At 38.0% G+C, this 144179-nt stretch overlaps 1 protein-coding gene across 4 annotated transcripts; it reads right to left on the bottom strand.

Annotated features, from left to right (window-relative positions):
• Window positions 1-45750: 45750 nt before the first annotated feature.
• Window positions 45751-123370, bottom strand: ets1 (v-ets avian erythroblastosis virus E26 oncogene homolog 1). Of its 4 annotated transcripts, none has more exons than XM_059330612.1 (10): window positions 123279-123370; window positions 121121-121287; window positions 109387-109534; window positions 68548-68667; window positions 66824-67024; window positions 65373-65450; window positions 63745-63990; window positions 59704-59964; window positions 50925-51043; window positions 45751-50038 (listed from the first exon to the last, which is right to left on the bottom strand). In XM_059330612.1, the coding sequence occupies exons 2-10, from the start codon at window positions 121187-121189 to the stop codon at window positions 49823-49825; spliced, it is 1458 nt and encodes a 485-aa protein (XP_059186595.1). In that variant the 5' UTR covers window positions 121190-121287; window positions 123279-123370; the 3' UTR covers window positions 45751-49822. The 4 variants fall into 4 exon arrangements, with proteins under 4 accessions (XP_059186595.1, XP_059186598.1, XP_059186597.1 ...); XM_059330615.1 differs by having other exon boundaries at window positions 63745-63942; XM_059330614.1 differs by lacking the exon at window positions 123279-123370 and having other exon boundaries at window positions 121121-121619.
• Between the last annotated feature and the right edge of the window lie 20809 nt (window positions 123371-144179).

Below are 144179 nucleotides of genomic sequence, written 5' to 3'. Positions count from 1 at the left end.
CAAAAAAGACACAAAAATGACAAAAAAACACACAAAATGACCAAAAAAACACACACAAAATGACAAAAAAACACACAAAATGACAATAAAAAAGACATTAAATGACCAAAAACACTAAAACACTAAAACACTTTAACACTTTAACACTAACAGTGTAGACAGAGCTGACTTCCGAAATGATTTGGCGACCCCCATAAATCATCTCACGACCCCAATTGGGGTCGGGACCCCGAGGTTGAGAATAGCTACACTGGAGTTTGTTTAACACACTTCTCCTTCAGCATGGCATAATAACTGAGAATATTATAGTTCTCTTTAATTTACTTTCTAAGCAAAAGAAGAAGTTCTCACCCAGTTACTGAGTTAATCATGATACAATATGTTTTATAATCACTATCAATGGTGAAGTAGAAGGCGATTGATGTTTCTCCAGTGATGCAACGTTGGCGGATGACAATCTTGGCATGTATGTGTTGCACTAAAATGTTCTAAACAGTGTTATAATCCAATGGGGTTTTACACTGTGATGTTGTATACGACATTGTGGTTTCTCACATTTGAGTCACTGTGAAGCTGCAGTTATCTCATCGCTCAGGCTTGTTCATTTGAAACCATTTCCAGAGAAAAGACACTTCAACAAAGAAGTTCCACCACCTGTAAATGCACTGACAACTGCAGCACATTTGACAAACAAGACGAAAATCTTGTACGTACACGAGCGTCAATGCGACCAAGATGTTAGATTCACTGTATGGATGTAGCAAAAGGAAATTGTAGCCTTTCTAAAGCCCTCTATGTAAATCTGTTCGCAATTTTGAGTTATTTCTGGTGAGCGTCTATTCCTGGTGAGTTACTGTACTCACACCACTGGCTTTCAGGCAATGGGATCTATTTAATATCCTCCTACGTTTCATTTGAATTATAAGGATCAGAGCATATTTATAGGATGTACTGCCAGAATGTGTGATTCTTTCCAGACCGTTTGGCACAAAGCTTTGCAGAGTGCCCTGCAGATGGTTCTTTTATTCACCTTATCTGCTCTTTTTTCTCTCGCTCTCTTTTCTCCCTCATTTTTCTTTCATAAAATGCTCCGGCTCGGTCTTTTTTCGGAGAAAGAAAGAGGAAATCCATCAGATCTGCAGTGGTGCACCGTACCTCTGGGCTCATAAATTGTACATGCCTCAAAGTAGCAGGAAGTGCAGGCCTAATAGGGTGTATCCTCCAGGTTTCCTGTTAGGTTAACCCATTGGGTCTGGGGTATTCTACCCCGCCATTGGATCATGAGACACGACCCCCTCTCGCCCTAACACTTAAAATGAATGGGCCCATAATGCAGTCAAGCTGCAAAATCACCACTGAGCATGTTTCGTACTGCATTGTAATGCTGCTTTTCAACCCCCAGGCTGTTTAACCCTCCAGGCACCTTAGGGACCAAACGTATGCTGATTTTATGTTTTTGATTCTTAATATCACAATGTACCAGCTGCCAATGCTGTTTTGCACAAGTTGAGTCAGATGCAATGCATGTTTTTTCTTCTTTTCTTTTTTTTTTAAATAAGGGAAAAAACGTGTTAGCAGTTGTGACGTAAATTATTCAACTGTGAGTATTAGATTAGTTTATTATGGGCAGCAAAACTCAACTCAACTCTTTGTTGACAAGCCAAGATAGTACCATTCTTATTTTCCTATTTCTGTTTGCATCAGAACCCATTTTGAAATATTTTGGTTTTTATAGCTGAACTCTGTATTAACCCTTGAGGCACCTTAGGGACCAAACGTCTGCAAATTTTATGTTTTTGATTCTTAATATCACAATGTACCAGCTGCCAATGCTGTTTTGCACAAGTTGAGTCAGATGCAATGCATGTTTTTTCTTCTTTTCTTTTTTTTTAATAAGAAGGAAAAAAAACGTGTTTGCAGTTGTGACATAAATGATTCAACTGTGAGTATTAGATTAGTTTATTATGGGCAGCAAAACTTGCTGTTGGCATTTTTTTTTATTTATTTAGCTAACTTCTTGGCTAAGTATTTAGCTAAGTAGCTTGCGAAGCTAACTACTTAGCTAACTTCTTGGCTAAGTATTTAGTTAAGTAGCTTGTTAAGCTAACTTCTTGGCTAAGTAGTTAGCTTAGCAAGCTACTTAGCCAATTAGTCAGCTATGTAATAATACAAAAACTTTTTTCTTCATAAAGTATGAGATGCAAAATGGAAATAATGATCTGTTGTTATCAAAAAACAGATATTTAAAGAATGCTTGGAATATTCAATCAAAGTAAGTTGATTTCGAAAGATAGAGCACAGAAACACACAGCAGCATTAAATAACATGGGAAATGCATGCCGGCCATTTTTGACCCATGTTGTGCATCAAAGGGTTAAGGCGTAAAGTGTAAGGTAATTTTAAAGAGGCCTCAAGGGTTAATGCAACAGTTATTATTGTTGCCAGTTACGGAGAGACGTTGATACGGAGAATCTTATTCCACGATGGCCAGGGTGGAGCAGATAATGTCCTGTTTGCATGAGAAAGGATGATCAAGAAGTCCCACTTGTCAAACAGTTATCAGATTTCCATACCATTATAAGGATCAGACTCCATGCACACATGCACACACTATTTCATCGCTTGATTCAATTCCCAGCTCTTCACTCGGTCTCTGGGGGATGGAGTGTGACTGGCATTGAAAGGGTTAGATCTGAGCAAAGGAAACTCCAGCCAAGAGCACAGAGAGATGGAGAGAGAGAGAGAGAGAGAGAGAGAGAGAGATGATCAGGTGCCCCATCTGGATCCAATCCCACCTGGGCCCTGATAAAAATAGAGTCTGGGTGATGGGCCATGGGCTCACCAGTCCTTCTTCTTCAAAGGTGTGAGGGGGAGAGGTGCAGCGTGGCTCCATGTGTGTCGGGGAGATTCTCCAACAATCTTGTATTCATTTTCAAATCTAGTATATAGCAAATGGCAGTACACAGAGAGAGCCACGGTATAAATATCTCCGGTTAATCTCAACTCCATCCATCATTTTGATGTTGACTATTTTCTTCTAAAGGCTGCAGTGGGCTCCGTTATAAAGCTAAATGTCTCCATTACAAGTTAGCCCCCAGAGGGATTTAGAGACTCTGGAGGTGACGTTTGGTTTTCGCCGTCGCTAACTGTGCACAACGTCAGCAGTTGATCATAAACAAAGCAGCATGGCTAATTATGCACAGAGTCTCCGCTGATCATAAACATAGTGATTAAGAATTAATTGGCATCGCTAACTGTGCACAGAGTGTCTGGTGCTTGTTGTAAACAAACAGAGATCGCTAAGTGAACACCTCCTGCAGCAGCAGCACATACACACTGTACTGCTACAGAGCTAACTGTTAGCCTGTTAGCACATACACACTGTACTGCTACAGAGCTAACTTTTAGCCTGTTAGCACATACACACTGTACTGCTGCAGAGCTAACTGTAGCTAACGGCCGCTAACAGAGTAAGAAGGAGTCGCTGGATTTGTCTCCAGTCGCTTTCTTGAAAAATAGTCGCTGAGGGCGTATGAAAAGTCGCTAAATTTAGCAACAAAGTCGCTAAGTTGGGAACACTGCTAACTTACAAATGGCGCGTGTTGTTGTGGCGTCGAGTACTACGTCACATCTCGCTTAGCGTTCTATCCAATCAGTAACCAGGCTGTTTTCAGGGGAGAAAAAAGACCCTGCTCTTCTACAGGGACGAAAAAAGTCCCAACAAAAGCCGGCTCTGGTTGGCTCATATTCAAATTAGGGGCGTTTCGGCCTCATTCCGGGTATTGCCCTGTAGTGGAAACAGCCCTAATATAGTATACTATGTACAGGCAGCGAAAAATGAGCAATATCGAACACTGAAATTCGCATGCCACCATCTTGCTGACTTAGTAGCAATTGACGGGAAAAATAATTTACCCTAATATCAGGCTGGTGGACAGGTTGAACAAGCGGCCTTTCACCCAGGAGGTTAACGTCCCGAGTGGAAACAAAAGTAAACCATTTTTAAGTTACGTGAATCACAGTTTTTTGCGTTAGTCCCGTGGCCCTTGTTACTACTTCAATTCCGGCATTTACGTACATTTATTTACTGTTTAAACTGTCTTTTATAACGCCTCACCAGAAGTTTTTTTGCCCTAAACCTAAGGTCAGTGGTTTTGTGACATAAATCCACAAAAACCTGCAGACTTTTTTACAATCACAAACCGTACATTTGTGCTATTTTTAGAATGTGCCGTTGTACCGCGACCTCCAACACGTACCTATACACCGACGATAATTTAATCTAGAAATAAGCATGTTAAGCATTCAACATGCTTATTTCTTGATGTAATCATCTTGATTTAACAAATCTTGTCAAGGTAAATTATCTGTCCATGCAGCAAGATCATTTCCCTCAGATTTACTGTTTTATCTGGTTTTTAGACACACCTTTTTTGCAGTACACGTCATTCTACATACATGTACAGTTTGCTGTTATAAAAAAAGTGAAGTGGTCGTAAAGAACGAGGGTAAAAAACAACCAATGAAGGAGTCCCTTGACCTTTGACCTTAATGGCAATGAAGGAAAATGTGTTATTTTCACCTATTGAATTGAAACAGGTTTCCCCACACTATGGGCTCCCTCATGTAATTATGGTTCTCACACACAGAGAAGGTTGTTGCTGCACATTTCATTAATCAGAGCTGACAGAGGAGAATGTCTACAATCTGCAGAAGGCCTTAAAAATGACTCTCTGCTGCCACTACAACTGTTCAAAGGCCTGCTTTCAGATCTTATTTTAAATATTATTTTAAACAGAAACAAAGAAAAACCAACATAAATGTGATCTTGTGATTGTGTGTGATCCTGTCATCAACTCTGGTTTTTATTCTAATGGCACTTGTGTGTTTAGTGTAACAATTTTGGTCATTTTGTGTATTTTTTTAGTCATTTTGTATCTTTGTAAGTAATGTTGTGTCTTTTTTTGTCTTTTTTTGTCATTTTGTGTCTTTTTTTTAATTTTGTGTCTTTTTTTGGCATTTTGTGTCTTTTTTTGGTCATTTTGTGTCTTTTTGGTCATTTTGTGTCTTTTTTGGGTCAATTTGTGTGTCTTTTTTTAGTCATTTTGTCTCTTTTTTTTTGTCATTTTGTGTCTAGCATGTTTATTATCCCATAATTTAATTTCTTAAATCTTCTTTTCCTGAGTCGTTTTGTTTTGCACCTTGACACCATTGAAATGAGGATATCTCCACAACAAAGGTAATATAAGAGAAACATCCTTTTATTTTACATGCTGCTCCAGTGAAAAACAAACTGTTTCAGTGCGGCTGTAGGAACTTTCTCCCCGTCTCCCTCTCGGCGTTCTCACACTTCATCTCCGTCCTGTCGATGGGTTGCAGGTGTTAGCAGCAGACGACACTCACAGTCGGTTCTGCTGGTGAGAAGTTGGCCACGGTTTCATCACTGAATTGAGTGAGGCCCTTGAACCGTGGGGGTCAGCCCCCTGGTGCCTCTTTTCACAGATAAAATGCTCAGATAGGACATGTTGAAAGGATATGTTTCCAATTTGGCTCGTGCCACCCTTATCCCCCTCTCAGCCTCCTCCCCACCCATCATCTTTCTTCCTATCTCCTCCTCTGTCTGCCTCCCTGTCTGCCTGCTGCATGTGTCAGACAGCTGATTAATTCCCCAGAGGATAAAGGGAGAGAGAGAGAGAGGGGAACACAAGAGGTGAATTGATAAATCATCTCTTTATTCATCCACAGGTAAATAAAAAAACATGTCCGTGCTCAGAAATACATAGATCTAGCCTCTGACATCCACAGATGCTCTGCATTAATGTCTTCCTGCATGGCCTCCATGTTGTAATTTATAAACTGTTCTCTATGCAGACCCCAGGGAGGACTCTTATCTCTGCACATGTGTCTGGTTGCTCCGAGAGGTACTGTGTGCTTTAGGAATATCATCTCATTTCATTGTAGTTCATATAAATAATTTGGTTCATGGCTGCAAGCTTATGGGAATAAAGACCTGCAGCCGGTTAAATAGTAGTGTAAAACAATCATAATGATAATAATAATGATAATAATAATAATAATAATAATAATAAACTTTATTTATCGAGCACTTTTCAAAACAAAACATTACAAAGTGCTGAACAGCAAGTAAAACAAGCATACAAGACAGAAACAAGCACACAAAAACAATAAAAATGTACAAGAAGAAGGCTAAAGAAGGCTAAAATAGGGCTAATATGTTCAGATCTCTTGGTGTTGGTTAAAAGTCCAGCAGCTGCATTCTGCACAAGCTGAAGACCAGATATGTTTTTTTAATTAGTCCAGAGTATAGAAAGAGTTGCAATAGTCAAGCCTTGATGAAATAAAAGCATGGATGGCCTTCAGGCCACAAAAGACATGACCTGATGTTAGAGATGCATTTTAAATGATAAAAACATGACTGAACAACAGTTGAAACTTGTTTCTTGAATGTGAGATCGCCGTCAAATGTAACAGCTAGGTTTCTGTCCGTGGGTTTGACAGTGTCAGACAGGGATTCAAGGTGGTTCTGTAAGGTAGGAATGGTTGTAGTGGGACCAAAAAGGGGTCATCCAGGATTTTATATCAGTTAAGCAGGATAAAAGTTTGTTAAAATTGCCCTTTTCACTGGTTTGTAGTGGAAGATAAATGTGTGTGTCGTCGGCATAACAGTGATATTGCACATTGTGTTTACTGATGATTTGGCCCAATGGAAGCATATAGACAGACAACAGCAACGGGCCAAGGATAGAGCCCTGGGGGACACCACATTCTAGGTTCTGTAAGGTAGGAATGGTTGGAGTGGGACCAAAAAGGATTATTTCAGATTTCTCTTCATTCAGCAGTAAGAGATTTTGTGTTATCCAGGATTTTATATCAGTTAAGCAGGATAAAAGATTGTTAAAACTGCCCTTTTCACTGGTTTGTAGTGGAAGATAAATGTGTGTGTCGTCGGCATATCAGTGATATTGCACATTGTGTTTACTGATGATTTGGCCCAATGGAAGCATTTAAACAGAGAACAGTAATGGGCCAACAATAGAGCCCTGGGGGACACCACATGTATGTTAAAGGGGCCACAGATGATTTCCATTTCCTAAGATAACTGAGAAGGTTCTGTTTGAGAGATAAGCCTTGAACCATCATAAGCATTTTCAACCCAGACATTTTTAAATCACATATTTGTCGTTCATTCAGATCCTCCCCGTGGAGCAAAAGTTGTGTTTTCATGGCCAAACAAATGACTATAACTGTCTGATGACATCTTATCATGATGAAAACAAACTGTTGGAAGTATTTACAATAGTTCTCACCCAGCTCTGCTCCCCACTCTCTCTCCAACACCCTGTTTTAATAACTGCTATCAACACAATCATTATAATTTATCACACTTTTGTAAACATTTACTCGTGGCTGTAATGAATGCAGTTCGTGCATATTTCATCCTGTTCTAATTAAATTTAACAAAGTATGAAATATGCAACAACGTGAGAACTGTGTTGTGACAGTTCATTGAGGAGAATTTAGACTCTGGAGCAACGATTTTATTCACAACACCTGCTCTCTCGCTCTCTCTCTCTCTCTCTCTCTCTCTCGCTCTCTTACTCCTTAGATTTTTTTTACTTCTCTCTCTCTATCGACTGGTCATTCTCACCTTGTGTTGTGCAGTTACAGTGCCTTGCAAAAGTATTCATACCCCTTGGAATTTTCCCCCTTTTGTTGCTTTTACACATGAAATCAAGGTCGATATAATTTGGCCTTTTTTAAAAAAGAATTTGCAAAAAAAAAACCCTCTTTAATATCAAAGTAAAAAAAATTTTTACAAAATAGTATAAATTAATTAAAAATCTATAAGGTAAAATAAATGATTGCATAAGTATTCATCCCCTTTAAAGTAACTTAACTAATTCAACAAGCCGTGGTGGAATCTAATTAAATACATTTACTCAACTGTACTTAAGTACAATTTTGAGGTACTTTAATTGAGTATTTCCACATATCGTCACCTTTTTTTTTGCCTAAATCATCATTTTATGTGGCCACCTCTGGTAAAATTGTAGCCTGGCTAACACCAGACTATATCACAAATGAGAAAAACGCTAATTTAAACATTTCAAGTGCAAAATACCTTAATCTGAAATGGCTTTGTACTTTACATATATATATATAAATATATATATATATATATATATATATATATATGATATCAATAGGACTAAGGATCATTGTGGAGTGCTGCGTGTCGTCACCAGGACATGTTTTGTTTGAGTAAATTAATTTGATGTTAGGTTTATAGGTTTTAATTACCATTAGGCCTCATGTCTGTACAGTACTCAGCACTAACAGGCCATCACACGTGATAAATGCCACGACACAGAGAGTCTCAGACCTTCAGACCTAAATCAGCTCCATTAACTCTCCGTCAGTGATCCACTCGGTGTGATCAGCTGACTGCAGACACTCGGCTCAGTCAGGTCTGTTCCGCTTGTCTGCTCGTGTCAACAGCCGAGCAGAGAGCAGCATCGGCTACAGTTAATTTAGCTTAAAGATGCTCTATGTGGCATTCAGTACATTAATATAGCAGCAAAGAAGATTTACTATGTAATGATATAGTGGAGAAATAGTGTCCTGACCAAGTCAAGTCAAGTCAAAGTTTATTCATAGAGCACATTTAAAAACAACCGTACATGTGTAGATGATGTGGTGAAGCATCACAGGCTCAAATTACTTTATATTCGGTTTTGTGTTTTAGTTTGTTAGAGCAGTTTTTATCATCAGATAAGTTCAATCAGAATTAGAAAAGTGATTTTCAGCAGGTGTTGAGATTCTCCTGCACACACATACTGTAACTCTAATCAATCTGGACTCAGAAAACTAACTTTATCACAGCGAACAGACCTAACAAAACATAAATTCAGACTTTTTACATCATCATGATGTAGCTGTGTTAAAATCCTTTAGATCTGTCTATTACAATTAAATCACAGCATAAATCAGATTATGTTGGATACTTACTGCTGTAAAAGTAGCAGAATAGTCCAGATCATCTAGAACTTCATACAGAAAACAAGCATTTAAAAGTTGTTTGCCTGTTCTCGCAGATAAACCCAACAAAGCATGAATTTAGCATGTTTACGCCTCTGCATCATATTGTAGTTATTTTGGCATGTTGATCCATTTATTGCAATTAAATCACTGCAGAATAAGTTAGTTTTAGGTTCATACAGATGCATGCCTGTTTTTACCACTGTTGCAGGAGTAAGACGAGGAAATTCAGCTCGCTGTTTGCACCTCAGGATTATATTACTGAACCAGACAGACAGTGTTCAGTCTTCTGACGTATCTGGGACTTTCACAACATGTACAAAGCAACAACAGTGATGATGAATCACTGCAGCCATGAGATCTCCTTCAGCATACAGTCATACAGTCATACATGTAAAACACATCTGAGGATGATTGGTCCAGTAGTGGGACAGATTTCTACAATCTACAATCTACAACGTCATTTATCAGACACTTTTATCCAAAGTGACGTACATCTGAGAGATCAGACAACACAAGCAAGGATGAGGTCAAAAAACAACACAAGAATAACCAAAAATAAGTGGCATGTATATTACGTTGAGTCCTGTTAGGACGTAAGTGTTCTTGCCAGTGAATACCTGTGGGGTGGACATGTTATAAGTTATAAGTATCTAGGTGTTTACCTGGATAATAAGTTGGACTGGTCCCTTTGATCATGTTGTGTCTTTTTTTGGTTATTTAGTGTGTTTTTTTGGTCATTTAGTGTGTTTTTTTTGGTCATTTAGTGTCATTTTTGATCATTTAGTGTCTTTTTTTGGTTATTTGGTGGGTTTTTTTTGGTTATTTAGTGTCTTTTTGGTCATTTAGTGTCTTTTTTTGGTTATTTGGTGTGTGTTTTTTTGATTATTTAGTGTCTTTTTGGTCATTTGGTGTCTTTTTTTTGGCCATTTAGTGTCTTTTTTTTGGTCATTTAGTGTCTTTTTTTGGTTATAACGAGTCTTTTTTTGGTCACTTAGTGTCTTTTTTGGTCATTTAGTGTCTTTTTTTGGCCATTTTGTGTCTTTTTTTTGTCATTTTGTGTCATTTATGGTCATTTAGTGTCTTTTTTTTGGTTATTTAGTGTCTTTTTTTGGTCATTTAGTGTCTTTTTTGGTCATTTAGTGTCTTTTTTGGGACGCAAGTGTAGGTTTTTTTGTTGGTTTTGGGTTTTTTTTGTGTGTGTGTTTGTGCTGTGTGTTAATTATGTGTGTAGGTGATCAGTAAAGAGCTGTGATTATCTGCAGACAGACAGACAGAGTCACACACACTCACACACACACACACACACACTCCCCCAGACGTATTATGCCTTGTGGAGACAACAATGCATGTCCTGGTTGTGTGTTATTATTGTTTTTCTGCAGAACGTTTGTTTACAGGAGGTTTGTGACGTCTGAAGCTGCTCGTACAGAAGTTCAGGCTGGTTGAAGCTTTCAGCTTTGCGGGTGCAGCAAAAAATTTCCCATGGGGTGGAGTTTCTGATAAAGGTGGTTTCCTGTATTTGCTTCTTTTAGCGAGAGGGAGCGCGTGTGTGTGTGTGTGTGCGTGTGTGTGTGTGTGTGTGTGTGTGTGTGTGTGTGTGTGTGTGTGTGTTAGAAAGAGAGAGAGTGAGAGATACTGGGGCGAGCAGTTCCAGCTAAACAGAAAGTAGCGAGGATTGTCAAATCAGCAATTGGTCATTCAGTGTGTGTGTGTGTGTGTGTGTGTGTGTGTGTGTGGAGGTACATGTGCGTGCTGATATGTGTGTGTGTGACCCCTCCACTTGTAATGCACTGTGTTTACAAGTGCAGAGCTAGTTGCTAATGGTTGCCTGGCCAATGACCCTCCCACACACACATACACACACACACACACACACACACCAGCAGGCCTTATCTCTGCCGCCCACCCATTCTCATGTGCTGACAGCGAGGGGAAACTGAAAGTGCTGTAGTTAGTAACTTTGCTGCCCGATGATGATTTCTACTTTAAGAATGTTCAGAGTGTATAAACGTCCCTGTGGAGTTTCACCACTATTTACTACGTTAACTTCAGTTCAATTCAACTTTATTTCACCATGTATACACATACTAGGAACTTGAATTGGTCTTCTCCATGCAGGCAACACACAGTAAAACAGAAAGACAAAAAAAACAAAGACAAAAGCACAATACAAGGACAAACAGTACCATTATGAGCAGTAATTAATAATTAGGATTGGAGATAGTGCAGTGTTACATAAAATTAAAGTGCAATGGAGTCCAAGTTTAAGAGTTACTTCGGAGGGATATTGCTTTGGGGGTTTTTTACAGTATTTACAGCATCAAGATTCACTTTAGACCATGGGTCTCAAACTCGTGGCCCGCGGGCCAATTGTGGCCTTTGTGACGATATTTTGTGGCCCCCACCTTGATATGAAAGTTTAATGTGAGTTTTATATGAATGGCACTTTATTGTTTGTGGAAGGTCCCTTTCATTACTTTTTTTGGTAATTTTGTGTCCTTTTTGAATAATTTTGTGTCTTTTTTGGTAATTTTGTGTCTTTTTTTAATAATTTTGTGTCTTTTTTGGTAATTCTGTATCTTTTTTTGGTTATTTTGTATCTTCTTTAAGTAATTTAGTTTTTTCTGTCATTTTGTCTTTTTTGGGTCATTTTGTGTCTTTTTTAAATAATTTTGTTTCTTTTTTGTAATTATTTATATTTTGTGGTAATTTTGTGTCTTTTTTTTAGTAATTTAGTTTTTTTTCTGTCATTTTGTGTCTTATTTTGTTCATTTTGATACCTCCTCTAGCGGCCCCCAGGTACTTTGAGTTTGAGACCGCTGCTTTAGACATCCATGACCTTTAAATGAGAACAGCAACAGTCTCTCTTGTAATCTGTTGTAATGTGCCAGTGTAATGCTGCTCTATTTGCACGCTAATTCAGCCGACCTTCCTCCACATCTAGGTAACGTTCTGCTGTCACACTGACTAACAGTCATAATGAGGCCAACTCACAAACATAAACGCCTTACACAACCCCAGCAGTTGCAATCGCGCCCACAATTTGGTTTTGTGATTGTAAACTGGTGAAAGATGGCTGATTTGTTTGAAAGGGAAAGCAAAGCGTACATAAAATTACAGGTTGTCAGACTGTGGTTGTGTTCAGCTGTTCTGTCTGTTTGTCTGTTAGTTTACATGTTAGTAGAGATCTGAGGCGACTAGAATACAGAGGAACACTAACACAAGACTTCAAATACAACTCTGAGTCCTGCCACATCCAGAAAGACTCGGAGGACGCTGTTGTTGTGGCGTTTATTAGGAATGGACAGGAATCTGAATATATCTATATCAGATAAAAGCCTTCAGAAGAACTATCTGCTACTGAACACATCAAAGACTAAATTATCATAGATTTCTACAGGTTTAAGCCCCCCTTCAGCCAGTGAATACCTGTGGGGTGGACATGGAGGTGGTGCCAAGTTATAAGTATCTAGGTGTATATCTGGATAATAAGTTGGACTGGTCCCTAAACACAGACGCTCTCTACAAGTGTCTTATTTTGGTCATTTAGTGTCTTTTTTGATCATTTTGTGTCTTTTTTGGTAATTTTGTGTCTTTTTTGCCCATTAAGTGTCTTTTTTTGGTTATTTTATTTTTATTTTTTGTTCATTTAGTGTCATTTTTTATCGTTTAGTGTCTTTTTTTTGGTAAATTAGTGTTTTTTTGGTAATTTTGTGTCTTTTTTTGTTATTTTGTGTCTTTTTTTGCTCATTTAGTGTCTTTTTTTGGTCACTTAGTGTCTTTTTTGTCATTTAGTGGTCATTTAGTGTCTTTTGTCATTTTGTGTCATTTTTGGTCCTTTAGTGTCTTTTTTTGGCTAATTAGTGACTTTTAAAAACTCATTAAAAAAGAACATTTAAATCTACATTAATGCAACAGAAGCTCAAATGTTCTAAATATTTCTTTAAAAAAATGAGAGTAAAAGTTACATTGCAGGGTTATATAGTTAAAAATGTAACATAAATATATTAAAATAATTTCCTAAAAGGCAGCTGTACCAGGTGAGTCTTCAACCTTGTTTTAAAATAACTCAGTTTCAGCAGAGTTTCAGCAGACGTGCAGTTTTCTGGGAGTTTGTTCCAGATAAAGACGGATGATAGAAACTAAACGTTTGGTTGTGACTCTGGGGACAGACAGCAGATCTGTCCCAGATGATCTCAACGTCAATAGTTAATCAGAAGATCATTATTGTATTTTGGCCCTGAAACATTTAGTGCTTTATTAACCAGCTGCAGCATTTTAGCATCTGTTCTCTGACAGACTGGAAGCCAGTAGAAAGACCTTTGAACTGGAGTGAAATGATTCACTTTTTTTGGTTGGAGTAGCAGCGTTTATGAATCAGCTGCACTCTTCTGACTGTTTTTCTCTTCAGGTATGACTACAAACAGTGAACAGGGATACTCTGAACCAGTAAAACAAAACACAGTTAAGAATCCAACTGCACTGTAAAAAAAAATGTTTTTACGGTAAAAAACCAGCAGCTGTTGTTGCCAGAACTTTACCGTAATAAATACGGTGCAACTTTTTGTAATATTACGGTAAAATGATATTAACACTGTTGAATTCACGTTTAAGATTGCCATTTTAGTCCATATTTAACCGTAAAAAACAAAACGTTTTTCCATTAAAAGAAACGCTGTTTTGCCATATAATTGACAAGAAAATACTTTGAATGCTGCATAAATTAAAGATTTTACCATTAAATATTGCAGTATATGTCTGTTAGAGATATGGTGTTTAGTCCATTTAACAAGGAGAAAAAGTATTTTTACAAAAAATAAATGCAAAAATGATGGCTTGTATATATATATTACAGTATATTGTCAGTGTATTTTACAGTGGAGTAATGTATTTTTTTTTAGAAATATGTAAAAAATACTGTTTTGGCTGATATATACATTTACGGTAGGGGTCTCAAACTAAAATTACCTGGGGGCCGCTGGAGGCAGTATCAAAATGACCAAAAAAAGACACAAAATGACCAAAAAAGACACAAAATGACTAAAAAAACTAAAATCGAAATGACCAAAAAAGACACAAAATGACTGAAAAAAGACTAAATTACTTAAAAAAGACACAAAATGACCAAAAAATACACATAATTACCAAAAAAATAACAAAAAAACCCAAAATTACTTGAAAAACAAACAAAATGACCCAAAAAAAGACTCAAAATTATTAAAAAAACACAAAATGATTTAAAAAAAAAGACACAAAATTACCAAAAAAAGACACAAAATTACCAAAAAAAAAGTAATTAAAGGGACCTTCCACACACAACACGGTAAAGTGCCATTCATATAAAACTCACATTAAACTTTCATATCAAGGTGGGGGCCACAAAATATCGTCACGGGGGCCAAAATTGGCCCGCGGGCCACAAGTTTGGGACACCTGATTTACGGTGTTTCATTGTTACTGAAACTGAATTAACCCATTTATTATTTTACGTCTTTTACTGTCATGGTTTAGCAGTTTTTCACCGTAAAATCTACAGACATTTTTTTATAGTGTGGATACAAATCCAGTATTGGTTCAGGCTCTAATATATAGTAAAATGAAAGTCCCATGTACAGGAGTCAGCTCTGTGATGTGTGTTTCAAAGAAAACATGTACAGTTGTACTGTTAGTTAAAAATAGAAAACAGGAAGTGCAATAGAGAAAGCAGTGAGCCCCAGTATCAGCAGCAGGAATCAGAGATGATACCATCCAGTCATGTTTATAGACAGATACTTTTATTTGATTGCAGTAACTGACATTTTCATCAAACAGATACATGTTTAAATATGGTGCAGTTAATATTGCCAGTTTATCTCAACCTCCTAGTGTCTCGCTATGACTTATTAAAATTAGTTTAGACTTCATAAAACATCCCCACACTGCAAAAAAGTTGTGTCTAAAAAACAGATAAAACAGTAAATCTGAGGGAAATGATCTTGCTGCATGGACAGATAATTTACCTTGACAAGATTTCTTAAATTAAGATTATTACATCTAGAAATAAGCATGTTGAATACTTAAAATAAGAAATTAACTCTTAAAACAAGATAAATTAAAGCTGCCAGCAGTGATGAACTGGCCCGAGCACAGTGACCTGATGATTATTTGTTTCTTACCAACATAAGAAAAACTTTTTGTGTCTTTTTTTGGTCTTTTTTTTTTTTTTTACTTTTTGTGTCTTTTTTGGTCTCTTTTGTGTCTTTTCTGTGTCTTTTCTGTCTTTTTTTGGTGTTTTTGTGTCTCTTTTTGGTCATTTTGTGTCTTTTTTTGGTCTTTTTGTGCCTTTTTACACATTCTTTTGGTCACAAAATGACCAAAAAAGACAAAAAAATATACAAAAGAGACAAAATTAAAGCTGCAAGCAGTGATGAACTGGCCCGAGCAGAGTGACCTGACAATTGTTTGTTTCTTACCAAGATAAAAAAAAAAATTTAGATTTAGAAGTGCTAGATCATTTATCTTGTTTTAAGAGTTAATTTCTTATTTTAAGTGTTCAACATGCTTTTTTCTAGATTTAATAATCTTAATTTAATAAATCTTGTCAAGGTAAATTATCTGTCCATGCAGCAAGATCATTTTCCTCAGATTTAGTGTTTTATCTGGTTTTTGAACACCTTCTTTACAGTGTACAAGCTTTGACAGCCAATAAGTCCAGATTAATAAGAGAAGCTGAATGAAGTGAATGTTTGTCTCCTGTATGTATAAAGCATGAGGTCCACATGTTGCGTAGGCACGCTGACTTGTTAATGTTCTGCAGTTGTCCGATGAGTCATGTGAAAAGGATGACTAGAGTTTAGCTTTGGATCTGGGAACAGACATAAACACGACGTCCACCACAGGAAAACATTGATGTTAATCTAATTTAGTTGCTATCGCTCCAACATCACAATAAACATTTTTTTTTTTTTAATTCCCACCCAAATCCAACAGCAGTGTCACTTCTTCATGTCACTCTGTTCTGCTTCCTTTCAGTTTTTTATCACCTGACAGCCAGTCGGCACACATCAGCTGTCTCTGACTCAGGCTCTGACCACAGATTCTCCCTGGGTATCTCTTCCTCTCTCTCTCTATAGTGACTACAGGGGGAGATGGTGAGAACAGCGGGCTGTAGCCTTTCCCAGCCACAGCCCAGAAGATTGCTGTGGAGCGAGAAGCCCACCTCTTGCCTCGGCCCCCGGCCCCCCCCCGGGCCCCCCCTAAGGCCCCCAGTGATGTGGGAAAAGCCTGGGAGGGTCCCACTGAGCGTGCTCAGGCACTCGTCCCAGGCTGCAGAGAAATCACTCCAAACTCTTCAGCACACTGCAAAAAAGGTGTTTAAAAAACAGATAAAACAGTAAATCTGAGGGAAATGATCTTGCTGCATGGACAGATAATTTACCTTGACAAGATTTCTTAAATTCAGATTATTAAATCTAGAAATAAACATGTTGAACGCTTAAAATTATAAATTAACTATTAAAACAAGATAACTTATGTAACACTTCTAAATCTAAAGTTTTTATTATCTTGATAAGAAACAAATAATCATCAGGTCACTCTGCTCGGGCCAGTTCATCACTGCTGGCAGCTTTAATTTTGATCTCTTTTGTAAATTTTTTGTCTTTTTTGGTCATTTTGTGACCAAAAGAAGACGTAAAAAGACACAAAATTACCAAAAAAAGACACAGAAAGGCCAAAAAAGACAAAGGGCAAAAAAAGACACACAAAAAAACACAAAAAAGACACAAAAAGCCCAAAAAAAGACACAAAAAGACACAAAAAAAACCTTAAAAAAGACACAAAAAAGAAACAAAAAAACCTTAAAAAAGACACAAAAAGGTGTAAAAGGACCAAAAAAGAAACAAAAGACGTAAAGTGACCAAAAAAGACAAAAACCCACACAAAAGAAAAGACACAAAAGACGTAAAATCACCAAAAAAAGACACAAAAAGTGTTTTTATCCTGGTAAGAAACAAATAATCGTCAGGTCACTCTGCTCGGGCAGACGGTCAGTTCATTGCTGCTGGCAACTTTAATTTATCTTGTTTTAAGAGTTAATTTCTTATTTTAAGTGTTCAACATGCTTATTTCTAGATTGAATAATCTTAATTTAAGAAATCTTGTCAAGGTACATTATCTGTCCATGCAGCAAGATCATTTCCCTCAGATTTACTGTTTTATCTGGTTTTTAAACACCTTTTTTTTTTGCAGCAGCAGCATTCAGGGCCCAGCTTGTTAAAGTTAAAGTCTTCACTCGGCTTCATGACTTGTTTTTCTTCTCCGTGTTGTTTCACCTTGCCTCAGCCCAAACAGAAAGTGCCACACAAGTTGCAGAGGGAGTGAGTGAGGGTGAAATGCGCCAGTGAGTCGTGACTTCTTGTTCCCACTTAAAGCTGCTCTGTGTAAACATCTGTTTGGCTGCCTGCAACAGTCACGAGAGAGAGAATGATTGACACAGCTTCCAATGTCTGCTTTCTGGTTTTCTTCCAAACTTGCCACTATTATTTCATTTTTTTATTACTTCTCTCGCAACAAGAAACTGTTAAAACAAACAACTCATATGACTAAAGCATGGAAACAAGCCAATACACCAAAATTAAGAGCATGGGTATTAACAGCAGAACAAAGTTTAGAGATGGAAAGACTAACTTTTAGAAATAGGGAACACATACATATTTGGAATAAGTTATACTGTAAAGAAAGGCTGATAAAAACAGTGGAAATATTTATACACACACACAGATTCATGAACACGCATACATGCACCACTCCTTATTTTCTCATTAGTTTATTTTAGTATATCTTAGTATTTTTTATTTTATTTATTCATTTATTTTTATTTATTTAATTTTTATTTAATTTTTTTAATTTTTTTAAAATTATTATTATTTCTTTCCTACATTTTTTTTTTTTTTTGTCGTTAGTTTGTTGTTTATTCCTTTTCTTGGAGTCCTTGTTTGGGAAATACCAGTTTGCCTTGTATATATGTTTGTCTGTTTACTCTATGTTTTGTTATTTACTTTGTGAATATATACCTTGGGGAAAAAAAAGGGGAAAAAAATGCAAGGTACAATATTGTAAAGAAAATGAAATGACTGATTAGTTTATTTTAGTATATCTTAGTATTTTTTTAATTAATTTATTTAATTTTCCTCTTTTTTTTTGTCGTAAAGAAAATGAAATGACTGATTATGTTTGTGAAAGTAAGAAAACTTGCAAAAAAGTATAAAAATAAAAATAGAAATTGTTAAAACCACTAAAACAATTGCATTAAGTGGCAAATCTACAAGAAAAAAAAGTTGCAGATTTAAGAGAAAAAAATGGGAAAAAAGCAACTTTTTTCTCGCAGATTCACCACTTTAAATCTCATAAATCTACAAATTTTTACTCGTAGATTTGCCACTTTAATCTCGTAAACTTTTTTCTCAAAATTATTTTCGTATGTTTTTTTACACATTCTGGCAGTATGTAATATCCTCCAATATTCTCTAGGGTTGAAATTGGGAACTTGCGTGAATTTCAATGAGTGCCCTATTAAGGGATAAATATAATCTTTATGTGTATGTAATTCTAAATCAAGAGAATTTTGAATTATCCAACACAATAGATTTAGTCTGTTTTTAATTGACAGGCATTAATTAGATTTAATTAATAATATTGCATGCAATCTGTTGCCTACATTTTATTGAGTAGCTATTGTTTATCTTTTTTTTACAGTGTATGTTTGTGAAAGTACGAAGCCTTGCAATAAAGTATAAAAAAAAAGAAGAAACTGTTAAAACCACTAAAACAAGTGCAGTAATGAGTGTCATCCAGCTGCACGGCGAGAATGTGAGAATTTCACAACGACGTCCATGTGGAGCTGAAGGGACTCGCTGAGTAATCTCTGGCTCGTCCCTGTGTGTTAAACTGATAGAGAGCAGGAGGATCTGCACAGTGTCAAAGCCTTTAACAAGCCAAACACACACACATGCACTGATAAAACAACTTCTGCACCAGTGCAGAGGATAAGAGTTGCCAAAACATGAGGAAAGAGAGAAATAAAGAGAGATGGTTGGCCTCCATCGAGGCTTAGAGAGCTTTATGCTTCTAAGATCCTTGCATGTCTGCAGCTCAACTTCTTGCCATGGGAATGTGTATTGTTCCACCTCCTCCGTCACAAAGCTTTCATGTGAGAATAAGAGCTCAAGCAAAGCAGAACAGCTCTACAATTCATGTTTTTTTTCTTGCAAAATACACAAAGAGCCATAAATCATGAATTCTGTACATTCACATGCTGAGAGTTTTAACCCATAAGAACCCAGACCCAGTTATCTTTAACCCTCTGGACTCCATCAATTTATTGAAAATACACGTATTATGTACAGTAATAACTTTATTTATATATGATATGTAGACAAGCTGAGAAAGACAGTTAAAGTTCAATCATAGGAGCTTTCACAGTGTGACATTAATGTTTCTAGACCATTTTTAAAATGTGAATTTTCTTTCCACAATGAAAACTATTACTGTTTTTAATTTATATGCAAATAGACTGTTTTGTAGTTTTATAATTTTTTTGTGCTTGCTTGCAAAAGCACACTAACTACTATTCACCGGGACTATTTTTATTCTTCCGTTTAATCTTCCGTTTCTTCCGTGTGTAGAGGCAGAGAAAGAATTGTCAAAAAATAAATTTGTAAACTGCGCTCCAGGCCGGAAATTTCACTCTACAGAAATAATTTATACATAGAAACGTAGGAAAATTTGTCCTCTCACTCACAATCCTCTGGTAAAGCTGTCAGAGTTATAGTTTGGGCATAAGATGCAGAGATGCGCGACCAACACGCACCAACAGCCTCATTGGCTCCCATATTAAAAACGCAGGATGATATCTGAAAAAAGGAGATGTAAGAGTTTTTTTAGATCGCTCTAACAAAGCTATTTTTTCATTTTTCTTGAAAAAAAAATATATGTAGACGTTGAGGAAGAACTCAGGACGCTCAAAGTGAAGTCGGATCAATGATAGGTATTATGGTTTTGCCAAAAATGCTTTCTGTTCGAGGCCAGAATTTTCAGTTTGTCGACCTCTGGCTGCTCAGTGTGGTGGAACTGTCAGTTAATTTCAGTTGATTGCTCTGCTCTGATTGGTCGACTCCACCTGGCCACCTGGTTGCTTAGCTACCAAAGCCCCCCCCCCTTCTCCAACACAGACATTTTAACTAAAAACAGTTAACTCTAACTCAACAGACATAGCATTTCTTCATTAAACATGAGACCTTATAACTTGACCATACATTGTCCAATCTGCCTCAAACTTGTCATGCATGATGATGGTTCATCATTTACCAGTTCTACATAACAATGTTTCATAAATTCCCGCCCTTTTTGATTAGCCACGCCCCCTTTCATAACTAATGAACCGTTTGTCCTCGAAACTTGTATAAGGTGTCAGATTACTTGGCGTATAGTCCCTGTTTAAATGGTGATTGATTACCCCGCCCCTTTATATTAGCCACGCCCCCTTTTACTAACTCATGAACCGCTTGTCCTAGAAACTTGTATAAGGTGTCAGATTACTCGGCATAGAGTCCCTGTTTAACTGGTGATTGATAACCCTGCCCCTTTGATTAGCCACGCCCCCTTTTACTAACTAGTGAACCGTTTGTCCTAGAGACTTGTATGAGGTGTCAGTGTACTCAGCAGAAAGTCCCTGTTTAAGTCCCTGTCTAGTTATTATTATTTCTGCTGTTTTTGTGTGTATAAATGGTAAAATAAAAAAAATAAAAAAGGTACATTTCCATAGCAACCTGTGTCTTTTGCTTGTATTTTCGGTTCCTGGCAACTTTATACTTGCCTTGAAATTTTGAGTTGACCAAAGTTTTCTTTTTTTGCAGGGTACTTGAGAAAACAGACATGGACATTACTAGAACATTTAAAATGTTTGTGACAACCGTGTCACCGTGCACTGTACAAACTACGATAAAATTTTGAGTTGGACAATTAAACTAAATATTTTAAGTTTTGTTTTTGAGTTTGCTCAACTCTGAATTCAGATTTTTGTCAACTCAACTGTAAGTTGTACTAACTTATAATTTTACATTAGAAGTTATAATAACTTTTAATCCTTACTTCTGCTAACTTCTGCAATGTGCTGAAATGGCACGATTGTAACGCTGCTATGAAATGTCAGCTAATTTTGCGACCACAATTTTGAGTTAGCATTGATACGCTAATGGCTACTCTTGTAGCTGTAACAAGCAGCGCCGCTAGCATCATTTAGCCACTAGCATCAGTTAGCCACTAGCATCAGTTAGCCGCTAGCATCAGTTAGCCGCTAGCTTTCGCTAATGACCGAATTTCACAACAAAGAAATAAGAGTTAGCAGAACTATTGTCCCTTGTTTTGAACCCCAACATAAAGATATAAGTAACAACAACTCACAAACTTGTTTTTGAGCAGACAACTGGCTTCCTTTGTTGTGCTAACTTACATTATTGCCCTAAATGTCAATAATTTATATTTCCAAGTTTTACCAACTTAAATCTCTGTTTTCGGCAAAAAATACAAGTTGGCTTTGTTTGCATTGTGGGTTCTTATGGGTTAAACTGTTCCAGTCCTGCCGCTGCACTGATTCAGCGTTCCTAAGCGAGGGAGCAGATCTTTCTATGGGAAACTCTGTGACCTGAGGAGTTTCGTCTCCTCGGCAGCGTGTGAACAGCCTCCCGTTCCCCACGCCCCCATCTCCCACCCGCCATGCTCTGAACATGGCCTCAGAGTTTTCTCTTGTCATCTGCAGGGTTCATTATGTCAGTGTAGTGGTAACCAGTTGGCATTAGACCAGTCTGTGTCTGCTTTACATTAGCTGAGTCACCAGGAGATTCCTCTTTCTGCTGCAGGAGACAAGAGAGAGAACATGTTCTCGTTTTATCTGGGAGATACATGACTGTCACAGGCTTGTGGTTATGTGAGAAAGAGCTTCTTGGCACACAATCACATGACTTTCTTCTGTTTTATTGTGGAAAAATATCACCGTTGCAGAGACATAGTAAACACATGATTTCATAGCAGCCACAGAGAGTTTTTAAGACAGATTATGTAAATATAGGGGGGACATGCTGTTGACTCTGTGGGTTTCCAGGATATTTCTTGTTCATTTAAAAATATAGTCATTATGTTGTCCTGTGGTTATGATTATGAGAGAAATAATCTGCTGATACGGATCACGGTACATCTGAAGAGCAAGCAAAGTCACTGTTATTTTTCTGAACTTTGAAAGTCTGAAGTGAAATTCAAAATTAAATGCAGTAGATAATCAGAATAAATAAGATAAACTGCAGACCTTGTAGCGTTAAATAATGTATGCTGGGAAAACTTTCCAAGTGCACCTGCTTGAAGGCAAACTCAGGCTCCTTTTCCATGCTGAGGGTCTGAACAGAAGACTAAAGTGGCATCTCGCCTTCACTTTTTATTCCGCGTTTAGACGAGTGTTTTCAGGAGGAAACCTGCTGCATACGGTGAGGCTAAAGTGTGTGAATGTGATTGGGTATCATGCCAGGCGGCATCACTTAAAGCCATAAGAGCATCTTTGGGCATGTGGAAGTTTTCATCAGCTACTCCTTCCACAAAGTTCTCCACCATCACTAGATCTCCCAGGTCTCCTCCAAAGCCGTCTGGCTCCTCCCACCAATCGGTGCATCCAAAATGTGATGGAGGTAATTCCAGATCCTTCTCTGTTCACTAATACTATCTGTACATATCCTGTACATTTGGTGGAAAGACTCCTGGAAGTTTATTAGAGCTGCCAGAGCAGCTTGAAGGTCCCACGCATGGAAATAATCCACATGTTTCTTTATTTCCCTCTACTGGAGCATGGATGTGACAAAAAAGACACAAAAAAGATGCAAATTACTAAAAAAAAGACACAAAATGACCAAAAAATACATAGAATTGCCAAAAAAGACACAAATTATGACAAAAAAGACACAATTATGACATAAAGACACAAATTATGACATAAAAGACAAATTATGACCAAAAAGACACAAATTATGACCAAAAAGACACAAATTATAACAAAAAGACACAAATTATGACAAAAAGGACACAAATTATGACCAAAAAAGTCACAAAATTATGACCAAAAGACACACATTTTGACATAAACCTGTAAGTGACGTGAGCAGATCAGATCAGAGTTTTGTGTCTTGTCAGTGTAGACGACACGCTACGGCGGAGCGGATTACAGTTTTACACTCACCGTCTCAACGAAAGGCACTTCACATTAAATATTTTGTCGTTTTTACCCACAAGCGTCCTCATGTAAACGGGGCCTCAGTCTGGAGGTTTACTATTGTTGAGACCTAAAAAGGAAAACCAAACACAAAATCACATCATTGTTTCTACTTTTTCCAAGAAAAGTTCAGCTTGAAATCAAGCAGAAGATCTTTGTTTTCTATAATATCACAGACTGGCTCCTTCCTTTAGTCTCCTTCACAAACACATTTTCTGGAGACAAAAAGCATTAGAACTGCAGACTCACATGATAGCACTGAACCGTGTCTGTCCACACTGATCCAGTCCAGACCAGAGACTGAAGTCAGGAGCTGGTGTTCAGAGTGTTGTAGAAGTGGACAACACTGAGCCAAAGATTCAGTCAAATTGTGAAATTAACTTTGAGTGAAAATGATTGAGGTTTTGTAATAGTCATCCACTGGAACATGGTCAGACCTTCTGCATAATACACATAATTAATCACAGATAATATCAGCTTGGGAAAGTTTCTTTTTACGGTTCAAAGATCCCAAATGATAAAGTTTCTCTTTCATGTAAAAATAACTCTACTGGTGTCCAAGAAAACGAGTAAACAGTCAGAAACACAACTGTGAGTCTATGCTAGCAGCTATCTGAGGCTGTTTGCCTGAGTGGAGCTACATGCTAATATCAGCATGCTAACATATCCACAGTGACAATGCTAGAGACAAACACATTTACATTTATTTATTGGTAACCTCGAGTAGTCTAGTAGTCTAGTAGTTGTCTAGTAGTCTAGTAGTGTAGTAGTAGTGTAGTAGTGGTCTAGTAGTAGTCTAGTAGTAGTTTAGTAGTGGTCTAGTAGTAGTCTAGTAGTATTCTAGTAGTGTAGTAGTAGTCTAGTAGTAGTCTAGTAGTCTAGTAGTAGTGTAGTAGTAGTGTAGTAGTAGTCTAGTAGTCTAGTATTGGTCTAGTAGTAGTCTAGTAGTTGTGTAGTAGTAGTCTAGTAGTAGTGTAGTAGTATAGTATAGTATAGTATAGTATAGTATAGTATAGTATAATCCAAAATACATATATTAAACTGATTGTTTTCAGTCACCGTTAATCTCCTGACTTGTCCAGATCTCTGGTGATTCTGCTGGTCTCAGAGGTCTTCTCCCTAAGTACCAGGGGAACTGGTCCTCTCCCTGAGTACCAGGGAAACTGGTCTTCTCCCTGAGTACCAGGGGAACTGGTCTTCTCCCTAAGGTACCAGGGGAGCTGGTCTTCTCCCTAAGGTACCAGGGGAGCTGGTCTTCTCCCTAATGTACCAGGGGAGCTGGTCTTCTAACTCCCCCTCCTCCTCCTCCTCCTCCTCCTCCTCCTCCTCCTCCTCCTCCTCCTCCTCTCTGCTGCTACAGCTCATAGCTGAAGTTCAAGCGAATGTACTTAGTGTGTTATTTTAACCAAAATAGTTCATTCATGTTGTATACATATGCCTTCACACAAACCCCGGGTGTTTCTGTCCTTTCCCACAAAACTCTAACCTCTGAAGTGCCAAAGGTTGAAACAGCTTCCACTCTCTGTGGTCTCTGCAGACGGGGCTCTGCTTAAATTCCTCCTGGGTATAAGATACTCAGTCCTTCTCTAGTCTTTATAATCGCTTAGAATCTGACCAAAGCACTCAGTGAACAATGCATGTTGATTATTACACTAATGACAGTAATTAAGCCCTTATTTCCAACCTTTCATTCTAACGTTTCTTGTAGAGATGCTGCTCTCAGCTCATCTGTGTGAGCCGAAGGTGAAGCCAAGACAGAGCATCAACATGTCATGAAGCACATCATCAGCCAGTTCTCATGACTCACTGAGAACAGGGAGAGCAGGTGCTGAGATTTTTTCACAGCCTCCTCCGTTTTTCATCAAACTGAGCCATATTCACACTGACCGTGTTTTATGTTTTCTGTGTTTGCTGTGTTGGGCCCAGTGAGCTGTTTCAGGAGAGGCAGTGAAACAGAGATTTAAGCCAGAAAAGTGGCAGTGAGCAGCACAAAGATAAAATCAACATTGTAAGAGTAAAGAGTGAGAAATTTAAACTGTAGAATAGAATAAATTACTAATAAATGAATACATGATATAAAGCTTTCCAGTTATTCTGCCCTACAAAGCCTAACTGCAGTAACTACATTTTTGTTCGAAATTGAGTTATAACTAAAAAAAATGAACTCCTTGTGTGATTTCTGTTTTATGTTGTGACAAAGTTTTAGATTTGAATTTTGCTTTATTTCAGAAAAATAATTATATAAAAATTGCAGTAACCACAAAATCCAGCTCCAAACCAAAGCATTAATTGCACATACCACGGTCTGCTTTGGATATATATACTAATTTAAACATAAAAATAATATAAATTATAAGTTTATTTGAAAGGGGAATTATTATCTAGATAGTGATCAAGTAGAAATTGTGAGATAAAATGATATTAGGATGAAAATATAAAATGTCTTTATAATATTAAGTCTAAAATAAAAATAAAAAATGCACGTCTTTGAATAGAATTGTTAAATACTTTTAAATACACTGATAACTAAATCAATTTGAAAATGTTTCTTCACTGAAAACAAAATCTAAAAGCTGAAAGAAGACAACAACATTGTTGTTACTCCACTCTGTTTGTGCATTAATATTAGAACCTTTTACAGTAAAATCAGAGTGCAATAACTACGTTTTTTTGGGTCAAAGGTCAAATAAATCGTCATGATTTTTTAGCATAAAAATGACATCATCAATACATGTAGAAATAAGTGTCATATCACTTATCTACCTATAACACATTTGGCTGGCCAGTTAAAACACGTTAAAAAACTTTAAAGCCGTTTTTCTCAGTTTTACCTTTTGCGTAGTTACTGCAGTTAGACTTTGTAGAGCAGAATATGTTTGATTTCTATGACTTGAACAACATGTTTTGTTTTTACAGATGCGTTTATGTGTGATGTCGTTCTCTGACTTTCATTAACAAACAGCATTCATCACTCATCATCTCACGCTTTCCCTCACCTTTTTATTCTTTTTCATCCATTCTTCCTCCATCATCAACCCCTTCAATCTCTCTGTATTCACTTACAAAACGCCGGCCATAAGGTAATTGCACGTAATTTTTTAAAATGTTTTTTAAACCGCAGGCTGCAGAGAGACTGACAGCAATATAAAGCCTATTGAATATGATGTGTAATTGGTGTGATTATATGCTATTCTATAGAGCAAGCAGTCAGCTGGGATATGAAATATTTCTTCCACAACTGTGTTATTAGCTTTGATTGGCATCTATTCTCTGTGAATGCATTGTTGATTTTCCACATAGTTTTATTGATTATAAAAACAGTGATCCCCAGTCTTCCCAAGAGGTTAAGTTTCATTTTAACACATCATATGAAGCATCATTAGCTTTAGTCTGAACATAAAATCTGTCACCATGCTTTAGGAGTTGGAGAAAATGTTGAATGTCATTTTTAAAGGGACAGTTTACCCCCAAAATAAAAAAATCATATAAATATATGTTTCCCTCTTAGCTGTAGCAATTATGACCCAGTAATAATGGACTTTGTTGTGAGCACTTTCATGTAGGAAATATTTTCTTTCTGACCAAAAAAAGACACAAAATTACAAAAAAAAAGACACATAATGACCTAAAAAGACGCAAAATTATTTTTTTAGAAAGACACAAAATTACCCAAAAAAGACACAAAATTACTAAAAAAAGACACAAAATGACCAAAAAAGACACAAAATTACTAAAAAAAAAAGACACAAAATGACCACAAAACACACAAAATTACTGAAAAAGACTCAAAATTACCAAAAAAAGACACAGAATGACCAAAAAAAGACAAAATTATTTTTAAAAAGACACAAAATTATTTTTTTTAAAAGACACAGAATTACCAAAAATTACAAAACATTATTAAAAAAAAAGACACAAAATTATTAAAAAAGACACAAAATTATTAAAAAAGACACAAAATTATTTTTAAAAAGTAATTAAAGGGACCTTCCACACACAACACGGTAAAGTGCCATTCATATAAAACTCACATTAAACTTTCATATCAAGGTGGGGGCCACAAAATATCATCAATTGGCTCACGGGCCGCAAGTTTGAGACCCCTGGTCTAGATTGCCAAATAGCACTCCATGTAAAAGGTAAAAATGTATTTTTTTCCTTAATCATCAGTAAGCATGTCATTGCTGATTGCACTTATAACTTTAAAAGCCAAACATTTTTAAGTAAAATCGGTTTTGGCAAAGTAAAAAAGAAAGAAAGAAAGAAAGAAACAAAGAAGACATTTTATGACTCCTAACTGCAACAAACTAACTTGGTCTAAGTCTCTCCTGAAGTGTCCCACTCCAGATTTATTATGTGGGTCTGACCCGGGATTACTCCTGAAAACCAGTCAGCACTACTGGGCTGTAAATCAGGCCGGGCCCAGCAGGAGCAGCACCGCAAAACCTCTGGTGTTATAGGTCAAAGGTCAATGGGGAGGAAGCTGAAAATGAGGAAGCCACTAGTAATATCTTTATCTCCTCTGGAGGCCACAGTTCTTTCATTAGCAACAGGTTTACTGCTGACACCACAGAGGAGGATTCAGGAGAAAGTGTAACAGCAGAGAAGCTCAGTGTTTAGTCACATTAGATATGACTGGACCAACAGAATTTTATTTAACAGAGTTGCATTTTTTTTTTTATATTCTTTTCATTGCCAAGTTCACATTGGATAGAATACATGTCTCTCACAAAGCAATCATAGTTTTATATGCTTTTTTGGTACACAAGAAAGAAAAGAATAAAAGTTAAAACAAAAACCAACAAAAACCAAAACAAACAACAACACGGCAGCATCTTTAAACATAAATAGATTGGATATGACAATATGGCGGATTACCACACAGCTTGGGTACAGTAACCGAGTTGCTTTTTGAATTTTTTTTATTATGACTCTTTACATGCATGATGTAAGCATGAGCTTTTAATAAACTTCTTCCACAAATTGAATCTAAAACTAAAATTTATAAAAGTTAAAATAAATAAAATTAAATATTTCTCTCTTTTTTTCAAGTGCAAACAACATAAACCGTGTTTCCTTTAGGGGGAAAAGTGTCCACCAGGAAAGTCTCAGACCACGCCCTCTCTAAAGTCTCAGGCCACACCCTCTCTAATGTCGCTCACTGTGCATGTCTCCATTACAAAAAGGGATTTAGAGACTCTGGAGGTGACGTTTGGTTTTCCATCGTTGCAACAGTTTCGATCGTCATCAAATAACTGACGGATTAAACACGGGAGAAGCAACTGTGGCCGCTGTTGCTAACTGTACACAACGTCAGCAGCTGATCATAAACAAACCAGCACGGCTAATTATGCACAGAGTCTCCGTTGATCATAAACATAGTAATTGTGAATTAACCGGCATCACTAACTGTGCACAGAGTGTCTGGTGCTTGTTGTAAACAAACAGAGATCGCTAAGTGAACACCTCCTGCAGCAGCAGCACATACACACTGTACTGCTACAGAGCTAACTGTTAGCCTGTTAGCACATACACACTGTACTGCTACAGAGCTAACTGTTACCCTTTTAGCACATACACACTGTACTGCTGCAGAGCAACTGTTAGCCTGTTAGCACATACACACTGTACTGCTACAGAGCTAACTGTTACCCTTTTAGCACATACACACTGTACTGCTGCAGAGCAACTGTTAGCCTGTTAGCAATTTGCAGACCGGACGCTAAGGGGTTAACATCCCCTCCGGCTCTGCAGCTGGGAGAGACTGCTGCAGGAGGACGTCATTCTGGCTGCTTGCTGCTTCTCCTCCTCTTCTTCATTTCCTTTTACTGCCCCCACAGGTCACAAATAGAAGTTTGGATAACTCACAAATCTCGTGAGACAGATTTTTAACACAACGAGAAATAATCTCGTCACACCCTGAGTAGGTAGCAATAATAATAATAATAATAATAATATAGCTCTTCCTTATTGCTCTGTGAGAGATGTTTGGATTTGCCTCGACAGAACTCTTAGTAATAACTTCCAAATTTGACTTGACCTGCCTCATAACCTCAGAGTTATTTCTCCCATGGTTGTTTAGCCATGAGGTCCAGAGCTCTGAAGCAGTTTACTGGCAGAAACAACACCGTCAGCCTTACTGATAATAGCAGCTATTGCTAAGAAGTGGAGGAGCTGCTGCTTACACAGAGTGTTTCTCTTTGGCTACAGTGAATCACCATGCTTATTTCTGAATATCTGTGGAAAGTACCTGCTATAATAAGCAGGGTTTTCTGCCGTTTGTTGACTTGTTGTAGTTGAGAGTCACGCTATAGCAGCAGCAGTAATGACCACACAGGAGGAGAGAGAGAGAGAGAGAGAGAGAGAGAGAGAGAGAGAGAGAGAGAGAGAGAGAGAGAGAGAGAGAGAGCTGTGAATGAAAGAAAAGAAACGACGTAATAGAGAAAGAAAGGAATAGCAGAAATGGACACTTGTGGTCAAGGACGTTGACACTCGCTATTTTCTCATGAACATGGTGGGATGAAGTGCTGCAGGCAGCAGTTACACTGGCTGTCTGAGTGTGTGTGTGTGTGTGTGTGCATGTGTGTGTGTGTGTGTGTGTGTGTGTGTGTGTGTGCCTGTGAAAATATTTTCTCTTACCTAGTTTTGCCCTTTTTGTTCCCATTTAGTTCAGTCAGCTCTGATTCATCGACCGATTCATGAATAATGATGTATCATTCTTTAACTGTGTGCATGTTAAATCTTTGATATGTAAATCTAGAATAAATGTAAACTATTTATAATAACAGTGTATTATAATATATATATGCTGCATGTTTAACTTGGCTTCAAGCGTAAAATTGTCTGACAAGAAAGCTGAAAAAAAAGAGTTGTTAGTGTAAGTATGTGGGTATGTATGTATATATGTATACGTGTGTTTGTGTGTGTGTGTGTTCTTGTACATCCTACATAGTGAGGACCAGAACACGTTTTTTTTACCAACAAAGTGAGGACATTTTTGCAAAGTGAGGACATTTCAGCGGGTTCTCACTTAACTGTGAACTTAACTTAACACTGAGAGTTCAGACATTGTTTTAGGGCAGGGGTCTCAAACTCAAATTACCTGGGGGCTGCTGGAGGCAGTATCAAAATGACCAAAAAACAACACAGAATGACCAAAAAAAGACATAAAATGACCAAAAAAGACACAAAATGCCAGAAAAAAACTAAATTACTTTAAGAAGAAACAAAATGACAAAAAAGACACAAAATTACCAAAAAAAGTAATTAAAGGGACCTTCCACACACAACACGGTAAAGTGCCATTCATATAAAACTCACGTTAAACTTTCATATCAAGATGGGGGCCACAAAATGTCGTCACGAGGGCCACACCAATCTTTTTTTACTTTCAAAACACTATCATGCTCAATAAAGAATTTTAAATGTTGCAAATGTGAACAAAGGTGTCAAATCTAACATATAAGAGGGTTCCATCCAGTTCTATCATTTGATACTAAATATATTTGAGCTTGTCTCCAGTTTTACTTGGTATATCATCACCAAACTGAAACTGGCCTCATGGAGTTTACAGCCAGAACTTTAGAGGTAAATTTACAGTAGGGCTCCACGCTGCTTTGTTTTCTAGTCTGGATGGAGTCAACAATTCTGGATTATTTGGAGCTTTTGGACACTCCACAGGGTTAAAACTAACTGGATTTGAAAACAAAAACTCACAACAAAACTAAAACTAAAACTAATGAAAAATCCAAAACTATTATAACCTTGCTAGGGAATTCTCTCTTCCAGTGAAGGCCCTCACAAAGATAGAAGTACGAGAATGTGTGTGTGTGTGTGTGTGTGTGTGTGTGTGTGTGTAACCCAGACAGCAGGGAGAAAGAGAAGCGGTCTTTTCACTAACGTTGATTGGAAGCAGATGTTGGCGAAAGCCAAGACGGAGGAGAAAATGTTTCGGAAAGTTCTCAGGGCTCGGCCTTCTCTTTCTGGGCCCTGGCCCCGGGAGCCAATCACAGCGCAGCACCCTCTCGTCTTAGGGCCGAGAGCTGCGACGCAATTGGACGGATATTGAAACGTGGGCGTTGGGGAGCAGATGTCCTGGGAAAGTTGCTGAATCCCAGTCGGCTCTCAGTAAAAGAAACAGCAAAAACATTTTCTTGTTCAACTGGACAGTGACCAAAACCTGTTTAAATCCAGCTGAACTCTCCCTCTCTTTCTCTCAGCCTGTACAAACACCAGGATGATGTCTCTGTGTGCCCCAGATATATCTGAATAGACATATTCTGCCCTACAAAGTCTAACTGCAGTAACCAGCTAAAGGTGAAACTGAGAAAAAAACTGCTTTAAAGTGTTTTAACTTGTTTTAACTGGCCAGACAAATGTGTTATAGGAAGATAAGTGATATGACACTTATTTCTACATGTATTGATGATGTCATTTTTATGCTCAAAAATCATGATGATTTATTTGAACTTCGACTCCTGTTTTACAGCAATGCAGTAACGTTTCAGTACGTTTTGGGGGTCAAACTCAAATTACCTGAGGGCCGCTGGAGGCAGTATCGAAATGACCAAAAAAAGACACAAAATTACAAAAAAAAAGACACAAAATGACAGAAAAAAAACTAAATTACTAAAAAAAGACACAAAATGACTAAAAAAAGACAAAATGACCAAAAAAAGACACAAAATGACAAAAAAAGACACAAAAGTACAAAAAAAGACATAAAATGACAAAAAAAAGACACAATTTAAAAAAAAAGACACAAAATGACCAAAAAATGACACAAAATTACTAAAAAAGACACAAAATTATTTAAAAAAGACACAAAATGACCAAAAAAGACACAAAATTATTAAAAAAAGACACAAAATGACCAAAAAACTACATCAAATTACTAAAAAAAGACACAAAAGTATTTAAAAAAGACACCTTGATATGAAAGTTTAATGTGAGTTTTATATGAATGGCACTTTACCGTGTTGTGTGTGGAAGGTGTCTTTGGTGTCTTTTTTTAATAATTGTGTCTTTTTTTAATAATTTTGTGTCTTTTTTTGGCAATTTTGCGTCTTTTTTTTGGTAATTTTGTGTCTTTTTTGGTAATTTTGTGTCTTTTTTAAAGTAATTTAGTGTTTTTTCAGTCATTTTGTGTCTCTTTTTGTAATTTTTTTGGTCATTTTGATACCCCTGATCCAGATAATAATTTCCCTTTCAAATAAACTTATAATTTATATTATTTTCATCTTTAAATTAGTATATAAATCCAAAGCAGACGGTGGTAAGTACAATTAGTGCTTGGTTTTAGAGTTGGATTTTGTGTTTTTTTATATATAGTTATTTCTCTGAAATGAAGCAAAATTGAAATCTAAAACTTTTTCACAAGATAAAACATACATCAAGGAGTTCAGTTTTAGTTATTAACTTATTAGTTATTAACTCAATTTTGACCAAAAATGTAGTTATGTAGGACAGAATACATTTCATGGTTATTCAATAGCCTCACAAAAGAATAATGTTTTGTGAGAAGAGAAAGCCGACTTAAAGACCTCTCTCTTTTCTTTCATCCAGTTTGGAGACGATGTTTGAGAGCTTCCACACTTTACTACCTCCCCCCGCTCCTCTAAACCCTCCACGCCTCCTCTTCACCTCCTCACCTTCACCTCCCTTCATTTCTCATCTCTCTCCATCCCCAAACCTCCGTCTCCTCCCATCTCACCTCCTGCTCTCCCCCTCCCCATCATCAGCACCCTGATTCAGTCACACTCTAGTTCACACGAGGCCTCACCTGCACACAAAGCCCCATCTCACTCTTTTATTGTGGCGGGGCCTATTGCCTATTCACAGCAACAGCACAGCACAAATCAATCATCTCTCCTAATGGAAAGTCCACATTAACATGAGAGGACACTCCATTTCCGTCCCAGAATGCCAGGTCGGCTGCTACCTGAGCTCAGCCCGGCGGCTCCGGGGCCAGCGGGCTCTCTCATTTCAGGTGGGATGGCGAGGTGATGGCGTCGGGGCCGGGGGTGGCTCCCCGAGTCAATGGTGTATTAACTGAGGATGCGACAACGGCAATAAAAATGCAAATTAGCAGCCAAAGCAGGGGATGGCCTGGATCTGCCCTTCATAAGCCTGATAATACAGTCAGCACAGCTGCCAAGACACCAGGTTCAACATCTAGACACAACAATACAAGCAATGAAAGAAGAGGAAGAGGATGGAAACACTAAGGAAGAGGACTTTTTATCTGTGACGGACATTATTGCTTTGTCAAATAACCTCCATGATGATAAAGAAAGTCGTACATACACTGTAAAAAATGTCTGTACACTGAAAAAATAGATTTTTTTTTGGCCCTATAAATTCTACAAAGAATTACAAATTCAGTGCTTTTATTTTGAAATCGCAGTTTTTCATGTGGTGTATTACTTAGTGATTGTTTGCTATTATTTGTCCTCAGTTTTGTCTGTAAATTGAATCATTCATTCCAAGTAATATGTAATAGCACAAGTGACCGACAAACACTGGAATTGCTGTTCACTTTAAATATTGGTAGAAAACATGAAGAAATGGCAAGTAATGTATACACTGTAAAAAAAAACAGCAGCTGTGGTTGCCAGAACTTTACCGTAATAAATACGGTGCAACTTTTTCTAATATTACGGTAAAATGATATTAGCACTGTTGATTTCACGTTTAAGATTGCCATTTTATTCCATTTTTTTTCATCAAAAGAAATGTTGTTTTGCTATATAATTGACCAGAAAATACTTTATAAATGCTGCATAAATTAAAGATTTTACCATTAAATATTACAGTATATTTCTGTTGGAGATATGGTGTTTAGTACATTTATCAGTTAGAAAAAAGTATTTTTTACAAAAAAAAATGCAAAAATAACAGTGATGGCTTGTATAGGCTATATATTACAGTGCCAGTGTATTTTACAGTGGAGTAATTATTTTTTTATTTTTTTTTAATGTAAAAATACAGTTTTGGCTGATATACATTTACAGTGTTTCATTGTTACTGAAACTGAATTAACCCATTTATCATTTTACGTCTTTTACTGTCATGGTTTAGCAGTTTTTCACCCTAAAATCTACACTGAAAAAAAAAATTGGAGTGACTTTTACTTAAAAAAAGCTCAGTAAGTTTTTCCACACTATCAACAATGCCATGAAGCGGCTCAAAGATCACAACAAAACAAGGGAGACCACACGTGTATTCAAGTTATAATGAAATAATATTTATTTGATTAATTGAAAACAACACAAATAAACTTAATTATGTGAGTCAGTATATCAGTGGTGGGGTTCAAACTAATCTCATTTGTGATTAGTCTGGTGTTAGCCAGGCTAGTTTTTTTCAGTCATTTTGTGGCTTTTTTGGTCATTTTGTGTCTTTTTTTGGTCATTTTGATACTGCCTCCAGCAGCCCCCAGGTAATTTGAGTTTAAGACCCCTGAACTGAACGAAACCAACTAAACTAGACCAATTAAAACAAGCCGTGGCTGTGGCTGTGGAGGAGAGAGAAGTGAGAAGTGAGGCCTCAGCTCCTCTATATAGCCTCAGTGATTGAGACTAGATTCAGGTGTGCTTCCACAGCCTCCTCCTTCTCTGCAGATTGGGGGCGTGGCCTGTCCTGTGGCTCCTCCCACACAGGAAGAGAGAAAGCATGCCACAACACACAGAGGGGGAGGGGATCATCACAATAACAACAATCTCCTCATGTTGCCAACAGATTCTTCAGTTATGTGTGTTAAATTTTTTTCTCTTCCACAAACGAGGCAACTCTTCCAGCAACTCTGTTACTGTCAGGTGCATCACTCAAAACGGTCCGTGTTGTAACATATTTTGGTTTATCAGCTCTGCTGCACCATAAACAATGGTTCTTAGGGAACATATGACTTAACAATAATTTATTTTGTTACAACATGCAGGTATATGTTGATAGATATTAGGGCTGGTTGATTTATCGATATAAAAGATATATCGATATATTTTTAAATGTGATTTGGAATTAGACCATATCAAGTTTGCACTGTGATCTGTGCTCCAGGCAAGTTGCAGCTTATTTTAGATATTTTTTATTTAAATGTGCACTTTACAGAGCTTTGATTTTTTTTTAAAAAGGTTCTCCTGTTGTCATATAGTATTTATATTCACTTAAATAAACGGTTTTAATAAAACTACTTGTGACATGTCAAGTGGCAAATCTGCACGAAAAAAGTCGCAGATTTAGGAGAAAAAAGTGGGAAAAAAGCAACTTTTTTTCTCGCAGTTTCACCACTTTAAATCTCCTAAATCTGCACATTTTTTTCTTGAAGATTTGCCGCTTTAATCTTATAAACTTTACGTGTCCGTATGGTTTTTTTTACACATTCTGGCTGTATGTAATATCCTCCAATCTTCTCTAGGGTTTGGAAATTTGGAATTTGCAAGTATTTCAATGAGTCTATTCATGGTCTTTCATGACATAAGATACCTGACCCAGGTATCCCAATGAATGTCATAAAGTATATTAGAAAGACAGTTATTAGCCAGACAGATAGACCAGTAAAAGATTCAAATCACATATTCAAAGCCTTCGTGTCTCCAGAGTTACAGCAGAAACCAAATCAGCAGAAGAAGATTCACCTCCATCATCTCTGTTTCTGTCTGCTCCTTAAATCCATGAGAAGGGTCATATTAGAGAGGACACGGTAGATCTAACTCTATTTCTGTTGGTCCCTGGACACCACTGGAGTCCATACTGGTCCCAGTCAGCCAACCATGAAGGACAATAGGACACCAGTATATCCCCAGGCTGCTGGTCTTAAGGGTCCTCGGGGACACTTTGGTCATATTTCACAACTTCTCTGCGTAATGGAACCAGTGAGTTGGTCTCTTGTGCGTCACAGGGATTCTCTCTCTGTGAAGAGGTCAGTGTCTTAGATAAAGTCCTGTCTCATCCTCATCAGAGAAGAAGTTCCACTAGATCTAAAGCAGGGGGCTCAAACTCAGATTACCAGGGGGCTGCTTGGGGCAGTATCAAAATGACCCAAAAAAGACATAAAATTACTAAAAAAAAAAGACACAAAATTATTTTAAAAAGACACAAAATGACCAAAAAAAGAAACAAAATTATTTTAAAAAAGACCCAAAATGACCAAAAAAGACCCAAAATGACCAAAAAAAGACCCAAAATGACCAAAAAAGACCCAAAATGATTAAAAAAAGACACAGAATGACCAAAGAAAGACATAAAATGACCAAAGAAAGAGACAAAATGACCAAAAAAGACACAAAATGGCCAAAAAAAGACACAAAATGATTTAAAAAAGACAAAATTACAAAAAAGACACAAAATGACCAAATAGACACAACATTATTAAAAAAGACACAAAATTATTTAAAAAGACACAAAATTACTAAAAAAAGACACAAAATTACCAAAAAAGACACAAAATTATTAAAAAAGACACAATTATTAAAAAAAGACACAAAATTATTTAAAGAAGACACAAAATTATATGAAAAAGACACAAAATTATTAGTAAAACTTAATTACCGTAAATCAAAGAATAGAACAAAAATTCTAAACTGTAGAAAACATTTTTTTCATGTAAAATTAAAGGGGAAATACCATAATGTCAAAAGGAAAAAAATACCCTAAAACTCAGTCTGAATTAAAGTTTTTGCTGATATTTACATTTAAATTTACAGTAGAAAACCCACTCACTGTAATTTTTACGATGGAATTCTGGCAACCACAGCTGCCGCTATTTTACCATAAATTAAATAGATTTTTCTTTTACAGTGTATGTTTCCTTTATTCATTTTTAAGGGGGTGAGAAAAACTAATCCCTTTACAAAAAACAAACAAAAAAATTACAAAAAATCCCACATAAAAACCACACAAATTCACAGAAAAAAACACACAGAAACATGCATAAAAAAACACAGAAAAACACATAAAAAACATTTAAAATATTGCATTAAAATGCTGAATGCACACTGCAAAATTTGAAAAACCTCTGCAAAAACTTTGCTAAAATCATGTTACATTTGGTCATGGTTGTTTTCACTTTGGCTGAAAAAGAGTTGATGCATTAAATTGGACATGGAAACTTTTAGAAAAGCCAAAACTTTAGAGTTCAGCTGCCAGCAGGGAAACATGCTGTTGAACGTTTTTACTTCGTGACGTCATGAAGAAGTCGTTCTCCGGAGCTTTGTGGACTCTAAGTTTAAAATGATTCCTTAGTTGCTGAAGTTTAAAGCTGACAGAGATTGTTTTTTACATCTAGTCTGCGTGATATTGTATCATAAATGTCCATACGATTAAAAATTCTCTATAACATTTAAGTTGGGAGCCAGATGGCGGTCAGGCTTTAATTCAGAGTCATTAAAATACCAATAAATACCAGTTCTGCTGCACTGATCTCTACAGTTCCTTGAGATGACACACACACATGTTCTGTTACATTCTCTGATTTTTGTTCCTTTCTGTGGAGATTTACTGTCCACATACACTGAAGTTTCACCACAAAAGCACTTTCCCTGATGAGTGAGACTGGTTTAGGACGGATTTACTAAATCTATTACAAATTACTGGACCACAAAACTTTGTGCTGCTCGCTGCCACATGTTTTCAATTTAGTATTTTCTAAGACTGATTCAGTAATTTGGCAGTCAGAGTTCTGTCTATTATTCTGTTTCAGTGTCATGCTGCTAATTAAGACTCGATCCGAAGAAAAGGACACGTTTCAAATGTCTTAATTACTTTTTTTTGGTAATTTTGTGTCTTTTTTAATCATTTTTTGTCCTTATGTTAGTAATTTTTTGGGGGGTAATTTTGCGTCTTTTTTAAATAATTTTGTCTTTTTTTAGTAATTTTGTGTCTTCTGTTAGTAATTTTTTGTCTTTTTTTTAGTAATTTTGTGTATTTTTTAATAATTTTGTGTCTTTTTTGGTAATTCAGTGTCTTTTTTGGTAAGTTTGTGTCTTTTTTTAGTAATTTTGTGTCTTTGTTAAAATAATTTTGTGTCTTTTTTGGCAATTCTGTGTATAATTCTGGCATTTTGTTTGTTTTTTGGGTCATTTTGTGTCTTTTTTCAAATAATTTTGTGTCTTTTTTGGTAATTCTGTGTAATTTTTTGGTCATGTTATGTCTTTTTGTGTCTTTTTAAAGTAATTTAGGGTTTTTTTAAGTCATTTTCTGTCTTTTTTGGTCATTTTCTGTCTTTTTAAAATAATTGTGGGTCTTTTTTTGGTAATTCTGTCTATTTTTTGGTGATTTTGTGTCTTTTTTTGGCAATTTTGTGTCTTCTTTTTGTAATTTTGTGTCTTTTTTTGTAATTTTGTATCTTTTTTTCATTTTCTGTCTTTTTTAAGTAATTTAATTTTTTTTCTGTCATTTTGTGTCTTTTTTTGGTCATTTTGATACTGCCTCCAGCGACCCCCAGGTAATTTGAGTTTGAGACCCCTGATTTAAATAGTGTTAGATAATGCTGCCGGCTCAATAAAAGGGTTATTCAATCAATAAAAAATATGTAATGACTTCTGTTTCTCCCAGACCTTCAATCACAGACGCAGTTTGTTCTGCTGCTGCAGTCAATCAGCGTTTATAGAGAACTTTCCATTCCCTTCTCTTTTATTTTGCACTCAGTTCTGTAAAATAATGATTCTGTTAACTCAAAACTCATTTTGCTCTGTCATTTCACCCTGTAAAACAAATACAGACCAGCACTGTAGGACCCATTAGCTTCTTAAAAGTGCTTACTGTAGCAACCTCATGATGTTTTTGGCTTCCTCTTAAAAAGTAGACACAATGTACTCTGACATGCAAACCATAATCCCTTCAATGAAACTGTAAACCATATAAAACTCGACAGCCTGTTCCACTCTGCACTGCTACCAAAGATTGCTGTTGTTTCTGATTATTCTGATTAAAATCGTAATTTAACTCTATGGAGTTTTCTGTGGCTATTTTATCCATTTTTGATTCCTTTTCATCCTGCCTGTATACACCTTTTTTTTTTTCAATACAACCTCACTTATATGACCTAATAATAATTTATTTTTTTATTCTGACTTACTGGATTAACATTTTGAACCAAAAAGAAACAAAGAAAAACCTTATCTGACTGTATTTTAATTGTGTCTTGTGTGTTTAGCGTAACGATTTTGGTCATTTTGTGTCTTTTTTTGTTCATTTTGTGTCTTTTTTTTTGTCATTTTGTGTCTTTTTTAGTCCTTTAGTCCAACATAAAATGTGATTTTTAATCTTTTTTTTTACTTTCAAAACACTATCATGCTCAATAAAGAATTTTAAAAAGAGACTCCAGAGGTCTTTAAGATAAAAAGACAATTCACAGCACAACACTGGCATCACACGGATATATTATAAAGCTTACACACTTGATTATTTATGTCCTTAATTACAAATAATACAAATAAAAAAGCCTAATGTCGTGGGTGGCTGATCCTAGCTGTCATTGGCTGAGAGGCGGGGTCCCTGGACACGTCTCCAGACTATCACTGGACACATAGAGACAGACAATCACGCTCTCATTCACTCCTACGGGCAATTCAGAGTCACCAATTAAACCTAAGTGCATGTTTTTAGATTGTGGGAGGAAGCCGGGGAAATCTACCGCGCCACACTCCAGTCCAGTAGGTGGCGGTAATCAGGGCCGGCTCTAGGTATAGGCGACATAAGCGGTCGCCTAGAGCGCCATCTGCTGGAGGGGCGCTGCCAGTCACCCTCGAGGGAGAAAAAAAAAAAACAATAATAATTTACGATGCCCATTGTCGCCCTCCCTTCGTGTTCTGTCTTGAAAATAATAAATATTAACAAAATAAAGAAACAGATAAACAATGACATTTTGTCATGTGACGTGTGGTCATTGCCTTGCCCCCCTTTAGACGGTCAGACCGCTGTCACAGAGGTCAGGTCCAGTGACAGACACGTTATGTTTTGATAAATCTCACAAGATGAAACAGCCGTCAAAGCTCTCCGGTGCGCAGTACGTTTTTTTTTTAATGCCGTTTTGTGTGAAGATGTTTCATTTGTGTTAGCTTGCTAGCTAGGTTGAAATAAAGCAACGCTAGCTTAACACAGTTAAGCACATTTTTTGCGCACGGTTTGCTCTTTCATTGTCTCTCGTGTTTCTAACTTTGTTAGCATCTCCAGCTGTGCTTCTTTGTGAATTGACTTGTAAGTTAATAATTCTATTGACAGACAGTTGTATTATATAGCCTGGTTGGCACCATGGGCAAACAAAAACAGGAGTTCCCCCCTCTGTGAAACAGCAAGCGGAGCTGTTCAAAACGGATGGATCTCGCCGAGGACACCACATGGGCTAGAGCCGGCCCTGGCGGTAATGCACCTATACGGTAAAAAGATTTTGTACAAACCATTATGGGTCGCGCTGAGGATACACACAAGCATCCTTGGTAACTCCCTGAAAAAAGGACGGTCTTTGGTAGAATTTTAAGGATCCTTGACATCAGAACATTCCTTTGGCGAACCTGGTCTCACAGGAATCCGTGAAATAGTCACGGATTTGCTTAACTCAAAATCCGTGGAATAGCCACGGAATCAATCAAATTTCCGTGAAACTGACACGGATTTCGCTACAATGCAAGTTAATGACAGTCATATCCCGTGGCTATTCCAACATACAAACTGATCATGTACATTCACTGAGTGAATATTTAGAAAATAAAACATATATTTCTCGCTAAAAATGTGATCAAAATCCATTTTTATGCAGAAACTAAGTCAAAATATTGTTTTTTTTTCACTAAAAATGAGAGAACTGTCCGCCATGTTTTTAGTTCTGACCGCCGTGACCTTGAAAATCACGTGACTTGGAGCAAACCAATAGGAAAAAATATCCATGGAATAGCCACGGGATATGACTGTCATTAACTTGCATTGTAGCTCAATCTGTGTCAGTTTCACGGGAATTTGAGTGATTCCGTGGCTATTCCATGGATTTTGAGTTAAGCAAATCCGTGGCTATTTCACGGATTCCTGTGAGACCAGATTGCCTTTGGTGCACGTCAATGACATAATATCCTTCAAATTCAGGAAGTTTCAATCAAAGGTAAGTAACTGAGTGGAGGGTGGGGTCTGAAATCATGAAACATGAAGGCATGACAACAAAAAACAAATGAAAACAAACTGAATTTGTGGGATTCATGACACACTATGCTGTGTGTTAGAAAAAGTCCTAGCAGTACTTAGCATTTATACTCATTTACACACCAAACGCTAACCAGTTTCATCTGAATGCACAAACTCCTGTTCAGAGAAACACACATCCTTCAACACAGCAGACTGATAAGTTGAATCCAGACAGCCGTTATGATGACTTATTGATTCCACCTAATAAATTCACTCCTGAGCTTCAGGTTTTTTATTGCAGTAAAGCGAGTATTTCCCAACTTCACGGCTGCAGCAGCACATCATTTAATCTGTCTCACTCGTGTTAAGACTACATGCAGGAGAAAGATGTAGCTCGGTAAGACGCTTTAGATAAATATTTGGGTTTGAAATGTGACAAACGGGCTGCATTCCTGTGTCAAGAGAGCTGTAAGCTGCTGACGACAGGAGGGGAGAGTTTTTGTCAGGAGAGGCAGAAATCATCCGACATCTTTCTTGCGACTGCCAGGTGTGACAGTTCTCGCTTTCTGCACAGACTTCCTCTTCTCTTTATGTCTCTCTCTGCTGTCTTTCACTTTTAAACACCTCTTTAAATCAGGGGAAGGGTTCTTTGAAGAAAGGGGGGTAAAGTGTGTGTGTGAGCCAGCTTTGTGTCTGGGTTTGGAGGGGAACATGCAGGTATGAGTGGTATCATAATGCACTGCAAAAAAAGAAAAGTTGGGTGAACTCAAAATTTTAAGGCAACAAACTTCGATAAAATTTTAAGTTGGACAATTAAACTAAATATTTTAAGTTTTGTTTTTGAGTTTGCTCAACTCTGAATTCAGATTTTTGAACTCATAGTTTTACATATAGTATTCATTTTTAATCCTTACTTCTGCAATGTGCTGAATTGGCACGATTGTAACGCCGCTATGAAATGTCAGCTAATGTTACGACCACAATTTTGAGTTAGCATTGATACGCTAATGGCTACTCTTGTTGCAGTAACAAGCAGAGCCGCTAGCATCAGTTAGCTGTAGCATCAGTTAGCCGCTAGCTTTCGCTAATGACCGAATTTCACCGCTTTCCCGCATTTCACAACAAAGAAATAAGAGTTAGCAGAACTATTGTCCCTTGTTGTGAACCCCAACTTAAAGATATAAGTAACAACAACTCACCAACTTGTTTTTGAGCAGACAACTGGCTTCCTTTGTTGTGCTAACTTACATTATTGCCCTAAATGGCAATAATTTATATTAAGTTTTACCAACTTAAATCACTGTTTTAGGCCAAAAAATACAAGTTGGCTTTTTTTGCAGTGCGCAGGTATGAGTGGTATCATAATGGTTGGGATTCTGCTTCCAGCTCTGTTGGAGCGTGCACCGACCGTCCTGGCGAGTATTTAAAAATCTGCCTGGCTCTGAGGTCTGGTGTGGATCATGAGGCGGTCAGAGCGAGGGAGGTGCAACAGGAGAAGAACCACCTGTGTAACCTCAGTCTGCCCTCTGCCAACAACACCACAGCAGTTCCAACAGCTCCATGTGCTGCTGGTTTAAATGGAGGATGAATCTTTATTCTGTTTGCTCTTTGAAATATGTCAAATCACTCATTAATGTGCAGTCAGTGTATTCTGTTTTATGTGATTTATGCAGCATGTGAGTCTTATTTAACCAGCACCTTTTCATTGTTGCAGTGCTTTGTGTAAAATATTATGTTTATGTAAATTAAATGCACATTTCTAAAATTGTGTCCATGTTTAAGATATTTTCATGCACACTGGGTTATACGAGTGTGTGTGTGTGTGTGTGTATATATACATGTTTACATATTATTTATTATGTTATGTATGTATACACACCCTGCACAGGCTAAATATATGACACATTGCTATGTTATTATTATTATTGTTATTATTATTACTTATATCTATCTATCTATCTATCTATCTATCTATCTATCTATCTATCTATCTATCTATCTATCTATCATCCATTTACCATCCATCCATCCATCCAATTTTTGGTCATTTTGTGTCTTTTTTTTTTGTCATTTTGTGTCCTTTTTTTGGTCATTTTTTGTCTATTTTTTGTCATTTTGTGTCTTTTGTTGTGTCTTCTTTAGTCATTTTGCGTCTTTTTTAGTCCTTTAGTCCAACATAAAATGTGATTTTGAATCTTTTTTTTTTTGCAAATGTGAACTTAGGTGTCTAATCTAACATATAAAAGGGTTACAACCAGTTCTATCATTTGATACTAAATATACTTGAGCTTGTCTCCAGTTTTACTTGGTATATCATCATCAAACTGAAACTGGCCTCATGGAGTTTACAGCCAGAACTTTAGAGGTAAATTTACAGTAGGGCTCCACGCTGCTTTGTTTTCTAGTCTGGATGGAGTCAACAAGTCTGGATTATTTGGAGCTTTTGGACACTCCACAGGGTTAAAACCTTTCGATCAATAAGTGTTTTCTAATGTTTTCTCCCAGTATAAAATGAGGAGAAACCTTTAGAGGGATCCAGGAGAACATTGCTGCATGAGGCCCTTTGTGTTTGGTTTCTCCATCAGGTTTAGTAAAGTAAAAACAGCCTAGTGGACCCGTCTGCTGGCCGCGGTGCTGCAGCGCTGCAGCGGGGCCAAACAGCTGTGGTGTTCGGGGCACGGGGCCACGGCCCCTGTATGTTTTCTATCTACAGTGGAATTTATATGAGCTCGGGGTTACAACACCATGAATGGGCCCCAGTGTGCTGGTTCTGTTCTGACGTCACCTCATCAGAGCGCTCGGGACACACTCGTTAAAACTGGGACTGCATGTATTTCAAAGAGCGGGGCCCCTTTGAAGGGCCACAGTGGTGACTGGAACAATAGACAGATCTGTTGGAGTCATTTGTTACACTTAGAGGAACATTGATCCATCCATCTGTCTATATTTAATTCAATATAATCCTTTATTTCATTTTTTACAATGTAATATTTATAATTTATTGACTGTAAAAAACCAGCAGCTGTGATTGCCAGAACTTTACCGTAATAAATATGGTGCAACTTTTTCTAATATTACGGTAAAATGATATTAGCACTGTTGATTTCCTGTTTAAAAGGCTTCTTTTTTTAAGATTATATTTTACTGTAAAAAATAAAAAGTTTTTCCATTGAAAGAAATGCAGTTCTGCCATATAATTGACAAGAAAATACTTTATAAATGCTGCATAAATTAAAGATTTTACTAAATTAAAGATTTTACCTTTAAATATTACAGTATATTTTTATTTTTGTTAGAAATATGATGTTTAGTACATTTAACAGTTAGAAAAAATATTTTTTACAAAAAATACATGCAAAAATTACATATTTCCCCTCAAAAAATGTAAAAAAATCCTGTTTTGGCTGATATTTACATTTACAGTGTGTCATTGTTACTGAAACTGAATTAACCCATTTATCATTTTACGTCTTTTACTGTCATGGTTTAGCAGTTTTTCACCCTAAAATCTACAGACATTTTTTACAGTGTAATATTTATCATTTATTGACTGATAGTGAACAAACAGCACTGATGTTTATTTATCTGTTTTTATTTTTTTATTTTCTCGGTGCACACTACTAGAAATGGTTGACAATGTATAATGCATTTTAATATAAAATAATGTTAAATATTCTGGTAACGCTTTACAATAACCATCATTTATAAATGGTAAACAGATTTAGAGTTTATTAATGTTTAATAATCATTTATAAACCGTATATAGGCCATTTAGAATGGTAAATACATAATGTTATTAATGTTTAACTAACTAAATCATTTATAAATGACAAATAGACGGTATATTAATGTAAGTTTATAGTTACTTTATCATTAACAAGCCAATAAATTATAATTAATTGTTTATTAATAGTTTTAGTTGCACTCATAACATTTTTAACACCATATTAAGTATTTTAATGATTTTGAAATTATTCATAAACCTTCAAGAAATTTGTTGAAAACATTTAAAGATTAAATATGTATAGCACTTTGTAAATTGTTAATAATTTGTCTATAAACTATCTATAAACATCACTTAGTTGGTTATTGTAAATTGTTACCAATATTCTTTATAGTTAGTTATTTGTTCAAGAAAGAAGCTTTCAAAATCAGGGAACAGCTACAAAGAAAAAGCCTATTTTCACTCTACATTTACATTATTAAATTAAAAATCTAATAATGTAATATAATAATAATAATTCAAAAGTCCTGAGTGAAACAGTAAGACTACACACAAGTAGAAATCTTTGTTCACATATATTTTATAACATTTTGAAGTACATTAAGTACATTTTAGAAATAGAAGCTACAGTTTATAAAACCTTTCCAGCAGAAATCATTGATGGGCCAGCATCAGCCTTTTTTCTCTAGCAGACAGGTCTATTTTCTATATATAAAAAAAGAATAAAAAAAAAACAAAAAACAAAAGAAATCGCTACATTATTTTGTCCTGCGCTACCTTTATATTCCCATAAAAGCACCAGCTGTCTGCGTCTCTTGTCTTTTATAAAATATAAATTATTGAAAAATATTCAAATGTTTGTGAACTAAATACAATAAAAAATGATCTCATAACAAAAATACAGAGACACTATAAAATATACAAAAAAAACAACATCCAAAACAAAAAACGGTTTTCCTTCTGAATCCATTCTGAGATATGAATATGCCACAAACTACTGGTGTGAATACACGTCGTTTCATTAATACATAAGACCTGCAGTAGATTGTAATCTGTGACATTTAACAACAGTATATGTTCCTGACAAAATAATCTTCAAAATACTAACATTTTAGGTAACAGAATGTTTTCTTTCATCACATTAATCTCATGAAGCTGACCATACGGATATTACACTGCAAAAAAGGTGATAACAACCAGATAAAAACAGTAAATCTGAGGGAAATTATCTTGCTGTGTTAGATCATTTATCTTGTTTTAAGAGTTAATTTCTTATTTTAAGTGTTCAACATGCTTATTTTTTAGATTTAACAATCTTAATTCAAGAAATCTTGTCAAGGTAAATTATCTGTCCATGCAGCAAGATCATTTCCCTCAGATTTACTGTTTTATCTGGTTTTTAAACACACCTTTTTTGCAGTGTTTGTGGGGGAACTGACGACCATTATAATCATGTTAAAATCTGTTAAAGCTCTCCAACATAAAACACTGACATCAGAAAGAGGAACCTGAACAAAAAAACAGTGTTTTGAAATCTTGACATCCACAAGCAGAGACGAATGAAAGTACAGTGCAGCTTTTTTTTTTTTACGAATGAATTTGTAGAATTCAGATGAGGAGCATGGAGAGAGTCAGTGCTTGGAGATGGTTCGGGTTTAGGGTTTAGGGTCTAGGGTTTAGGATAAGGGTTTAGGGTCAGGGTCTAGGGTTTAGGCATTAGGGTCTAGGGTTTAGGGACTAGGGTTAGGGTTTATGGTTTAGGGTCTAGGGATTGGGTTTAAGGTCAGGGTTTAGGGTCAGGGTTTAGGGTTAGGGGGTTAGGGTTCAGGATTTAGGGATAAGGGTCAGGGTTTAGGGTCAGGGTTTAGGGTCAGGGTTTAGGGTTAGACAAGCTCGTAACCAATTAGAAACTATCAACATATCCAGCATGTCTTTTTCTACACTCGCTGGGAAACCCAGATCAGTGAAAAGCATTTATTTCTCTTTGTCCTAAAGCTCGTGTGCTTTCCAACATATTAACAAAACCTCAAAGAAAAGTCAACAGTTTTTCCCAAAAAAAAAAAAAAAAAGAAAGAGTGAGAGAATTGTGGTCCCTGTCTTCCAACATTGTGGACCATACCCGAAGCAGCGTGGCTAAAGACCTCACATGGGTTTTGGTTATTATTCCTGCTTTGTCTCTTGCTTATTTGTGTAATCTGGGTCTCAATAAAGCATTATGAAATACAATCTGTACAAATAGACATCTCAAACGCTATTTTCATCCATATGGGTAACATTCAGCCACTGTAAACAATAACATTGTATTCTAATATGATATTCCACTTTGGCATTTCCCATAAGGCCAGTGTGCAGCCACTGTTCCCACTGGTGGGAGGAAACTGCTCCAATGAACCAGTGAATGAGTTCCTGACTATGAGCTGAAGATTATAGACCTCAAAACTACACGTCTGTCCTAAATGCCTCCATTTGCAATGAGGTTTCAGTTGCATTCATGCATCCAACCAACCAACCAACCAACCACACTGGCAGTTCACCACCCAGGCAATGCAAACCAGCAACCATGCAGCACCATCTTTATCAGACTATCAGTGATCAATACCTCTATCAGACTTCTCTATCTGTGATCAGTGATCATCATAATCCTCTCAGTCACCTTCATCTATCCAACACAACTTCACATTCTCTCTCATCAACATGTTTCTATTGCCTCTTTCTTCTGCACTGCATCTTCACACTTTACTGCACAGGGATGGGAATGGAGAACTGGTTCCAGTCTAGAACTGGTTCCAGTCAAGAACTGGTTCCAGTCAAGAGCTGGTTCCAGTTTAGAACTGGTTCCAGTCAAGAACTGGTTCCAGTCAAGAGCTGGTTCCAGTCTAGAAGTGGTCCCAGTCAAGAGCTGGTCCCAGTCGAGAACTGGTTCCAGTCAAGAGCTAGTTCCAGTCAAGAACTGGTTCCAGTCTAGAACTGGTTCCAGTCAAGAACTGGGTCCAGTCAAGAACCGGTTCCAGTCTAGAACTGGTTCCAGTCAAGAGCTGGTTCCAGTCAAGAAATGGGTCCAGTCAAGAACCGGTTCCAGTCTAGAACTGGTTCCAGTCAAGAACTGGTTCCAAACTGTCCGATCTATTGGAATCATATGCTTTTAAGTTTATCAAATACTTTTATCAGTGCCAGCATGTTTTTACTGACAAAACAATGACATAAAACTCTATTGTGTCATAAGAAGTCATAGCGGACTGGTTGAACTGGTCCCAACATGGACTGGTTGAACTGGTCCCAACATGGACTGGTTGAACTGGTCCCAACATGGACTGGTTGAACTGGTCCCAACATGGACTGAGGACACACAGACTAGAATAGATAACTGAATCCATTAATTTTGGCATTGGAATAAAAAAACAACGTATAAATTCCCATCCCTAATACTGCACCTTATGGCCAAAATATACTGCATTAAAAAAAGAATAGTGACATTCTTCGGTTTCTGTAAAATAACTAATCCTAATAATTGCTTGTGGTTGTTTTGTATAGACGGACAGAAGACTATCAAACACTTCTAAAGCAACACTAACGGACATGGACAGTGACCCGACATTATGCATCTAATCTGCACATTAAACATATTTTTTTTTCTTCTTTTTTTCTTTTTTAACCCAGAACTCCTGAATTCCCCTCACATAGATTGTCTACAGTTTGCTAATACTGGTGGTATATGCAAAAATGCATAAGTTTCAGTCACAATATGTGTCTCTAACAAGGTGGCAAAACATAAATGTAAAGGTGAAAGCGTCAGTTTCAAACAGCAAACGGCTACTTTCGGTGTCTGTCTATCACAAACGCCTGTTCTGAGTCATCTCGTCAGACGCTACACAGACTCTAGTGTTGTCTGATAACCAATCAGCACATTTGGAGAGAACAGAACAGGTCAAAACCTGGCGTCTAATGTTTGGTTTTCACTGTAATACCTTCATTGACAACTTAAGAAAAATACTCTTTCCAATAAATGCCTGCTACGTTTACATTGGCTGTTCTCAACATCGATAATATAATACTGGCTCCTCAACAACTAATGACTCTTTTTGGTCCAAGCTGAAAACTCTCTGCCAAAGAGAAACAGTGAGCATGTCTGTAAATATGTCATAAACCTTCCTTACTTTACATTTTGGCAACCCTTTTTTTTTTTTTAAATCTTAGCGGGAACCTTGAAGCTCCACCTCAATCAATGATTTGCTCTTTTTTATTTTTCTCTTTTGGTCTTCATGTCTCCTCACTGTGCTACTTCTACAGAAGGGAACCTGAACTCTTAGCGCTCCGTTTGCCTCGAGCTGCTAAATAATACCGAGATAATCACACAAACGCACACACGCTCACACAAACACATGCGCGCGCACACTTTCTCCAATGCAACAGGGTATGAATACAGGCTTTTGGCTTGTGCCTTCTTTTTAAAACATGGTTCTGAGAGACTAGGAGCTCGACTAAAAGACCACCAGTTAGTCATTAAAAACAGTTTGGTCCCCCAAAAAAACGGTTTAGCGACTCTATCAAAACAGTTATAAGACCACTTTATGAGCCACAGTCCAACGCGTCTCCTCAACTTTTTGTCTTCACTTTGTGTTTTTTCTTCTTGCCGTTCACTCGTCTGTATCGGGCTTTACGTCCAACATGGCGTGCAGCTCCTCGGGAGTGTAGCCCAGCAGGCTTTTTAAGTCACAGACAAAGCGGTAGACGTAACGTTTCCCCGACGTCTTGTGGATGATGTTCTTGTCGTAGTAGTAGCGGAGGCCGCGGCTCAGCTTCTCGTAGTTCATCTTGGGCTTGTTTTTCCTCTTGCCCCACCGCCGAGCAACCTGAAACACAGGAAATAAACCTGTCAACATGCGTCATAAACAATATATTCAATCTGGAAGAAATTACTTCAATTTAAAGCAACAGTTACTGTTTTTTTTTTTCTCTGATCATCTTTAAGCGCTAATATTTTGAATTTGCTTTTATTTTGAAATGAAACACTACACTGCAAAAAAGGAGTGTCTAAAAACCAGATAAAAACATCTTCTTTTGGTCACAAAATGACCAAAAAATGTACAAAAGAGATTAATTAAAGCTGCCAGCAGCGATGAACTGGCCCGAGCAGAGTGACCTGACAATTATTAGTTTCTTACCAAGATAAAAAAATAATTGTGTCTTTTTTTGCAGTTTTTTTTTTGTCTTTTATGTCCTTTTTGGTCATTTTACATCTTTTTGTGTCTTTTTTTGGTAATTTGGTGTCTTTTTTCATCTTCTTTTGGTCACAAATTGACCAAGAAAGACAAAAAATGTACAAAAGAGATAAAAATTAAACCAGCAAGCAGCGATGAACTGTTATTTGTTTCTCACCAAGATAAAAAAAAAAAAACTTTAGATTTAGAAGTGTTAGATAATTGATCTTGTTTTAAGAGTTAATTTCTTTTTTTAAGCGTTCAACATGCTTATTTCTAGATTTAACAATCTTAATTTATGAAATCTGTCCATGCAGCAAGATCATTTCCCTCATATTTAGTGTTTTATCTGGTTTTTAAACACCTTTTTTTTGCAGTGTAACTGAAGCGAAACCAGCAACACTTCCAAAGAGAAAAAAAAAGATTGATGGAGCCCAACAAGGCATGCTAAATGTTTTCACAAAAGGCAGAAGACATCTTGTTCATCTGGAGAAGTCCTCAGGACCTCCCAGAGACCAGCGGGGTCACGGCCTCTCACCTCGTCGGGGTCGGACAGCTTGAACTCCCAGCCGTCTCCTGTCCAGCTGATGAAGGACTGGCACGACTTGTCGGTCAGCAGCTCCAGGAGGAACTGCCACAGCTGGATGGGCCCGCTGCCTGAAAACAGACAGAGAGAAGGTTAGAATAAAGATGTTTACAGTCTCTGGGTGGTGGACGGGTTATTTAGTACAGGGGTGGTCAACCTGTGGCTCCAGAGCCTCATGTGGCTCTTTAGGCCGCCTGCAGGGGCAACCCATGGCTTAGACAAAAAAATTATATACATATTTGATCCCGATCAAACCGCACGTTTTGATATATAATTTGTCCTGCAACTCTTCAAGTTGTAGGACTAATAGCGGGATGAAATTGCGTCCGGAAGAGGAAGAAGAAAAAATCCACAGTATAACAGTAGTGCAGCACTGGTCCCTACAGCTATTGCTGTATGGGACCAGTGCTCGGTGCGATTGCCCCGAGGCCCTAACTAACAAGAATTCTTTGGAACTTTAACTGAACCTGAGGCTGTTTACACAGAGCAGAGAGGAGAGGACAGGAGAGGCTGTTTACACAGAGCAGAGAGGAGAGGACAGGAGAGGCTGTTTACACAGAGCAGAGAGGAGAGGACAGGAGAGGCTGTTTACACAGAGCAGAGAGGAGAGGACAGGAGAGACAGCAGACAGCTCATTTCCAACATAATGAGCTTTTACTACGAGCTTTACTTGTCTGCTGTGAGATGTCAGGAGACAACAAACACACATGACGATTAGATTGTTTCATTTCATTTCAAATAATAAAGTTGGTTTTCATGAGTGATTGTGTGCATGAAGCCTTTTTCAAGGAGTATATTCAAATCCAGAATATTCCTCACCATGAGACATAACGGCTAAAATTAAGCATTTTCCAAGTCCAATCCAGATCAAGAGGGGGAATATTAAAAGAGTGTGAAATATGCATGCCAATTATTCACTTGTGTCTAAAAAGGGACAAAGTAAACCTTCTAATGTGGGTCAGACCGAAACACAGCAGTGGAACCAAACGTCCTCCTAAATACAACAGTCCCATTCATCACTAGTCCCTTGTCTGCCAGTGTCCCTGTTCACTATGTGAATCTAGAGTCTGTCTGTAGGAGTTCCATACTGATGAAATCACTGTTTAAAATAAGAGGGGAGCCTTTCACAAACACATACGCAGACTGAGAGAGAGTGTGTGTGTGTGTGTGTGTGTGTGTGTGTGAGAGAGAGAGAGAGAGGCTGCTCAGTCATCTGTAATGCTATCTTCATGAATAAAAAGTAATATAATAAGCTGTTAACTCTATGGAGTCTTATAGGGCTATTTTGTCCATTTTTGAATCCTTTTCATGTCTTTTTGTGTCTTTTTTGGTAATTTGTGTCTTTTTGTGTCTTTTTTTGGTCATTTTGTGTCTTCTGTGGGGTTTTTTTTTTGGTTATTGTGCCTTCTCATTTTGTGTCTTTTTTTGGTCATTTTGTGTCTTTTTTGGTCATTTTTGTGTAATTTTTGGTCATTTTGTGTCTTTTATTGGTCATTTTGTGTCTTTTTTGGGCATTTGTGTCTTTTGTTTGTCTTTTTTGGTCATTTTGTGTCTGTTGTTGTGTCTCTTTTTAGTTATTTTGTGTCTTTTTTGTCATTTGGTCTCTTTTTTTGGTCATTTTGTGTCTTCTGTGGGGGTTTTTTTTGTTATTCTGTCTTCAAATTTTTTGTCTTTTTTGGATTTTTTTTGTCTTTTCTGGTCATTTTGTGTCTTTTTTTGGTCTGCTTTGTTTTTACGTCTGGATGCTTTGGGTGAGTTTGGAGACTCCAGAGTGTTAAAAGTGAACTTTGCTGCTATTACAGCAGCCTATTATTATATCTCGTGGAAAAAAAAGGAGGGAAAGCAGAACAAAGATTGAAAAAAAGGATGGCTCGTCTCTGAACTAGATTCACTGCACAACGCTTTGATCTTGTGGTTTTTCAGCACTAAACCACCCACTTTAGAGGCTCGCATGTTGAAATCACACCTGCCTGTATATCTGCAGCACACCGCCTCAGCAAAACTGAAGCCACGCACAAGTCACCTCTCTGTCTCTCTCTCTCTCTCTCTCTCTCGAGTGCCTCACAAAACCAAATGTACCTTTTATACAAGACAAACAAAAGCTTTCAGGGAAACAGACGTGTGGGTTGAACTCTTGAAATGCTGTGAGTGTGTGACTGTGTGTGTGTGTGTGTGAGTGCTCCTGCAAGGATGCAGAAGGTGCATGACAACAGCCACCAAGACTTTTGGAAAAAAAATCTGTGCAACACTGGAGCTCTTTCACACACAAACTTGGAATCACATTCCAAACGTCTGCTACGTCTGTCTTTTTTAGTTATTTTGTGTCTTTTTTTTGGTCATTTTGTGTCTTCTGTGGGTTTTTTTGGTTATTCTGTCTTCTCATTTTCTGTCTTTCTTTGTCATTTTGTGTCTTTTTTGGTCATTTTGTGTTTCATTTTTGGTCAGACATGTGGGTTGAACTCTTGAAACGCTGTGAGTGTGTGCGTGAGTGCTCCTGCAAGGATGCAGAAGGTGCATGACAACAGCCACCAAGACTTTTGGAAAAAGAAATCTGTGCAACACTGGAGCTCTTTCACACACAAACTGGGACTCACATTCCAAGCGTCTGCTACTGTAACAGCGAGCCCTCATAAGGGTGATGCAGCGCCCTGAATGGAGGCGACCCCTTTGACACAAAAAAAAAAAAAGTTTCCAAAAATATGTTACAAGTCTCCGTGCACAATGGGCCTCATTGAAAAAGCAATAGTGTGGCAAAGGGGTGGGTGGGTGGGGCGGGGGTCACAGTCACAGCAGAGTTAAGTATCGCAGCTAAATGAGTCTGCAGCTTTAACAGCAACAAACTGAAGCCAAAACCAAAGATTCATCTATGGACCTTAAAGATCTCCACATTTACATTTATAAAAACCAACAGGCCAATTTTATATGTTCTAACACAGTGAAATCTGCTGTTTTAACCCTCTGGAGTCCATCTATTTATTGAAAATACATGTTTTATATACAGTAATAACTTTATTTATATCTGATATGTAGACAAGCTGAGAAAGCAGTTAAAGTTCAATCATAGGAGCTTTCACAGTGTGACATTTATGTTTCTAGACCATTTTTAAATTTGTGAATTTCCTTTCCACAATGAAAACTATTACTATTTATAATTTACATGCAAATATATTGTTTTGTAGTTTTATTATTTATTATTTTTTCTGCTGTTTTTGTGTATAAATGGTTTTTAAAAAAGGTACATTTCCATAGAAACATGTGTCCTTTGTTTGTATTTTGGGTTCCTGGCAGCTTTATACTTTGTTAATTAAAATAAAATGTAAAATCTGACAGATAGCCAATTTTGTGTGGAGAAAAAGGAGCCATGCATGTGATGTAAGGACAGACTGGAAGATGCTGAACAGAGACAGAAATGAATGCAGAGGAAGTTGACACATTTAAACCAAAATCTCCTGGACTTCAGAGGTTTAATGCAGGACATGGTCCATGACATTTAGTTGCTGTTGCCTGTCAATGGTGCATGCATCAGAAGTCAGATATAGACTTTTAATATAGATTTTAAACTACATTTTTAAGATAACTCTTATATATCACTTTTTAGATCTTTAGATCATTTTTAACTCTAAACTTTAACAGGATGAAGGATTTTAGTCATCAGACATGTAGAATTTAAGTTAAAAGTCAAAAAGTTAAGTAAAAAAAAACAGCTCAGACTTAGTGTTCTCCTTTTTGCTTCATTTTTGGTCTCCACCACCTCCTGAGGTTAATATTCAGTTATATTTGCTAAATGTTCTGCTATGATCTGCAGCTAGTAGCTTACTTTGCCATCAGGTTCTGGGGAAATAAGTGAATAAGTAACATTTGGGTGCATTTACTGGTGAAAGTCCTCCAATTTAGTGTTTTTATCTTTTATAAATTGAGAAATAAGCATGTTGAACTCTTAAAATAAGAAATTAACTCTTAAAACAAGATGAATTAAAGCTGCAAGCAGCGAAGTGTTCAATATGCTTATTTCTAGATTTAATAATCTTTATTTAAGAAATATATTGGTTTTATTCTGGTTTTATGTGGTTTTATTCTGGTATTATCTTGTTTTATTCTGGTTTTATCTTGTTTTATTCTGGTTTTATGTGCAGCTAGTTGCTAACTTTGCCTGTCTGTCATCTGGTTCTGGAGAAATAAGTGTATAGTAACATTTGGCTGCATTTACTGGTGAAAGTCCTCCAATTTAGTGTTTTTATCTCATTTTTAGACGCCCTTTTTTTGCAGTGCATGATTTCAATGTGTGCATTTGTAGGTTAGAAGTTGCGTGAGTACCATGGTACAGATACAGAGGTACTGTAGAGAGAGAGAGAGGTGTAAATGGCAACTTGTCACAGGAAACCACTGAGATGACAACTAGAGCTTCACTTATCTCTCTGCAGCTTATCAGCCTGCTGTCAAGAGTCACCTGTCGACAGGAAACCAGCACAGCAAGCTGTCACAAACATCAATCTGGAGTTTTATTTATTTTATTTTTACTTTAGCTCTCTCTCTGTGAAAGACTTCTCTCTCCTAATAACAGCACAAACTGCCCCACATCTTCTCTTTCAGGGAAATTGGTGATTTTCTTCCCCTTCTTTATCTTTTCCCCTGGTGTAAAATAAAAACATTCTCCTCAGTGAGAGTTCATCACTTTGCATTAGGCTGAAACACTTTCACACATGGAGTCGTAACAGCTGATTCATGTCACATGTCAAGACTGAAACGGTAAATGGCTGATATTTGAAAAGCTTTTGAAAGAAGATATTTCCTTCATGATCGGGCTCCGATTTTAATACCATGCAGATTTTTCAAGTCAAAGCTCACTTCATTAAAAAGTCTGAAAGTGCACTGCAAAAAAGGTGTTTAAAAACCAGATAAAACAGTAAATCTGAGGGAAATGATCTTGCTGCATGGACAGATAATTTACCTTGACAAGATTTATTAAATTAATATTATTAAATCTAGAAATAAGCATGTTGAACACTTAAAATAAGAAATTAACTCTTAAAACAAGATGAATTAAAGCTGCAAGCAGCTAAGTGTTCAAGATGCTTATTTCTAGATTTTATAATCTTAATTTAAGAAATATCTTGGTTTTATTCTGGTTTTATGTGGTTTTATTCTGGTTGTATGTGGTTAATTCTAGTTTTAAGTGTTTTGAACTGGTTTTATTCTGGTTTTTACTGGTTTTATGTTGTTTTATTCTGGTTTTAACTGGTTTTATTCTTGTTTCATGAGTTAATTTCTTATTTTAAGCGTTCAACATGCTTATTTCTCGGTTTCTCTGGTTTTAAGACACACCTTTTCTTGCAGTGTGTGTCCAGAATGATGTTCTGGCTTCAGCTGATGTATCATGTTTATTTTCATCCAGTTATTTCTTTATTTTCTGTCCACTTTTGGACAAATAGGGTGCAGGGAGCAACACAGCCTCTAATGGTCACTGGAGGCTTTTAGACGGTCTTACTCTTCATTATTTGATTATATGTGCATTACAACATCTTTCCAATATCATTAGGAATGAATGACTCATTGTTCCATAAGCGGCTTTTGAACTAATAACCGTACAGATGACCGAATTAACTCGTGCATACCAACTTTAGGGACAGTCAGTGCAGATCTGATGTTTGCATTGTTAGTGACGTTGAGAAATTTGCTTGGATTTCCCCTTTTCCAACGCTGGCAAACTCGCTGCCTTGTGACTGTAATTTAAACATGGCTGAAAAAGTCCCAAACACTTTGCTGTTGAGATGCATTTCAACACTGAACAATCCAGTTTTTAAACTGCAAATCCTCATGACTGAAAAAGGCATTTTTAGGTCGACTCTAGATGTTTTTATTATTGTCTCTGCACCTTAATCTCTTATATATTTCTTAATAATCTACTTAACTACCTGTGTCTTTTTTTTTAATCTACTGCTGATTTTAATGTGTCTGAGTTTTCTCTTAGTCTTTTGTCTATTTTGTTTCTGGTTTCTGTAGAACTTTGAGATTTCGGTAACGCTTTATAATAAGGTCCTTAATAACCATTAATTAACAAGTAATAAGGCATTGTTCTCGCTTTAGATCCAGTAGTTGCAAAAAGCATAGTTAACTTATAGTTAACTTATAATAGATGAGCAATAAAGTATATTTTAATATCAATAAGCAAACAAAATAAGATTAATAAAGGCATGGCAAAGACATAATGGGTGGGTCATGGGTGTTTGTAGTGCCATTATTAACACTTATATAAGCTTATAAACACACAATAATGTTAATAAGCATCTTGTAAAGACTTACAAGGGCCTTATGAAAAGTGCTTTACAAATAAAATGTATTATTATTATTATTATTATTATGCAAAAGGTTTTTGTGTTTTTTTTCTTACGCAACACATGATTTGAAAGTTTTGTTTTCACGTGTTAACATGCACATCCTGCTAAACGGTTAAAAGTAGTAACAGTAGCTGTTTTTCATGCATCTTTTTTTACACTAAGATGCTAAAATAGTGCTTCATGTTCTTCAGAAGCAGATATATCTCCTCATCTCACTGAACCTGGAGAACATTCAGCTCTTTGAGCATGTTCGAGTGTGAAGATGCCTCGCGAGATGAAGAGATAATTCTCCTCTCTGCTGTTATGTGCAGGGCCAGGCGTCATTGCTATGTTTCGCCAGCGTTGCTAGGACGACCTGTAAAAAATAGGTTGAGATGCGGGCTGCAGATAACAAGGAGGTAGATGAGAAGTGAAGACGGAACAAAAGAGTGTGAGACGAAGAGAGACAGAGAGAGAGAGAGAGAGAGAGAGAGAAGCAGAAGGTTCGAGAGAAGTCTATTTTTCTTCCTGTAATGTGCATGACTCTGCTGCTGCCAGGCTAAAAGCTGTTTGTTTCTAAAAGCAGCAAACAGCATTACAGCAACACCACATCTGGGGCTTTCTGCACAGAGTCAACAAGTGCTTTACAGCTGCAATATCACATTTAAGATCCTAAAAAACCTGCTTACACGTTAAAAAAGCAAGTATGACAGTCAAAAGGACACACTGCAAATATATATACATATATATATATATATATATATATATTTATAATGCTCTACTTAATTTTTAATATTTATTTATTGTTTTATCTTTTTTATCTAGGTTTTTTTTAACATTTTATTGTTATTATTATTTACTTTCTTTTTTTTATTCATTTATTTATTTTATCTTACCTTACTTTATTTTTTATCTACTATATATATATATATATATATATATATATGTGTGTGTGTATATATATATATATATATATATTATCATGCTCTACTTCTTAATTATTTATTTATTGTTTTATCTTTTTATCTAGCTTTTTTTAAACATTTTATTATTATTATTTACTTTAATTTTTTTTATTCTTATTTTATTTTATCTTACCTTATCTTATCTTACTTGCTTTTGTAACCTATATATATACATATATATATATATATATATATATATATATATATATATATATATATATACACATATATTTATTATCATGCTCTACTTCTTATTTATTTATTGTTTTATATTTTTTTATCTGGCTTTTTCAAAAAAAACGTTTTATTGTTATTATTATTTACTTTCATTTTTTTTAATTTAATTTTGTTTTATTTTATTTTATTTTATCTTACCTTACTTTATTTTTTATCTAATTAATTTCTAAGCTGCCTCCAGTGTTCCCTCACTGCTCCATGTTGTTGTTGTTGTCCTTGTTGTTTGTTTTTAATAGGGTGGGTGGGATGGAGGGTTGGGGATGGGTGCCTCCACCCACCCCCAACCCAAGGGTTAGTGTTGCATCTCTCTTGTAAGAAAAGTGCTTCACAAATAAAGTCTGATTCATTATAAGTCTGATTCCTTATATGTAGCTAATAATATTAACACTATAATATATAAATAAATGACACATTTCTACTTTATTTTCTGTGTAACAGCTTTCCAGCAGAAAGGAGCAGAACTGAGATTAATGTTACTGGTTACCCGGAGCTTTCTCTGCTTTCTCTGACATTTGAAAAATGTCTGCAGTGAAAAAGGTCTATAAAAACAGGTGGAGGTGTAAAAGTGTAATGCACCGCAAGAAGAAAAGTTGGGTGAACTCAAAATTTCAAGGCAACAAACTTCGGTAAAATTTTAAGTTGGACAATTAAACTAAATATTTTAAGTTTTGTTTTTGAGTTTGCTCAACTCTGAATTCAGATTTTTGAACTTATAATTTTACATTGTAATAACTTTTAATCCTTACTTCTGCTAACTTTTGCAATGTGCTGAATTGGCACGATTGTAACGCCGCTATGAAATGTCAGCTAATGTTGCGACCACAATTTTGAGTTAGCATTGATACGCTAATGGCTACTCTTGTAGCTGTAACAAGCAGCACCGCTAGCATCAGTTAGCCGCTAGCATTAGTTAGCCGCTAACATCAGTTAGTTGCTAGCTTTCGCTAATGACCGAATTTCACAACAAAGAAATAAGAGTTAGCAGAACTATTGTCCCTTGTTTTGAACCCCAACTTAAAGATATAAGTAACAACAACTCACCAACTTGTTTTTGAGCAGACAACTGGCTTCCTTTGTTGTGCTAACTTACATTATTGCCCTAAATGTCAATCATTTATATTTCCAAGTTTTACCAACTTAAATCACTGTTTTAGGCAAAAAATACAAGTTGGATTTTTTGCAGTGTGTATGAGCGCTGAGCCTGAGACAGCGTACCTGTGTATCCTGCCAGAGCTGCTGCAGGGATGACGGGTTTGTCCTTGCTGAGGTCTGAGCGCTCCCTCACATAGTCTTTGAACGTTCCTTTGGGCTTGTGGCTGTGCAGCGCAGTGGGGTAGTCCTCGGAGTCGAAGCTGTCGTAGGAAGGAACTCGCTGCAGGCTGCTGAACGACGACTGGCTGCTCCACGACTGGGTCAGACGCTCGCAGCTGTCAAAGCTCTCGATGCTCTCGAAGGAGTCCTGGCCTCCGAGCTTCCCTGAGAGAAAAAGAGAGAGAGGAATAAAACTATAAACTACATAGAATATCACATTTAAGATCCTAAAAAAACCTGCTGACAGGTTTCAAAAGCATGTTTGAAAGTCAAAAGTACACACTGCAAAAAAAGGTGTGTCTGAAAACAAGATAAACACACTAAATTGAATCTAGAAATAAGCATGTTGAACGCTTAAAATAAGAAATTAACTCTTAAAACCAGATAAATTAAAGCTGCCAGCAGTGATGAACTGGCCCGAGCAGAGTGACCTGATGATTATTTGGTTCTTGCCAAGATAAAAAAAAAACTTTTTTTGTCTTTTTTGCTGATTTTTTGTGTCTTTTTTTTTGTCTTTTTGTGCCTTTTTTTTGTCTTTTTGTGTCTTTTTTGCTGATTTTTTGTGTCTTTTTTTTGCTGATTTTACGTATTTTGTTTCTTTTTGGGTCATTTTATGTCTTTTGTGTCTTTTTTGTGTCTTTTTACATCTTCTTTTAGTCACAAAATTACCAAAAAAGACAAAAAATGTAAAAAAGAGATAAATTAAAGCTGCCAGCAGCGATGAACTGGCCCGAGCAGAGTGACCTGACAATTATTTGTTTCTTACCAAGATAAAGTGTTAGATAATTTATCTTGTTTTAATAGTTAATTTCTTATTTTTAAGTGTTTTAAAAGCATGTTTGAAAGTCAAAAGTACACCATTTATAATAAACAGAAATTGTTAAATCAGGCATTAACATGAAAACTTTCTAATGAAATCAAAGGTTAAAATAGTGATATTTCATCATAATCTCATTTAAAATTTCACCACAAATAAACCACAGTCAACATTTGGAAGCCTTGAATGACTTTACTGCGAATAAAAGTCATGTGACAAAAATTATATGGAATTCCGACTTAACTGCGAGCTGTTTTACACAGACCAGTGAGGAGAGGACAAGACAGGTTTTAGGTAAATTAAGGGAAATTTAAATAGTTAAAAAATGTACAGCATGCAGAGCCACCATTGTTTTTTTTTCCAAGTATTGGTAACACTTGGAAAGTGTTCAGATAAATGCAGCTCTGTTTTGTCATTTTAATAATTTCTGGCATTATTATTGTGCACATTAGATGTGTTTAAGTTTCCTGGACTTGTCGCTTTGATTCTGCTTCTTTAAAGCTGAAGAACTTCAACATCATAGTGAAAAACAATGTGTAAAACTGCTTGGGGTTGAGAGGGTTAATGAAGCCCGAATATTTAATATGTATGACTTTCTCCCTCTGCTTTTCCTGTAAAAAAAATATAAAAATCTTTTGTTTTTCAATGCAATACTTGAGTGCAGACTTGTAATTGTTATTGGAAGTTTTGCATGTATGAAGTGACATAAACAAGGTGTTAGCAGTGAGGCGGGTTCCTTCTCACTGAGCTATATTGTTCCGTACGCTGCCACATCTCTCCATTTCACACCTCATTTCCCTTTTACAACCACCATTTGGATTTGATTTTAGAAGACAATCACACAAATTGCCTTGCTATTTTTGGCCTTGGGAAAGATAAGAGGAGCCTTTGAATGTTGAGCCATTATCAAATGACAGATAATGCAGCAGCCCAACGATTGATGCCCGATCTGAAACTGCTGAAATTGAAGCCACATGTTGTATCAGTGGAGCTACCAAATACTTTCCCACATTGGGAACGAACCACCAGCCCAGTGGAGGACTCAGACTGTTAGAAGGGCCGGAAAAATAAAAAGGGCCCATTCTGCACAACACGGGGCCACTACAGCAGCAAAAAGCTCTGATGCATCATATTTGAAGGAATAATCCTCATCCTTGATTAGGATTAGCATTATGTTAAAGGAGATCCAGATCAAAGTAGTTAATTAATGATATAGGGCTGAAAATGAATAAACCATTGAGATGAACCTTCTAGATCTTTTTCTTCACTGGGATTCTTTTTCTCGTTTTTTGGCCTCGCAAGGGCACTCTATCTTGTTTTTCTAACTTGGCATCTAATTGCACTTTTCTACGACGAGTACATGCATTTAACTATTAATTTGCTTTTTTGGGTACTAGAAGGGCAGAAGGGAACTAGAAGGGCACTAGATGAGCACTAGACGAGCACTAGAAGGGCAGAAAGGCACTAGAAGGGCACTAGAAGGGCACTAGAAGGGCAGAAGGGCACTAGAAGTGATCTAGAAAGGCAGAAGGGCACTAGATGGGAACTAGAAGGGGAGAAGGGCACTAGAAGGGAACTAGAAGGGCACTAGAATGGCAGAAGGGCACTAGAAGGGATCTAGAAAGGCAGAAGGGCACTAGAAGGGATCTAGAAGGGCAGAAGGGCACTAGAAGGGAACTAGAAGGGCACTAGAATGGCAGAAGGGCCTTAGAAGGGAACTAGAAGGGCACTAGAAGGGATCTAGAAGGGCAGAAGGGCACTAGAAGGGAACTAGAAGGGCAGAAGGCAAGAAGGGAACTAGAAGAGCACTAGAAGGGTAGAAGGGCACTAGAAGGGAACTAGAAGAGCACTAGAAGGTCACTAAAAGGGAACTAGAAGGGCACTAGAAGGGCACTAGAAGGGAACTAAACGAGCACTATAAGGGCATTTTAAGGCACATTGCCTATTTTTTTGCTCTAGAGGGTACATTATCATAATTTATTATTACTTCATATAATGAAGGGGAACCCTAGAGGGCCCCCAGTCATTTTTTGCATGTGTAAATAGCAGCCAATAAGGCACTTCCTCTGGTTTTCACCACTCTAGAGGCACTTTAGCACTTTTTCAACCATGCAGCGCTGCACAGCTCGGTGTGATGCAGGAGGATCTCAGGACCTCAGAGCTTGCAGCCGGTGGCAGGAGGCTCTCTACATGGACAACATGGCACATGCTCTTCATTTATACAGCTGGGGATTTGAGAGAAGAAAATCCGAGCTTTATGGCTATAAATGTAAACCATGCTGCTAATTCCTCTGTAAACTATCGCTGGGAGAGAAAGCAAACAGTTTCATGAGAACAGCCCACGCTCTCGCTGAGGATGACACCTATATCTCTTTACCCAGAAGTCGAGGAAAAGAGGCCAACAGAAACAAGAGAAAAAAAAAAAACTCTTGAAGGTTACACCACTTGAACTGTTTTACATAAAGGACGGGCGGCAAGAAGAGAAGACGTTGTGGCTTTTGGTTCGTGTATCGCACTGACAAAAACAATAGACTTTTCTTTTTTCCCCAACCAAGTCTTGAGTGTGTGAGGCGGGTTTGTTTGAACCACAAAGCTACCAGAGGGCCTGCTTTTCTTCTCTTCTAATACATGCACGCTGATGTGGCATGACAAGATTCTGGTTCCTCAGCACAATCACACGCAGCCTGACGCCCACACACACACACACACACATGCACTTCACACATGTAGCAACCCAAACAGAAATGCATCTAACTATTAATCCACTTTTTGCTTCGTTATCCATTGCAGATTTTAGTACGATTCGATGTAGCTGTTTGTCATAGTGATGCCACATGAAAACAACGCCTCTTTCACATTCACTGTTAGTAGGCTACCAAAGAGAGAAACCATGGCACTAGAAGGGCACTAGAAGGGAACTAAAAGGGCACTAAAAGGGAACTAGAAGGGCAGAAGGGAACTAGAAGGGAACTAGAAGGGCAGAAGGGCACTAGAAGGGAACCAGAAGGGCAGAAGGGTACTAGAAGGGCAGAAGGGCACTAGAAGGGAACTCGAAGGGAACTAGAAGGGCAGAAGGGCACTAGAAGGGAACTAGAAGGGAACCAGAAGGTAGGGACGCCACTGCTCACCTCTGCTGAGGCGTCCCACACACATGTTGTCGGGGGAGACGACCTCCTGCTTGACGGTGAAGTAGTCGCCCTGCAGCGGGTTGAGGGGCGTGTCCCGCAGGATGACAGCAGGGTATTCACTCTCGTACTTGAGCGTCAGCAGTTCCTCCGAGCTGATGGGATGGAGGGTCTGGTAGGACTCCGTGATGAAGCCGGGCTCTGAGTATTCAGAAGGAGGGACACATTGAGCATGCTCAACACCGTAGCCTGGAGACACAGAAGGGAAATGAGCGTGGATGGAAAGCAGAGAAGGGAAACAAGGAGCAAAGCAGCAGACGGAGATCAATCTCTGAGTCGTTATCTGCCCAGAGTGAGAACTAAACACAGCCCTCGCTGCTTACAGGGAGTTTTTTGTGCATTTGAGGCCAGATTATTGATCAGAAATGTAGCTAACTTTAGCTAAACTTGCACTGATGTCATATTGTTTAGCCCTGCAGCTAAACAGGCTTTTTACTGGGATCTATATTCACATGTTTGACAGGAAAAGATCCATTTTTTCTGACACTAATTCCCCCAAACTCTTTCATTCACAATGCTAAACCACTCCTGCACTGCAAAAACGGTGTGTCTAAAAACCAGATAAAACACTACAGTTTAGGGAAATGCATGCAAATTGCTGCATGGACAGATAGATTAATTTCTTAAATTAAGATTATTAAATCTAGAAATAAGCATGTAGAATGCTTAAAATAATAAATTAACTCTTAAAACAAGATAAATTAAAGCTGCCAGCAGCGATGAACTGTCCGAGCAGAGTGACCTGATGATTATTTGGTTCTAACCAAGATAAAAAAGTGTTAAGTGTTTCAAAAGCATGTTTTAAAGTCAAAAGTACACCATTTGTAATAAACAGAAATTGTTAAATCAGGCATCAACATGAAAACTTTCTAATGAAATCAAAGGTTAAAATGGTGATATTTCATCATAATCTCATTCAAATAAACCACTTGCATCTGTTTGATTCTGTAAAAAACAATAAATTCTGCACTCCTAGTCAACATTTGGAAACTTTTTATGTCGATTTTTTTGTCTTTTTTTGGTCTTTTTATGACTATTTTTGTGTCTTCATTTTAGTCATTTTGTGTCTTTTTTTGTGTCATTTTGTGTCTTTTTACATCTACTTTTGGTCACAGAATGACCAAAAAAGACAAAAAATTTACAAAAGAGATACAATTTAAGAAATCTTGTCAAGTGAAATTATCTGTCCATGCAGCAAGATCATTGTCTTTTTGTGTCTTTTTATGTCTTATTTTGGTCTTTTTTGTGTCTTATTTTGGTCAATTTGTGTCTTTTTTTGGTCATTTTGTGTCTTTTTACATCTTCTTTTGGTCGCAAAATGACCAAAAAAGACAAATAATTGTACAAAAGAGAAAAAAATTGAAGAAACCTTGTCAAGGTAAATTATCTGTCCATGCAGCAAGATCATTTCCCTCAGATTTACTGTTTTTATCTGGTTTTTAAACACCTTTTTTGCAGTGCAGACTCCTTCATTCACAACACTAAACCACTCCTGTTTTCCATTCATATTTCAGGCGTGCCTCATACGCTGTTTATCAGAGTGATTGATGATCAGAGTGATGAGTACTTACTGACAAAGTAGTCTGAGGTATAGCGGGATTCCTGGAAGTTGGAGGTCAGTCCATTGATGGGGTAATGCTTTGCATCCTCTTCATGAAAAATAGATGGAGAAGGAGCCGTCAGTGACCTCGCCATTGATTTCATGTATCGTGTAACTGCATCCAGCATTATCAAAAATTAATGACCTGAGCTAAATAGTGTCTTCCTGTTTGGCTCCTGTTACTACAGAGTGTCCTAAACGGGTGTGATAGTGACATCATCCTGTGTGTGAGAGAGTTATTCTCACATTCTGTGTGTGAGACGAAAAACTGAAGTTTAAACCGTCTAATGACAGAAACAAAGAGCCAAACACTGAAGCCCGAACTACTACACTGACTCATTTACATGTATAATATAGGGTGTGCAGCTCTTTGTTATTATCATTATTATTATTAGTATTATTACTATTATGTTGCACATACCTGTATTTATTTTATTCCATCTTATTTTCTTTTGAATCTTATTCTTAGTCTATCACTGTAGAAAGTATTTATCTGTCTGTCTGTCTGTCTGTCTGTCTGTCTGTCTGTCTGTCTGTCTATCTATCTATCTATCTATCTATCTATCAAATTTTTGGTCTTTTTGTGTCTTCTTTTAGTCATTTTGTGTCTTTTGTTGTGTCTTCTTTAGTCATTTTGTGTCTTTTCTAGTTATTTTGTGTCTTTTTTGTGTCGTTTTGTTTCTTTTTTTAGTCATTTTGTGTCTTTTTTAGTCATTTTGTGTCTTTTTTAGTCATTTTCTTTTGTGTTTTTTTGGTCATTTTGTCTTCTGTCTGCTTTGTGATCTATCTATCTATCTATCTATCTATCTATCTTTAATTACTCATTAACATTATTACTATTATTGTTATAAACATTCGTGTATTTATCTCTTCTCTTCCTCCTGTGTAGCAACCTGAAGCATTTTAATATTATTTATCATTTTATCATTTATCATTTATAAAGTGATTCTAGAAGTCTCCAATTGTTAAAATGAGTAGCATATACACGGAATAAATAAAAATAAAGATACATACATACATCTGACCATGTCTTTTCTTCTAAATTTAGCTAAACTTAAATAGTGCATTGATAGATTTCTTAAAAAAAAAAATGAATTATAGGTTTCTGACTATTGTCCGATATAAATATATACCACACAACACACCATCATACATGGAAACAAAGACTCACAGTACTCCCACTGACAACAACAACTAAACACCTGTATTATTTTTAACCATATGTTTAGTTAATGTCTGTATATTTTGTTACACCTTTGTCTAATTCAGGGACGGGCAACTTAAATGCTGCAGGGGGCCACAGTTTATCATGTTCACTACCACAGGGCCACATATAGGAGCGTGCACTTCACCAGATATGATGAAACTGCAATTTTAAATATGTTTACAGTGCAGTTACACTGAGAACCTATATGTCTTTACCTTTCTGAAGCATTTCTAAATGTTCCCAGAGAATGTCGCCCACAAAGTCCGGGGCCAGGTCCAGGAAGCGCTCCTTGCCCATGGCACACAGCGTGGCTCCGTTTATGCAGAACTTGTCAAAGTCGACATTCTTCAGACTGAACTCGTTCACCGTCCACGTCAGCCACTCGGCCACGTGGTTCTCTGTCCACTGCCGCGGATCTGAGCAGGATCACAATCACAATGTAGAGATATAAAGTTTAGTGCAGTTTGTTGGATCTCTCTGCTCCAGGGACATGCTGTGTGTGATGTGATGTGCAGCAGATTCATCATATACAACATAATGTGCAGCACATTCTCTATTCAGCCCCACTCAGATCTTTGGTTTGTGCTGGCAGCTTTCACACCCTCTCTGTGGTGAACATATCTCAAGTCAATCAGAAACAAACAGGCAGCAGCAGTGAGTGTAAACAGCCGTGGTAATGACAAGACAAACCAGAGTTTGCAGATATAGTAAGATTGCACAGACATACATAAATATATATATACAGAGATGTTGTTTCCAAACAGCATGGAGAGACTCTCTGTGGTCGGATAACTTATTATCTGACTGTCTCGGAGTCTGGATTCTCTGGATGCTGCAGCCAGACTGACATGTATGTAATGTAAAGCCACAGCTACAATAACTGGCTGTCTGCTTGTTTCTAAGAGAAGCCTTCACTGGAGAAGAAGCAGCCTAGAATGTGAGACGGTCTAATGCAGGGGTCGGCAAAAAATGACCCAAAAAAGACACAAAATTACTAAAAAAAGACACAAAATTACCCAAAAAGATACAAAATTACTAAAAAGGCACAAAATTATTAGAAAAAGACACAAAATTACCCCAAAAGATACAAAATTACTAAAAAGGCACAAAATTATTAGAAAAAGACACAACATTCCCAAAAAAGATACAAAATTACTAAAAAAAAGACACAAAATTCCCAAAAAAGACACTTTATTAGCATCTGTCTGTAAATGTATGTATGTAATGTAAAGCCACAGCTAGAATGACTGGCTGTCTCCTAGTTTCTAAGAGAAGCCTTCACTGGAGAAGAAGCAGCTTAAAATGTGAGACGGTCTAATACAGGGGTCGGCAACCTTTATGTGCAAAAGAGCCACTGTTGGCCAAAAAAAGGGAAAAATGTGGGAATGGAGCTGCAAACCTTATTTCAAACCTTTACAATGACGATAAAACAGCCGACTAAGTCTAAACCAGCCTACCAGCTTTACTAATAGGTCATAATTAGCATTTATCAACATGATTTTGTGATAAAGCAGTGAGAACCAAAGTGCAAATGAGAAGCTAGACACTTGACAAATATCTCAGGAGATTTGAAATCTAAAGCTAGTCTGACTAGGGAAACTTAAAACTAGACTTGAAGTTGGCAAAATTTAGAGGTTAGAGGCTATGTCGTAGACTTTTGTAAGTTCTGATGCACATTTAAGTTGACCAAAAAGTTTAAAAAAAAATGTTTTTATGCCGTATAAAAGCTGCACATTTTTATAATTGAAGAAAACAAGTTGCTGTGGGTCTACAACAATATTAAATAAAAAGTCAAACGTCAACAAATAACCCTTTTCTTTGGTATTGAAGAGCCTCATATCAGCTGGTTTTAAGGGCTCATGCTTTACTGATAACATTTCATTTCTCAACTAAAATCGTTAACAGGGCTAATAAGAAGCGGAGCAGCTGACGGTGTTACCTTTGGGGATGGCCAGCCGCTGCTGCTCCTTTGTGAAGCCGCTGAATGTTGCCTTCAGGGCCTGGGACATCATCTCTTTACTGCCTGGAGTTAGCAGGGGGACGTCTCCACACTCTGGATCTGACAATCACACAACAACATTCATTAGGATATGATATAGAGCAATATCAATACCAGTTTATTTAGCTATTGCTAATACTAATATGCTAATATTATCCACTGGTTTCATTTTTCCAGCTACAGCTTTAATGGAAAATGACATGGAGGCAGAGAAGAGAGACTCTCTCACACACACACACACACACACACACATAAACAAAATCAACACGTTGTATCTGAGCGTGATCAACAACATGGTGCAACAATTACATCCAGTCTAGACAGACACGTCTCTGCATCACATCCACTCAACTCAGTCAGGCTGCTGTCACTCTGACTGACTGTTTACAGACAGAGGCTGTGCATGTTGATCTGACTGTTCCAGTAGTTGTGCATGTTGATCTGACTGTTCCAGTAGTTGTGCATGTCGATCTGACTGTTTCAGTAGTTGTGCATGTTTATCTGACTGTTTCAGAGGTTGTGCATGTTGATCTGACTGTTTCAGTGGTTGTGCATGTTGATCTGACTGTTTCAGTGGTTGTGCATGTTGATCTGACTGTTTCAGTGGTTGTGCATGTTGATCTGACTGTTTCAGTAGTTGAAACACCTAGATGAAGACCTGATGACAGACAACAAACTGTAAATTAAACTTCGGGATGTTTTAGTGTTTTAGCAATTGAGTCTCTGATAATTTAAAGATTCCTAGTTTGATATTTCAGGTGAAAATCAGAATCAGATTGTGATTTTCAGCTCTCTGCTGCCCCTGATCCGGGTGATCCTGGTGGGAGAGCAGACCCTGGTCCACCAGTGACCCCTGACCCCTCCTAGCCCTCCTACCGTGCGGGCCCTCACACAGTGGCTCTACTGTCACCCACCCAGCACCGGGTCAAACATTCTCAAAGGTCAGGGGTCGAGAGCTGAGGTGATGATGTCACCGTGGCTACTGGCGGGTGGCGAGGAGGGGGGGGGCTGTCTCGAGGGTCTGGTCACACACTGGGCTTACTGTTCTCTGCTCACAGCCAGTGGGCTCCCAGTGTGACACAGAGCTCCTTTGATGCTTTAAACAGGAGCTGATGACTCGCACTCATTTAATTAGAGCGAGCAGGCTGCAGAAGTGTGGGCCGGGAGGGGGGGGTCCGAGGAGGGAAAGACCCCCGGGGCCACCAACACTAGAATAGACTGCTACAAACTAATGTGGCCAAGACTCAACAAATCACTTGTAAATAGACATAAAAAGGCCTTGTAGAGTTCCAATTAACTGACGTGTCTTTATCAGTCAATCTGCAGATGATACACTCATTTATAGACGCATGTCGTGATGTCTAGTCGGCTTTATCTCATCATCTCGGGGGTTAACGTGCTCGATGCCAACCTGCGACATCTTGGTGTTTCAGTGGCTGAGGTACATGATATCAAGGCTTCAATCTGGCCTTTGGGGTTTTTAGGAGGTTTTAGTTTATTCCTGTCGTAACTCTCCATTCCACGTCAATTAAAATTGTTAAAAACCAGAAAAACTGCAAAACAGGTGTTTAAAAACAAGTGAAACAGTAAATCTGAGGGAAATGATATTGCTGCATGGACAGATAGATTTCTTGAATTAAGATTGTTAAATCTAGAAATAAGCATGTTGAACACTTAAAATAAGAAAATAACTCTTGAAACAAGATAAATGATCGAACACTTCTAAATCTAAAGTTTTTTTTTTTTTATCTTGGTAAGAATCAAATAATCATCAGGTCACTCTGCTCGGGCCAGTTCATCACTGCTGGCAGCTTTAATTTATCTCTTTTGTACATTTTTTGTCTTTTTTGGTCATTTTGTGACCAAAACAAGATGTAAAAAGACACAAAAATGACCAAAAAAAGACACAAAGTGACCAAAAAAGGATGCAAAAAAAAGACACAAAGTGACCAAAAAAGGATGCAAAAAAAAGACACAAAGTGACCAAAAAAGGATGCAAAAAAAAGACAAAAAAGACCAAAAAAATACACAAAATGACCAAAAAGAAGACAGAAAAAGACAAAAAAATACAGAAAAAGACCAAAAAAAGACACAAAAAAGACAAAAATATACACAAAAAGACCAAAAAAAAAAGGACACAAAAAAGAACAAAAAAAGATGTAAAATGACCAAAAAAGACAGAAAAAGACAAAAAAAAACCACCAAAAAAAGACACAAAAAGTTTATTTTATCTTGGTAAGAACCAAATAATCATCAGGTCACTCTGCTCGGGCCAGTTCATCGCTGCTGGCAGCTTTAATTTATCTTGTTTTAAGAGTTAATTTCTTATTTTAAGTGTTCAACATGCTTATTTCTAGATTTAATAATCTTAATTTAATAAATCTTGTCAAGGTAAATTATCTGTCCATGCAGCAAGATCATTTCCCTCAGATTTACTGTTTTATCTGGTTTTTACACACCTTTTTTTTTTACAGTGTACTAAAGGTTTGGCTCTGATGAGGGAAGCTGTGTCACTGCTGTCACAGCTCCTCGTTGGTCCGACCCAGATGTTCCCAGATGTTCTGGCTTGTTGGCTGGCTGGCGGTTTGATGTGCCAGCAGAACTCTGGGCCAACATACAGTTCATGCTTGTTTTCACCACTCGCTGACGTCTCGACCTCATCTGGAATGCTCAGCAGCTGTCCCTGCTTCGCCAGGCAACCAAAGTCTGTCTGGCTGTTTGTAAAATTAGGTCTCCCAGTTTCTTTTTTCTGCTCTTTTTTTTCTCCCCCCGGTCTATTTTCTCTCTCTAAAGAAAGAATCGTCGCATCGGGCCAGAGACACAGACACAGACAGCACCAGGGCTCTCTGCTTCTTCTTCATGTGATTCAATTAGGCCTGTAATATATTGCTCTGTGTTACACTGGTGAACAAACACAAAGTCATTCATTCAAGTCAGAGGAGTAAAAGCAAGGTGAAAGAGTTGAGGATAAACACTGTTTTACAGCCTCACAGAAGAGCTCCGTTTAACTGTTGTCAGACACGGTTTGTGCATGAAAATAAACCAGTTTCACAATGAAAATAAGAGCTGAGAGAGCTGTCTGTACACTGTAAAAAAGGTGTTTAAAAAACAGATAAAACAGTAAATCTGAGGGAAATGATCTTGCTGCATGGACAGATAATTTACCTTGACAAGATTTCTTGAATTAAGATTATTAAATCAGGAAATAAGTATGTTGAACACTTAAAATAAGAAATTAACTCTTAAAACCAGATAAATTAAAGCTGCCAGCAGTGATGAACTGGCCCGAGCAGAGTGACCTGATGATTATTTGGTTCTTACCAAGATAAAGAAAAACCTTTTTGTCTTTTTTTGGTGGTTTTTTTGGTGTGTTTTTTTGTCTTTTTTGATCATTTAATGTCTTTTGTTTCTTTTTTGGTCATTTAACATCTTTTCATATCTTTTTTTGTGTCTTTTTTGTGTCTTTTTTTGGTCATTTTGTGTCTTTTTTGTGTTTTTTTGTCTTCTTTTGGTCATTTTACATCTTTTTGTGTATTTTTTGTGTCTTCTTTTGGTCTTTTTGTGTCTTTTTCTGGTGATTTTACGTCTTTTGTGTCTTTTTCTGGTGATTTTTTGGGTGTTTTTCTTTTATTTTTATGACTCTTTTGGTCATTTTACGTCTTTTGTTTCCTTTTTGGTCATTTTAAGTCTCTTTGTGTCTTTTTTGTGTCTTTAGATTTAGAAGTGTTAGATAATTTATCTTGTTTTAAGAGTTAATTTCTTATTTTAAGCGTTCAACATGCTTATTTCTAGATCTAATAATCTTAATTTAAGAAATCTTGTCAAGGTAAATTATCTGTCCATGCAGCAAGATCATTTCCCTCAGATTTACTGTTCTATCTGGGTTTTAAACACCTTTTTTTGCAGTGCAGACATGGTTTGCACATTAAAATAAACCAGTTTCACAATGAGAATAAGAGCTGAGAGAGCTGTCTGTAGTGCCCTAGTCACCCCTGACAGCAGGGCTGTCTCGAGGACTTCTGCAGAGCTCGTTTTCCTTTTAAGTCATGTTGCTGGTGCAACAACGTTCATGTTGCAAATGTCTGCAGACTGAGATGGGATGGGGCTCAGACAGGCGGCTTTGATGTGCAGGCAGGGGCCAAATGTGGCCGTTTATTTCAGCTGGATCGAGTGGAGTTTGTCTGCACTTTCGAACCGCTCACACCCCTCCACATCGCTTTTATCAAGCCGGGCCCACACAGACTAGAATCCACTTTAGCACTAAATCCTCCATCAAAGACACCCAACACCACGGTGCATGAGAAGCTCCATTAGGCCCTCTGAGAGAGAGAAACATGTGAACCATGATTATAGAGAAATTAAAATGTGGACTGTGCAATTTGTGCAGTTTCTTTTTTGTTTTATTCTGAATTACACATTTCTCCTGCTTCAAATTAGCTTGAAGTGGGATTTTTGTTTATGGTTTTGCAGCAATTGAAAGCAACAACAAATGTTTTCTAAATGGGATGACGGCGTTCTCAGCAGAACAATTTGCTTTCTTAATAACACGTTGCATGTGTGTGTGCAATGCTTTGTTGTGTTTTTGTGCGTTAGATGTCAAAAACATGAAACGGAGGACTAGGGTTCTTATTTCTAGATTTAATAATCTTAATTTTGTCTTTTTTGTGTGATTTTATGCCTTTGGTGTCTTTTTTTGTGTTTTTTTTGTCTTTTGTTTCTATTTTTGGTCATTTTACATCTTTTGTGTCTTTTTTGTGCCATTTTTGTGTCTTTTTTTGGTCATTTTGTGTCAACAAAAGAGCTAAAAGTGCGTCCTGGTAATTGCTGCATGGACAGATAATTTCACTTGACAAGATTTCTTAAATTAAGATTATTAAATCTAGAAAATAAGCATGTTGAAGCAGAGTGCACTGCAAATTATTTGGTTTTTACCAAGATAAAACAAAGTTTTTGTGTCTTTTTTTTGTGTTTTTTTGTCTTTTTTGGTCAATTTATGTCTTTTGTTTCTTTTTTTGGTCATTTTACAACTTTTTGCGTATTTTTTGTCTTTTTTTGGTCATTTTGTGCCAACAAAAGAGGTAAAAGTGCGTCCTGGTAATAGAGCCGCCTGCATGCTGAGGGATCCATATGAAAGTTATCTGTGGCAGAGCTAATGTACACTGTGCATCCATTAGTGAGAGAGGCAAGCTAAGATCTAGACAATCTCTAGTAAATGATGAAGTCCTGATAGGATTTCAATGCCTGTGAGTCCCATTAGATCCACAATGGTCAGTATGCACTGAGAGTTAGAGCATCCACAAGTCATCACTTTCCACATTAGACGCTGTGGGTCCGTCCACAAAATGAGTCCCATCCACTTAGCTCAGCCAGTGTGGGAGTGGGTGTAAATCACAGGCAGCTTTATGGCATTTCTCAAACAACTAACAAGGGTAAAGAGAGCGTCTGGAGTGAAAAGTACGAGATGAAACCAATTTCTCCTAATGATGGAGAATGAATAATAAGTCCATCTATTCTGAGAATGAAGTGAGACTGATGTTTTGTCTGGATGTACAGTAAAAGGTATTGATTAGCCACAATATGAGTAATGGACAAGCTGCTGAGTACCAGACATACCCCTTCATTACACTGCAAAAAAGGAGTGTCTAAAAACCAGATAAAACAGTAAATCTGAGGGAAATGATCTTGCTGCATGGACAGATAATTTACCTTGACAAGATTTATTAAATTAAGATTGTTAAATCTAGAAATAAGCATGTTGAACACTTAAAATAAGAAATTAACTCTTAAAACAAGATAAATTATCTAACACTTCAAAATCTAAAGTTGTTTTTAACTTGATAAGAACCAAATAATCATCAGGTCACTCTGCTCGGGCCAGTTCATCACTGCTGGCAGCTTTAATTTATCTCTTTTGTACATTTTTTGTCTTTTTGGGTCATTTTGTGACCAAAAGAAGATGTAAAAAGACACAAAATGACCAAAAAGAGACACAAAAGACAAAAAAGACACAAAAAGACCAAAGAAAGACACAAAAAAAGCAAAAAAAGACAACAAAAAAAGAACCAAAAATACCCAAAAAAGACACAAAAAAGACACAAAAAGACCAAAAAGATGTAAAATTACCAAAAAAAAGAAACAAAAGACGTAAAATGACACAAAAAGTTTTTCTTATCTTGGTAAGAAACAAATAATTGCCAGTTCATCACTGCTTGCAGCTTTAATTGATCTTGTTTTAAGAGTTAATTTCTTATTTTAAGTGTTCAACATGCTTATTTCTAGATTTAATAATCTTAATTTAAGAAATCTTGTCAAGGTAAATTATCTGTCCATGCAGCAAGATCATTTCCCTCAGATTTACTGTTTTATCTGGTTTTAGACTAAACACCTTTTTTTGCATCGGCCCTGCCCCAGGAGGTCCAAGCCCCTGACTCCAGCTTCAGGTTCTGTTTGGCACCTCAGACTGTTAAACTGAATCTGAACACACACACACACACACACACACACACACACACACACACACATGAACCAAATTAGCAGCCTGTGTGGCAGAGCGTGGGCGTGAAATTGGGATTTTTGCGAGCGGGGCCAAAGTCTGTGGAGCTGGAAGAGACAGGGCAGGGCAGGGCTGGAGATATCAGAGGAGCATCATGGTGGGTGAGGGGTGAATGAGTGAGTGGGGGGGGGGGGGGGGGGGGGGGGTGAGTCACCAGCATGTAATATGAGCCCATGACAGGCCGGGCCGGGAGAGGACCGGGGGAGGCCAGAGCACAGAGAGAGAGAGACAGATGAATGAATGGGAGGCTCATAATGCTGCCTCTCTTCTCTTGTCCCTTAGTGACATCACAGTGGGATCGGAGCCATCTCCAGCCTCTGGCAGAGACTCGCTTCATTCATAAAGCCTGGACCGCTCTGAATGATGCAACCATACCAGCGGAGAAGGCAACCAGACCCAACAAATAAGGGACAATATGCTTCCTATCATGTGATGGAGCTATAAATAGCCCTATAGAGTTCATCTGAAGAGTGGGTTGGTGTGTGTGTTGGTGTGAAGAAGAGACAGTTAGAAGACGTCTAACAGGCTATTCAGAGCTGGAACACATGAGGGTTAAACAGTGGAAACATGTCTGGAGATTTCAGGGTGAAAAACTGATAAAACATGATAGTAAAAGACGTAAAATGATAACAAAATTACCAAAAGAGGGTGTAAAATGAATAAAAAAAGACACAAAATTACCAAAAAAAGGATGTAAAATGAATAAAAAAAAGACACAAAATTACTGAAAAGGGTGTAAAATGAATAAAAAAGACACAAAATTGCCAAAAAAGGATGTAAAATGAATTAAAAAAAAGACACAAAATTACAAAAATTTTTCCTTTTAAAAAAAAAAATACATTACTCCACTGTAAAATACTCTGGCACCGTGTTTGTAACAAAAATATACTGTAATATAAACAAGCCATCACTGTAATTTTTGCATTTATTTTTTGTAAAAATACTTTCAATAATAATAATTTTCTCCCTGTTAAATGTACTAAACACCATATCTCAAACAGAAATATACTGCAATATTTAATGGTAAAATCTTTAATTTATGCAGCATTTATAAAGTATTTTCTGGTCAGTTATATATATATATATATATATATATATATATATATATATAGTTTGTGTCTATTTTAAATAATTTTGTGTCTTTTTAATAATTTTATGTCTTTTTTAATAACTTTGTGTCTTTTTTGGTAATTTTGTGTCTTTTTTAATAATTTTGTGTCTTTTTTAAAATAATTTTGTGTCTTTTTTTAATAACTTTGTGTCTTTTTAAATAATTTTGTCTCTATATGTTCCTCTGTAGCGTCTCAGTGTATGGGGGGCTTTATGTAAAGGGTCCATTTCCTTTGGCTAAGCTGCCACTTCCTGTGGGAAGTGAGGTGGGTTCAGGTGGGTTCAGGTGGGGGTCACATCCTCCGTGGTGCAGGTACGTGTCAGCAGGTCGGGACTCGGAGCAGGAGGAAGACTCGAGGACTTGGCTGCTGGCCAGCAGCTTATAATCAGCTCTTTTTAAAGGCAGACCAGTTTAACCAGGAGAGCAGAAGGGCCAGTGGTGTCTGAGGGAGCCTTTGATGGATCCTTATCGGGACCCCTGGTCTGGGGACGCGGGGTCATAAACCAGGACCATGAAGGGGCCCATTCAGGCCGCAGGGTGATAAAGTGTTGGCTGAGAGGAGGACGGGGAGCACTCTGGGTCTGAGAGGAACGCTTGTTCAGACAGACGCTATGATCCTTTACATTTACATTTCAATGCCAAAGACCAGGAGGAGATGTGGAGGAGGGCTGGGCGATATGGCCTCAAAGATTAGCACGATATTCTTGACGATATTACAAAATACTGAAAATGATATAGAAAAATAAGATTTTTTTTTTAGTCTGTATAAATAAATAAAACTAAAATCATACTCGTGACTCTTGAGTATTAGTAAAAGATTAAAAAAATAACCATCTAGGGCAGGGGTCTCAAACTCAAATTAACTTGAGGCAGTATCAAAATGACCAAAAAAAGACACAGAATTACCAAAAAAAAGAGTCTTTTTTTAAATAATTGTTTGTCTTTTTTAAAAAAATGTGTCCTTTTTCTTTGGTCATTTTGTTTCTTTTTTAAGTAATTTAGTGTCTTTTTTGGTCATTCTGTGTCTCTCATTTTGATACTGCCTCCAGCGCCCCCAGGTAATTTGAGTTTGAGACCCCTGATGTAAATATACTTTCAGTAGCTTGAAATGTGACGTTAGTGCAGCACTTGAAACAGCCACCACACGTCTAGGTATTAAATGGGAAATCTTACACACACTACCTCAAGAAGTAGAAATGTTGCCAATATCATGATATGCATTTTTTTACCCATAAAAAAAATATACCGGTATAATCCCAAGTTCCTCCCAGCACAGGACAGTTTAAACTAAAATAGACCAAACCAGGACATCTCTCCATCACAAACAACAGCCTGAAAACTCTGGTTGTATTCTCAGTCCCACCTCTGGATCCTGGCTGCCTCTGAACAACAGGCCTGAAACTAGACTGGTCCAGGACCATCAGCACCACCACAGACACACCGGCTACTGAAACTAGACTGGTCCAGGACCATCAGCACCACCACAGACACACCGGCTACTGAAACTAGACTGGTCCCAGGACCATCAGCACCCACAGACACACCGGCTAATGGAACTTAGACTGGTCCAGGACCATCAGCACCACCACAGACACACCGGCTACTGAAAACTAGACTGGTCAGGACCATCAGCACCACCACAGACACACCGGCTACTGAAACTAGACTGGTCCAGGACCATCAGCACACCACAGACATAGCGGGCTACTGCAGCAGACGATAAGTGAGAACTTGATCCCCTGAGCTGCTCTGCTGTCTGTCTTCCTTCCACTCCCTCCATCTCTTAAATCATATTAGCTTATGATGAGAAAGTGCATTAACGCCACAGTTTAGTCCAAAGTCTCAGCGCTGATACGACATTACCTCCAGGTTTGAAATGATACGCGCCATTGCAAACAGACGCTTAACATATTTAGGCCTAAAAACCTGGAAAAAATGCATTTTGTGTCTTTTTTGGTCATTTTGTATCTTTTCTTTTTGTCATTTTGTGTCTTTTTTGGTCATTTTGTGTCTTTTTTTAGTCATTTTGAGTCTTTTTTTAGTCATTTTGTGTCTTTTTTGGTCATTTTGTGTCTTTTTTAAGTCATTTTGTGTCTTTGTTTTGGTCTTTTTTTTGTAATTTTGTGTCTTTTTCTGGTCATTTTGTCTTTTTTTAGTCATTTTGTGTCTTTTTTTGGTCATTTTGTGTCTTTTTTTGGTCATTTTGTGTCTTTTTCTTTAGTCATTTTGTGTCTTTTTGTGTCTTTTTTTAGTCATTTTGTGTCTTTTTTTGGTGATGATTTCAATTCTGGAAAAGTCCCATGATGCATTGCAACACAACCACATGTATTCTAATGCATTTCATTGGCCAAGAGACTTGAGAGAAAAAAGAGAAAAAACTACAAATACTACAAAACGACGTATCCGCTTTCCAGGCTTTAATGGGTTAACATATTTTTGCTAAAAAAAATACGCTGGGAACACTTTCCTTTCCAGAAAAATGATGGAAACAGACGAGGCGACTTGGCTCCCATTGGTGCTTGTTTAACTGCCTTCAAGTTTTGTTGCTGTGTAATCTTTAACAGCCTGTTTTTTTTAAAAGGTATGCCTCAAGTATTAAAGGTTGAGCAACAGAAATGCACTTCTCACATCAGCTCATTGCACAACCTCCAAGTTCTCTTTTACTCTGAGAAAGCACACACATAATATTTGGGGGAAAAAAGCTAAAAAAAAAAAGAAGCTAAAAGCTAGCGTGCACTGGAGCTTGACAGATCTGACAAATCTCACACAACTTTTCCATGACCTCCATACATGTTAAATATTTATAATGAAAGCACTACCAAAAGGTTGTGAGTCTTGTTTTATCCATCAGTGTTGTGCAGGGTGATGAAAAAGGGGAAGTGTCAGGCTGGAGAGTGCAGGTGGTGCTATGCTAGCGCTCTCCATGCTAGCTGCCCCCCCCCCCCAGGCTCCGTCCTGCTGTAAACACTCAGGGGATGCTCTGGGGGAAATGTTTAGGCCTTAAACCAAACACACGACATATCTGACAAACAGTTTACGCTCTGGGTTGCATTTTTTCCACAACACATTGGTGCCTGCCACATTTTTAGTCCAAACTGATAAATTCCACAACCAGGTTTCCTGATTTAACCGTGAATGAATTATGTGGGACGGCGTGCAGCCGCACATTCACACGCACTGTGACGGGATTGGTCGCCAATCTGAGCACTGTTTAGTGCAACACATAGAGACAAATAGGGGTCTCAAACTCTAATTACCTGGGGGCTGCTGGAGGCAGTATCAAAATGACCAAAAAAAAGACACAAAATTACTAAAAAAAGACACGAAATTACCAAAATAGACACAAAATTACCAAAAAAGACACAAAATTACAAAAAAAGACACAAAATTACCAAAAAAGACACAGAACGGCAGAAAAAAAACTGAATTACTTAAAAAACTAACAAAATGACAAAAAAAATAGACACAAAATTACAAAAACGACAGAATTATAAAAAAAGACACAATATGACCAAAAAATACACAAAATTACAAAAAAAAATCACAAAATTATTCTAAAAAAGACACTAAATTACTAAAAAAAGACACTAAATTATTTTAAAAAGACACTAAATTATTTTTAAAAATATGCTAAATTATTTAAAAAAGACACAAAATTACCAAAGAAAGTAATTAAAGGGACCTTCCACACACAACACGGTAAAGTGGCATTCATATAAAACTCACATTAAACTTTCATATCAAGGTGGGGGCCACAAAATATCATCACAAGGGCCAGAATTGGCCCGAGATCCACAAGTTTGAGCCCCCTGCTGTAGTGGCTGGCTCTAATTATACATCACACATATATAAGAGCTTGTTGCTTGTTTGAAGGCGAGCTATGGGCGACAGATGGATACTTGATAAATAAATTCCCCCCTGACCGCAGTGTTTTCATGTTGCGTGCCTCACATTCCACCTCTGTTTTACAATCGCTAATGTGCTTCTCACAGCTTTCTTGTTTTCCTCTAATGCGACCAAAAATGACTTGTGGTCTAAGTGGCAAAATGGTTTCAGCTCAGGATGATGAATTACCCTTCTATTTAAAGCTCAATGGCTTATAGGAGCATAAAAACATCAAACATCTGGCTGCATCTCTTCTTCCTTTATCTTATTTAAGATACAGCGGTTATTTTATTTTCACCATGCTGTGAACACCTCAGCTTTGGCTGACTTGACTGCTTAAAAAGATGAAAAACCGCGATGTGATAACTGGAAAATTACAACTCGGTGTTTTGCAAGAAGAGATGGAAGTGATTTCATATCATTGCAGATGTGTAAACTCATGATTAGCTCGTCTTCTCTATCTGCCCCTAGCTTCTCTTTCTCTGTACAGCAGCACGCACTGACAGGCCGTGACTCATTCCTGCAAAGAATGACTGGACTTCAGGGGATGTCGTGCCGCTTCATTTAACAATGTGACTGGTCATGATGAAAGCAATGACCATATCTTGTAAAATTCCTCCTCAATGACTCAAAGTTTGTCACGGTTACCCTGTAACTACAGAACAAACACATGTTTTGGCCAACAAACACAGCGTCGCTAATGAGCATTTATGTGAAGCCAAAAGATCATTTTCCACCAAAACAATGGACGTTTCTGCAACCAAATGTTATCAAAGTCAAGTTCTCGTTCCGTCTGTTATATATATATATATCAGAAATTTTATTGAGTAGGATAAAAAAAACCCTTTGAGAGGAATTCATCTCGTTTTTGCGAGGGGGTCCTAAAGTACATTACAAAACAAAACACTCAACAATTTACAGACATACAACAACAAAGACAACAGGCATCAACACAAACATAGAAAAATGCCCTATAAGATCATCACGATATTTCAGGGCATTTTTTTAAGATAACGATATTCTTGACAATATAAAAAAATACTGAAAAATACAAAGAAAATATGTCTTAGTCTGTATGAATAAATAGAAAACGTAGAACAAAATAAAAATCAATCATAAATCTAAAATGTAGTGTAAAGTGCAAATATCAACAGTTGCCAAATACAAAAAAAATTACTCTTGTCTCTTGCGTATTAGCCAAAACTATAATTTAGACTGAATATTCCTGTTATTTTTAGGGTATTTGTGTCATTCATTCACACATCATGGTATTTCTCCATTAACTTCATATGAAAATGTTATATTTTTTACAGCAAAACTGTGTGTTTGCTACAGTTTATGACAGTAAAAGTTTTCTGCTATTCTTTGATTTACAGTAATTAAAAGTGTCTACTACGGTGATATACAATTTTTAATTTGTGATGTAAGGACAGACTGAAAGATGCTGAAGAGAGACAGAAATGAATGCATAGGAAGTTGACAAATTTGGACCAAAATCTCCTGGACTTTAGAGGTTTAACTCAAAATAAGAAGACAGGGCATATTTAAAACTATGAAAAGATGTCAATGATTGTAGATTATTCCAGTCTGATATATGTGGACCTACAGCAGACATCAGAAAACACAACTCATGTAAAACATGCAGATCCTGCATGGAAAGCTGGGCAGACAATGAGATCCAGCTGCTTTTACTCTCACAGCAAAAACTCCAGAGGCAGCCCAAAAACTTACACCAACTCCCATTCCTCGACCTCCTCCACGGCTGCCAGAACACATGTGCCTCCCATCTGACTGCGTCACCGAGGCCCAGCTCATCTACCTCCACAGCCGAGCCAGCCACCCACGCAAACACACCCGTCTTTATCTCCTCTTGCTTTGGCAGGCCGATCAATCAATACCGGTCTGATGCTGCGGCTCTGGAGCACATACGCTCTGTGGTCGGGCCCCGTTTGTTCACCTGATTACAAAAGCAGCACGCAATGCACGCTGACTCCAAAAACAGGTGGTGTGCAGCAAATGCAGACAAAACAGAAAACAAGGGAAGAAAATCTGGAACATGCACTGAACCAAATGAGTGACATGGCCTCGTTGAGGACAGCTGAACATCCGTAGTGAAACAAACAAACCGCTGTCTTTAACCCTTTGATGCTCAACATATTAACCCCCTTCTAATGCACAACATGGTCCAACAAAAATGACCCACATTCATTCCCCATGCTATTTAATAATTATATTATGTTATTTCATGCTGGCTGTGTGTTTCTGTGCTCTATCTTTTGATATCAACTTATTTTATGATTGAATATTACAAGTATTATCTAAATATTTTGTTTTTGATAACAACAGATCATTATTTCCTTTTGCCTCTCATACTTTATGAAGAAAAAAAGTTATGAAAAAAAATTATTATATAGCTAACTACTTGGCTAAGTAGCTTGCTAAGCTAACTACGCTAAGCTTTGAAAGCTACTTAGCTTAATACTAAGCCAAGTAGTTAGCAAAGTAGTTAGCTTAGCAAGCTACTTAGCTAAATACTTAGCCAAGAAGTTAGCTAAGTAGTAAGCATAGAAAGCTTTGTAGCTAAATACTTAGCCAATAAGTTAGCTAAGTAGTAAGCTTAGAAAGCTACTTAGCTAACTACTTAGCAAAGTAGTTAACTTAGCAAGCTACTTAGCTAAATACTTAGCCAAGAAGTTAGCTAAGTAGTTAATTTAGCAAGCTACTTATCTAAAAAAATGGATATGGGTAATTTTTGACCCATGTTGTGCATTAGAAGAGTAGTGACACAAAAAGGAAAGGAAAAATGAATAGGAAAACATAAAAATTAGGATGTATGATGATCAAAAACAAACTAATTGAGGAAAACCTGGAATACTGAATGATGAAAATAATTTATTGCAAAGATATAGAACATAAAAACTCTGTCGGGTCACTTTAGACCATGTTGTGCATCAAAGGGTTAAGGACTGATTCTCAAAGCAGACATGTGTCTAAACTAGCCCAGTTTCCATCCCATTATAGGAAATACAGCTCCTAAATGTGGAACCATAAAACAGAAACAGAGCATGAAGACAAGACAAAAAAAAAAGGCACTCAGGACGATGTTGAGATGCGTGGGAGGTTATGGAGCCATTTTGGGGGCAACGTCAGGCCAGTTAGGGTTCACAGGCAGACTGGTAATGTAGGAGGGGAGAGTCTGTGGTAGCAGAAACCAATAAGAAGCCAAGCAGACACACAGTCGGATAGCCAGTGGCGTGTGGTGCAGCAGGCGTCTAGTGCCATGACTCAGGGATTACAAGCAAGGAATGACTGGGGACGGGACAAAGTGCACTCACCAGGAACTCACTACGCACCACATCAAGGTGTCGTGAGAGAAACCCATGTGGCCGACAGAAAGACTTTGGAAACAGAGGAAGAAAGGGAAAGGAGGGGGAGGAACACTGGAGTTGGAATTGTGCGAGTGGGTGGGTGAACGATTGAAAAAGACTCGTCTTGTTACAAAAAAAGCTTGTTAATGCTTTATTTCCTCAGCCAAGGAACATATTTTCCTTTGTTTAGGTGGTTGGCTTTTTGGTGGAATGCGAGTAAAATAAGCTGTTGAAGAGAGTGCGAGGAAGGAGAAGCCCTCTAATCAACTGGATCTCTAATTATTTTTTGGCTTGACTGGGACTTTTTACACTATACCATCATATCAGCCACACCTTGGAAGGCCCTTTCTTTCTCCATCCCTGAAACACCCAACCCCCTCTCTCTGGTCCTGGAACACCATATGCTTACTATTTAGCAGACTGCTGTATCTGGTGCTAACACGCCTTGCTTTATGACTAATCTTTATAAGCAAAGATTAAGGCGTGGAGTCACCAGGGAAGCATCGAGATAGGACCCACGCAGTATAATGGTTTTATGTTTATATGGGCACTAACTGGCAGATGACGGGCCCAATGAATGAATGAAGCGGCGACTGAATGCACTGCAAAAAAAGCCAACTTGTATTTTTTGCCTAAAACAGTGATTTAAGTTGGTAAAACTTGGAAATACAAATTATTGACATTTGGGGCAATAATGTAAATAAGCACAACAAAGGAAGCCAGTTGTCTGCTTAAAAACAAGTTTGTGAGTTGTTGTTACTTACATCTTTAAGTTGGGGTTCACAACAAGGGACAATAGTTCTGCTAACTCTTATTTCTTTGTTGTGAAATGCGGGAAAGTGTTGAAATTCGGTCATTAGCGAAAGCTAGCGGCTAACTGATGCTAGCGGCTAACTGATGCTAGCAGTGCTGCTTGTTACAGCTACAAGAGTAGCCATTAGCGTATCAATGCTAACTCAAAATTGTGGTCGCAACACTAGCTGACATTTCATAGCGGCGTTACAATGGTGCCAATTCAGCACATTGCAGAAGTAAGGATTAAAAGTTATTACAATGTAAAGTTGAGCAAACTCAAAAACAAAACTTAAAATATTTAGTTGAATTGTCTAACTTAAAATTTTATCGAAGTTTGTTGCCTTCAAATTTTGAGTTCACCCAACTTTTCTTTTTTTACAGTGTGGGGGGATAATCCATCTGACGTAACAGGGTGGAATCAATGAGCGGGAAAGAAAGAAAGAAAGCCAAACTTAAATAGCTTCTTCCCTTGTATCGCCCACTGTTGACAAGTCCCACCAGCACAGGGCGTCCCATTGAGGAAGCTGGTATCAGAGGCCCTCTAGGCACAGACAGGGCCTGGTCAAACACCACCTAATGACATTTGAGTGATGCACTGGACACTGAGGGGAATGACTAATCAAGTTTTGACCCGGCAAACCATATCGTCCTCAGTTTGACTCACATCAGATGAAAAACGGTCAGGTTTTGCTCTGTTTGGCCCGATTCATTGACGGACCACATCAAGACAAGCCTGGATCACCCAAACAGTGTTTGCACAGCTGCCAGGCAGCCACGCACACTCAAACATTGGCATGTATTACACTCTGCTACTGAAGGAGTGCTGACACAAACACACCGAAGCAAAAAAAATAACAAAAAAAAACACGCCTGAAGCTTATGTAACAGCCTGTGTTCTGACTACGTCTCGACACCAACATGGGAGGCACCTTTGGGAAAAGAAAGAGTCACTGGTGTGGCATGGCCTGTATGTGCTTGTGTGCATGTGGCGGGCGTGGAATGAGGCGCCTTATAAGGGCTCTCAGAAGAAGCATCAGGCACGCCAGTTACAACAAACAGCAGCGGTTTGATCAGATAAAGAGTCAGCCTCCCACTCAATCTCCTTGTTGCCTCCATGCATGCCACCCACAGCAGGGCATGCTAAACATTCCTGTCAGCCACTGAACCCCGACCCTCCTGAGAAGGAAAGTCAAAGAGGGACGGACAACTCCTCGTCCTGTAAATGATTGACAACTCTCTTGACTAATAAATCTAGACTTCTATTAGCCTCAGAACAACGATGCCAACGTCTTCCCTGTTAACCCTCTGGAGACCATGTACTGCAAAAAAAGCCAAGTTGTATTTTTTGCCTAGAACAGTGATTTAAGTTGGTAAAACTTGGAAATATAAATTATTGACATTTAGGGCAATAATGTAAGTTAGCACAACAAAGGAAGCCAGTTGTCTGATCAAAAACAAGTTTGTGAGTTGTTGTTACTTATATCTTTAAGTTGGGGTTCATAACAAGGGACAATAGTTCTGCTAACTCTTATTTCTTTGTTGTGAAATGCGGGAAAGCGGTGAAATTCGGCCATTAGCAAAAGCTAGCGGCTAACTGATGCTAGCGGCTAACTGATGCTAGCGGCGCTTCTTCTTACAGCTTTTGTGGTTTTTTCAAAATTGTGCTTATTGTGTGTTTATTTGTGTTTTTGGTAATTTTGTGTGTTTATTTGTGTTTTTTGTAATTTTGTGTGTGTTTTCCTGTGTTTTTTTGTGTTTTTGTAATTTTGTGTGAGTTTCTGTTTTTTTTATGTGTGTTTTTGGTATTTTGTGTGTGTGTGTTTATGTGTTTATGTGTTTATGTGTTTTTTGTGTTTCAAAAATGTTGACCCAGTAAGTCAAAATGACAAAATCCTAATCAGGTGAAGTTGTGCTGAAAAAGATGATACCAGCATGGCGTAGTGATCATTATTTAAGTATACAGGCGCAATGAAAAAGAGTCAAAAACCAACAGATCAACAATAGCTACTCAATAAAATTGAGGCAACAGATTGCACGCAATATTATTAATTAAATCTAACTACGTTACAAGTTGAGTTAATAACAACTTAACAGGAAGTGTTAAGTGTCAATTAAAAACAGACTAATTCTAATGTGTTGGATTCATTCAAAATGATCTTGATTTAGAATTACATACACATAAAGGTTATATTTAATGTGATCAGAATAAGTAGATTCTATCTCAAACATTTGTATATTAAAGTTACTTAAACAACTGCCTCAAAATCAAGGACGCATTTATATTTAATACATTTTATCAAATATATGAAGTAAAAAGAAATGACTCCAGAATGCTCTCTCCTATCTTTTAAACGTGTCTCTGTAGAGCTGACAGCTTTGTTATGGCTACATGATGCTTTTAATAATAAGCTACCATGGCCTGGTTACACTGCAGTAAGTGTGCTGTGTCAGGAGTTGACTACTAAAACAGAACGGAGGAATAAAAGCTTTGTGGAACTTTAGATGCCTTGTTTGGGTGCACCTCTGACCCTGGCACAGTGTGAGCGCTTTAGAAGGAATTACCTCCGCCGGAGGAGAGAGACGAGGCCTTGAGTAAGCCGACACTTGCTGCAAAGGAAAACAAACACTATAGTAAGGTGGGTAGGAGCCACTGAGGCCTGTGAGTGGGCTAAGTATGTATGTATGTGCAGTATGTGGTCGCAGGTGTTTGGAGGAAGAAAAAAAAAGATGCTCACACAATGCCATCGCTCTCCCATGAGACAGCTGCTGCTTTTACTAATAACCAACCACCAAATGCATTGTGGCTTCTTTGTGTGGAGCACTTTTTAGCAAGTTTTCAGCCGTCCTTTACATCGCGATATGATTTCTGGGGGTCGCCAAATCATTTTGGGAGTCAGCTCTGTCTCCACTGTGTTAAAGTGTTAATGTGTTTTAGTCTTTTTGGTCGTTTTGTGTCTTTTTTGGTCATTTTGTCTCTTTTTTGGTAATTTTGTCTCTTTTGATAATTTTGGGGTCAATTTGTGTCTTTTTTGGTCATTTTATGTCTTTTTTAGTAATTTCATATCTTTTTTTGGTCATTTTGTGTCTTTTTTGGTCATTTTGTGTCTTTTTTTAGTCATTTTGTGTCTTTTTTGTCATTTTGTTTCCTTTTATGGCCATCTTGTGTCTTTTTTTGGTCAATTTGTGTCTTTTTGTGCTCATTTTTTGTCATTTTGTGGTCAATTTGAGTCCTTTTTTGCTTAATTTTATGTAATTTTTGGTCATTTTGGTCAAAGAGATGTTTTAGTTGTTGTCTGCTTCATTATTTGTCCAAAATTCGTCGTATCAACTGAGTTTGTCTGATCTGAACTGTGTGTGTGAGATTCTGTTCAGTGAGCGGGGGTCGCAGACAACATGCATGTTAAATTGGGGGTCAATCGCGACTCAAAAAGGTTGAGAACTACTGATCTACATGGCTGCAACACTGAACAGCACTGTTGTGTCTCAGCAGCAGCCTTGGACATGTGTAGTATCTTGTAAGCATGGTAATACCAAGAACAGTGTGTTTCTGTGTGTGTGAAAGAGAGAGAGAGGTGGAGGAAAATATGTGTTTGTGTGAAGTTGTGATCTGCTCCTTGGCAGCCTCGGTCTGACCCGGGTGCACCCAGCCAGCAGGAGCGAGCATTGCGAAACGGTTTTGTAAGATAGCGCTACGCTTTGGCAACTTAACTGCAGCTGTCAGCACTTTTAATGCAAGTTAGAGAGATGTTGTGTATGCACAGATCTACACTCTGCAGGTACTGACAGTGAGGTGAAGCTGGTTAATGTGGTGAGTCACAGCCGCCTTTAGTGGGTCAACACCAGCAATTAGTATCAAATTTCCGTGATGCATCAATGCTGCTGTAACACCTGAGCTGCAAAAAGCACAGGGGATTTGTTCATGTAAAAAGCTGCTAAATGCAAATCATCCAAACATGTGGAACATCACTCTGTGCACGAAAAACGAGAAGTGAAACCACACAAAAGGTTTAAATCCAGCTCAGAGTTGTGGGCTTCCCTCTAAGTGCCCTGGACTACCCCTGGAGCTAGCCAAGTCCTCCAGGCTGCAGGGTCACAGAGGCAGCAAGCCTCAGAGCTGCAGATTCATCACCTCAGCCTGCCTCTCCTTCCCTCTGGACAGTCAGGAGGAGGAGGAGGAGGAGAGGGAAGGCAGTGATTAGAGATAGGGCCTGACTCCCAGTGCCGGCTGGGCAGAATGCCCCGGCTCTCCCAGTATGCCACTGGGTCAGAGACGGGGTTTAGAGTGAGATGATGAGATGAAAGCAGGAAGAAACTAGCAGCATGAATCTGCTGTCAGTCTGAGACACACATGTCCTAAAAACTCACAGCAGACATGAAGAAGAAGAGATCAAACAGTAAAATGATTTGAAATGTGGTGGTCTGAAAATCAGCTACATTAAAAAGTGAAAAATCATATTTTTGCATGAAACCACTTTCTAACTTTGTATTTTGCCTATATGACATCAACTTTTGTGCCTCTAGAGATGTAAAAAACAAACAAAATAAAACAACTTTTCCATATTGGCGAAATTCCACAAATTCCACATACATAAAGCCAAATTCTCCAAAAGTCGACCTTTCTTTCCTGTTTTCTTCCCTGAAATATAAAATGAACAACTACCTTGAATGTATCAAAATAATTGATAATAAATGTACTATACATACTGTTCACACAATTATAACAAGAAATATTTGGAGGAAATATACTATGTCATGCCTTTTTCTTTTTCCTCCTTCCTTTTTAATTATTTTATGAACTTTTCCATATTGCCCCATGTTTCACACATCATCATTACGTTAATAGTAAAGACACACCGGTAAGAGTGTGATTCATCCAGTACACATAACAACACACACACCGCTCACACACACACACACACACACACACACACACACACACACTGTTCTATGGCTGTAACATGACTGGAGGCTCCGGCGTGATTGCATCGCTTTCAAGTGTTGCGTGTTGCCCAGTATTGAGCAACCAGCAACGTCTTGACAGTGAAAACGTTCCAGGACTACATGTCCCTCTGATCCATCTGATCATCAATAATGATCCCGTCAGAGTACAAACCGGCTCCGCTACCGGAAACATTCAGCGCTAATAATCTCACATTGTAGATATCATATAAAACAAGAGTTGTTATTACTCACCGTCCATTTTTTCAGCCTTTATGATTGTTAACGTCGGTTTCATATCGACAGCTGCCGTCATGACCATCAGAGCGCCGAGCCTCTTTATTCTAAGAGCTCCAAACACAGAATAAAGATCTTCTCTTCCTCTGGCGAGCCGCTCGGCTTCTACTGGACCCGGGTTTTATTTTATTCTCCCTCTAAGACTGAAAAAAGCGATTTCTTTTTACTCCTAACTTCTCTTTCCCTCTCTTCTCCCTCTCCGCTACATGTACACACACTCCCTCTTTTCCTCGTTCTTTCTCACTCACTCACACACACACTCACTTCTTCCTCTCTATCTGTGCTGATGGGCGTTACATTCAGAGCGACGACAGCTGAAGGGGGCGGTGTTAGGGGGCTGATTCACAATTCAATTACAATGCCTCTTACACTACGCACACACACACACACACACGCACACACACACACACGTACGCGCGCGCGCACACACGTGTGTCTGTGAGAACCCACTTGCCACCGAGACCCCTGAACGTCACCAGACACAGTTAGAGTCGACATGTTCCCGCAAATTACACCAGTTAACCAGGCTGAGAAACTCTGAGAAGCTCTGAGGAGCTGTGGGGAGGTGCTGAGGAGTTGAGGGGAGGTGCTGTGGAGCTGTGGGGAGCTGTGAGGAGCTGAGGGGAGCTGTGGGGAGGTGCTGAAGAGCTGTGGGGAGCTGTGAGGAGCTGAGGGGAGCTGTGGGGAGGTGCTGAAGAGTTGTGGGGAGCTGTGAGGAGGTGCTGAGGAGCTGTAAGGAGCTGGGGGAGCAGTGGGGAGGTGCTGAGGAGGTGCTGAGGAGCTGTGGGGAGCTGTGAGGAGGTGCTGAGGAGCTGTGAGAAGGTGCTGAAGAGTTGTGGGGAGGTGGGGGGAGCTGTGAGGAGGTGCTGAGGAGTTGTGGGGAGGTGCTAAGGAGTTGTGGGGAGTTGTAAGGAGCTGTGTGGAGGTTCTGAGGAGTTGTGGGGAGGTGCTGAAGAGTTGTGGGGAGCTGTGAGGAGGTGCTGAGGAGCTGTGAGGAGGTGCTGAAGAGTTGTGAGGAGCTGTGGGGAGCTGTAAATAGCTGGGGGGAGCTGTGAGGAGCTGTGAGAAGGTGCTGAGGAGTTGTGGGGAGGTGCTGAGGAGTTGTGAGGAGCTGTGGGGAGGTGGGGGGAGCTGTGAGGAGGTGCTGAGGAGTTGTGGGGAGGTGCTAAGGAGTTGTAAGAAGCTGTGGGGAGGTGCTGAGGAGCTGTGAGCCCTCTCTAAAGTCTCAGGCCACGCCCTCTCTAAAGTCTCAGGCCACGCCCTCTCTAAAGTCTCAGGCCACGCCCTCTCTAAAGTCCACTCACTCTGTGTGTCTCCACTACAAAAAAGGCTCCAGAGGGATTTAGAGACTCTGGAGGTGACGTTTCGTTTTAGATCGTCACATAATCGCTTAGCAATAGTTTCGACCGTCATCACATAATCAATGGATTAAACACCGGAGACGCAACTGTGGCTGCCGTCGCTAACTGTGCACAACGTCAGCAGCTGATCATAAACAAAGCAGCATGGCTAATTATGCACAGCGTCTCCACTGATCATAAAAATAGTGATTGTGAATTAACCAGCATCACTAACTGTGCACAGTGTCCGGTGCTTGTTGTAAACAAACAGAGATCACTAAGTGAACACCTCCTGCAGCAGCAGCACATACACACTGTACTGCTACAGAGCTAACTGTTAGCCTGTTAGCACATACACACTGTACTGCCACAGAGCTAACTGTTAGCCTGTTAGCACATACACACTGTACTGCTACAGAGCTAACTGTTAGCCTCGCGACGTCTCGTGGCACGAGATGTCGTCACACCCCTAAGTTCCATATATATATATATATATATATATATATATATATATCTGAGAGAAGGCAGATATCTCCCAACCAGTTTATCTGTAGTTTCTGTGTGAAGAAGTGCTGACTAAAAGGAGGAGGGTCCGGTCTGTCTGTGTCCTACATTCTGCAGGTTTCAGGCTTCCTCATAACTTGTAACTCACCCTCATAAACACCTCAGAGTATTTCCTGTTCACCTTGTACTGATCTATAAAAAAAAACATGTCTTTTTTTCTTTACACAGCTGCTCCAGGCTCAAGTACCAAAGTACATCTTTGCAAATATGTAATATTATGTTTACAAGTATTCCTCAAGGCATATACAGTGCATGGTTTAAAAATAGGTCAGAGATATTAGAATCAATCAAACTGGTCTCCTGTCACCAAGATCATCAATGGAAATGAAAAAGACACAAAAAGACGTAAAATGACCAAAAAAGAAACAAAAAACGTAAAATCACAAAAAAGACATAAAAAGACAAAAAAACAACAAAAAAACCCCACCAAAAAAGACACAAAACACGTAAAATCACCCAAAAAAAGACAAAATTAAGATTGTTAAATCTAGATAAATATGTTGAACGCTTAAAATAAGAAATTAACTCTTAAAACAAGATAAATGATCTAACACTTCTAAATCCAAATTTTTTTTTTACTTTGGTAAGAAACTAATAATTGTCAGGTCACTCTGCTCGGGCCAGTTCATCACTGCTGGCAGCTTTAATTTATCTCTTTTGTACATTTTTTGTCTTTTTTGGTCATTTTGTGACCAAAAGAAGATGTAAAAAGACACAAAATGACACAAAAAAGACACAAAAAGACAAAAAAAAGACACAAAAAAGACACAAAAAGATGTAAAATGACCAAAAAAGACACAAAAGACGTAAAATCACAAAAAAATACACAAAAGATGTAAAATCACCAAAAGAAAAGACACAAAAGATGTAAAATCACCAAAAGAAAGACAAAATTAAGATTATTAAATCTAGAAATAAGCATGTTGAATGCTTAAAATATGAAATTAACTCTTAAAACAAGATCAATTTCTAACACTTTTTTAAAATGTTGGCTGCTTGCAGCTTTAATTTATCTGGTTTTAAGAGTTAAGTTCTTATTTTAAGCGTTCAACATGCTAATTTCTAGATTTAATAATCTGAATTTAAAAAAAATATCTTGTCATCTATAAAAAAACATGTCTTTTTTTCTTTACACAGCTGTTCCAGCCTCAAGTACCAAAGTACATCTTTGCAAATATGTAATATTATGTTTACAAGTATTCCTCAAGGCAAACAGGGTATACATGGTTTAAAAATAGGTCAGAGATATTAGCATCAATCAAACCGCTCTCCTGTCACCAAGACCATCAATGGAAATCCAGTTTGAGAAGGGTAAACTGTCTGTTCTCGTTTTCAGTTTGTATGTTTTTTTCTTAACTTCTGTGCTTTCTTATCAACAATAATCTGGGACGATGGCCATGCCTTACTGGAAATTGAATCAGGAATTTGTTCTGCCACTGGAAAAGAACAAAGAAAAAGAGAAAAGATTGGGCGTTTTAGCCACAGTAAGGCTCCACTTTGAGCAAACCACCGCCATTAGGGGAGACTTCCCATGGCAACAGAAACAGTAACAGCAGATTATAAAAGTAATTCTCACACACGTTCCTCTGGAACCTGCTGCTTTTAAACAAATGCAAGAAAATTGAGCCCCAGTGAGAAAAGCTGAAGGAAAAGTACTTTCTTCATCAATTAAATGACGTAAATGGTTTTCTATATGCCATTAGCCCTCTTTCCCTTTATATTCAACCACGTCACAAGCAATCACTTTAAATTGAGTCAATGCTGCAGCAATAAGGTACTTGAGAATGTACTGTAAGCATGTATGTACACTGCAAAAAAGGTGTCTAAAAACCAGATAAAACAGTAAATCTGAGGGAAATGATCTTGCTGCATGGACAGATAATTTACCTTGACAAGATTTCTTAAATTAAGATTATTAAATCTAGAAATAAGCATGTTGAACACGTAAAATAAGAAATTAACTCTTAAAACAAGATAAATGATCTAACACTTCTAAATCTAAAGGTTTTTTTATCTTGGTAAGAACCAAATAATCATCAGGTCACTCTGCTCGGGCCAGTTCATCACTGCTGGCAGCTTTAATTTATCTCTTTTGTACATTTTTGTACATGTCTTTTTTGGTCATTTTGTGACCAAAAGAAGATGTAAAAAGACACAAAATGACACAAAAAGACAAAAATAGACCAAAAAAAGACACAAAAAACTAAAAAGATGTACAATGACCAAAAAAGAAACAAAAGACGTAAAACCACCAAAAAAAGACACAAAAACAGATTTAGAAGTGTTAGATGAATTATCTTGTTTTAAGAGTTAAAGTTTTTTTTATCTTGTTAAGAAACAAATAATCATCAGGTCACTCTGCTCGGGCCAGTTCATCACTGCTGGCAGCTTTAATTTATCTTGTTTTAAGAGTTAATTTCTTATTTTAAGTGTTCAACATGCTTATTTCTAGATTTAACAATCTTAATTTAAGAAATCTTGTCAAGGTAAATTATCTGTCCATGCAACAAGATCATTTCCCTCAGATTTACTGTTTTATCTGGTTTTAGACACACCTTTTTTTTGCAATGCAGCACTATGGGACTTGAATGAATATACTGTATGCATGTATGTAGGGATGGAGGCAGACCAGCCAGGGATATTGATCACAAATTGATTTTTCAACTGGTGGTACTTGGCCGGCTCCATTAGCAGCCTGGATCAGGTTTCACTGGGCTGGTAGGAGCCTGGTGGGGAGAGTGGTGGTGGGCTGTGTGGTGAGAGGAGCAGCAGAGTGAAGGAGTGATGGAGGAGGAGAATGAAACAGTGGTTCTCACTTCATCTCTCTCTGTGACTGGACCTCTTTGTTTCCTCTTAATGAACTCCCTGGTATCTGTTCTTAAAAGGACAGCCGGGGTCCTTCTGGGCCTCGGGGCAGCTATTAGGCCTTTAATGGTGTTGCTGACTAATATCTGGACTGGCGTCACTGGAGCCTATTTCAATTTTAGGGTTTTCTTCTGCCAGGCTTTATTTCTAAATCAGAATTCCTCCAAAAAAAGAAGAAGCATTTAACACTTTAACTGCCTGCATAATGATATGGTAGAGCACATTTTGAGTAATTATATCTCAATGAAAGGATTCTTTAACTGAAATCCACCTGATTGAGATTCTCGACCACTTGGCTGAGGAATGTTTTTCTAAAATAATAAATAAATAAAATGTCACTGTGTCTTTAAATCAGGGGTCTCAAACTCAAATGACCTGGGGGCCGCTGGAGGCAGTATCAAAATGATGTCTTTTTTTGGTCATTTTGTTTCTTTTTTTGGTCATTTTGTGTCTTTTTTTTTTGTCATTTCGTGTCTTTTTTTGATCATTTCGTGTCTTTTTTTGGTCATTTCGTGTCTTTTTTTTATAATTTTGTGTCTTTTTTGGTAATTTTGTATCTTTTTTTGGTCATTTTGTGTCTTTTTTGGTCATTTTGTGTCTCTTTTTAGTAATTTTGTGTCTTTTTTTGGTCATTTTGATACTGCCTCCAGCGGCCCCCAGGCCATTTGAGTTTGAGACCCCTGGGTTAAAGGGTTAAATTGTATTTTAAATGATATAATTGATGAAAACTGCTCTATTAAAGTGACCAATGCAACTGTAAACAGGCAGGTTGGTTGCTGACAAAGATTTGCTGCTTTAAATTCCTGTTGCCAGGAAACATCTGAATATATTTATGCTCTTTTTGTCAGAACAGTGTGTTCTTGGTCCGTCTCACAGAGCAATGACCATTTCTACTGCCCTTATACAGCCTGCTGTACAATGACCTAGAAGACAAAAATTTCCATGAGCAGGACACTGACATGAGGAGAATTATTTTCATATTTTTTTTAAAAAACGGAATGCTTATATACCAAAACATTCATTTTATCCACATAGGAATCTCAATAAACTGCTTGTGTCATAGTTTTGCACAATGCAAACTCCAAAAACAACTATTGTTGCAACAGACTGAGTCATTTCCTATTTAGACAAAGGGATTGTTAATTGTTTTACACTCCTCAAACAAGCAGTCAGTGACAAATGCTGCTATACTCATATTTTTACCATTGTAAGAGAATGTGGTTTGTAATTTAAAAAAAATGTTTTACAATTACTAGATGGATACGATGGATATGGTGTGTTTCTTTTTGTAATTTTATGTCTTTTTTTTGTAATTTTGTGTCTTTTTTTGTAATTTTGTGTCTTTTTTTGTAAATTTATGTCTTTTTTGGTCATTTTGTGTCTTTTTTGGTCATTTTGTGTCTTTTTTGGTTATTTTGTGTATTTCTTTGGTCATTTTGTGTCTTTTTTTGTAATTTTGTGTCTTTTTTGTAATTTTGTGTCTTTTTTGGTCATTTTTTGTCTCTTACAAAACAAGCAGTCAGTGAATGCACCAGCACACATGTCCCAGATCAGACAAGTTTTGGTTTCAGCGTCTCTTCTTCACCTGGTAAATGCTGTTGCCATGGTTCTGACAGTTATCTGCCTTCACTCATTTCACGTTGCAGCACAGCAGCTCTTAGCTAAAGCAGCTTTCTGTCTCTGCTGCTGGCTGTCTGTGTCTCGCTGCCACATCTGTGTGTCTGCCTGTCTGTAATCCCTCCATGTAACCGTTGCACCTGCTACTTTTCACACAGTTAACTGAAAGGTTATTCGATTTAGAGCAATCCATACAGCTGTCAAGTGACATTTGTCTTTGATGTCGGAGCCCTCGCTGCAAGTCACAAGAATATTTAGATTTCAAGGCTAGACTTTCTCTCACATTTACAGACATAGATTCTGAGTGTGGAGCAGTCGTGGACTCTGTTTTTTTTTTTTTATGCCTCCATGGTTGAAAAAGTGCTTAAGTTCCCTCTAGAGTGGTGAAAACGAGAGGAAGTGCCTTATTGACTGCTATTTACACATGCAAAAATTGAATCTGTGCCCTCTAGGGTTCCCAATCATACAATAAATTATGATGATGTGCAAAAAAATTTGATAACGTGCCATAATGAGTGTCCTTCTAGTGTCCTTCTAGTGCCCTTCTATTGCCCTTCTGCCCTTCCAGTTCCCTTCTAGTGCCATACTGCCCTTCTAGTGCCCTTCTAGTGCCATACTGCCCTTCTAGTGCCCTTCTGCCCTTCCAGTTCCCTTCTAGTGCCCTTCTAGTGCCCTTCTGTCCTTCCAGTTCCCTTCTAGTGTCCTTCTAGTGTCCTTCTGCCCTTCTAGTGCCCTTCTGCCTTTCCAGTTCCCTTCTAGTGCCCTTCTGCCCTTCTAGTGCCCTTCTGTCCTTCCAGTTCCCTTCCAGTTCCCTTCTAGTTCCCTTCTCCCCTTCCAGTTCCCTTCTAGTGCCCTTCTGCCCTTCCAGTTCCCTTCTAGTGCCCTTCTAGTGCCCTTCTGTTCTTCCAGTTCCCTTCCAGTTCCCTTCTGCCCTTCCAGTTCCCTTCTAGTGATCTTCTGCCCTCCTAGTTCCCTTCTAGTTCCCTTCTGCCCTTCTAGTTCCATTCTAGTGCCCTTCTGCCCTTCTAGTTCCCTTGTAGTTCCCTTCTAGTGTCCTTCGAGTTCCCTTCTAGTGCCCTTCTGACCTTCTAGTTCCCTTCTAGTTTCCTTCTAGTGTCCTTCTAGTTCCCTTCTAGTGCCCTTCTGCCCTTCTTGTTTCCTTTTAGTGTCCTTCTAGTTCCCTTCTAGTGCCCTTCTGCCCTTCTTGTTTCCTTCTAGTGTCCTTCTAGTGCCATGGTTCCTCTCTTTGGTAGCCGACAAACGGTGAATGTGAAAGAGGCGTTGCTTTCATGTGCCGTCGCTATGACGAACAGCTACATTGAGTGGTAACGAAGCAAAAAGCGGACTTATAGTCTATCTGTACCCGTAGTGGAAAAGCACAATTAGATGCCAATTTAGAAAACAGGATAAAGTGCCCTCGCAATAGAGAGATAAAGAGTTGGAGTGAAGAAAATTATCTACAGTCATTACTAAAATGTCACAGTAGGATATCAATAAAGCTCATTTAGCTCTCAAAGTGCACAAGATTGATACATTTTACTTAAAAATGTACACATTTTATCCTGCACTGGTGGGGCCTTATGTTGTACAGAATGTGCCCTTTTTATTTTTTCCGCCACTGAGGTGGAGTGTGTTTGAGACAATGGATATGGCCTGACAGGTTTGGTATGTTGTGTGAATAAACAGCAGCTTTTAGCATGTAATCAATCAGTCACTCATTTACAGACACTTAAGCACACAGTCAGCTGGGTGATGGACACGCTCAGAGAGAGAGAGAGAGAGAGAGAGAGAGAGAGGGAGAGAGAGAGAGGGAGGGAGCAGACAGTAAAGCAGTAAAACAGTGGGGTCCTTGTGTCCTCTGTCTAGTCTCAGCTCTATCTGTGGTAGATGCTGTCTGAAGGTGCCACAGGCGGGTTTCACTCCTGCTGAGATCAGAGAGTCAGTGAGGACAGCAGTGGTGTGTCCCTGTGTGAGTGGTGTGTGTGTGTGTGTGTGTGTGTGTGTTTGTGTGTGTGTGTGTGTGTGTGTGTGTGTGTGTGTTATTGTGCTCACAACCCATCCCCAGATTAAAATGTTTTTAGTTTTACATTTCTGCAAACCACAGAAATATTGAATCTCAACCTTTGTGAATTCAAACGCAAATTACTTTGGTTGAGGTGGTTTAGGTTTAATGGGGTGCACTTATCTAGCGCTCTTCATCCAAAACGCTTTACACTACACACTACGCTCATTCACCCATTCACACACTGGTGCCATTTGCCACCACTGGGAATTCATGCATTCATTCATGAACGCAGCAACGGGCAATTTGGGGTTCAGTATCTTGCTCAAGTACTGGCTCAATGACATGTAGCTGCCATGGTCGGGGATCGAACCACCAACCTTCCGGTTACTGAACGAATACTCTGCCAACTGAGCTGCAGCTGCCCCAAAAAAAAGTTATTAGTTATTTTTCTGCAACAAAACTCCTTGGTAAGGTTTAGACAACAAAAAACAACTTAGTTAGGTATCAACAACAAAACTACATGGATGGATACATGAATAGCAACAAAAATTAGCCTATTTGGTTGGGTTTAGGCAGCAAATCTCCTTGGTTAGGTTGAGGAAAAATGTAATTTGGGTTAAAATAAGTACATTTTTCAGACTTTCTGGAAGGGGGTCCACTCTGTAATCCAGGGGGTCACTGGTAAACAGGTTTTGTTGACTCCTTCTTTCTATCTACTTAATCATGCTTCAGACAATCTCTTGGGCACGGACACCAAATCGTTTGTTTTTGGCTACATGCCTGCTGGCCATGCTGAGAGTCTACCATAAAGATTGATAGATTTCAGGTAACATAGGACCCTTTTCCAGAAAAAGGGTCCTATGTTCCCCGGTATGTATTGCTACAGGGGAACATAGGACCCTTTTTGGGAAAAACGGGGAACATAGGACCTTTTTTCTAAAAAAAAAAGGTTCCTATGTTTCCCTTAGCGGGGAACATAGGGAGGACCCCGGAGAACGCGGTTCCTGTCCTGTGTGAAAACAACTTTTTACATAACTTACATTTTTTACGTAACTTCCGCGGCTCTCTGTTTTTGAATTACGCTTTTTTATGTAACTTAAATTCTTCACATAACTTCTACTTCTTCTACTACTGGCGTTTATGTACATTTATTTACTGTTTAAACGGTCATTTATAACGCCTTACCAGGACGTTTTTCCTCTAAACCTAGTGGTTTGCAAAATAGGACCAGTTTTTTTTTTTTTTAAAGTCCTATGTTCCCTGTTTTTTCCAAAAAGGGTCCTATGTTCCCCGGTATGTATTGCTACAGGGGAACATAGGACCCCATAGGCATGACCCCGTCCTGAGTGCTTGCTCTGAGCGTGAAGTATTAGCCAGGATGGTTGAACATTGTTTAAATCGTTCATATCAACGTGTATGTGGAAGAAAAATACAATAGCAACATTTTTTTGGCGGGACTGGGCTGCTGCTGGTGCCTGTGCACTCCACTTATGTACATCTTTCTCTTGAGCCTCCGATTCCAAAGTCTCTACTGAGAACATGTTGTGTGTGTGTGTGTGTATGTGTGTGTGTGTGCATCAGTGAGTGCATGTGTATGTGTGTGTGTGTGTGTGTGTATGTGTGTGCTCCTGCTAAATTGTGTGCATGTAAGTGCACTGGGAAAGTAGCAGGGCCTCCCTGAACAAAGGCTCAGCTCTTTTCTGAACAATTAGCTTCGCTAAAAAGGACATCTCTTCCTCCATTAGCGGCACCACGTGCCCCCCATCACTCCATTGTGCAGATAATTCAATTATCCCCACCCCCCTCCGAGTCTCTCTGCCTCCCAGACCTCCCTCTTCTCGTCTTGCCCTCCCTCCTCTGTTACCACCGCGCTCTCACATAAAGCTCCACTAGTCCCCGAAGCTGAGGGCAAAATACATCAGTCTGCGGTTTTAATTCATTTCTCATTGAATAAATGAAAGCTGTACATTATAATAAGTAGCAACACTCAGAGGGAACGGAAGCCTGTGAAAAGATAATGGTCCGGCTGTGATTATACAGCTGCTTCTTGTTGTATTGTGATGATTGTTGAATAAATGCTCTCCATATAAAGTGATTATAGGGAAGAATTGACCTGAAACGACTATAGGATGGACTCTAGTCAACTATGAACACAAAATTACCAGACACAGTCAGAGGTATTCACTCTTACCATTACCGGGACACTCATTGTAGTTAACAGTGTGTGAATATTACTGAGCTCATGATATAAACATTAAAACAATGGGAGGTCTCTCTTAGGATTCATTAAAGCGCCACCTTTCCTGATGAGCTGGCATCTGTTGCATCATCACCCGTCAGTGATTGCATGTGTTTCAGAACTGCATGTTCTCCCACTGAAGTGGTTTGTAATTAGTCACCGCGCTATCAAGAGGAACTTACCACACTAACACTTCCTAGAAATAAAACTCGTAGAACTGTGGGACAGGGAAGTTTAACAGCCGGCCATTCGGCTGATGCTTTGAGTTAGAACATCGCTTAAAATGTTCTCAGGAAAGAAAGGGTTGTCTCTTCAAGCCTGTAGCTTTTAGTGAGGGGAAATACCCAGCAATGTATTAAAAGGCACAGTAAGGAGAATCTCTTAACACAAGATTCAAAGCTGGTTCCTCTTCCCTGGCTGCTCCTGGCCTACTTAACAAACCTAAACCTGACCCTATCTAAGTTCACCAAAAGCACATACCTGTCTTAATTAAAGCAGGTTCACCTCTTCCAATCCAATCAACTTTATTTATATAGCACAATTTTAGCAAACACAAGGTTAAAAGGAAACAGTTAAAAATATTTATTTCATGGTAATACAACACTCCATTGGAAATTATCTTTTAATTAAAATAGACAAAGAGGGATTCATTTACATGATTGTTTATGTGATAAAAGCAGTTAAAATATTTAATTTAAGTAAAAGGAAAGATAACTGTATAAATAAAACCATGTAATAAAACCATGTGAACCAATAGTTTGAGAGTTCGACCATCATTTACAGGGCATTCAAGTAAGCTGAGGCAGGCTGAATGCAGGCTAGCTTCCTCTGATTTAGGCCTTAATATCATTTAAACTGGTTACCAATACATATTTTTAACACAAGGGTCAATGAGAAGAGCCAGCCCCAATTGGCCGTCAGAGGAACTGCTGGTTTTGGCTTCATTCTGCAGCAGCAGAAATTGCAGCTTGGTTTTTCTATTCTGGTTCTCACGGCCAGCGTTGAAAGGGTTACACCCAGAAATATTCATAATACAGCAAAAGTTCAAGAAAAGAGGAAATACAGGCAGAAGGCAGAGTGTCCACATACACGGCAAAAATGATGACTTTCTCATGATTATTTCCTAGAAAAGAAAGTACTCAATGTGCCAGGTCATGTATTTCTTTAAAAAAAATATAAAAGAAATGGTTTATCACAATTAAAAGTATATGTAAGATAAGATGTAAAATGACCAAAAAAGACATAAAAAGAAGAAGAAAAAAAACACCAAAAAAAGACACAAAAGACGTAAAATAACCAAAAGAAGACCAAAAGAAGACCTAAAAGTTTTTATTTTATCTTGATAAGAAACAGATAATTGTCAGTGCACCCTGCTCGGGCCAGTTCATCGCTACTTGCAGCTTTTATTTATGTCTTTTGTACATTTTTTAAGTTTTTGGGTTTTTTTTTTTGGTATTTTGTGACCAAAAGAAGATGTGAAAAGACACAAAATGTCCAAAAAAATACACAAAATGACCAAAAAAAGACAAAAAGACAAAAAAAAACACAAAAAAAGACATAAAATCACCACACACAAAAAAGACAAAAAGTACATAAAATCACCAAAAAAAGGACAAAAATAGCACCAAAACAAAACACAGTTTTTTTTATCTTGATAAGAAACAAATAATTGTCAGGTCACTCTGCTCGGGCCAGTTCATCACTGCTAGCAGCTTTAATTTATCTTGTTTTAAGAGTTAATAGATAGATAGATAGATAGATAGATAGATAGATAGATAGATAGATAGATAGATAGATAGATAGATAGATAGATAGATAGATAGATAGATAGATAGATAGATAGATAGATAGATAGATAGATAGATAGATAGATAGATAGATAGATTAAGGAGTAGAATTCCTGTGCAGAATAAATATGAATATGCAGTATAAAAATGTTGGTGCCGCTTTGACTTGTGTGGAAGAAATTCCAGAGTGAAGACTGTAAAAGATTTCAGTGCACAATGCAACCACTTCTCAGAAATCTGATGTGGAAACAACCGCAGGTCTGATTTCTAAAAATACCTCAACGTCTACAAACGCGGTGTGGTAGCAATGGATTACTTATTTCCTCTATTTATTGACCAACACCTCAGAAGTTTCATCACACTAAGCAGTTCAGATGTGCACTGCAAAAAAGCCAACTTATATTTTTTGCCTAAAACAGTGATTTAAGTTGGTAAAACTTGGAAATATAAATTATTGACATTTAGGGCAATAATGTAAGTTAGCACAACAAAGGAAGCCAGTTGTCTGCTCAAAAACAAGTTGGTGAGTTGTTGTTACTTATATCTTTAAGTTGGGGTTCACAACAAGGGACAATAGTTCTGCTAACTCTTATTTCTTTGTTGTGAAATGCGGGAAATCGGTGAAATTGGGTCATTAGCAAGAGCTAGCGGCTAACTGATGCTAGCGGCTAAGTGATGCTAACAGCTAACTGATGCTAGCGGCGCTGCTTGTTACAGCTACAAGAGTAGCCATTAGCGTATCAATGCTAACTCAAAATTGTGGACGCAACGTTAGCTGACATTTCATAGTGCCGTTACAATCGTGCCAATTCAGCACATTGCAGAAGTAAGGATTAAAAGTTATCACAATGTAAAATTATAAGTTCAAAAACCTGAATTCAGAGTTGAGCAAACTCAAAAACAAAACTTAAAATATTTAGTTCAATTGTCCAACTTAAAATTTTATCAAAGTTTGTTGCCTTGAAAATTTTGAGTTCACCCAACTTTTCTTTTTTTTTGCAGTGTGGGACGGTGGAGCGGCGGCGGCCCACTCCTCCTCAGTCGTCTGCCGCTTTTCCGTGTTTCCACTCTTGTTTTGTTTTATTGTTGGAGGGGGAAGTGTGCGCCGGCCTGATTAGCATCACTGTTTCCTCCTTTCCCATAACCCCCCAGACCCCCGCAGGCTGCCTGTTTACTTTTTGGAATAAAAAATGGGCCTGCGCCCGTGAGGACGTGCCCCTCATCAGAGGCGAAGCCCCCCGTCCTCCTCCTCCCCTCCAGGCTCCAGATCCTCCTCCAGTCCCAGTCCTGTGACTTATCCCTCTCTTCTTTATCCGTCCTCTTCTTCTCTTCTCAAACTGTATTCCGCCCACTCTCCGTTCCCCTCCTCTTCCAACCGTCCAGCTGTCAAATCACATCAAATAAAACACAGGCCAATGGTCCCTGAGTGCCAGATCACAGCTGTGTCTGCGTGGACTAAATGGGAGGGCATGTTTAAATGTACAGTGAACTCATGAGTGCCTGGGAGTGGATGTGTGTGTGTGTGTGTGTGTGTGTGTGTGTGTGTTTGCCTGCTTTACTGAATGGGAGGATGCTGTAATACAATACACACCAGTGTGCAGGGTGTGAATTTAATGAATGAATATGTGGAGTGTGCATCACTGCAGGATGTTGGTGGAGTGTGTGTGTGTGTGTGTGTGTGTGTGCATGTGTGGGATATCTGCACTGCAAAAAAGGTGTGTCTAAAAACCAGATAACAAGATAAAAACACTAAATCTGAGGGAAATGATCTTGCTGCATGGCGGGTTAATTTCACTTGACAAGATTTCTTAAATTAAGATTGTTGAATCTAGAAATAAGCATGTTGAACGCTTAAAATAAGGAATTAACTCTTAAAACAAGATTAATTATCTAACACTTCTAAATCTAAATTTTTTTAGAAAAAGACGTAAAATGACCAAAAAAGACATAAAAAGAAGAAAAAAACACCCCAAAAAACACCAAAAAAGACACAAGACGTAAAATCACCCAAAAAAGACACAAAAAGACAAAAAAAAACACCAAAAAAGACACAAAAGTTTTTTTTGTCTTGATAAGAAACAAATAATTGTCAGTGCACTCTGCTTGCTTTAATTTATCTTGTTTTAAGAGTTTATTTCTTATTTTAAGTGTTCAACATGCTTATTTTTAGATTCAACAATCTTGTCAAGGTAAATTATCTGTCCATGCAGCAAGATCATTTCCCTCAGATTTACTGTTTTTTGACACACCTTTTTTTGCAGTGTGCCTGGTTTTCAACGAGATTACACACAAATACACACTCACTCCATTTTTCCCACACACCCACACACACATAGTGAGTTCCCACAATGGGAGTGTAGAGCAGCAGGGCCCTGTGGTGAGTGTTGGACAGTGGAGAGTGGAGGGTTAGTGTAAACAGCATCGTGGCATGGCTGTCGTCAGGAAGCAGTGTGTGTGACATTGGGCTCCGAGCCAAACATGCGATGGTCCTTTAACATCCAACGTCCCGCCTCACATCTGCTCTCTACCTCCTCCTTTCTCACAGCAGCACATTTCATTTTAACAACACCCAATACTTTCTCCAGCCCTGTGTAGCTTAGCCACTTTAAAAGTTAAATAAAATACATCAACCCATACGCCGACGACAGCGGCTTAAGTTTGTGAGAAAGTTAGGAATGTTGTCAACTTCAGAGTAACTGCTTTATATATATTCATCTTCTTTTAATCACCTTGGAACTGTTCAAATATTATGAAATGGCTGATTTATCTTCTAAGAGTTTAAATTTGTCCAGAGGTTGGCAACTTTTTCCATGAAAAGAGACATTTTCTGGCCAAAAAACAGAAAGAAAAATCCATCTGGAGCCGCATTTTTGAGCCTTGTAACGAAAATAATTTGCCAATTTCTCGCTGCAAATCAAGCAAATCACTCATCGTGAAGCACTGGCAGTTAATGTAAATGAATCTGTCTTTTCTGTTGTAGCTAGTTTTGGCAAAAATTTAGACGAAAGGGCAAACAGCAAAATGGTCGTAGATAGGCTATGATGCACATTTAAGTCGACTAAAATATATTTATTATATTTTACACAAAAATGACCAAAAAAGACACAAAAAATACCAAAATAAGACACTAAAAACACACAAAAAAAGACAAAAAAAAGACAAAAAAGACACACAAAATGACCAAAAAAAGACACTAAAAGACCAAAAAGGACACAATAAAACACACAAAAGACGTACAATGCCCAAAAAAGACATAAAAGACAAAAAAAACACACAAAAAAAAGACACAAAAGATGAAAAATCACCAAAAAAAGACACAAAAAGTTTTTTCTAGGCCTAAATCTAGAAATAAGCATGTTGAACACTTAAAATAAGAAATAAACTCCTAAACACTTCTGAATCTAAAGGTTTTTTTTATCTTGATAAAAAAGAAGAATTAATGTAATACACATGAGACTTAGAATATTATATCAAGGTGCCAAATCACTGATGCAGCAGGACGAAGCTGAAATAGTTGCTGCCTCCATTTCTAATTATACACAGATTGAATGAGTGTTCCGAAATTGCAAGTGCACGATATTTGAGGGGAAGCTGTGTTTTCAGTTGGACAGAAATGAGTCAAAGCAACGGCTGCAGCAGGGTGTGGAGACGGTGTCAGAGGTGATCTAGCTGCTTTTAAGGTTAGCTCAGACTCATAATGCATCTGGTAGCACAGAAACCTCAGCAGCTCTCCATGACAGCAGCAGCAAGAGCTAAATGACTCTAACAACATCTGCACACTGCAAAAAAAGGTGTTTAAAAACCAGATAAAAACAGTAAATCTGAGGGAAATGATCTTGCTGCATGGACAGATAATATACCTTGACAAGATTTCTTAAATTAAGATTATTAAATCTAGAAATAAGCATGTTGAACACTTAAAATAAGAAATTAACTCTTAAAACAAGATAAATTATCTAACACTTCTAAATCTTAAGTTTTTTTTATCTTGGTAAGAAACAAATAATCATCAGGTCACTCTGCTCGGGCCAGTTCATCACTGCTGGCAGCTTTAATTTTATCTCTATATTTTTTGTCTTTTTTGGTCATTTTGTGACCAAAAGAAGATGTAAAAAGACACAAAATGACCAAAAAAAGACACAAAAAGACCAAAAAAAGACACAAAAAAGACAAAAAAAAGACAAAAAAGACGTAAAATGACCAAAAAAGAAACAAAAGACATAAAAAGACACAAAATCCCCCCAAAAAGATACAAAAAGTTTTTTTTTATCTTGGTAAGAACCAAATAATCATCAGGTCACTCTGCTCTGGCCAGTTTTTGTCTTTTTTGGTCATTTTGTGACCAAAAGAAGATGTATAAAGACACAAAAATGACCCAAAAAAGACACAAAAAGACCAAAAAAAGACGTAAAATACGGTCATTTTGTGACCAAAAGAAGATGTATAAAGACACAAAAATGACCAACAAAGAAACAAAAGACATAAAAAGACATAAACTCCCCCCAAAAAGACACAAGTCACTCTTAAAACAAGATAAATTAAAGCTGCCAGCAGCGATGAACTGGCCCGAGCAGAGTGACCTGATGATTATTTGTTTCTTACCAAGATGAAAAAAAACTTTTAGATTAAGAAGTGTTAGATAATTTATCTTGTTTTAAGAGTTAATTTCTTATTTTAAGTGTTCAACATGCTTATTTCTAGATTTAATAATCTTAATTCAAGAAATCTTGTCAAGGTAAATTATCTGTCCATGCAGCAAGATCATTTCCCTCAGATTTACTGTTTTATCTGGTATTTAGGCTAAACACCTTTTTTTCAATGCAGGTGTCTAGAAGGCTCCTAGACCTTAGACCTGGTCTGCATCGTGGAGAATTTAGGAGCACAATGAAGGAAAAAAAAAAAGGTCAACGCTCGGTCATTTCTTTCCACTCAGCAATGTTTATGTCAACGGTTTAGCGCTGGGAGCAATGAAGTGAAGGCTCCAAAGGAGTGTGTCTCTGGCAACAAACATCAGCAAATCCCATCAAATCCTGACTCCCTCACACACACACACACACACTCAGGCCCCCTCCACCTCTCCAGAGACCAAACCAGAGGCTTGGGAAAAAGATGGCCGCCCTTTGGCCCCCTGTCTCACCCCCTGCATCCAGCTCAGGGAGGTGACGGAAGAAAGCCTGTACCCCCCCCAGCACCCCTACCCTCCTCCCGTGGCGTGCGTCCCAGACCGCCAGCATCAATCACTTTAGAGGACGAGAAGAGGCCGGAGTCAAACACAGGCAATGCACTGGAAGGAATGTTCCAGTTTAAAATAAAACTGGAGAAAAAAAATGGAAGAAGAAAGAATACAAAGAGAGGATTGGAGGAGGAAACATGCAGGACACTTGGTTGTCGTCAGAAGAGAAGAAGGAGAGAATTAAAGAGAGAGAGGGAGAGAGAGAGATAGTCAGGTCACTCTGCTCGGCCAGTTTATCGCTGCTGGCAGCTTTAATTTATCTCTTTTGTAAATTTTTTTGTCTTTTTTGGTCATTTTGTGACCAAAAGAAGATGTAAAAAGAAACAAAAATTACCAAAGAAAAAGACACAAAAAAGACACAAAAAGGCCAAAAAAAAGACACAAAAAAGACACAAAAAAGACACAAAAAGACGTAAAATCACCAAAAAAGAAACAAAAGACGTATAGTGACCAAAAAAGACCAAAGAAAAAGACCAAGAAAAGACACAAAAAGTTATTTTTTTATCTTGGTAAGAACCAAATAATCATCAGGTCACTCTGCTCGGGCCAGTTCATCACTGCTGGCAGCTTTAATTTATCTGGTTTTAAGAGTTAATTTCTTATTTTAAGCCTTTTTTCTTTTTATGTATTTTTTGGTCATTTTACATCTTTTTGTGTCTTTTTTTGGTCTTTTTGATTCTTTTTTCTGTCTTTTTTTCGTCACTTTGTGTCTTTTTACATCTTCTTTTGGCCACAAAATGACCAAAAAAGACATAAAAAATGTACAAAAAAGATAAATTAAAGCAGCCAGCAGTGATGAACTGGCCCGAGCAGAGTGACCTGATGATTATTTGTTTCCTACAAAGATTAAAAAAACTTTAGATTTAGAAGTGTTACATAATTTACCTTGTTTTAAGAGTTAATTTGTTATTTTAAGCGTTCAACATGCTCATGCTCTCTATGCATGAGAGAGAGAGGAGGGTGTCTGGTAAAGGCATTGCCCTCAGGGTCAGCATCGCCAACATCCAACACGAGTTAGTCTGTTCTAAGAAAACTACACCAGCGAGTATAAATGTGTGTGTCAGCTCTGCAGACAGGAATGCAAGAATACAGTGTGAAGACTTTTCTTTGCACTAAGTTGTTTATTTGGAATGAACTACTGACTATATTTTGACCATTATGTATCAAAGCATGTGCAGTATGAGTGAAAAAAGAAGATTTACAAACAACTGACACCATAAATGAAATAATTGGGGTATTTTTTCGGAAAGCTTATGAGGGAAAGAAATTTAGAGTAACTTCAGCTCTGTATAAAGGAGAAATAGTTCCTCTCTTTATATCAAGGAGAAATGGGAAAAGGAGCTCGGGGAACAAATATCTGAAGAAGAATTGGTTGTCATGTGTGAAACACAGTGCATGTCCACTAGCTGCAGGACCTGGAGAGAGTTGAACTGGAAATATTTGATCCGGTATTTTATTACTCCTAAAATCAGGAGGGGAGTTGTATCAATCCAGCAACCATGTCACATATATTTTGTGTCTTCCGAAAGGATAAAAAGATATTGGGATGAAATAAGGCAGACCTTAAAAAAAATTACAGGATACGAGATACCCAAATCTTGTAAGGTATCTTGTACTTGGGACATTTGACAGGTGATGTTGTACAAAAAGAGGATCAGTGTCTAATTAAAATATTGTTATCAGCAAGTAAAAAGTCAATCACAAGACTATGGTAAAGGCCAACACCTCCCACTGAGTCCGACAGTCATCCAATCACTGTTCAGCAGCACAACAACTGCCGTCGCTAACTGTGCACAGCATCCGCCGCCGATCGTAAACAAACCTGCATCTCTAACTGTGCACACGGTGCTTGTTGTAAATGCTAGGTCGCTAAGTGAACACATGTTGCTGCAGCACATACACACTGTACTGCTACAGAGCTAACAGTTAGCCTGTTAGCACATACACACTGTACTGCTACAGAGCTAACTGTTAGCCTGTTAGCACATACGCACTGTACTGCTACAGAGCTAACTGTTAGCCTGTTAGCACTGTGTAACTGTGAAGCACTGCTGCTGCTCTGTCGCACGTCACTATCCTCTATCCTCTCATCCCCCCACTATGAAAGGGGCTAATGATAAAAAAGTGCATTCTATCTCTTCTTCTACTGTATTTCAGATTCCTGTCTGTGTCCGTTTCCTACCTGTGGGGCACATGTCGTGTCCGTTGGGCACCTCCTGCAGCGGGATGTCCTGGATGTAGAGGGGCTGTGATGGGTAGTACTGCTGCTGGGGGTGGACCACCCCTGGGAGCCCGGTCTGAGGGCCCACTGCCACGCCTCCACTGTGCCTCTGGACACAAACACACGGTACGGTAAGTATAGATGCATATGGTAAGTTATTACACAGGTCATTTACTGTTGAATGCTTGATTTTATCTGCTTCAACGTGCTGTTGAAGAGCAGTTTTCCACACCTCCTAGATGTGAAAGTACAAGAAGTCTGAGTGGTTGACCCAACTGGATTCAAACAAGACAAATAAAGCATGACATGTTATTTTATAAACATTATATAAATCATTGAGCTCTATAAAAGCTATTATAGTGTTTATCAACAGGGTGTGTAAGGGGTGTAGTTAGTGCTGACAATAACTCAAGTGATCTAGGTAACTGTAAACAGCTTTTCATTTGCATATATTGAAAATTTCAACCGCATTCATCCATCCACTAGCTTTACGCTATTATTAGGTTTCTCGAGATGAGCAATAGGTGGCGCCAATTCTCCAGTCAGCAAACCATTAAATAAAAAAATTAAAAATGACAAAGTGACAAGATTTAACCCAAAAGTCAACATTATAATTTGTAGTTGTGTAATTTAACTTATATATATATATAACGTAATGGACTACTCCATTCCATTGCACTGAGTCTAATTTTTTTTATGAATATACCAAATTTTCCACCTCAGCAAAGCTTAAAACATTTTGCAATACTTGGAGATTTTTTCCTTCCTTTGTTGTTAAGCACAAATACAAAAAATGCCTGTAATGCTTTTGTTTCAGATGAGGAATTAGCAACTAGAAACATTTTCAAGTTTCGGATGGAATTCAAACCGAAAAAAAGCTGGAAAAACAGCTCGAACAAAGTTGAATAAAGTTAAATTCCAACCACATCCATCACACTTGAAGTGAACTCACCAGTGTTTTACTGCTCTGAAAACACTCCACTGTGTGTTTTTTAATGTAACAATAAGTTTAGCCAGAGTTTTATCTGTTGAAAAACGTTTATTTATGTGCTCAGGGATGTAATGAAAGATTGAGCTGAAAACAACTAATCAAACTATCCAGTGGCTTTGGCCGGCAGGGCAACCTTGGATTCTGAAAACAGTTTTTTTCCATTGTTTTCCCGCACAGATAACCCTCGCGGCTAAATTCGACTCATTCAGTTTATCTAGTGCCGTGTTGATTTATCCCGCTTATCACAGAAACGTTCACGTAAGAGGTCGCAGCAGAAGGGAAGTTTAGAGTCAGCACTCGACAGAGGAGCCGGGAGAGATATGAAGTTCTGGTGCATACAGAAGATAGTAGAGAGGGAGATAGCCACGGGGCCATTTTTAGCATATCAAGCCTTCTTTTGACAACAAACACACAAAAAAAACTCCATAGATATTGTTTCAGTTTGGAAGTGATGTGAACAGGGGATTGACATTTTTCTCAGCTAGAATAAAATGTGCTCTTTTTAACTTACCGTATTAAATAAGGGTTGAAAAAGTATTTTTATAATAAAATGTTGGTAAAGTCCTTGTAATATAGTCTCCACACTGCAAAAAAGAGTGTCTTAGACTTAGTGTTTCCTTCTTTCCTTAATGTATAAATCTGAACTCTTGTTTCTTTACTCAGCTGCTTCAGTTTGATTCATTTCTGTGGTAGTTTTTCAGAGATATGAACACAGTTGCGATTTATTGGGATTTTTGTATCTAAACTCTCAAAAGACAAAGAGAAAAAGGGAATAATGTTCCTCTCCTGTCTCCTTGTCTCCTCTCCTGTCTCCTCCACTGTCTCCTTGTTTCTTCTACTGTCTCCTTGTCTACTCTCTCATCTCCTTTTCCTGTCTCCTCCACTGTCTCCCCGTCTCCTCTCCTGTCTCCTCTCCTCTTTGTCTCCTCTCCTGTCTCCTCTTTCATCTCCTCTCCTCGTCTCCTCCACTGTCTCCTTGTTTCCTTTCTTGTTTCCTCTCTCATCTCCTCTGCTGTCTCCTCCACTGTCTCCTCTCTTGTCTCCTCTCCTGTCTCCTCCACTGCCTCCTTGTCTCCTCTCCTGTCTCCTTGTCTCCTCCCCTGTCTCCTCTCCTGTCTCTTTGTCTCCTCTCCTGTCTCCTTGTCTCCTCTCTCATCTCCTTGTTTCCTCTCTTGTCTCCATTCCTGTGTCCTCCACTGTCTCCTTGTCTCCTCTCTTGTCTCCTCTCCTGTCTCCTTGTCTCCTCTCCTTACTTTTTCACTGAAGTTGTGACTCTTCCAAATCTCCTCCACCATAAAACTAAGCCCTTCTTTTCTTTTGGTAACATTTATTCACCAATGGTCTGATAACATCAATGTTTACCTAAAGGTCAATGGAGGAAAATGGTTCAATTCAATAAAGGTAAAGTCTGATCATGCAGTAAACACATCCAGAGATACAGAGAATACACACTGGTTTTTGACAAAGACATTGTGAACAGAACATTTAAGTTGCTTGTAAACTTTTGCCCTGTAGTATACCTACGCATATTATATACTATGTACATAGGCTACACATCATATGTGAAACTGACTGACTGGCCGTCTGATAAGCAGCCCTGCAGTATTTATCAGGAGCCGGCCAGCTTTATGGATGGCAAACAGGACCAGAGGATCAGGGAGGCCAGTTTACGAGGGTCTTTAGAGGTTTGCGTGGGACGCTGCCTCCTCCTATCAGCCCAGTCAACAGGGGGGGGGGGGGCATGGATGATTTATGGATTAGACAGAGAGACTGACAGAGATAACAATGGAGATAACATCGACACCGTTCAAGTGTGGAGTAACTTTCCATTCAGAGGCCACAAATCACCTGGAGTCAATTTAGAGAACGGACAGAGACGTTAATTATGTTGTTGATGGAGTCTTGTATGCCTTCAGTTTGGATTATCTAAATCAGGGGTCTCAAACTCAAATTACCTGGGGGCTGCTGGAGGCAGTATCAAAATGACCAAAAAAAGACACAAAATGACTAAAAAAAGACACAAAATGACCAAAAATACACATAATTACCAAAAGAGACACAAACTGACCAAAAAAACCCCACAAAATTATTAAAAAAGACACAAAATTATTTAAAAAAGACAGTTATTAAAAAAAGACAAAGTTATTAAAAAAGACACAAAATTATTTTAAAAAGATACAAATTTATCAAAAAAAGACACAAAATTACCAAAAAAAGTCATTAAAGGGACCTTCCACACACAACACGGTAAAGTGCCATTCATATAAAACTCACATTAAACTTTCATATCAAGGTGAGGGCCACAAAATATCGTCACAAGGGCCGCAATTGACTAACCCTAACCCAGATAAGTGTCTGCTCTGGATAAAGTGATGCGGTAGACCACAACATCAACTAAACATGGATAAAATGAACAAGGATGTCTTCATTTGTTCTAAGGGAAGTCAACAACATATTTGAGGCAACATATTGTCACTCTGCTAGAGATGTTTACATGTTAGAGATGTTAAAGTTATCTTTAACATCTCTAACGTTAGCCTAACCCTTTCTAACGTTAGGCTAAAGTTAGCTAATGTTAACCTAACCCTTTCTAATGTTAGGCTAAATTTAGCTAACGTTAGCCTAACCCTTTCTAATGTTAGGCTAAAGTTAGCTGACATTAGCCTAACCCGTTCTAATGTTAGGCTAAAGTTAGCTAACGTTAGCCTAACCCTTTCTAATGTTAGGCTAAAGTTAGCTGACATTAGCCTAACCCGTTCTAATGTTAGGCTAAAGTTAGCTAACGTTAGCCTAACCCTTTCTAACGTTAGGCTAAAGTTAGCCTAACCCTTTCTAATGTTAGGCTAAAGTTAGCTAACATTAGCCTAACCCTTTATAATGTTAGGCTAAAGTTAGCTAACGTTAGCCTAACCCTTTCTAATGTTAGCCTACCGTTAGCTTCTAGCTGCGTTGGACATCATGTCACTTTGTTTGCTGGGAGTTCATTGGCCTGTTTTGTGCTAGTTTTTGTACTTTGGCAATCGTACGATTGTTAGCTGTTGTCCAAAGGGCTCTAGATATACTAACGTTAACTTTTGGAGCTTAGCTTCATTAAATTATCTGTAAATAACCAAATGTTAGCAATGTTGTGCTGAATTATTAATGTAAATACTGTAGCTCCAAACTAACAGAGGAAGTCTTGGTAAAGATGGTAGAAAGGCTTGTTGTCCTTGAAACGTATGCAACTTAAACCTGAACATATTTAATTTTACCATGAACCATTAATTGCATATTGAAGCGCAACATTTTAGACAACTTTCTCAACAATAAAATTATTAATATAACCATCCAATGCATAGTTAAGGCCCTTTTGGTGACTTTGAGATGATATATAATCTTCCCGTCTCCAAAAATTATCAATTGGCTCCTGTGAAATATCTCCTACTGTGATGGTTGCCATAGCGCCTGTCACTCAATGTTGTCCGAGTGAGTGGAGGGGGCGGGGCTTAGCCATAAGTTAATTGTCATGTGTTCAGCTTATCTGAACTGCAGTGTCTGCACTTACCTGACGTGTAATTAAATGCACCTGTGTGTTGAAAAGTAAAGCCCAGGTGTAATTAATTACTATAACGGGCTGCTGTTCCAGGCTGTGATCTTTATGGATCTGAGCTGTCGTTAATGTTATTACTGACACCTGCCATATCTGCCATAAAGAACACCAGAGGCTGCGTCTGGAAACACGTCATATAGTTTCACCATATTTACCCTCTGACAGTTTATTGGTGCATATTGCATAAAAAGTGTGAAAAATACTTAATACAGTAAGTGTGGCCTCACAATACAATATTATGACAATACTAAAGTGATGATACAATATTATTACTAACATTTATCGTTATGTATTACTATATTTAGTAGAAAGTCTCCAAAGGAAAATATAATTATTTTCTGTCTGTTCATTTAACTTTAATATTTATACCCAAAAATCTATGAAACATGGGCCCCTCTATTATCTTATTTTGAGAAATGTACAGCCCTCCCACAAGATTAATAATTAAAAGAAGGCAAATAGCCTATTTGTACTGTCCACTTTTTCTCTTTTGTTATTTTTTATTTGCTTTTTATTTTTATTTCATTTATTTTAGTTTATCTTTATTCAATTTATATTACAGTATTATTTTAACCTTGTATATATTTTCATGCCTGTAACTTTTTTTCAACATTTGAGGTGTGCTTCTCGCTCGCCAGTTTATTTTCATTATTTATTTATTTATTTTATTTTATTTTATTTTTTCGTATTGAAAGCATGATGGGGATGGGTGGTTGGGAGAAAATAAGAAAAATGATGTATGTTTAATATCTGTGATGAATGTTCATTTCTTCAAATAAAAACATGTTAAAAAAAGAAATAAAATACATACAAAAAAACCTTTAATATTTATTATTGGAGAAAAATGGGATTGTTCAGATAGCAGGCTGACCAACAGTCATAAAAAATGATCATAAGTGTAACATGCAACTGCAAACTGAACTGTTGGTATCACAGTCTACATATAATAATATTAATTTAATAATAATAACAACAACAACAGACGTTTACTGTAGCATTACAGCTATTTTGCAGCCTTTTCACCAACTCATCAGCTGGGGTATATGAATGTAAATATGTGTAAAAAAAATTGCTCAGCACCCTCTGGTGGACTGAGGAAAGGTTCTTCTATATTTTCCATATTGATAATATATATATAATAAATTATTGGTACTTTACGCCCATGTATCAATATATGTTATATATATATATTTACTATGCTGTAATGATTTTTTCCTCCACAGTGAACATTTTATAGATGCGACGTGAAACTCTACAGCAGTCGGAGGAGGCAGAAAATCATCCAAAAATGTTTGAAACCTCAATTTACTTCACACTAAAGTTCCTGTTATATATATAAATATATATATTAGTGGTGGATCCATAAGGAGGTACTGATTCTTGACGCTGCCTGCTGCTTCAGAGCTGTTTAACGTATAATGTGGCACGCTGCGATGTCTCTATTTAATATGACAAAAATATTTTGTGAAGGAAACTGAATCAGAAAGTGAGCTGCATGTCAATCCAAACTAAAGCTGTGTTACATGTTCTACAGTAGGAAGTCTCATTGTGTCCTCTGTTGTGTTTTCAGTGTTAATAATTTTGAGTTGAGAGTTGATTTTGGAGTTGTTTTAACACTTGTAGTGATAAAAAAAAGCTTCTGCCAGCGTTGTTACATGTTAACACCTGAGTTAGATTCACTTCAGCTGGAGTTGATTTTCAGATTTTGTGACTTGTATGTTCGGTTAAAGACAGAATGCACTTTTAGTGTATCGTAAAACAAAACAATGAGTGTTAATTATCACATTAGTGAAAGGAAATAACATGATTTTAGGGTTGAAAATACACTTATGTGGTGTCATAAAACAACAGCAAGGGTGTCAAAGATTCAACACGATTAAAGAGTTAAAATATTAACTAGGGCCGGGACTCAATGCGCCCTTTTTCTTTTTACGTGTTAATTTTTGTGTAATTAATTAATCTTAATCAACCATTAAAGTCCCGGCCCTAATATTAACACTTTTCAAAGTGTAATTTTAACTCAGAATCCGTGAGAACTATATAAACTCAGAAAAAGTGTTAAATTTAACTCTGTGAGTTGAATTAACACTCCAGATTATAGGACGTCTCACTGTGTCTTATGTTACATGTCCTACAGACTCACTGTGTCCTGTAGTTTATCATAAATAACTTTATGTTACATGATCTACTAAGGTGAAGCCTCACTGTGTCTTCTACACAGCAAAATCGGGAGTGTTAATTCAACTCAGAGAGTTAAATTTAACACTTTTTTGAGTTTATATAGTTCTCACGGATTCTGAGTTAAAATTACACTTTGAAAAGTGTTAATATTTTAACTCTTTAACAGTGTTAAATATTTGACACCCTTGGTGTTGTTTTATGACACCACATAAGTGCACTTTTAACTCGAAATTGTGTTTTTCCTTTTCACTTTGAGTGTTAATTTGTATCATACATCTTGTTATTTTGACACAAAGTGTAATTTCAACACTAAAATCGTGTTATTCCCTTTCACTGTGAGTGTTCATTTTTAACATACATTGGGTTACTTTGACACACAAAGTTTTTTTTAACCCTAAAATCATGTTATTTCCTTTCACTAATGTGATAATTAACATTCATTGTTTTGTTTTACGACACATTAATAGTGCATTCTGTCTTTAGCCAAACATACAAGTCACAAAATCTGAAAATAAACTCCAACTGAAGTGAAAAAAGACACAAAAATGACCAAAAAAGACAGAAAAATGACACAAAATGACTAGAAAAAGAGACAAAATGACAAAAAAGAGACAAAATGACAAAAAAGAGACACAACAGACACAAAATGACCAAAAAAGACACAACAGACAAAAATGACCAAATAAGACACAAGAAAAGACACAAACTGACTAGAAGAAAGACACAAAATGACTAGAAAAAAAGACACAAAATGACAAAAAAAGACACAAAATGACAAAAAAGACACAAAATAACTAAAAAAGACACAACAACAGACAGAAAATGACCAAAAAAGACACAAAATAACTAAAAAGAGACACGACAACAGACAGAAAATGACCAAAAAAGACACAAAAAAGACATGAAAGGGATTCAGAAATGAACAAAATAGTCCAAGACATAGAGTTAACATGTAACTCGCTTGATTGACAACGCTGGCAGAGTTTTTTTTTATCACTACAATGTTAAAACAACTCCAAAATCAACACTCAACTCAAAATTATTAATACTGAAAAAACAACACTACAGATTTTGCTGTGTAGTTTCTCATAAATCACCTTTGCAGTGAAGTGGCTGCTGGCATTTTCCTTTTAATTGCTGCAGGCTTCTTAGAATCCTTGATTTCTTCGCCTCCCCCCTTTTGTTCTCTGCAGCAGAAGTCCGTCACTAAACATCTAAACTAAAACACACCGGTTCCTGCTGCTGTTTGCTGATAATTCATGTAAATTCAGGAGAATAGAGCGAGTGAGGTGATCCAGGCTCACCTTTTGACCACGTCTGCCCTGCTATACAGTAGTCTCAATTTCAAAGGCAAGCCCCGCCACCTGAGCCAATTAGGAGGCGGGGAGCTGTATCCTTCAGTGTTTTCTACCAGGCCAGGGTGGGGTTGACATTTGCATATAACCTCAGTCTCTTATCCTAATGTGCCGGCGCTCTGCATACAAATGGAGGCATTTATTTTGCCGCTCCTTGGCCTTCACCCTTCAAATGCTCATCTGACAGGAATCCCAATGTTCCCCGCTACCTCCGTCTCTGACTCTGTATTCAGCTCTCTCATTTGGAAACCGTTAAGAGCCTTGGTGTTCCTGCAAACAGACCGCCGCGGAGCGCCGAGCGGGAGGCTTAGCCCAGGAAAGTGTTATTCAGCGGGGATGGTCTGACTCCAATTTGATTGGTTAGTGGCAAGGTTGGAGGCCTTCAGGTCTCAATATTTACAATATTACTGGCTAAAGAGAAGTGCATCTTGCAGCCAGGTGGTTGTGCAACACAGAGGCTGAGGGTGATTGTGTGTGTGTGTGTGTGTGTTTTAGAATCTTTATGTACAGTACACCAGAGGCTGCGTCATATAGTTTCACCATATTTACTCTCTGACAGTTTATTGTTGCATATTGGTCAATATTGATCATACAAAGTGTGAAAAATACATAGTTTACAGCAGCTATTCTCAACCTGGGGGTCCCGATCCCGATTGGGGCCGCAAGATGATTTCTGGCGGTTGCCAAATCATTTTGCAAGTCAGCTCTGTCTCCACTGTGTTAAAGTGTTCATGTGTTAATGTGTTTTAGTCTTTTTGGTCATTTAATGACTTTTTTCTTCGGTCATTTTGTGTCTTTTTTTTGTCATTTTGTGTCTTTTTTTGTCATTTTGTGTCTTTTCTGGTCATTTGGTGTCTTATTTTGGTCATTTTGTGTCTTTTCTGGTCATTTTGTGTCTTTTTTGTCTTTTTGTCATTTTGTGTCTTTTTCTGGTCATTTTGTGTCTTTTTTTGGTCATTTTGTGTTTTTTCTGTTCATTTTGTGTCTTTTTTGTCATTTTGTGTCTTTTTTGGTCATTTTGTGTCTTTTTCTGGTCATTTTGTGTCTTTTTTTGGTCATTTTGTTTCCTTTTTTGTCATTTTTTGTCATTTTGTGGTCAATTTGAGTCCTTTTTTGCTTACTTTTATGTACTTTTTTGGTCATTTTGTGGTCAATTTGAGTCCTTTTTTGCTTACTTTTATGTACTTTTTTGGTCATTTTGTGTCTCTTTTTGATCATTTTGTGTCATTTTGTGGTCAATTTGATTATTTTTGGGGTAATTTTGTGTCTTTTCTGACAAATCCGAAAGTATCAAGTTATTACTTTCCAAGGAGTCTCTGGCTTGAAGGTGACTGTTACACACTCAGGAGGTCAGAATGGACCTTAAAACTTATAGCAAAGGACTTAGATTAAAAGTAACAATAAAATATAAAAAATATATATAACAACATGCATGTTAAATTGGGGGTTGCCACTCAAAAAGGTTGAGAATAGCTGGTTTACAGTAACGGTGGCATCACAATACAATATTATCACAATACTAAAGGGATGATACAATATTATTACGAACATTTATAATTATTTATTACTATATTTACTGAATAGAAAGTCTCCAAATGAAAATATAATTATTTTCTGTCTGTTCATTTAACTTTGACCAAGTCTGCCCTGGTATACAGTAGTCTTAATTTCAAAAGCAAGCTCAATATTTACTATATTACTGGCTAAAGAGAAGTGCATGTTGCAGCCAGGTGGTTGTGCAACACAGAGGCTGAGGGAGATTTCACAGCCTTGGAGAAAATTTGTTCAACACCTCTGTTTCGTTAACGTTTGACGAAATCACAAAGAACAGCATGTACAGATACGCTACTATTAGTGCAACTCTGGTGGACTCCACTGCAAGGTTATAATAGTTTTAGTTTTAATTTCGTTGTCAATTTTTGTTTTCAAATTCAGTTCGTTTTAATTAGTTTTTAGAGTGAGTTTGCTAGTTTTAATACGTTTTTATTTTTTGGAAAATTCTTAGGTTTAGTTTTTATGAGTTGTAGTTTTTTTGTAATGAGGTATTTGTTGGGTGCCAGATTCAAGAAAGTCACAATAAATGTTGCCTGTCATTTTTGTAAATTTGTCTATTTTTCCCGTAAATTCCTCACTTTTTTCTTGTTAATTTGTCATTTTTTTCTTGTAAATTTGACAATTTTTTCCCGTAAATTCCTCACTTTTTTCTTGTTAATTTATCACTTTTTTCTTGTTAATTTGTAATTTTTTTCTCGTAAATTTGTTACTTTTTTCTCATAAATTTGACAATTTTTTCCCGTAAATTCCTCACTTTTTTCTTGTTAATTTATCACTTTTTTCTTGTTAATTTGTAATTTTTTTCTCGTAAATTTGTTACTTTTTTCTCATAAATTTGTCACTTTTTTCTCGTAAATTCCTCACTTTTTTCTTGTTAATTTGTCACTTATTTCTCGTAAATTTGAGAATTTTTTTAAATTAGTTTTAGTGTTAGTTTTTTTGTAATGGGGTATTTGTTGGGTGCCAGATTCAATAAGGTCACAATAAATGTTTCCTTTATTTCCTTTGTCTGATCCATCTCAGCCCCAATAAGTTTATTAAGTCATAAAACCAGATAGATGAAATAGATTTCATATCAACCAAAAAGGTTTACGGATGAAAAAAGTTGACAAAGATGAAAACGAAGGACATTTTCACTATAATATTAGTTAGTTTTAGGTAGTTTTGGAACCACAAAATACAGTTTCAGTCAGTTATGTTTTTTTAAAAACTCTCGTTTTTATTTTTATTTCAGGTAACGAAAATGTTTTTTCAATTCTAGTTTTTGTTGTTTATAATAACTTTGCTCCACTGGAGATAGAGAGTGTTACTGCCAGCTGATGGAAACCAGAGTTGTAGCCAGGGGTATGCCATATCGTATCATTCACGATAATATTGGTATATATTTTTTTATGGTTAAAAAAAATGCATATCATGATATTGGCAACATTCCTACTTCTTGATGTAGTGGTTAAAGTTGTTTTCATCACAAAAAGCTACTTACTCTCTGTTGCTAAACACATGCAGCTTTCAAAATAAGAGCACGCTGTGTTAACAGAATCCACCACAGAACTTACAAGAAGACTGTCAAAATAAGATGCCTTAAATAAAATATACAAGAACCTTTATTCTCCTTTACAAAATGTCATTAAAATATGCCCCCCGGAACCCCTAAATGGTTATCTTTTTATTATTTGCTCATACTCAAGAGTAAGGAGTCAAGAGTAAACGTTTTTGTATTTGGCAACTGTTGAGATTTGCACTTAACAATACATTTTAGATATTTATTTATTCATACAGACTAAAAAAACATATTTTCTACATCTTTTTAAGTATTTCGTAATATCGTGAAGAATAATCCTTATCGCAAAAATAGCCTGAAATATCGTGATATTCTTTTAGGGCCATATTGCCCAGCCCTAGTTGTAACACATATTTGCTCCCTGCATGCACACATTCCTGCACACTCATTCCTGCCTGCTGGCTGTGTGGCAGGTAGCTGAGGCAGCTCTAACAACGGAGGTAATTTACGAGGGGAGGTCTTACCATCGCGCCCAGACGGTCACAGGGGTGAAGGGCCGGGTAGGAAGAAACTGGATCCATGTAGTAACTCATGACGGACGCTGTGGCCTGCTGAAGGGATCAACACAGTAACGGACGGGGCAGGGCGGAGCCTCGATCTATCACAGGCTGTTTACACTGGCTGGTATATACTGAGAGAGAGAGAAGGGAAGGGGTCAGAAAGAGAAAGGGGGACAGTGAGCACTGCAAAAAAGTGTGTAAACAAGTGCCCACAAATGGAGAAAACATAACAAAATGTCCTTCAAGATGGCCTTCCAGTGGAGAAAATGTTATAAAGTCTCCTCTACACTGCAGAAAAGGTGTTTAAAAAACAGATAAAACAGTAAATCTGAGGGAAATGATCTTGCTGCATGGACAGATAATTTACCATGACAAGATTTCTTAAATTAAGATTAGTAAATCTAGAAATAAGCATATTGAACACTTAAAATAAGAAATTAACTCTTAAAACAAGATAAATTAAAGCTGCAAGCAGCGATGAACTGGCCCGAGCAGAGTGACCTGATGATTATTTGTTTCTTATCAAGATAAAAAGAAAGGTTTTGTGTCTTTTTTTGGTGTTTTTTTGTCTTTTTGTGTCTTTTTTTGTAATTTTACATCTTCTGTGTCTTTTTTTGGTAATTTAATGTCTTTTTTTGTCTTTTTCTTTGTCATTTTTTGGTCATTTAGTGTCTTTTAACATCTTCTTTTGGTCACAAAATGACCAAAAAAAGAAAAAAAATGTACAAAAGAGATAAATTAAAGCTGCCAGCAGTGATGAACTGAACCCGAGCAGAGTGACCTGATGATTATTTGTTTCTTACCAAAATAAAAAAAAACTTTAGATTTAGAAGTGTTAGATAATTTACCTTTTGTTAAGAGTTAATTTCTTATTTTAAGCGTTCAACATGCTTATTTCTAGATTTAATAATCTTAATTTAAGAAATCTTGTCAAGGTAAATTATCTGTCCATGCAGCAAGATCATTTCCCTCAGATTTACTGTTTTTATCTGTTTTTTAAACACCTTTTTTGCAGTGTAGCTGGGTTCCAATAACATCTATCATCAGCTTTTAAAAAACACATCATCCCATATAATCTTTGTCTGATTTATGGTTTACAGGATGTCTTTTAAATCAAACTGCTGATTTTTATGTGGAAAAAAAGAAGATTTTAGCTGAAGAAAACCAATCCATGCAGAATCTTGTCAACCTAACATTTCCATCTCTTCCCTCTCCTCTCTTCGCTCTCTCCTTATAAAAAAAAACTGCCTCCTCCTCTCATCTGCCTCTCCTCCTCTTTCTCCTCCTCTTTCTCCTTCCTCTCCACCTCCTACACACTTTGCTTATCACTTAACATTGTTTACTTGAAGCAGCGTCAACAAAAGAGACTGGAAACGGAGCTGCAGGATCACATTAGAGGAGGGATGGTGTATATGGGCAGTGGCAGGTCCCATCCTCCTCACATTCATATGTTAAGCAATTTGGCATATCTAGTTTGTGGCAGCTGCTGACAGACTGAGGGGGAAAGATGTGCCACTGCTCAATGCTTGCAGATGTTCAGCAGCTCAAAAAGACTCAGATGCGCTTGTTTCAGAGAGAGAAAAAAGTACTCAAAGTGAATAATGTGCAAATTAGTTGTCATTCAAATGCATGCACTACCTTTAGGCTTAATGTAACTCATATGGAGAGGAAATAAGAAGAAATTAATGCTAAATAAAAGCAAAGCATATAACCCTAATAATGCATTTTAACATATAAATAGATTATTATTGTGCAGGATCTATTTGAAGTCGCACAAAGTGAAAGGAATTAAAAATATTGGGGTAAAGTTCATTTTTTAACGAGATCAAAAAAAACGTGCATGCAACTTTAATTTGCGTTTTTTCTGAGATTATTTCTCAGCAAGGTCGCAACAATAAGCAGAGATGAAACAGCGCATTTTAATTATAAATGATATAAATAAATAAATAAAAATAAGCGCGCTGGCTGCACGCTTTATGAGAATTCCTGACGGGAGAAAGAGAAAGTTTAAAGGCAACACTTTCACCCTGCTGCTGCATCAAAGCAGCGATCATATCACACAGATTCTCCTCCCAGCTGTGGATTTACAGATGATTTCAGAAGAATAAAACTTTGCACTTACCGACTGCGGTGTGAGAAGTTTCCTGTAAACTGGATCTCCGGGCAGCTGAGTGTGACAGCTGAGCGCTGGACTGCAGAGATGCTGTACCTGCTGCAGCGATCCCACAGAGGGAAGAATATTATGCACACTGCTAGTCCCTCCCTCAATCACACGGTGATCCTCTCCAAATTCTGTGTGTGTCTCCCTGTGTGTGTGTGTGTGTGTGTGTGTGTAGTCTTTAGACTTACACATGCAGCCACAGTACAGGTGTAAACTGGTAGAGAGCCTGTGGTGGGCTTTACTGGGTTTAGTGTGACTAAACTTTTCCAGTCTAACATCCCTTTACTGTAATATTCCCTGTTATAACCCTGTGGGTGAAGGCTTCAATAGAATCAGGAGGAAGTTGTGTTTTGCAGGGAAATTAAACAATAAAGTCAACAAGACTAATAGACCACAATAATGACAGTGGTGGACTCTGTGGTGGGGACCAGCATGTACACCAGTGACCTCAAACTCAAATTACCTGGGGGCCGCTGGAGGCAGTATGAAAATGACCCAAAAAAGACACAAAAATCCTAAAAAAAGACACAAAATTACCCAAAAAGTAATATTCATATCAAGGTGGGGGCCACAAAATATCGTCACGAGGGCCACAATTGGCCCGCGGGCCCCATTGTCTGTTGCTTCTATGAAGCCGAACTCAATGTAACTTTCATGGTACCCTCTCTCTCTCTTTTTGAGATATTTTGCATTTTCGTCTCCCTGACGCGTCGCCATTTTTCCATTAGCTCTGTGTTTCTGTTGTTAGGTGAGGTTACCACTAGGGGAGGTTACCGCTAGTTGAGGTTACCCCTAGGTGAGATTACCGCTAGGTGAGGTTACCGCAAGGTGAGGTTACCCCTAGGTGAGGTTACCGCTAGGTGAGGTTACCGCTAGGTGAGGTTACCGCAAGGGGGCACCCTTTTTTAACATTCTCTCCACTAGAAGGGCACCCTAACGGGCACCTTTCTTTACTTTCTCTCTACTAGAAAGGCACCCTTTTTTTTTACATTCTCTCTACTAGAAGGGCACCTTTTTTTTACATTCGCTTTATGATAAGGGTACCCTAAAGGGCACCTTTCTTTACATTCTCTCCACTAGAAGGGCACCCTAGATGACTCTTCATCATGTTTTCTCCATTTAAAGGCATCCTGAGGAGGATTTTATCACATTTTATCCACTGGAAGGGCACCCTGTGGACAATTTATCATGTTTTCTTTCTTTGCAGGCATCCTAGAGGGCACTTATTAAAATGTTTTCTCTGCTCAGAAGGACACCCGAGATGACACATCATCATGTTTTCTCCCTTTCCAAGACTCTCTGGTTGCCACTTCAGCACATTTTCTCCCTTTAAGGGCACACTGTGGACAATTTATCATGTTTTCTCCTAGAGTAAAAACCTTTTTATGTTTTTGTCTGCCAGAAGGACAACCAAGATGACACATTTTGCAGCATTTTTTTAATATTAGGGGCACCAAGGTGGTAACCCAGATCTATGTTCTCTCACTGTTTTGGTTGATATTTCAATAAAACATTACCAGTTTTAATTCAAGCTAAATTTGAATTATGTTTTTGTTTGTTTTCCTCCAAGCCAAAAGTCTTACTGGGAAAAATAGCAGGAAAGAGGCAGGAAAAGATCAGACAGGGAGGGGGAGGGAGGGGGGGTGATAATAACGACAATGGCTGATCTTCCTGTGATGTTGTCATCTGGAAAAAACAACAACATCTGCTCCTGTATGTGTGTCACACTACAAACAAGACATACAGTACGTGTCAATCAATTTTTTTAATCAAACCCTCTTATTTTAAAATGATCTGGTAAACATCTCCCGACAGATTGTCCCTGCACGGAGAGCCTCTAAAACCTGGCACCGAACGAGACTCAAACGAACCATTAGAATAACCGTCGCCGTCAAATCAATTTGTTTCAGGTCCTGCCAGAATGCACCTGCGAAGCATCTGCTTGTTGAATATTTATTTAGTGTACATCACTGACCATCATATCATCCTCCACCTCGTTCCTCCTAACAGCATGTGGGACACTGATTAAAGCGTTGACACAAACGTTGAGCACTCTTCTGCGAAATGAGAAGTTCCTCCCTCGTACAAGGCCAGATCTACATCCACCTGCTCTGATAGAGGATGGAGATAACCAGGTGAGAGTGGAAGCTTTATCTATTTGCCTATTTATCGCTTTATTTGTTTATTTATTTCCACGCCGTGAGGTTGCAAGCTTTCCGTTGCATTGCTACCTCACCGCACAGTGCAGTCTCTCTCTCTCTCTTCTTCTCTCTCTCTCTATCAGCCTAACACTCAACACTTGCGAGTCATCTGAAACACCTTGTGGCTCCATGATAATTCCGTGACCCCAGCGCAGCATTTGTTTGAATTAGAAAGTGCACGGTTCAATCCTCCTGACAGCCACTGCTCTTAACAGTAAATCTTAAAAGTCTTGGGGTAAGGAGGTGTGTGTGTGTGTGTGTGTGTGTGTGTTCTTGTACTTCCTACATAGTGAGGACCGGAACATGTTTTTAACCAACAGAGTGAGGACATTTTTGCAAAGTGAGGACATTTCAGCCGGTCCTCACTTGTTTGAGAGTTCAGATTGTGTTTTAGGGTTCAGGTAAATATTAGGTTTATGTAAAGGTAACCATGTATTAAGGTTAGGGTTGGATATTTAGTTGTGACGGTGACGGTTAGGGTTAGGGAACAAGGTTATTATGAAAATAAAACGAAAATAACGAAAACTGGAATTGAAGAAACATTTGCGTTAACTGAAATAAAAAAAAGAGTTAAAAAAAAAGATAATTACCTGAAACTGTATTGTGAGGTTACAAAACTAATGTCTTTCATTTTCGTCTTTGCCTTAATCCATCTTCATTATGTATGAAAAAAGTTGACAAAGGAAAGTGTGTGTGTGTGTGTGTGTGTGTGTGTGTGTTCTTGTACTTCCTACATAGTGAGGACCGGAACACTTTTTTAACCAACAGAGTGAGGACATTTTTGCAAAGTGAGGACATTTCGGCCGGTCCTCACTTCTTTAAAGGCTTTTTTGAGATTTCACAGTTTGTTTTAAGGGGTTAAAGGTTACAGTTCATGTGTAAAAAAAGATTATTAATTAACTAACTGAAACCGTATTGTGTGGTTACAAAACTAACTAAAATTATAGTGAAAATGTCCTTTGTTTTCGTCTTTGTTAACTTTTTTTAAACATAATGAAGATGGATCAGACAAAGGAAATAAAGGCAAAATTTACTGTGACCTCTTTTAATCTCCCACCAAACACATACCCCATTAAAAAAAACTAATAAAAACTAAACTAAAACTAGGAAACTCACTCTAAGAAGTCATTAAAACTAATGGAATTTGAAAACAAAAATTCCCAACCCAATTAAAACTAAAACTAATGAAAAATTCAAAACTATTATAACTTTGCTAGGGAATTCACTGTTACAATGAGGGCCCTCACAAAGATAGAAGTACAAGAATGTGTGTGTGTGTGTGTGTGTGTGTGTGTGTGTGTGTGAGTGGGGGGGGGTCAAGTCCGAGGTGAGAGGCGTGAAGAAGTACCATCAGGGGCTCCGTGGCAGGCTGCCTGCATTTTCTCAAGACCTGGTCTGAATCCGCCTGCGTAACGTGGGCCTCGGCGCCCCCGGGCCCCCGGGGGACACAGATGGGCAACACGTCGAGGGCAAAAGGCGAGGCTATGACTTATAGCCATGTGGAGAGAAAAGCTCGGGACGCGCCCCTGTGATGGGACCAAATTGAATAAGAGCAGAGAGGATGAATGCGATCCAGATCTGCAGCCGATGCCCTGCCAATGCTGTTTCAATTAGCTGGCTCACCAGTTCAAAGGCGAGGCCCTCGATACACTTCTGCTCCGCATGAAGCCACTATCATCACGTTGCCCCCTTGCCTTTCACCTCCCCGCCATGGTACCAGCTTTTTCCGATCAGAGCCTCCATCTCTGCACTGGCTTGTGCTCATGTTTTGCATTAAACAGATAGTGAACGCCTCGCCATCAGCGCCAGTAAGAAGCCATAACTCAAAAGACCTGCAGGGCTTTATGGCCCTCACCATGACTCGCTCAGTAAAGTCTCAGTGTTCTCGTATCTACAGCAGCTCTGTATTAAACTCATGTAGGTTCTTTTCTACCTGAATATGTGAGATCTACACCGCAAAAAAAAGGTGTCTAAAAAACAGATAAAACAGTAAATCTGAGGGAAATGATCTTGCTGCATGGACAGATAATTTACCTTGACAAGATTTCTTAAATTAAGATTATTAAATCTAGAAATAAGCATGTTGAACACTTAAAATAAGAAATTAACTCTTAAATCAAGATAAATTATCTAACACTTCTAAATGTAAAGTTTTTTTTTATCTTGGTAAGAAACAAATAATTGTCAGGTCACTCTGCTCGGGCCAGTTCATCACTGCTGGCAGCTTTAATTTGATCTTTTTTGTACAAGCACACAAAATGACCAAAAAAAGACACTTAAAACAAACAAAGAAAGACCAAAAAAATACAAAAAAAGACACTTAAAACAAACAAACAAAGACCAAAAAAAGACACAAAATAACAAAAAAAGACACCAAAACACCAAAAAGGACATAATAAAAGACACAAAAGATGTACAATGACCAAAAAAAGACATAAAAGACATATAAAGACAAAAAACACCAAAAAAAAAACACCCCAAAAAGGTTCATCACTTCTGGCAGCTTTAATTTATCTGGTTTTAAGAGTTAATTTCTTATTTTAAGTGTTCAACATGCTTATTTCTAGATTTAATAATCTTAATTTAAGAAATCTTGTCAACGTTAATTATCTGTCTATGCAGCAAGATCATTTCCCTCAGATTTACTGTTTTATCTGGTTTTTAAACACCTTTTTACAGTGTATAAAACAATGCTTGAATATTCTCAATCTTTGTCAGAGTTCAATGCAACATTCCTCACCTAAAACCCCAGGAGTTTAAAAACTGGACCATAAATGTTTGACTCTGAAAGGTGACAGAAAGTTCCCGTGACAGGTTCATTCTCTGTCTTGAAAGATACAGTGGAGTTATGTAGGGGTCACATTACTTATCCTTACCATCTGTTCACTGGTGACAGTGCTGAATTCTAACAGGAACATCTGTAAAAAACAACAAATCCTCATCAACTGGTTGGTGTGATATCTTATGAAATATGACCGCTCTGTTTAACTTTGTGTAGCAGTTGCAGGTTTTAAACACGTGGTTAACATTATGAAAGAGAACTACATGAACTGCACCAAAACTATTTGGTTAAATTTAGGAAAAAGGGGTCCTATGTTCCCCGTTCTGCTACTTTTTCCACCATAACTGCCAAATTCCATGGCAAATAGGCCTATGTAGGCCTACGGGCTGTTTGACTCACATATGCAAATAACCTAACCCTAACACTTTTTCTTAATAATTTTGTGTCTTTTTTAGAATATGTTTTGTCTTTTTTGGTAATTTTGTGTCTTTTTTAAATAATTTTGTGTATTTTTGGGGTCATTTTGAGTCTTCTTTAATAATTTTGTGTCTTTTCTGGTAATTCTGTCTTTTTTTGGTCATTTTGTTTCCTTTTTAAGTAATTTAGTTATTTTTCTGTCATTTTGTGTCTTTTTTTAAACAATTTTGTGTCTTTTTTGGTAATTTTATGTCTTTTTTAGTAATTTTGTGTCTTTTTTTGTCATTTTGTGTCTTTTTTAAATAATTTAGTTTTTTTCTGTCATTTTGTGTCTTTTTTGATCATTTTGTGTCTATTTTTGAAACAATTTTGTGTCTTTTTTGTTAATTTTTTTGTCTTTTTTTGTAATTTTGTGTCTTTTTTGGTCATTTTGTGTCTCTTTTTGGTCATTTTGTGTCTTTTTAAAGTAGTTTTAGTTATTGGAATTGGTTTGCCCCTATCTCCTCCATCTGGTTACCTGGCCATGATGGCCTTCACTCCTCCAATACACCTATTTATTGGGTTTAAATGTCCTTCTCCTCACTGGATCCATCTTCTCCTTATTACTCTAAATATGCCCTCAGGATTTACATCCTGCTACTCCTTTGACCATTTTAACCTCCTCCTGGGGATCCCCCTTCTGTTATATTTTGTTCTTTAAGTTTTCTTATTTGGGATCAAGTTTCATCCTTGTTTATTGTATTTATCATTACTACTTTAGTTCAGCAACATACGGCCCCCGATTACCTGACACAAGACTTACCCTGTGCCTAGTAGCCTTCTCCCCATGGGGTTAGTTTACTTTTGTCCCCTAACCTAACCTAACCTAAACCTACTCTACCCTAGCCCTAAAAGGAAAAAGCTAAGCCTCGATGCAAGACAATATCATTAGGTTGTGGGAATATACAAACCTGAGTAATCCTAGATTTAAAAAGCCAAAAAAAAGAAAGTGTAGCTGCTGTGATAATCTAGCTTTTGTGCTGCTTGAGCTAAGGTGGGCCATGAGACGGTAGACCTGCTGGCCATGCTGAGAGTCTACCGGAAAGATTGATAGATTGTGGGGAACATAGGTCCCTTTTTCAGAAAAACGGTGAACAGAGGACCCGGGGAACATACACTCTAAAAAATAATTCAAAGGACCTTTAGTCATTACTTAAATATATATATTGTTGTGAAATAAAAAAATCAAGTTCTGAGATACTGTTAGACTTTTTACTGGTAATTGTTATTTTATTGAGTTTGGATGACATACAAATTATGCCTATTGATTCAATATACTATAATGACTTGTGCCAGTTTACATTTTTTAGTTAATCAAATAGTTTAATTTTAAGTTCTGATAATGTAAAATACAATTTGATGACGTGTAAACGGCCCAGTTTCCGTCTCCTGCATGCAAGAGCTTCTTCACCTTACTTAAAACATGATGTTGGATCAACTTAAATACTTGCATTCATGCAATTATTAATTTCATGTTACTGAGAAAAGGTAATTTACCAGACTCAAAACATTGCTTTGAATTAACTCTATATAGTCTTATAGGGCTATTTTGTTCATTTTTGAATCCTTTTCATGTCTTTTCGTGTCTTTGTAAGTCATTTTGTGGCTTTTCTGTGTCTTTTTTGGTAATTTTGTGTCTTCTGTTGGTTTTTTTTGGTTATTCTGTCTTATCATTTTGTTTTTCTTTTTTGGTCATTTTGTGTCTGTTGTGTCTTTTTTGTCATTTTGTGTCTTTTTTTGGTCATTTGTGTCTTTTTTGGTCATTTTGTGTCTGTTGTTGTGTCTTTTTAAGTTATTTTGTGTCTGTTGTTGTGTCTTTTTTAGTTATTTTGTGTCTTTTTTTGGTCATTTTGTGTCTTTTTTTGTCATTTTGTGTCTTATGTTGGGTTTTTTTGGTTATTCTGTCTCATCATTTTGTGTCTTTTTTGGTTATTTTGTGTCTTTTTTTGGTCTGCTTTGTTTTTACGTCTGGATGTGATGAAGAAGCCATGCATTGCTGCTTTTGGAGACTCCAGAGGGTTAATGTAATAGCAGTTGGCTTAATTTAAAAATTCTAGTGGAAAAGGTTAACATACTTTTTTTTGTTGACCCAATGTTTTATTTATTAGAGTGCAGGCATCACTCCAAAATGGAACGTCAATATGAGCTGTAGAGTAATAAGTGGAACCTCGTTGGTCATAACTACATGTCTTATCGGCAAACTACAGTACATGACTGTTAGTAGGTAAAACTATGGACAGTGAATGATACCAGCCTGGAAAAAACACCAAAAAAAACGAAATTATTAGTTTGAAATTGATTCAATTGAAAATGAACCAAGACACAAAGTTTAATCGAAGAAAACCACAATTTTGTAGATGATAGAAGACAATAAATGGGACCGTCCTGATGCCTTTGTGTTGTCTTTATGTTGGGACGTTGATGGATCCCTGTCATCCCGGTGCTTTATTTAAATCAGGACTCTGAACCTCTCCGCTGGTTTCCTGTGTCTTGGTGAACAGCTCCAGACTGTGAATCCTTTTGTCTCATTTTCTCATTTTGGATCTTCCAAAGATAGCGCTGACAGGTGATATTAATGGTCTTTTATTAGCATCGTCCTGATTGCTACAGATTTTTTGGAAGTAAGAGATAGAGGGAAAGAACAAGAGAGGAAAAAAAAGAAAAAGAAAGAGAGAGAGAGAATATGGAAGTCCTCCGCCCACCGCTTCTCACAGGAGATCGCCTCTCTCTTTGATAGCCTGCCCGACTCTGTTCCCCCCATAGAAACTGCCCTGCAGATGTTGTTGCTGTACGCCGACTACAAAGAAGGAGCCCTTTATGAGAAGAACATCTATTTCTGGCCTCAGTGTTTCCGAGCTGAGAGAAGCACAGGCCTAATCTATGTGCCGCTGAAAACTCTGTTTTATTCCCTGCCCGTGATATTTTTAGATTAAAGCCCAGTTCTAATGAATAAAGTGAGGATGTAATATTTTATGACAGTATCAATATGCCATCACCGCGGTGGGCTTGGGCCTGAAAAAGCCTACGTTGCTATTGGCATCAGCAGAGAGAAATTGGGGGAAAAACGGGGTTGTAACCTGAATGAAATAAAGAACATGGAGAGGCCTTTGTGTCAAGCCTGACTAGATTCATTTAGACGTGGTTTAGGCTCTCACCCACAGAACCCTGCAACTCTGTTGCTCTGTTGACTGTGAGGCAAAGGTCTTGGGGGCAATATTAGCTTTTGATATTATCTTTAATTAAAGCACCAATCCCTCAGCCAAGTTGTCCAAACAGTCCTAAATAGGCCCTGTAAATCAGACAAACATCCTCAATATTTGATGGGTCGAGAGTGTGCACTATAGCCTCCAGATGGTTTGTGTTTCTCAGCCCTTTCACCAGGGATGGTACGGGACAGCGATCTTCTGTTCCGAGTGTGCCTCTTGACAGAGCGAGTTCCTCTGAACCACATGCTGAGTCTTTGGATTGGTGCCTAGGTTGCTCTCTCTCTCGCTCTCTCTCCTTTTCTTTCTCTTCTGTCTCCTGTGTGTGTGGGTTTATCTGTAGGCTATGTGTGTGTGTGCATACACTGTGGCTTTGTCACTGGCTGTTGTGTTTAATTAATGGCATGCCCACAACCAACTGATTCTAGCTATTGAAACTAACGCTGCACATTTAGCATTTCATGCAAACAGCCAGCACAGCACACAAGACAGTGAGCAGTTACAGGACATGGATCTGCTTCATGTTTTTTCTTCAATGCTGCAAGAAGAGTCTTTTTTGTGGGGAACATAGAAGATATATAGAACACAGGAAAATCAGCATACCCAAATTAACACTGTAAGAGTAAATCTTAACACCTCAGAGTGTTAATTTAACACTTTTTCGAGTGTTGGTACCTTTACACTTAATGTAAATTTGACTCTTTTTGGTGTGAAATTTTAAATCCAAAAGGAGTTTTTACACTTGGTTTTGACAACAACTATTTATCGACTGAGAGTTAATTATAATGGATTAACTCTATCCAGAGTATAATTAACTCTATGAGTGTATGTCTAGTTTAACACCAAGAATTCAACTCTTCTCAATTTGCTTTGTATGTAATCAACTGATTCTGCTACTGAAACTAATGCTGCACATTTAGCATTTCATGCAAACAGCCAGCACAGCACACAAGATAGTGAGCAGTTACAGGACATGGATCTGCTTCATGTTTCTTCTTCAATGCTGCGAGAAGAGTCTTTTTAAAGCCTCATACCATCTTTAACCCTCTGGGGTCTGGGCATATTTGCCCCTTAATATACCACATAATATTTACTACACTCATGTTTGGTATTTGGTATTTTCTCAGCACAACTTCAACATGATCTGACAATTTTTTTTCACTTTAACCAACTTTATTAACACATTGAGCCCAAAAATACACAAAAATCATGAAATAAAATTTTACTATTTATGACAAATATGCTACAAAAAAAATAAAGAACATTTATACATGCTTTAATGTTCTTTAATGTTTAATTTTCTCTCATTCTGTCTGTATGAATAAATCTGTATTCACCCTCTGTCTCTCTAAGCCCCTCCTCCTGAACAAGCCCAGCCTGCTCTGATTGGTCGGTGTTTTCTGGTCATCAGCGCTCTGCACCATCATTGCAGCCAGGGAATGAGTGTTCGTTAGTTGTTCTATCTATCGTTGTGACATCACATCCATAAGTCCTGACATCCATAAATGGGTTCACATTTTGGCGTTTTTAAGCCCCAAAAACAGCAACACCATCTAAACGAAAGGCCCTTCCCATAAAATATTTTGCCGTTTTTAACCCAAAAGGGTCCTCGTGTTAACGGGGCCTGAGTCGACGTAAACGACGGCTGGAAGTCTTTCGGCTGTCGTGGCTGTTACATCGTTTGAAATGGATGCATGTGTTTTGGTATGTAAAGGGAACATAAATGAGGCTGAACGTTAACGCTGCTTGGTGAAACACGCCCCGACGCTGATCTTTATGAGAGAAAAAAGCTGAGTGTAGTAAGATGAAAGGAGAAAGCAGGATGAGGAGGGAGGCAGAGAACGAGATGCTGAGTCCAACATGCCCCGCTTGATAAGCTGCTGGACTGGCGCCAGAATACCCCCCCCCCCCCCCCCCCCACACACACACACACACACACACACACACACACACACACACACACACTCCCCACCCAGTGGCCAGTTTGACCCCTCACACACACACACACACACACACACACACACACACACACACACTCCACCACTCCAGTGGCGTCTACTGCTCACTATTCCTCTTCATTAGTGTTCCAGAACGAGATGCTTGTCATGTAATTAGCAGAGAAGGTTTACTGAATGCCTCTGTAACACACACACACTCATTAGAGAAGAGAGAGAGAGAGAGAGAGAGAGTGAGAGAGAGAGACAGAGAGAGAGAGAGAGAGAGAGAGAGAAAGGGAGAGAGAGAGAGAGAGAGAAAGAGAGAGGAGAGAGAGAAAGGGAGAGAGAGAGAGGAGAGAGGGAGAGAGAGAGAGAGTGGGAAAGAGAGAGAGAGCATGCCAAAAAAAAGTGTTTATAGCAACAGGAAAAACAGAAACTGATGATGATAAAAGACGAGTTAGGAGTTTGGACTTAAGTGCGCCAACTAGGGACGTAAGTGACAACAACTTGATCTGGACAAAATTGAAATGACAACCTGGCATTCTCATTAATATTCAGACATTTAACAAACGAAACAAAAAGGGATTGTGACGCCCGTGAATGTAATAATGCCCACAAACGTAATAAACCACAAACGTAATAAAAATCTGCAGATTTTATTGCAATAATCCCACAAACGTAACATGCGATTTCCCACAAATTGAATAACTATTAACTTTGTAAGGACTTATTACGTTTGTGGGGAAGTGGAAAACTTCAACTTTCAGTTTTGTAATAACTTCGCACAAATGTAATAACGCATTAAATAATGGGTCATTGTGGTTGTTGTTGTTGTTGTTTGTTTGCCTATACACACACACCACTAATAGGTTACTGACCGTGGGGGCAAAATCCAGCTGCTGGCTCTCCACTATCACACAATGGACCCCCAGATGAGTTTAATATGTCAACACAAGCATCAATACGTAGAGATATTTTCTGTTATTTGTCGTCTTTAAATGTGAAGATGTGAAAGTTAGGAATCGACGGTTAGCGACTATTGTTATTTATTGCCTTATTACATTTGTGGGAAGTTATTACAATCTTGAAAGTTGAAGATTTTCACTTCCCCACAAACGTCATAGTTATTATATTTGTGGGAAATCACATGTTACGTTTGTAGTAGGCAGCGGTTATTACATTTGTGGGATTATTGCATTAAAAGATGCATATTTTTTTTATTACGTTTGTGGTTTATTATGTTTGTGGGCATTATTACATTCGCGGGCGTTACAGGGATTTTCTGATATGTGATGACCCAGATGTGGTGGTAGGGAGGTGAAATAGAAATATAAAAGACAGGCCAGGAGGCCAGACACAGGACATAAGACAGACTGTGTAGAGAAGCAGCTCTTCTCCCCTCTCATCGCCCTGATAAGCCTCGTCTGCAGCCTGAACCACCAGCTCATCACAGGCTGGAGGAGCTGAACAGAGCCGACAGGTCGACCAGCGCGCTGATGTTGTTATCAGTGTGAACACTACTGGGCTTGTAGAGGAGCTAATGATTCCTCTTCCTCACAACAAGTGACCAGGGAACCACTGGAACACTACAGGGGCTCAAGCAGCTCCTCAGACCTCTAACATCACATAGAAACTGATTCACCCTTACGCCTGGATTCCACTGGATGCGTAACGACTCCGACAGGGGTCTGTCCGCAACGGCTGCGTATCTACGCAGTCCGTCAACACCCACCCGATCCGTCTGTGTCGGACCTGTTGCGGACAGCAGAGTCCCGAGGACGCAAGAGATCTCGCGAATTCACGCCTAATCAATTGATATAACTGGAAGATAATCAACATCTCCTCGTTAATGACTGGAGACAAATCCAGCGACTCCGTCTTAACGAGCGCTAACGAGGTCGGCTGACCTCGTTAGTGAACCCGAGGTATTTTATTTTGAAAATATACCGGTGTTTTATTTTGTGTCTGTGCAAGACTTCCTGTCCCGAACGATCTGCTCTGTGCTGAATTTATGCGTAGTGCTCCGTCGTCCGACAAAAATAGAAGCACTGCGCAAGTGTTGCGAGGGCTGTCGGATGGCCCTGCGTTGTCGGACTCATTACCCAGCGGATCTGCAGTCGGTGGAATCTCACACATTGATTATAATGGGTGCGTAACGGCTCCGACGACGGATCTGCAGCCGTTACGCATCCAGTGGAATCCAGGCGTTACTCAGAAAAAAGCTGTGGAATTTTTTTATTTTATTTTCTAGGGACAATAATAAAACAAACTAGAAAATTTCCTCTGGGGAAATTTTGAAAGGGCCACTACTGCCGGTGTGTGTACACTATGATGAGATTCTTCAGAGATTTCAAACTATGCCCTTTAACCTCAAAATGTGTGTGTGTGTGTGTGTGTGTGTGTGTGTGTGTGTGTGTGTGTGTGTGTTTGTGTGTGTGTGTGTGTGTGTGTGTGTGTGAGTGTGTGTGAAACGTGTATCTGGAGGAGTGTGCACGCTTACGCGCGCATTTGTGTGTGAGTGCAGCGAAAATCACATTACATTTTTTTACCTGTGTGTGTGTGTGCGTGTGTGTGTTTGAAGCATGTGTATGCATGTGTGAGGAGTGTGCGTGCTTACGCGCATGTGTGTGTATCTGTAATTGTAATCACATCAAAGATCAAAGGCAATCAGATCAAAGCAATCAACAGAATTAACTGACACCTGGTCTGGCACAATGACAGCAGAGTTGGACAGGCTGGAATTTCTGGCCTCGAACAGAAAGCATTTTTGGCAAAACCATAATACCTATCATTGATCCGACTTCACTTTGAGCGTCCTGAGTTCTTCCTGAACGTCTACATATGTTTTTTTTTAGGAAAAATGAAAAAATAGCTTTGTAAGAGCGATCTAAAAAAACTGTTACATCTCCCTTTTTCAGAAATCTTCCTGCGTTTTTAATATGGGAGCCAATGAGGCTGTTGGTGCGTGTTGGTGGATCATCTGTGCGTCCTACGCCCAAACTATAACTCTGACAGCTTTACCAGAGGATTGTGAGGGAGAAGACAAATTTTCCTACGTTTCTATGTATAAATTATTTCTGTAGAGTGGAATTTGCGGCCTGGAGCGCAGTTTTCAAATTTATTTTTTGACAATTACGTCGCGAAAATTTTTTATTCCGTAGAGAAAAGTAATAGCACACCTATCCCGATCAAACCGCACGTTTTGATATATAATTTGTCCTGCAACTCTTCAAGTTGTAGGACTAGTAGCGGGACGAAATTGCGTCCGGAAGAGGAAGAAGAAGAAATCCACAGTATAACAGTAGTGCTCGGTGCGATTGCCCCGTGGCCCTAAAATGTTTGTTGTAACGCAAAATAACTTTTCCCCATAGACTTACATTGGGAAAGAGACGTCTGTAAATTAGAGATACATCTTTTTTTTCATTCATTTTCATTCAAGTTAGCAGAACACGAGAACTCTTTAAGAAGACTTCTTCAGACTGTGATAGTTCTGGTACCCGTCCAGAGTTTACCAAGGCGGCAACCTCCCGGTCTGAGCAGGAAGGCTAACCTCAGAAGTGGTTTCCAATCCAACAGGGGTCCTATCTATCTAAATACAAAATGATACAACTTCTCACTTGACTCAGAAAAAATTATTGTGGCAACATTATGTTCTCAATCACTAGTTTCAAGTCTTCTTCAAGCCTCGCTTCTGATTGGTTCGTTTGGTCACATGTGACAAGGTTAGAAAGTTTTATTGAACGGACATCTTAAAAAGTACTCAATCTTCTAATCAATTAGTTAAGAGGAATAGGATTGATAGAGATCTACTGCTCCACTCTACAGTCCAGCTGGTTTGCCATTAAAGCTCAAAAGAGAAAAGAAGAAGGAAGGAGGTGCTGTTATGACATTGGTGAGAGTTATTCAGTTAGTTTTAATTAGTTTTTAGAGTGAGTTTGGTAGTTTTTGGTTTAGTTTTTATTTTTGGAAAATGCTTTCGTTTTTATTAGTGTTAGTTTTTTGTAATGGGCTATGTGTTCGGTGCGATATTCAAAGAGGTCGCTCCTGGATTTTCAGCGTTGCCCCCCAAAAAAAGTGATTTATAATCTCAAAGTTGAATTGAAGACTCTCACTTGCACACAGTGAAAGCACAAAATCCAAAGTTTACCGTTTGCGCAAGCGCACTTCGGATTACCATAATAACTAAACGGTTTACACTATCGGAAAAATTCCAACGTTTTCTGAAAGCTGAGAAGTTTCTCTTTACAGCCAACATGGTGTCATTACGGTAATTTAACTCACGTGCCTCCTGGAAACCCAAAAAGCAGGAAAACACACACTCAGCGGTGAAGCAACAGAAACACTGGATTATATATGAAAAAAGCTCACAAAGACGAAAATGAAGGACATTTTCACTATTATTTCAGTTAGTTTTGTAACCACAAAATAAAGTTTCAGTTAGTTATCGTTTTTTTTTAAAACACGTTTTTTTTTATATTTCAGTTAACGAAAATGTTTTTTCAATTCTAGTTTTCGTTATTTCGTTAGTTTTCGTTAACTATAATAACCGTGCTGGAGTGTCCCTCCATGTCTTTCCTTCTAAACCTTACATGTCCTCCTCCTCTCAGAAAAGAAACACTTAACAACTAATAACCACTAAAACATCAGGAGCCTTTTCATTGGAGCTCTGTGCAAACGTGTGTTTTACACATGGAGGACGATGTCTGCACCACATCTTGATGTCATGTGACGTAAACGGCCAGTAGCACAGTTGTTGAGCACGTTTCAGGACTTTATCTGTAGGCAGATGAGCAGCTACTGAACTCATGAAGAACAGGGTCTGTTAAAGCCTGGGGGACGCTGCAGCTCTGATTTAGAGGACGGGCTAAAAACTTCATGCCAGAGCCTGAATACTGTTTTTTCTTTCATTGGCTCTCTTCAAGCTCAACATGCCAATGTTTAAAAAAGGCTTCTAGCACAAGGCCAGTGATGTCTGCACTTCATCATTTACTAAACCAGTCTATCTGTGTTCAAAGAATGAGGCTGCCGCTAACGGAGGCTAGCTAACTGCCGCTAACGGAGGCCTCTGGCTCCTTAAGAAGAGTAAGAAGGAGTCTCTGGATTTGTCTGCAGTCGCTTTCTTGAAAAAGAAGTCGCTGCTTCACCGGCTTTTACAAATGGTGTGTGTTGTTGCCATGTTAGCGATCTATCCAATCAGCAACCAGGCTGTTTTCAGGGGAGAAAAAAGACCCTGCTCTTCTACAGGGACGAAAAAATCCCGACAAAAGTCTGCTCCGGACGGCTTGTATTCAAATATGGGGCGTTTCGCTAAGTTGGGGTTCACAACAACGGACAATAGTTCTGCTAACTCTTATTTCTTTGTTGTGAAACCTGGGAAAGCGGTGAAATTCTGTCATTAGCGAAAGCTAGCGGCTAACTGATGCTAGCGGCGCTGCTTGTTACAGCTACAAGAGAAGACATTAGCGTATCAATGCTAACTCAAAATTGTGGTCGCAACATTAGCTGACATTTCATAGCGGCGTTACAATCGTGCCATTTCAGCACATTGCAGAAGTTAGCAGAAGTAAGAATTAAAAGTTATTACAATGTAAAATTATAAGTTCAAAAATCTGAATTCAGAGTTGAGCAAACTCAAAAACCAAAACTTAAAATATTTAGTTTAATTGTCCAACTTAAAATGTTATCGAAGTTTGTTGCCTTGAAATTTTGAGTTCACCCAACTTTTCTTTTTTTTCAGTGCAGCCAGTCCACCTCTGGTCCGTCTCTCCTCTCTGCTGCTGATCCTTTGTTTCTCTCCAACTTTTCTCTCCAAGTCTCATGAACTGATTCCCATTTCCACTCACCCACACCTCACCCAGCCCCACTCCCACTCCCACTCCCACCTCTCATTGTGGGTTATTTTTAGAGCTCACTTGATGCTTTAAGGATGTTAAGTCCATATTGTGCCATGGATTCTCAGGGAGGAAACAGGCTGTTTCTCTTTTTGCCCCCTAACCTCCATTTCATTTCCTTCTCTGCATCCTCTCCTTCCTTCTCAGAAGCCCTCTTTGTAAAACACACTTTCTCTCTCTCTCTCTCTCTCTCTCTCTCTCTCTCTCTCTCTCTCTCTCTCTCTCTCTCTCTCTCTCTCTCTCTAACCACCCGATTGTCAACACAACACCACAGCAGCACCATGCTCTCACCTCCCTGCTCACACCTACACAATTCTATCATTTTCTTCTCCTCTTTCTCTCTCTTCCAAGCAGCGAGCTGTTTTTCTTTCACTACATGCAATCTGGGCCTCTGCTGTCTGTCTATCTGTCTGTCTGTCTGCCTGTCTGTCTGTCTGCCTGTCTGTCTGTCTGTCTGTCTGTCTGTCTGTCTATACACTTTGTGTTTGGGATCGCAACAACATGCTGAAAACAAAAGTGCACAAACGATATATATCAAACAATTCTCAGAAAAACAAAGTGAAAATGTGAATTTATTTCCAGACTGTAAATCCAAAATCTGTTTTTTCTACTTGTACACTCTAAAAACATGGGTCTCAAACTCTTGTGGCCCTTGTGACGATATTTTGTGGCCCCCACCGTGATATGAAAGTTTAATGTGAGTTTTATATGAATGGCACTTTACCGTGTTGTGTGTGGAAGGTCCCTTTAGTTACTTTTTTGGGTAATTTTGTGTCTTTTTAAATAATTTTGTGTCTTTTTTGGTAATGTTGTATCTTTTTGGTAATTTTGTGTCTTTTTTTAGTAATTTTGTGTCTTTTTTGTAATTTTGTGTCTTTTTGTAGTCATTTTGTGTCTTTTTTTGGTAATTTTGTGTCTTTTTTAAAAACTTGATTGTACTACATTGTTGTAGTTGACTCAACTCTGTTTTTGAAGTTGTCAAAGTTGATTCAAACAAAGAATCATTTCACATTATCAGTATAAGAAAACTGTTAATTACTTGTTGTTTCAACTTAATAATGCAAGTTAAAACAAATAAATATTAAACATCACCAATACAACAACTTGAAAAGTGTAAAAGTAGCTACTTAAATCTACTTATTTTTGTCAAATTGTGTTGAATTTGAACTAAAACTATATAGCAGAGGTCTTAATTAAAGCAGCTCAGATCAGCTGACTTCATAGGAAACATATAATAACTGTAACTTGTGAGAATTATGGTTATGTGAGATAACAACGCTGAAAGTTTCAGTATTAGTTTCACTCAGATTATTGAGAAAAGTTTCAAGCACAAACCTGACATGACACATAGCTTCTGTCACACATTGTTCCACAGCTCAACTCTGCCCTCTATCTCTGCATCTCTGCACTGCACACATGAAACATCAGCCACAGCAATTACATGACAAAGACAAACTGAAAGTCTGCATGGCTTTGAATTAAAAAACCCTGATGTTTTATGTTTTTGACCATTTGGTTGTTGTTTTTTATCACTTTGCTAAATTTAGAATAGAATAGAGTGGAATAGAGTCTTTATTGTCATTGCACGGTAGTATATAAAAAAATACTTTAGCACAACGAAATTGAGGCACAGCTCTCCCGTCAGTGCAAAAAAGCTAAATATTAAAAAAATAACCAACCAAGGCATGCACCCAACAAACAAACAAACAAACAAAAAAGGACATCACACACAAATCACAAAAGTAAGGGACTGTAAACAGAGACACATGGCAAAGAAAAAACCTATTGCACATGTTATACAGTAAAAATAAAGCTTATTGCACATGTTATACAGTAAAACTAAAGCCTATTGCACATGTCACACAGAGAAAAAGCTTATTGCACATGTTATACAGTAAAAAAGCCTATTACAAATGTTATACAATAAATAAAGCCTATGCACATTATTGCACATGTCACACAGAGAAAAAGCTTATTGCAGATGTTCTATAGTAAAAATAAAGCTTCTTGCACATGTTATACAGTAAAAGTAAGCGTATTGCACATGTTATACAGTAAAAAATAAAGGCTAATGCGCATGTTATACATGAATGTGACACTAAAAAAACCCTCCTTTTGTCCTAAAAGCCGACCTGACAGTGATCTGTTAGCCTCGTGTCTGTCTGTCTGTCTGTCAGCTTCCAGCCATGTGTTAACACTTTACTCCCCAAATACCCTGATGACAGCGTGCTCTGTCTCTTTAAGAGCGGCGTGGAATGCTGCGGTGAGTGCCGAGGCGTTTGGGGTAGTGCCCTCACCCACATAAACACAACCCTAAAGAGTGACTGTGACTCACTCTGCTGCTGTCCCTCTCCTCTTCATTCCTCCATGTTTTCTGCTTTGGTTCTCATTGACTCGACTGGTTAAAGAATCTCCTGTGGTTCGTTCTGTGTCAGAGCACAGCAGAGTGTTTCCTGTTTCACATGTTTGTTTGTGCCACAGGTGAAGAAGGAGGGTGGCGTTGTTGTTGTTGTTGTTGTTGTCTTTGGCCTCCATAACCTCACCGAGTCTTTTATAAGGCTTAACGCTTTGGAGTTTGGGGTTATTTTGATGGGTTTGGGGTTTTATTTTTTAATCTGCCTGTATAAATGACTTCAAAAATGTTTATCATGCCATGTTGGTATCTTTTTTTTTTTTTTTAACATAACTCACCTGATTATTATTTTGTCATTTTGACTTACTGGATCAACATTTTGAAAACAAAAAAACACACAAGAAAACATAAAACACATTTAAAAAATGACGAAAAAACAGAAAAACACATGAGAAATACACAATAAACACAAAAATACAAAAACACACAAAAAAACATAAAACACACAAAAAATTACAAAAACATAAATAAAAACACATAAAAAAAACCACAATAACACACGTAAAAACACAAAAATAACAGAAAACACAGAACAACATGCTGTGTAGACAAATGTGCAAGATATCACGTTTGTTAATGTTGAATAAAAACACATTTTAAACTGAATAGAAATTACTTTTCTTGTGACCTTTTTTAAAAGAACGAATCACCTGATTGGCACAAAAACAGTAAATCATCCCTTCTTGTTCTCGTCTCCCATTATTGTGAACTGAAAGGGGACCATACTCCTGAATGAGCCTCTCCTGTCCTGATCCAGAGAGCCCTCTAGTGGCTGCAGCCGGTACTACCTGCAACCATGAATAGGATCAATAGGCAAGCTCCCTTTATTAGATCCAGATTTGACCGTCTGAAGGCACAGATGAATGATTTTTGTAGTCTGGTGAGCAGCCCACATCGAGTTCAGCCTGTCAGACATGTCTGGGGGGACGTGGGGGAGGAAAAGAGAGACGCGGGCCTCAAAAGCCTTGAGAATGCAGGACGGGGGTAAAACCTAAACCTGAGAGCTCAGCCCTGCTCGCCGCCTTGCAGGGAACAACACGTTTCTTATTGAGCCGGCGGGCCAGAGCCAAATGAGAGGTGACAGCAGATTCATTTCACTCAGTGTTTTTCTTTAAGGGCTTTTTAAAATGCTGCTGAATGATGAGCGGTCACTGGATTTATAGTTCAGGGGGATGATTTAGGCTTTCTAAATGGCACCGCTTTGCTTTTCCTCCTGCTCTTACTTTTTTCCACAGGAGCGAGTCGTTTTTTTAGCGGCTTTATTTCAGCTCGGGATGACTCCACCTGGCAACCAGGATAGGTTTAACCCTCGGGAGTCCACGAAAGCACCGGACCACCACTTCTTCATGATGTCAAAAAAGAAACAAAAATGACCAAAACAGACACAAAAAGACACAACATGACGAGAAAAAAGACACACAAAATGACACAAAATGACTACAAAAAAAGACACAAAAAAGACATGAAAAGGTTTTCAAAAATGGACAAAATAGTCCAAGACTCCATAGAGTTAATAGAACCACTTATTTTTTTTATGAAAAAGTCGCGGAGTCCACGAAAGCGCCGGAGCACGACTTCTTCATGACGTCAAAAAAAGACACAAAATTGACCAAAAAAGACACAACATGATGAGAAAAAAGACACAAAATGACCATAAAAGACACAAAATGACCAAAAAAACAAAATAACTAAAAAAAGACACAACAGACACAAAATGACCAAAAAAGACATGAAAAGGTTTTCAAAAATGGACAAAATAGCCCAAGACTCGATAGAATTAACCCTCTGGAGTCCATCTATTTATTGGAAATACATGTTTTATTTACAGTAATAACTTTATTTATATATGATATGTAGACAAGCTGAGAAAGCCAGTTAAAGTTCAATCATAGGAGCTTTCACAATGTGACATTTATGTTTTAAACCTCTGAAGTCCAGGAGATTTTAGTTCAAATTTGTCAACTTCCTCTGCATTAATT

Source organism: Centropristis striata, chromosome 4 (genome assembly GCF_030273125.1).
Source record: "Centropristis striata isolate RG_2023a ecotype Rhode Island chromosome 4, C.striata_1.0, whole genome shotgun sequence".
Lineage (NCBI taxonomy): Eukaryota > Metazoa > Chordata > Actinopteri > Perciformes > Serranidae > Centropristis > Centropristis striata.
The sequence above is the reverse complement of the archived record's forward strand: the minus strand, read 5'-3'. Positions and strand labels throughout refer to the sequence as shown.

Excerpts from the sequence above, each read along its gene's own strand:
- ets1 (XM_059330612.1), bottom strand. The coding sequence starts at position 121,189 with ATGAGTTACTACATGGATCCAGTTTCTTCCTACCCGGCCCTTCACCCC. Across the intron at positions 67,025-68,547 it reads GCGGCTGGCCATCCCCAAAG|ATCCGCGGCAGTGGACAGAG; the intron begins GTAACACCGTCA and ends GATCCTGCTCAG. Across the intron at positions 63,991-65,372 it reads TACCTCAGACTACTTTGTCA|GCTACGGTGTTGAGCATGCT; the intron begins GTAAGTACTCAT and ends CTGTGTCTCCAG.